This window comes from Schistocerca americana, unplaced genomic scaffold (genome assembly GCF_021461395.2).
Source record: "Schistocerca americana isolate TAMUIC-IGC-003095 unplaced genomic scaffold, iqSchAmer2.1 HiC_scaffold_431, whole genome shotgun sequence".
NCBI classification, from domain to species: domain Eukaryota; kingdom Metazoa; phylum Arthropoda; class Insecta; order Orthoptera; family Acrididae; genus Schistocerca; species Schistocerca americana.
The window spans coordinates 1-126,329 of NW_025726161.1; the positions used below are offsets into that span (position 1 = coordinate 1).

Below are 126,329 nucleotides of genomic sequence, written 5' to 3' on the forward strand. Positions count from 1 at the left end.
GCTGGCAGGGATAGCGGCGTAAAAAGGAGAAAATGAAGGGGAGCCAACAGCACCCGGTGTTCCCAGGCGGTCACCCATCCAAGTACTAACCGGGCCCGATGTTGCTTAACTTCGGTGATCGGACGAGAACCGGTGTATTCAACATGGTATGGCCGTTGGCGCCCTTATACTGTAGCCGCACGACAGAAGACGCCTCTGCCTCTTCTCCCAACACACACAATCGCAGTTTTCGGTGACACATTTGACGCAGAGCACGTCCTTCCGCAACAGCTGGAGCCTCGAAGGCGGCGCGTTGTGCGCGTCCGGCGTCTCAGAGGCGTCCTGCCGAACTGGCGGGCGCGCCGCGCCGCGCCGCCACTTGCGTGAGACACGCGGCTGCTCGGTGCGCCGCCTGTCATTCGTTTCGCTTGGTGCGTGCGGCGTCCGACACTCGCGGGCGACGCATCTTGTTCCCGTTATCCGGCGGGGGGCTGTGCGGGGTGTAGCAGTGTCCTGCTGGAGGGCGCCCCCGGCATCTTCCTCACTCACCTGACACACGCCGCGCGGCTCGCGTCCAGGTATTTGCGTGATCTGTGCAGTGCATTCGCACCTCTCCCCTTCCGTCCCGACTTGTCCCGACTGCCGCTCGCTGCCGCTCGGGTCGTGGCCCATATGACAGCACAAGCAAGAGAAACATCTGCGAGACGGCCGTGGGCCTAACGGGCGTGTCCGAGACGCCGTTTGCGGCCAGTAGACCTGTGCAAAGGTGCGAAAACAGGGACACAAGACACAGGAGGGTCGCCAAAGCATCCATCTCTTCTAGCGACGAAAGATACACTTTTGTTTACAAGTTTGCAGTCGTACACTGCTGCAAAACAATAAGCCCTGACGTATTTCAGAACATAATCTGTCGGTTCATACTGTTTTGTTATCTTCAGGCACTTTTAAGAAATCTTCCTTGGCACATTCTTCTTCGAACTGAGGCAATTAATATCGAATCTTATGTTTATTACAGTCGTTTAATTTTTTTTTTTTTTTTTTTTTTTTTTTTTTTTTTTTTTTTTTTTTTGTGGAGAGTTGCACTGCTACGGAACAGTAGGTGACCCTGACTTACTTCAGATCACATCTGTCGATTCGTAGTGTTTCGTTATTTTCAGGGCATTCCTAGCGCGTTTAAAATGCTTAAGGAAGCACGTTTGTCACAAAAGAAAGGTAGTATGAAAAGAGGGCTGGCAGGGATAGCGGCGTAAAAAGGAGAAAATGAAGGGGAGCCAACAGCACCCGGTGTTCCCAGGCGGTCACCCATCCAAGTACTACCGGGCCCGATGTTGCTTAACTTCGGTGATCGGACGAGAACCGGTGTATTCAACATGGTATGGCCGTTGGCGCCCTTATACTGTAGCCGCACGACAGAAGACGCCTCTGCCTCTTCTCCCAACACACACAATCGCAGTTTTCGGTGACACATTTGACGCAGAGCACGTCCTTCCGCAACAGCTGGAGCCTCGAAGGCGGCGCGTTGTGCGCGTCCGGCGTCTCAGAGGCGTCTGCCGAACTGGCGGGCGCGCCGCGCCGCGCCGCCACTTGCGTGAGACACGCGGCTGCTCGGTGCGCCGCCTGTCATTCGTTTCGCTTGGTGCGTGCGGCGTCCGACACTCGCGGGCGACGCATCTTGTTCCCGTTATCCGGCGGGGGGCTGTGCGGGGTGTAGCAGTGTCCTGCTGGAGGGCGCCCCCGGCATCTTCCTCACTCACCTGACACACGCCGCGCGGCTCGCGTCCAGGTATTTGCGTGATCTGTGCAGTGCATTCGCACCTCTCCCCTTCCGTCCCGACTTGTCCCGACTGCCGCTCGCTGCCGCTCGGGTCGTGGCCCATATGACAGCACAAGCAAGAGAAACATCTGCGAGACGGCCGTGGGCCTAACGGGCGTGTCCGAGACGCCGTTTGCGGCCAGTAGACCTGTGCAAAGGTGCGAAAACAGGGACACAAGACACAGGAGGGTCGCCAAAGCATCCATCTCTTCTAGCGACGAAAGATACACTTTTGTTTACAAGTTTGCAGTCGTACACTGCTGCAAAACAATAAGCCCTGACGTATTTCAGAACATATCTGTCGGTTCATACTGTTTTGTTATCTTCAGGCACTTTTAAGAAATCTTCCTTGGCACATTCTTCTTCGAACTGAGGCAATTAATATCGAATCTTATGTTTATTACAGTCGTTTAATTTTTTTTTTTTTTTTTTTTTTTTTTTTTTGTGGAGAGTTGCACTGCTACGGAACAGTAGGTGACCCTGACTTACTTCAGATCACATCTGTCGATTCGTAGTGTTTCGTTATTTTCAGGCATTCCTAGCGCGTTTAAAATGCTTAAGGAAGCACGTTTGTCACAAAAGAAAGGTAGTATGAAAAGAGGGCTGGCAGGGATAGCGGCGTAAAAAGGAGAAAATGAAGGGGAGCCAACAGCACCCGGTGTTCCCAGGCAGGTCACCCATCCAAGTACTAACCGGGCCCGATGTTGCTTAACTTCGGTGATCGGACGAGAACCGGTGTATTCAACATGGTATGGCCGTTGGCGCCCTTATACTGTAGCCGCACGACAGAAGACGCCTCTGCCTCTTCTCCCAACACACACAATCGCAGTTTTCGGTGACACATTTGACGCAGAGCACGTCCTTCCGCAACAGCTGGAGCCTCGAAGGCGGCGCGTTGTGCGCGTCCGGCGTCTCAGAGGCGTCTGCCGAACTGGCGGGCGCGCCGCGCCGCGCCGCCACTTGCGTGAGACACGCGGCTGCTCGGTGCGCCGCCTGTCATTCGTTTCGCTTGGTGCGTGCGGCGTCCGACACTCGCGGGCGACGCATCTTGTTCCCGTTATCCGGCGGGGGGCTGTGCGGGGTGTAGCAGTGTCCTGCTGGAGGGCGCCCCCGGCATCTTCCTCACTCACCTGACACACGCCGCGCGGCTCGCGTCCAGGTATTTGCGTGATCTGTGCAGTGCATTCGCACCTCTCCCCTTCCGTCCCGACTTGTCCCGACTGCCGCTCGCTGCCGCTCGGGTCGTGGCCCATATGACAGCACAAGCAAGAGAAACATCTGCGAGACGGCCGTGGGCCTAACGGGCGTGTCCGAGACGCCGTTTGCGGCCAGTAGACCTGTGCAAAGGTGCGAAAACAGGGACACAAGACACAGGAGGGTCGCCAAAGCATCCATCTCTTCTAGCGACGAAAGATACACTTTTGTTTACAAGTTTGCAGTCGTACACTGCTGCAAAACAATAAGCCCTGACGTATTTCAGAACATATCTGTCGGTTCATACTGTTTTGTTATCTTCAGGCACTTTTAAGAAATCTTCCTTGGCACATTCTTCTTCGAACTGAGGCAATTAATATCGAATCTTATGTTTATTACAGTCGTTTAATTTTTTTTTTTTTTTTTTTTTTTTTTTTTTTTTTTTTTTTTTTTTGTGGAGAGTTGCACTGCTACGGAACAGTAGTGACCCTGACTTACTTCAGATCACATCTGTCGATTCGTAGTGTTTCGTTATTTTCAGGGCATTCCTAGCGCGTTTAAAATGCTTAAGGAAGCACGTTTGTCACAAAAGAAAGGTAGTATGAAAAGAGGGCTGGCAGGGATAGCGGCGTAAAAAGGAGAAAATGAAGGGGAGCCAACAGCACCCGGTGTTCCCAGGCGGTCACCCATCCAAGTACTAACCGGGCCCGATGTTGCTTAACTTCGGTGATCGGACGAGAACCGGTGTATTCAACATGGTATGGCCGTTGGCGCCCTTATACTGTAGCCGCACGACAGAAGACGCCTCTGCCTCTTCTCCCAACACACACAATCGCAGTTTTCGGTGACACATTTGACGCAGAGCACGTCCTTCCCGCAACAGCTGGAGCCTCGAAGGCGGCGCGTTGTGCGCGTCCGGCGTCTCAGAGGCGTCTGCCGAACTGGCGGGCGCGCCGCGCCGCGCCGCCACTTGCGTGAGACACGCGGCTGCTCGGTGCGCCGCCTGTCATTCGTTTCGCTTGGTGCGTGCGGCGTCCGACACTCGCGGGCGACGCATCTTGTTCCCGTTATCCGGCGGGGGGCTGTGCGGGGTGTAGCAGTGTCCTGCTGGAGGGCGCCCCCGGCATCTTCCTCACTCACCTGACACACGCCGCGCGGCTCGCGTCCAGGTATTTGCGTGATCTGTGCAGTGCATTCGCACCTCTCCCCTTCCGTCCCGACTTGTCCCGACTGCCGCTCGCTGCCGCTCGGGTCGTGGCCCATATGACAGCACAAGCAAGAGAAACATCTGCGAGACGGCCGTGGGCCTAACGGGCGTGTCCGAGACGCCGTTTGCGGCCAGTAGACCTGTGCAAAGGTGCGAAAACAGGGACACAAGACACAGGAGGGTCGCCAAAGCATCCATCTCTTCTAGCGACGAAAGATACACTTTTGTTTACAAGTTTGCAGTCGTACACTGCTGCAAAACAATAAGCCCTGACGTATTTCAGAACATATCTGTCGGTTCATACTGTTTTGTTATCTTCAGGCACTTTTAAGAAAATCTTCCTTGGCACATTCTTCTTCGAACTGAGGCAATTAATATCGAATCTTATGTTTATTACAGTCGTTTAATTTTTTTTTTTTTTTTTTTTTTTTTTTTTTTTTTTTTTTTTTTTTTTTGTGGAGAGTTGCACTGCTACGGAACAGTAGGTGACCCTGACTTACTTCAGATCACATCTGTCGATTCGTAGTGTTTCGTTATTTTCAGGGCATTCCTAGCGCGTTTAAAATGCTTAAGGAAGCACGTTTGTCACAAAAGAAAGGTAGTATGAAAAGAGGGCTGGCAGGGATAGCGGCGTAAAAAGGAGAAAATGAAGGGGAGCCAACAGCACCCGGTGTTCCCAGGCGGTCACCCATCCAAGTACTAACCGGGCCCGATGTTGCTTAACTTCGGTGATCGGACGAGAACCGGTGTATTCAACATGGTATGGCCGTTGGCGCCCTTATACTGTAGCCGCACGACAGAAGACGCCTCTGCCTCTTCTCCCAACACACACAATCGCAGTTTTCGGTGACACATTTGACGCAGAGCACGTCCTTCCGCAACAGCTGGAGCCCTCGAAGGCGGCGCGTTGTGCGCGTCCGGCGTCTCAGAGGCGTCTGCCGAACTGGCGGGCGCGCCGCGCCGCGCCGCCACTTGCGTGAGACACGCGGCTGCTCGGTGCGCCGCCTGTCATTCGTTTCGCTTGGTGCGTGCGGCGTCCGACACTCGCGGGCGACGCATCTTGTTCCCGTTATCCGGCGGGGGGCTGTGCGGGGTGTAGCAGTGTCCTGCTGGAGGGCGCCCCCGGCATCTTCCTCACTCACCTGACACACGCCGCGCGGCTCGCGTCCAGGTATTTGCGTGATCTGTGCAGTGCATTCGCACCTCTCCCCTTCCGTCCCGACTTGTCCCGACTGCCGCTCGCTGCCGCTCGGGTCGTGGCCCATATGACAGCACAAGCAAGAGAAACATCTGCGAGACGGCCGTGGGCCTAACGGGCGTGTCCGAGACGCCGTTTGCGGCCAGTAGACCTGTGCAAAGGTGCGAAAACAGGGACACAAGACACAGGAGGGTCGCCAAAGCATCCATCTCTTCTAGCGACGAAAGATACACTTTTGTTTACAAGTTTGCAGTCGTACACTGCTGCAAAAACAATAAGCCCTGACGTATTTCAGAACATATCTGTCGGTTCATACTGTTTTGTTATCTTCAGGCACTTTTAAGAAATCTTCCTTGGCACATTCTTCTTCGAACTGAGGCAATTAATATCGAATCTTATGTTTATTACAGTCGTTTAATTTTTTTTTTTTTTTTTTTTTTTTTTTTTTTTGTGGAGAGTTGCACTGCTACGGAACAGTAGGTGACCCTGACTTACTTCAGATCACATCTGTCGATTCGTAGTGTTTCGTTATTTTCAGGGCATTCCTAGCGCGTTTAAAATGCTTAAGGAAGCACGTTTGTCACAAAAGAAAGGTAGTATGAAAAGAGGGCTGGCAGGGATAGCGGCGTAAAAAGGAGAAAATGAAGGGGAGCCAACAGCACCCGGTGTTCCCAGGCGGTCACCCATCCAAGTACTAACCGGGCCCGATGTTGCTTAACTTCGGTGATCGGACGAGAACCGGTGTATTCAACATGTATGGCCGTTGGCGCCCTTATACTGTAGCCGCACGACAGAAGACGCCTCTGCCTCTTCTCCCAACACACACAATCGCAGTTTTCGGTGACACATTTGACGCAGAGCACGTCCTTCCGCAACAGCTGGAGCCTCGAAGGCGGCGCGTTGTGCGCGTCCGGCGTCTCAGAGGCGTCTGCCGAACTGGCGGGCGCGCCGCGCCGCGCCGCCACTTGCGTGAGACACGCGGCTGCTCGGTGCGCCGCCTGTCATTCGTTTCGCTTGGTGCGTGCGGCGTCCGACACTCGCGGGCGACGCATCTTGTTCCCGTTATCCGGCGGGGGGCTGTGCGGGGTGTAGCAGTGTCCTGCTGGAGGGCGCCCCCGGCATCTTCCTCACTCACCTGACACACGCCGCGCGGCTCGCGTCCAGGTATTTGCGTGATCTGTGCAGTGCATTCGCACCTCTCCCCTTCCGTCCCCGACTTGTCCCGACTGCCGCTCGCTGCCGCTCGGGTCGTGGCCCATATGACAGCACAAGCAAGAGAAACATCTGCGAGACGGCCGTGGGCCTAACGGGCGTGTCCGAGACGCCGTTTGCGGCCAGTAGACCTGTGCAAAGGTGCGAAAACAGGGACACAAGACACAGGAGGGTCGCCAAAGCATCCATCTCTTCTAGCGACGAAAGATACACTTTTGTTTACAAGTTTGCAGTCGTACACTGCTGCAAAACAATAAGCCCTGACGTATTTCAGAACATATCTGTCGGTTCATACTGTTTTGTTATCTTCAGGCACTTTTAAGAAATCTTCCTTGGCACATTCTTCTTCGAACTGAGGCAATTAATATCGAATCTTATGTTTATTACAGTCGTTTAATTTTTTTTTTTTTTTTTTTTTTTTTTTTTTGTGGAGAGTTGCACTGCTACGGAACAGTAGGTGACCCTGACTTACTTCAGATCACATCTGTCGATTCGTAGTGTTTCGTTATTTTCAGGGCATTCCTAGCGCGTTTAAAATGCTTAAGGAAGCACGTTTGTCACAAAAGAAAGGTAGTATGAAAAGAGGGCTGGCAGGGATAGCGGCGTAAAAAGGAGAAAATGAAGGGGAGCCAACAGCACCCGGTGTTCCCAGGCGGTCACCCATCCAAGTACTAACCGGGCCCGATGTTGCTTAACTTCGGTGATCGGACGAGAACCGGTGTATTCAACATGGTATGGCCGTTGGCGCCCTTATACTGTAGCCGCACGACAGAAGACGCCTCTGCCTCTTCTCCCAACACACACAATCGCAGTTTTCGGTGACACATTTGACGCAGAGCACGTCCTTCCGCAACAGCTGGAGCCTCGAAGGCGGCGCGTTGTGCGCGTCCGGCGTCTCAGAGGCGTCTGCCGAACTGGCGGGCGCGCCGCGCCGCGCCGCCACTTGCGTGAGACACGCGGCTGCTCGGTGCGCCGCCTGTCATTCGTTTCGCTTGGTGCGTGCGGCGTCCGACACTCGCGGGCGACGCATCTTGTTCCCGTTATCCGGCGGGGGGCTGTGCGGGGTGTAGCAGTGTCCTGCTGGAGGGCGCCCCCGGCATCTTCCTCACTCACCTGACACACGCCGCGCGGCTCGCGTCCAGGTATTTGCGTGATCTGTGCAGTGCATTCGCACCTCTCCCCCTTCCGTCCCGACTTGTCCCGACTGCCGCTCGCTGCCGCTCGGGTCGTGGCCCATATGACAGCACAAGCAAGAGAAAACATCTGCGAGACGGCCGTGGGCCTAACGGGCGTGTCCGAGACGCCGTTTGCGGCCAGTAGACCTGTGCAAAGGTGCGAAAACAGGGACACAAGACACAGGAGGGTCGCCAAAGCATCCATCTCTTCTAGCGACGAAAGATACACTTTTGTTTACAAGTTTGCAGTCGTACACTGCTGCAAAACAATAAGCCCTGACGTATTTCAGAACATATCTGTCGGTTCATACTGTTTTGTTATCTTCAGGCACTTTTAAGAAATCTTCCTTGGCACATTCTTCTTCGAACTGAGGCAATTAATATCGAATCTTATGTTTATTACAGTCGTTTAATTTTTTTTTTTTTTTTTTTTTTTTTTTTTTGTGGAGAGTTGCACTGCTACGGAACAGTAGGTGACCCTGACTTACTTCAGATCACATCTGTCGATTCGTAGTGTTTCGTTATTTTCAGGGCATTCCTAGCGCGTTTAAAATGCTTAAGGAAGCACGTTTGTCACAAAAGAAAGGTAGTATGAAAAGAGGGCTGGCAGGGATAGCGGCGTAAAAAGGAGAAAATGAAGGGGAGCCAACAGCACCCGGTGTTCCCAAGGCGGTCACCCATCCAAGTACTAACCGGGCCCGATGTTGCTTAACTTCGGTGATCGGACGAGAACCGGTGTATTCAACATGGTATGGCCGTTGGCGCCCTTATACTGTAGCCGCACGACAGAAGACGCCTCTGCCTCTTCTCCCAACACACACAATCGCAGTTTTCGGTGACACATTTGACGCAGAGCACGTCCTTCCGCAACAGCTGGAGCCTCGAAGGCGGCGCGTTGTGCGCGTCCGGCGTCTCAGAGGCGTCTGCCGAACTGGCGGGCGCGCCGCGCCGCGCCGCCACTTGCGTGAGACACGCGGCTGCTCGGTGCGCCGCCTGTCATTCGTTTCGCTTGGTGCGTGCGGCGTCCGACACTCGCGGGCGACGCATCTTGTTCCCGTTATCCGGCGGGGGGCTGTGCGGGGTGTAGCAGTGTCCTGCTGGAGGGCGCCCCCGGCATCTTCCTCACTCACCTGACACACGCCGCGCGGCTCGCGTCCAGGTATTTGCGTGATCTGTGCAGTGCATTCGCACCTCTCCCCTTCCGTCCCGACTTGTCCCGACTTTGCTCGACTGCCGCTCGCTGCCGCTCGGGTCGTGGCCCATATGACAGCACAAGCAAGAGAAACATCTGCGAGACGGCCGTGGGCCTAACGGGCGTGTCCGAGACGCCGTTTGCGGCCAGTAGACCTGTGCAAAGGTGCGAAAACAGGGACACAAGACACAGGAGGGTCGCCAAAGCATCCATCTCTTCTAGCGACGAAAGATACACTTTTGTTTACAAGTTTGCAGTCGTACACTGCTGCAAAACAATAAGCCCTGACGTATTTCAGAACATATCTGTCGGTTCATACTGTTTTGTTATCTTCAGGCACTTTTAAGAAATCTTCCTTGGCACATTCTTCTTCGAACTGAGGCAATTAATATCGAATCTTATGTTTATTACAGTCGTTTAATTTTTTTTTTTTTTTTTTTTTTTTTTTTTTTTTTTTTTTTTTTTTTTTGTGGAGAGTTGCACTGCTACGGAACAGTAGGTGACCCTGACTTACTTCAGATCACATCTGTCGATTCGTAGTGTTTCGTTATTTTCAGGGCATTCCTAGCGCGTTTAAAATGCTTAAGGAAGCACGTTTGTCACAAAAGAAAGGTAGTATGAAAAGAGGGCTGGCAGGGATAGCGGCGTAAAAAGGAGAAAATGAAGGGGAGCCAACAGCACCCGGTGTTCCCAGGCGGTCACCCATCCAAGTACTAACCGGGCCCGATGTTGCTTAACTTCGGTGATCGGACGAGAACCGGTGTATTCAACATGGTATGGCCGTTGGCGCCCTTATACTGTAGCCGCACGACAGAAGACGCCTCTGCCTCTTCTCCCAACACACACAATCGCAGTTTTCGGTGACACATTTGACGCAGAGCACGTCCTTCCGCAACAGCTGGAGCCTCGAAGGCGGCGCGTTGTGCGCGTCCGGCGTCTCAGAGGCGTCCTGCCGAACTGGCGGGCGCGCCGCGCCGCGCCGCCACTTGCGTGAGACACGCGGCTGCTCGGTGCGCCGCCTGTCATTCGTTTCGCTTGGTGCGTGCGGCGTCCGACACTCGCGGCGACGCATCTTGTTCCCGTTATCCGGCGGGGGGCTGTGCGGGGTGTAGCAGTGTCCTGCTGGAGGGCGCCCCCGGCATCTTCCTCACTCACCTGACACACGCCGCGCGGCTCGCGTCCAGGTATTTGCGTGATCTGTGCAGTGCATTCGCACCTCTCCCCTTCCGTCCCGACTTGTCCCGACTTTGCTCGACTGCCGCTCGCTGGCCGCTCGGGTCGTGGCCCATATGACAGCACAAGCAAGAGAAACATCTGCGAGACGGCCGTGGGCCTAACGGGCGTGTCCGAGACGCCGTTTGCGGCCAGTAGACCTGTGCAAAGGTGCGAAAACAGGGACACAAGACACAGGAGGGTCGCCAAAGCATCCATCTCTTCTAGCGACGAAAGATACACTTTTGTTTACAAGTTTGCAGTCGTACACTGCTGCAAAACAATAAGCCCTGACGTATTTCAGAACATATCTGTCGGTTCATACTGTTTTGTTATCTTCAGGCACTTTTAAGAAATCTTCCTTGGCACATTCTTCTTCGAACTGAGGCAATTAATATCGAATCTTATGTTTATTACAGTCGTTTAATTTTTTTTTTTTTTTTTTTTTTTTTTTTTTTTTTTTTTTTTTTTTTTTTTTTTGTGGAGAGTTGCACTGCTACGGAACAGTAGGTGACCCTGACTTACTTCAGATCACATCTGTCGATTCGTAGTGTTTCGTTATTTTCAGGGCATTCCTAGCGCGTTTAAAATGCTTAAGGAAGCACGTTTGTCACAAAAGAAAGGTAGTATGAAAAGAGGGCTGGCAGGGATAGCGGCGTAAAAAGGAGAAAATGAAGGGGAGCCAACAGCACCCGGTGTTCCCAGGCGGTCACCCATCCAAGTACTAACCGGGCCCGATGTTGCTTAACTTCGGTGATCGGACGAGAACCGGTGTATTCAACATGGTATGGCCGTTGGCGCCCTTATACTGTAGCCGCACGACAGAAGACGCCTCTGCCTCTTCTCCCAACACACACAATCGCAGTTTTCGGTGACACATTTGACGCAGAGCACGTCCTTCCGCAACAGCTGGAGCCTCGAAGGCGGCGCGTTGTGCGCGTCCGGCGTCTCAGAGGCGTCTGCCGAACTGGCGGGCGCGCCGCGCCGCGCCGCCACTTGCGTGAGACACGCGGCTGCTCGGTGCGCCGCCTGTCATTCGTTTCGCTTGGTGCGTGCGGCGTCCGACACTCGCGGGCGACGCATCTTGTTCCCGTTATCCGGCGGGGGGCTGTGCGGGGTGTAGCAGTGTCCTGCTGGAGGGCGCCCCCGGCATCTTCCTCACTCACCTGACACACGCCGCGCGGCTCGCGTCCAGGTATTTGCGTGATCTGTGCAGTGCATTCGCACCTCTCCCCTTCCGTCCCGACTTGTCCCGACTGCCGCTCGCTGCCGCTCGGGTCGTGGCCCATATGACAGCACAAGCAAGAGAAACATCTGCGAGACGGCCGTGGGCCTAACGGGCGTGTCCGAGACGCCGTTTGCGGCCAGTAGACCTGTGCAAAGGTGCGAAAACAGGGACACAAGACACAGGAGGGTCGCCAAAGCATCCATCTCTTCTAGCGACGAAAGATACACTTTTGTTTACAAGTTTGCAGTCGTACACTGCTGCAAAACAATAAGCCCTGACGTATTTCAGAACATATCTGTCGGTTCATACTGTTTTGTTATCTTCAGGCACTTTTAAGAAATCTTCCTTGGCACATTCTTCTTCGAACTGAGGCAATTAATATCGAATCTTATGTTTATTACAGTCGTTTAATTTTTTTTTTTTTTTTTTTTTTTTTTTTTTGTGGAGAGTTGCACTGCTACGGAACAGTAGGTGACCCTGACTTACTTCAGATCACATCTGTCGATTCGTAGTGTTTCGTTATTTTCAGGGCATTCCTAGCGCGTTTAAAATGCTTAAGGAAGCACGTTTGTCACAAAAGAAAGGTAGTATGAAAAGAGGGCTGGCAGGGATAGCGGCGTAAAAAGGAGAAAATGAAGGGGAGCCAACAGCACCCGGTGTTCCCAGGCGGTCACCCATCCAAGTACTAACCGGGCCCGATGTTGCTTAACTTCGGTGATCGGACGAGAACCGGTGTATTCAACATGGTATGGCCGTTGGCGCCCTTATACTGTAGCCGCACGACAGAAGACGCCTCTGCCTCTTCTCCCAACACACACAATCGCAGTTTTCGGTGACACATTTGACGCAGAGCACGTCCTTCCGCAACAGCTGGAGCCTCGAAGGCGGCGCGTTGTGCGCGTCCGGCGTCTCAGAGGCGTCTGCCGAACTGGCGGGCGCGCCGCGCCGCGCCGCCACTTGCGTGAGACACGCGGCTGCTCGGTGCGCCGCCTGTCATTCGTTTCGCTTGGTGCGTGCGGCGTCCGACACTCGCGGGCGACGCATCTTGTTCCCGTTATCCGGCGGGGGGCTGTGCGGGGTGTAGCAGTGTCCTGCTGGAGGGCGCCCCCGGCATCTTCCTCACTCACCTGACACACGCCGCGCGGCTCGCGTCCAGGTATTTGCGTGATCTGTGCAGTGCATTCGCACCTCTCCCCTTCCGTCCCGACTTGTCCCGACTGCCGCTCGCTGCCGCTCGGGTCGTGGCCCATATGACAGCACAAGCAAGAGAAACATCTGCGAGACGGCCGTGGGCCTAACGGGCGTGTCCGAGACGCCGTTTGCGGCCAGTAGACCTGTGCAAAGGTGCGAAAACAGGGACACAAGACACAGGAGGGTCGCCAAAGCATCCATCTCTTCTAGCGACGAAAGATACACTTTTGTTTACAAGTTTGCAGTCGTACACTGCTGCAAAACAATAAGCCCTGACGTATTTCAGAACATATCTGTCGGTTCATACTGTTTTGTTATCTTCAGGCACTTTTAAGAAATCTTCCTTGGCACATTCTTCTTCGAACTGAGGCAATTAATATCGAATCTTATGTTTATTACAGTCGTTTAATTTTTTTTTTTTTTTTTTTTTTTTTTTTTTGTGGAGAGTTGCACTGCTACGGAACAGTAGGTGACCCTGACTTACTTCAGATCACATCTGTCGATTCGTAGTGTTTCGTTATTTTCAGGGCATTCCTAGCGCGTTTAAAATGCTTAAGGAAGCACGTTTGTCACAAAAGAAAGGTAGTATGAAAAGAGGGCTGGCAGGGATAGCGGCGTAAAAAGGAGAAAATGAAGGGGAGCCAACAGCACCCGGTGTTCCCAGGCGGTCACCCATCCAAGTACTAACCGGGCCCGATGTTGCTTAACTTCGGTGATCGGACGAGAACCGGTGTATTCAACATGGTATGGCCGTTGGCGCCCTTATACTGTAGCCGCACGACAGAAGACGCCTCTGCCTCTTCTCCCAACACACACAATCGCAGTTTTCGGTGACACATTTGACGCAGAGCACGTCCTTCCGCAACAGCTGGAGCCTCGAAGGCGGCGCGTTGTGCGCGTCCGGCGTCTCAGAGGCGTCTGCCGAACTGGCGGGCGCGCCGCGCCGCGCCGCCACTTGCGTGAGACACGCGGCTGCTCGGTGCGCCGCCTGTCATTCGTTTCGCTTGGTGCGTGCGGCGTCCGACACTCGCGGGCGACGCATCTTGTTCCCGTTATCCGGCGGGGGGCTGTGCGGGGTGTAGCAGTGTCCTGCTGGAGGGCGCCCCCGGCATCTTCCTCACTCACCTGACACACGCCGCGCGGCTCGCGTCCAGGTATTTGCGTGATCTGTGCAGTGCATTCGCACCTCTCCCCTTCCGTCCCGACTTGTCCCGACTTTGCTCGACTGCCGCTCGCTGCCGCTCGGGTCGTGGCCCATATGACAGCACAAGCAAGAGAAACATCTGCGAGACGGCCGTGGGCCTAACGGGCGTGTCCGAGACGCCGTTTGCGGCCAGTAGACCTGTGCAAAGGTGCGAAAACAGGGACACAAGACACAGGAGGGTCGCCAAAGCATCCATCTCTTCTAGCGACGAAAGATACACTTTTGTTTACAAGTTTGCAGTCGTACACTGCTGCAAAACAATAAGCCCTGACGTATTTCAGAACATATCTGTCGGTTCATACTGTTTTGTTATCTTCAGGCACTTTTAAGAAATCTTCCTTGGCACATTCTTCTTCGAACTGAGGCAATTAATATCGAATCTTATGTTTATTACAGTCGTTTAATTTTTTTTTTTTTTTTTTTTTTTTTTTTTTTTGTGGAGAGTTGCACTGCTACGGAACAGTAGGTGACCCTGACTTACTTCAGATCACATCTGTCGATTCGTAGTGTTTCGTTATTTTCAGGGCATTCCTAGCGCGTTTAAAATGCTTAAGGAAGCACGTTTGTCACAAAAGAAAGGTAGTATGAAAAGAGGGCTGGCAGGGATAGCGGCGTAAAAAGGAGAAAATGAAGGGGAGCCAACAGCACCCGGTGTTCCCAGGCGGTCACCCATCCAAGTACTAACCGGGCCCGATGTTGCTTAACTTCGGTGATCGGACGAGAACCGGTGTATTCAACATGGTATGGCCGTTGGCGCCCTTATACTGTAGCCGCACGACAGAAGACGCCTCTGCCTCTTCTCCCAACACACACAATCGCAGTTTTCGGTGACACATTTGACGCAGAGCACGTCCTTCCGCAACAGCTGGAGCCTCGAAGGCGGCGCGTTGTGCGCGTCCGGCGTCTCAGAGGCGTCTGCCGAACTGGCGGGCGCGCCGCGCCGCGCCGCCACTTGCGTGAGACACGCGGCTGCTCGGTGCGCCGCCTGTCATTCGTTTCGCTTGGTGCGTGCGGCGTCCGACACTCGCGGGCGACGCATCTTGTTCCCGTTATCCGGCGGGGGGCTGTGCGGGGTGTAGCAGTGTCCTGCTGGAGGGCGCCCCCGGCATCTTCCTCACTCACCTGACACACGCCGCGCGGCTCGCGTCCAGGTATTTGCGTGATCTGTGCAGTGCATTCGCACCTCTCCCCTTCCGTCCCGACTTGTCCCGACTGCCGCTCGCTGCCGCTCGGGTCGTGGCCCATATGACAGCACAAGCAAGAGAAACATCTGCGAGACGGCCGTGGGCCTAACGGGCGTGTCCGAGACGCCGTTTGCGGCCAGTAGACCTGTGCAAAGGTGCGAAAACAGGGACACAAGACACAGGAGGGTCGCCAAAGCATCCATCTCTTCTAGCGACGAAAGATACACTTTTGTTTACAAGTTTGCAGTCGTACACTGCTGCAAAACAATAAGCCCTGACGTATTTCAGAACATATCTGTCGGTTCATACTGTTTTGTTATCTTCAGGCACTTTTAAGAAATCTTCCTTGGCACATTCTTCTTCGAACTGAGGCAATTAATATCGAATCTTATGTTTATTACAGTCGTTTAATTTTTTTTTTTTTTTTTTTTTTTTTTTTTTTTTTTTTTTTTTTTTTTTTTTTTTTTGTGGAGAGTTGCACTGCTACGGAACAGTAGGTGACCCTGACTTACTTCAGATCACATCTGTCGATTCGTAGTGTTTCGTTATTTTCAGGGCATTCCTAGCGCGTTTAAAATGCTTAAGGAAGCACGTTTGTCACAAAAGAAAGGTAGTATGAAAAGAGGGCTGGCAGGGATAGCGGCGTAAAAAGGAGAAAATGAAGGGGAGCCAACAGCACCCGGTGTTCCCAGGCGGTCACCCATCCAAGTACTAACCGGGCCCGATGTTGCTTAACTTCGGTGATCGGACGAGAACCGGTGTATTCAACATGGTATGGCCGTTGGCGCCCTTATACTGTAGCCGCACGACAGAAGACGCCTCTGCCTCTTCTCCCAACACACACAATCGCAGTTTTCGGTGACACATTTGACGCAGAGCACGTCCTTCCGCAACAGCTGGAGCCTCGAAGGCGGCGCGTTGTGCGCGTCCGGCGTCTCAGAGGCGTCTGCCGAACTGGCGGGCGCGCCGCGCCGCGCCGCCACTTGCGTGAGACACGCGGCTGCTCGGTGCGCCGCCTGTCATTCGTTTCGCTTGGTGCGTGCGGCGTCCGACACTCGCGGGCGACGCATCTTGTTCCCGTTATCCGGCGGGGGGCTGTGCGGGGTGTAGCAGTGTCCTGCTGGAGGGCGCCCCCGGCATCTTCCTCACTCACCTGACACACGCCGCGCGGCTCGCGTCCAGGTATTTGCGTGATCTGTGCAGTGCATTCGCACCTCTCCCCTTCCGTCCCGACTTGTCCCGACTGCCGCTCGCTGCCGCTCGGGTCGTGGCCCATATGACAGCACAAGCAAGAGAAACATCTGCGAGACGGCCGTGGGCCTAACGGGCGTGTCCGAGACGCCGTTTGCGGCCAGTAGACCTGTGCAAAGGTGCGAAAACAGGGACACAAGACACAGGAGGGTCGCCAAAGCATCCATCTCTTCTAGCGACGAAAGATACACTTTTGTTTACAAGTTTGCAGTCGTACACTGCTGCAAAACAATAAGCCCTGACGTATTTCAGAACATATCTGTCGGTTCATACTGTTTTGTTATCTTCAGGCACTTTTAAGAAATCTTCCTTGGCACATTCTTCTTCGAACTGAGGCAATTAATATCGAATCTTATGTTTATTACAGTCGTTTAATTTTTTTTTTTTTTTTTTTTTTTTTTTTTTGTGGAGAGTTGCACTGCTACGGAACAGTAGGTGACCCTGACTTACTTCAGATCACATCTGTCGATTCGTAGTGTTTCGTTATTTTCAGGGCATTCCTAGCGCGTTTAAAATGCTTAAGGAAGCACGTTTGTCACAAAAGAAAGGTAGTATGAAAAGAGGGCTGGCAGGGATAGCGGCGTAAAAAGGAGAAAATGAAGGGGAGCCAACAGCACCCGGTGTTCCCAGGCGGTCACCCATCCAAGTACTAACCGGGCCCGATGTTGCTTAACTTCGGTGATCGGACGAGAACCGGTGTATTCAACATGGTATGGCCGTTGGCGCCCTTATACTGTAGCCGCACGACAGAAGACGCCTCTGCCTCTTCTCCCAACACACACAATCGCAGTTTTCGGTGACACATTTGACGCAGAGCACGTCCTTCCGCAACAGCTGGAGCCTCGAAGGCGGCGCGTTGTGCGCGTCCGGCGTCTCAGAGGCGTCTGCCGAACTGGCGGGCGCGCCGCGCCGCGCCGCCACTTGCGTGAGACACGCGGCTGCTCGGTGCGCCGCCTGTCATTCGTTTCGCTTGGTGCGTGCGGCGTCCGACACTCGCGGGCGACGCATCTTGTTCCCGTTATCCGGCGGGGGGCTGTGCGGGGTGTAGCAGTGTCCTGCTGGAGGGCGCCCCCGGCATCTTCCTCACTCACCTGACACACGCCGCGCGGCTCGCGTCCAGGTATTTGCGTGATCTGTGCAGTGCATTCGCACCTCTCCCCTTCCGTCCCGACTTGTCCCGACTTTGCTCGACTGCCGCTCGCTGCCGCTCGGGTCGTGGCCCATATGACAGCACAAGCAAGAGAAACATCTGCGAGACGGCCGTGGGCCTAACGGGCGTGTCCGAGACGCCGTTTGCGGCCAGTAGACCTGTGCAAAGGTGCGAAAACAGGGACACAAGACACAGGAGGGTCGCCAAAGCATCCATCTCTTCTAGCGACGAAAGATACACTTTTGTTTACAAGTTTGCAGTCGTACACTGCTGCAAAACAATAAGCCCTGACGTATTTCAGAACATATCTGTCGGTTCATACTGTTTTGTTATCTTCAGGCACTTTTAAGAAATCTTCCTTGGCACATTCTTCTTCGAACTGAGGCAATTAATATCGAATCTTATGTTTATTACAGTCGTTTAATTTTTTTTTTTTTTTTTTTTTTTTTTTTTTTTTTTTTTTTTTTTTGTGGAGAGTTGCACTGCTACGGAACAGTAGGTGACCCTGACTTACTTCAGATCACATCTGTCGATTCGTAGTGTTTCGTTATTTTCAGGGCATTCCTAGCGCGTTTAAAATGCTTAAGGAAGCACGTTTGTCACAAAAGAAAGGTAGTATGAAAAGAGGGCTGGCAGGGATAGCGGCGTAAAAAGGAGAAAATGAAGGGGAGCCAACAGCACCCGGTGTTCCCAGGCGGTCACCCATCCAAGTACTAACCGGGCCCGATGTTGCTTAACTTCGGTGATCGGACGAGAACCGGTGTATTCAACATGGTATGGCCGTTGGCGCCCTTATACTGTAGCCGCACGACAGAAGACGCCTCTGCCTCTTCTCCCAACACACACAATCGCAGTTTTCGGTGACACATTTGACGCAGAGCACGTCCTTCCGCAACAGCTGGAGCCTCGAAGGCGGCGCGTTGTGCGCGTCCGGCGTCTCAGAGGCGTCTGCCGAACTGGCGGGCGCGCCGCGCCGCGCCGCCACTTGCGTGAGACACGCGGCTGCTCGGTGCGCCGCCTGTCATTCGTTTCGCTTGGTGCGTGCGGCGTCCGACACTCGCGGGCGACGCATCTTGTTCCCGTTATCCGGCGGGGGGCTGTGCGGGGTGTAGCAGTGTCCTGCTGGAGGGCGCCCCCGGCATCTTCCTCACTCACCTGACACACGCCGCGCGGCTCGCGTCCAGGTATTTGCGTGATCTGTGCAGTGCATTCGCACCTCTCCCCTTCCGTCCCGACTTGTCCCGACTGCCGCTCGCTGCCGCTCGGGTCGTGGCCCATATGACAGCACAAGCAAGAGAAACATCTGCGAGACGGCCGTGGGCCTAACGGGCGTGTCCGAGACGCCGTTTGCGGCCAGTAGACCTGTGCAAAGGTGCGAAAACAGGGACACAAGACACAGGAGGGTCGCCAAAGCATCCATCTCTTCTAGCGACGAAAGATACACTTTTGTTTACAAGTTTGCAGTCGTACACTGCTGCAAAACAATAAGCCCTGACGTATTTCAGAACATATCTGTCGGTTCATACTGTTTTGTTATCTTCAGGCACTTTTAAGAAATCTTCCTTGGCACATTCTTCTTCGAACTGAGGCAATTAATATCGAATCTTATGTTTATTACAGTCGTTTAATTTTTTTTTTTTTTTTTTTTTTTTTTTTTGTGGAGAGTTGCACTGCTACGGAACAGTAGGTGACCCTGACTTACTTCAGATCACATCTGTCGATTCGTAGTGTTTCGTTATTTTCAGGGCATTCCTAGCGCGTTTAAAATGCTTAAGGAAGCACGTTTGTCACAAAAGAAAGGTAGTATGAAAAGAGGGCTGGCAGGGATAGCGGCGTAAAAAGGAGAAAATGAAGGGGAGCCAACAGCACCCGGTGTTCCCAGGCGGTCACCCATCCAAGTACTAACCGGGCCCGATGTTGCTTAACTTCGGTGATCGGACGAGAACCGGTGTATTCAACATGGTATGGCCGTTGGCGCCCTTATACTGTAGCCGCACGACAGAAGACGCCTCTGCCTCTTCTCCCAACACACACAATCGCAGTTTTCGGTGACACATTTGACGCAGAGCACGTCCTTCCGCAACAGCTGGAGCCTCGAAGGCGGCGCGTTGTGCGCGTCCGGCGTCTCAGAGGCGTCTGCCGAACTGGCGGGCGCGCCGCGCCGCGCCGCCACTTGCGTGAGACACGCGGCTGCTCGGTGCGCCGCCTGTCATTCGTTTCGCTTGGTGCGTGCGGCGTCCGACACTCGCGGGCGACGCATCTTGTTCCCGTTATCCGGCGGGGGGCTGTGCGGGGTGTAGCAGTGTCCTGCTGGAGGGCGCCCCCGGCATCTTCCTCACTCACCTGACACACGCCGCGCGGCTCGCGTCCAGGTATTTGCGTGATCTGTGCAGTGCATTCGCACCTCTCCCCTTCCGTCCCGACTTGTCCCGACTGCCGCTCGCTGCCGCTCGGGTCGTGGCCCATATGACAGCACAAGCAAGAGAAACATCTGCGAGACGGCCGTGGGCCTAACGGGCGTGTCCGAGACGCCGTTTGCGGCCAGTAGACCTGTGCAAAGGTGCGAAAACAGGGACACAAGACACAGGAGGGTCGCCAAAGCATCCATCTCTTCTAGCGACGAAAGATACACTTTTGTTTACAAGTTTGCAGTCGTACACTGCTGCAAAACAATAAGCCCTGACGTATTTCAGAACATATCTGTCGGTTCATACTGTTTTGTTATCTTCAGGCACTTTTAAGAAATCTTCCTTGGCACATTCTTCTTCGAACTGAGGCAATTAATATCGAATCTTATGTTTATTACAGTCGTTTAATTTTTTTTTTTTTTTTTTTTTTTTTTTTTTTTGTGGAGAGTTGCACTGCTACGGAACAGTAGGTGACCCTGACTTACTTCAGATCACATCTGTCGATTCGTAGTGTTTCGTTATTTTCAGGGCATTCCTAGCGCGTTTAAAATGCTTAAGGAAGCACGTTTGTCACAAAAGAAAGGTAGTATGAAAAGAGGGCTGGCAGGGATAGCGGCGTAAAAAGGAGAAAATGAAGGGGAGCCAACAGCACCCGGTGTTCCCAGGCGGTCACCCATCCAAGTACTAACCGGGCCCGATGTTGCTTAACTTCGGTGATCGGACGAGAACCGGTGTATTCAACATGGTATGGCCGTTGGCGCCCTTATACTGTAGCCGCACGACAGAAGACGCCTCTGCCTCTTCTCCCAACACACACAATCGCAGTTTTCGGTGACACATTTGACGCAGAGCACGTCCTTCCGCAACAGCTGGAGCCTCGAAGGCGGCGCGTTGTGCGCGTCCGGCGTCTCAGAGGCGTCTGCCGAACTGGCGGGCGCGCCGCGCCGCGCCGCCACTTGCGTGAGACACGCGGCTGCTCGGTGCGCCGCCTGTCATTCGTTTCGCTTGGTGCGTGCGGCGTCCGACACTCGCGGGCGACGCATCTTGTTCCCGTTATCCGGCGGGGGGCTGTGCGGGGTGTAGCAGTGTCCTGCTGGAGGGCGCCCCCGGCATCTTCCTCACTCACCTGACACACGCCGCGCGGCTCGCGTCCAGGTATTTGCGTGATCTGTGCAGTGCATTCGCACCTCTCCCCTTCCGTCCCGACTTGTCCCGACTGCCGCTCGCTGCCGCTCGGGTCGTGGCCCATATGACAGCACAAGCAAGAGAAACATCTGCGAGACGGCCGTGGGCCTAACGGGCGTGTCCGAGACGCCGTTTGCGGCCAGTAGACCTGTGCAAAGGTGCGAAAACAGGGACACAAGACACAGGAGGGTCGCCAAAGCATCCATCTCTTCTAGCGACGAAAGATACACTTTTGTTTACAAGTTTGCAGTCGTACACTGCTGCAAAACAATAAGCCCTGACGTATTTCAGAACATATCTGTCGGTTCATACTGTTTTGTTATCTTCAGGCACTTTTAAGAAATCTTCCTTGGCACATTCTTCTTCGAACTGAGGCAATTAATATCGAATCTTATGTTTATTACAGTCGTTTAATTTTTTTTTTTTTTTTTTTTTTTTTTTTTTTTTGTGGAGAGTTGCACTGCTACGGAACAGTAGGTGACCCTGACTTACTTCAGATCACATCTGTCGATTCGTAGTGTTTCGTTATTTTCAGGGCATTCCTAGCGCGTTTAAAATGCTTAAGGAAGCACGTTTGTCACAAAAGAAAGGTAGTATGAAAAGAGGGCTGGCAGGGATAGCGGCGTAAAAAGGAGAAAATGAAGGGGAGCCAACAGCACCCGGTGTTCCCAGGCGGTCACCCATCCAAGTACTAACCGGACCCGATGTTGCTTAACTTCGGTGATCGGACGAGAACCGGTGTATTCAACATGGTATGGCCGTTGGCGCCCTTATACTGTAGCCGCACGACAGAAGACGCCTCTGCCTCTTCTCCCAACACACACAATCGCAGTTTTCGGTGACACATTTGACGCAGAGCACGTCCTTCCGCAACAGCTGGAGCCTCGAAGGCGGCGCGTTGTGCGCGTCCGGCGTCTCAGAGGCGTCTGCCGAACTGGCGGGCGCGCCGCGCCGCGCCGCCACTTGCGTGAGACACGCGGCTGCTCGGTGCGCCGCCTGTCATTCGTTTCGCTTGGTGCGTGCGGCGTCCGACACTCGCGGGCGACGCATCTTGTTCCCGTTATCCGGCGGGGGGCTGTGCGGGGTGTAGCAGTGTCCTGCTGGAGGGCGCCCCCGGCATCTTCCTCACTCACCTGACACACGCCGCGCGGCTCGCGTCCAGGTATTTGCGTGATCTGTGCAGTGCATTCGCACCTCTCCCCTTCCGTCCCGACTTGTCCCGACTGCCGCTCGCTGCCGCTCGGGTCGTGGCCCATATGACAGCACAAGCAAGAGAAACATCTGCGAGACGGCCGTGGGCCTAACGGGCGTGTCCGAGACGCCGTTTGCGGCCAGTAGACCTGTGCAAAGGTGCGAAAACAGGGACACAAGACACAGGAGGGTCGCCAAAGCATCCATCTCTTCTAGCGACGAAAGATACACTTTTGTTTACAAGTTTGCAGTCGTACACTGCTGCAAAACAATAAGCCCTGACGTATTTCAGAACATATCTGTCGGTTCATACTGTTTTGTTATCTTCAGGCACTTTTAAGAAATCTTCCTTGGCACATTCTTCTTCGAACTGAGGCAATTAATATCGAATCTTATGTTTATTACAGTCGTTTAATTTTTTTTTTTTTTTTTTTTTTTTTTTTTTTGTGGAGAGTTGCACTGCTACGGAACAGTAGGTGACCCTGACTTACTTCAGATCACATCTGTCGATTCGTAGTGTTTCGTTATTTTCAGGGCATTCCTAGCGCGTTTAAAATGCTTAAGGAAGCACGTTTGTCACAAAAGAAAGGTAGTATGAAAAGAGGGCTGGCAGGGATAGCGGCGTAAAAAGGAGAAAATGAAGGGGAGCCAACAGCACCCGGTGTTCCCAGGCGGTCACCCATCCAAGTACTAACCGGGCCCGATGTTGCTTAACTTCGGTGATCGGACGAGAACCGGTGTATTCAACATGGTATGGCCGTTGGCGCCCTTATACTGTAGCCGCACGACAGAAGACGCCTCTGCCTCTTCTCCCAACACACACAATCGCAGTTTTCGGTGACACATTTGACGCAGAGCACGTCCTTCCGCAACAGCTGGAGCCTCGAAGGCGGCGCGTTGTGCGCGTCCGGCGTCTCAGAGGCGTCTGCCGAACTGGCGGGCGCGCCGCGCCGCGCCGCCACTTGCGTGAGACACGCGGCTGCTCGGTGCGCCGCCTGTCATTCGTTTCGCTTGGTGCGTGCGGCGTCCGACACTCGCGGGCGACGCATCTTGTTCCCGTTATCCGGCGGGGGGCTGTGCGGGGTGTAGCAGTGTCCTGCTGGAGGGCGCCCCCGGCATCTTCCTCACTCACCTGACACACGCCGCGCGGCTCGCGTCCAGGTATTTGCGTGATCTGTGCAGTGCATTCGCACCTCTCCCCTTCCGTCCCGACTTGTCCCGACTGCCGCTCGCTGCCGCTCGGGTCGTGGCCCATATGACAGCACAAGCAAGAGAAACATCTGCGAGACGGCCGTGGGCCTAACGGGCGTGTCCGAGACGCCGTTTGCGGCCAGTAGACCTGTGCAAAGGTGCGAAAACAGGGACACAAGACACAGGAGGGTCGCCAAAGCATCCATCTCTTCTAGCGACGAAAGATACACTTTTGTTTACAAGTTTGCAGTCGTACACTGCTGCAAAACAATAAGCCCTGACGTATTTCAGAACATATCTGTCGGTTCATACTGTTTTGTTATCTTCAGGCACTTTTAAGAAATCTTCCTTGGCACATTCTTCTTCGAACTGAGGCAATTAATATCGAATCTTATGTTTATTACAGTCGTTTAATTTTTTTTTTTTTTTTTTTTTTTTTTTTTTTTTGTGGAGAGTTGCACTGCTACGGAACAGTAGGTGACCCTGACTTACTTCAGATCACATCTGTCGATTCGTAGTGTTTCGTTATTTTCAGGGCATTCCTAGCGCGTTTAAAATGCTTAAGGAAGCACGTTTGTCACAAAAGAAAGGTAGTATGAAAAGAGGGCTGGCAGGGATAGCGGCGTAAAAAGGAGAAAATGAAGGGGAGCCAACAGCACCCGGTGTTCCCAGGCGGTCACCCATCCAAGTACTAACCGGGCCCGATGTTGCTTAACTTCGGTGATCGGACGAGAACCGGTGTATTCAACATGGTATGGCCGTTGGCGCCCTTATACTGTAGCCGCACGACAGAAGACGCCTCTGCCTCTTCTCCCAACACACACAATCGCAGTTTTCGGTGACACATTTGACGCAGAGCACGTCCTTCCGCAACAGCTGGAGCCTCGAAGGCGGCGCGTTGTGCGCGTCCGGCGTCTCAGAGGCGTCTGCCGAACTGGCGGGCGCGCCGCGCCGCGCCGCCACTTGCGTGAGACACGCGGCTGCTCGGTGCGCCGCCTGTCATTCGTTTCGCTTGGTGCGTGCGGCGTCCGACACTCGCGGGCGACGCATCTTGTTCCCGTTATCCGGCGGGGGGCTGTGCGGGGTGTAGCAGTGTCCTGCTGGAGGGCGCCCCCGGCATCTTCCTCACTCACCTGACACACGCCGCGCGGCTCGCGTCCAGGTATTTGCGTGATCTGTGCAGTGCATTCGCACCTCTCCCCTTCCGTCCCGACTTGTCCCGACTGCCGCTCGCTGCCGCTCGGGTCGTGGCCCATATGACAGCACAAGCAAGAGAAACATCTGCGAGACGGCCGTGGGCCTAACGGGCGTGTCCGAGACGCCGTTTGCGGCCAGTAGACCTGTGCAAAGGTGCGAAAACAGGGACACAAGACACAGGAGGGTCGCCAAAGCATCCATCTCTTCTAGCGACGAAAGATACACTTTTGTTTACAAGTTTGCAGTCGTACACTGCTGCAAAACAATAAGCCCTGACGTATTTCAGAACATATCTGTCGGTTCATACTGTTTTGTTATCTTCAGGCACTTTTAAGAAATCTTCCTTGGCACATTCTTCTTCGAACTGAGGCAATTAATATCGAATCTTATGTTTATTACAGTCGTTTAATTTTTTTTTTTTTTTTTTTTTTTTTTTTTTTTTGTGGAGAGTTGCACTGCTACGGAACAGTAGGTGACCCTGACTTACTTCAGATCACATCTGTCGATTCGTAGTGTTTCGTTATTTTCAGGGCATTCCTAGCGCGTTTAAAATGCTTAAGGAAGCACGTTTGTCACAAAAGAAAGGTAGTATGAAAAGAGGGCTGGCAGGGATAGCGGCGTAAAAAGGAGAAAATGAAGGGGAGCCAACAGCACCCGGTGTTCCCAGGCGGTCACCCATCCAAGTACTAACCGGGCCCGATGTTGCTTAACTTCGGTGATCGGACGAGAACCGGTGTATTCAACATGGTATGGCCGTTGGCGCCCTTATACTGTAGCCGCACGACAGAAGACGCCTCTGCCTCTTCTCCCAACACACACAATCGCAGTTTTCGGTGACACATTTGACGCAGAGCACGTCCTTCCGCAACAGCTGGAGCCTCGAAGGCGGCGCGTTGTGCGCGTCCGGCGTCTCAGAGGCGTCTGCCGAACTGGCGGGCGCGCCGCGCCGCGCCGCCACTTGCGTGAGACACGCGGCTGCTCGGTGCGCCGCCTGTCATTCGTTTCGCTTGGTGCGTGCGGCGTCCGACACTCGCGGGCGACGCATCTTGTTCCCGTTATCCGGCGGGGGGCTGTGCGGGGTGTAGCAGTGTCCTGCTGGAGGGCGCCCCCGGCATCTTCCTCACTCACCTGACACACGCCGCGCGGCTCGCGTCCAGGTATTTGCGTGATCTGTGCAGTGCATTCGCACCTCTCCCCTTCCGTCCCGACTTGTCCCGACTGCCGCTCGCTGCCGCTCGGGTCGTGGCCCATATGACAGCACAAGCAAGAGAAACATCTGCGAGACGGCCGTGGGCCTAACGGGCGTGTCCGAGACGCCGTTTGCGGCCAGTAGACCTGTGCAAAGGTGCGAAAACAGGGACACAAGACACAGGAGGGTCGCCAAAGCATCCATCTCTTCTAGCGACGAAAGATACACTTTTGTTTACAAGTTTGCAGTCGTACACTGCTGCAAAACAATAAGCCCTGACGTATTTCAGAACATATCTGTCGGTTCATACTGTTTTGTTATCTTCAGGCACTTTTAAGAAATCTTCCTTGGCACATTCTTCTTCGAACTGAGGCAATTAATATCGAATCTTATGTTTATTACAGTCGTTTAATTTTTTTTTTTTTTTTTTTTTTTTTTTTTTTTGTGGAGAGTTGCACTGCTACGGAACAGTAGGTGACCCTGACTTACTTCAGATCACATCTGTCGATTCGTAGTGTTTCGTTATTTTCAGGGCATTCCTAGCGCGTTTAAAATGCTTAAGGAAGCACGTTTGTCACAAAAGAAAGGTAGTATGAAAAGAGGGCTGGCAGGGATAGCGGCGTAAAAAGGAGAAAATGAAGGGGAGCCAACAGCACCCGGTGTTCCCAGGCGGTCACCCATCCAAGTACTAACCGGGCCCGATGTTGCTTAACTTCGGTGATCGGACGAGAACCGGTGTATTCAACATGGTATGGCCGTTGGCGCCCTTATACTGTAGCCGCACGACAGAAGACGCCTCTGCCTCTTCTCCCAACACACACAATCGCAGTTTTCGGTGACACATTTGACGCAGAGCACGTCCTTCCGCAACAGCTGGAGCCTCGAAGGCGGCGCGTTGTGCGCGTCCGGCGTCTCAGAGGCGTCTGCCGAACTGGCGGGCGCGCCGCGCCGCGCCGCCACTTGCGTGAGACACGCGGCTGCTCGGTGCGCCGCCTGTCATTCGTTTCGCTTGGTGCGTGCGGCGTCCGACACTCGCGGGCGACGCATCTTGTTCCCGTTATCCGGCGGGGGGCTGTGCGGGGTGTAGCAGTGTCCTGCTGGAGGGCGCCCCCGGCATCTTCCTCACTCACCTGACACACGCCGCGCGGCTCGCGTCCAGGTATTTGCGTGATCTGTGCAGTGCATTCGCACCTCTCCCCTTCCGTCCCGACTTGTCCCGACTGCCGCTCGCTGCCGCTCGGGTCGTGGCCCATATGACAGCACAAGCAAGAGAAACATCTGCGAGACGGCCGTGGGCCTAACGGGCGTGTCCGAGACGCCGTTTGCGGCCAGTAGACCTGTGCAAAGGTGCGAAAACAGGGACACAAGACACAGGAGGGTCGCCAAAGCATCCATCTCTTCTAGCGACGAAAGATACACTTTTGTTTACAAGTTTGCAGTCGTACACTGCTGCAAAACAATAAGCCCTGACGTATTTCAGAACATATCTGTCGGTTCATACTGTTTTGTTATCTTCAGGCACTTTTAAGAAATCTTCCTTGGCACATTCTTCTTCGAACTGAGGCAATTAATATCGAATCTTATGTTTATTACAGTCGTTTAATTTTTTTTTTTTTTTTTTTTTTTTTTTTTTTTGTGGAGAGTTGCACTGCTACGGAACAGTAGGTGACCCTGACTTACTTCAGATCACATCTGTCGATTCGTAGTGTTTCGTTATTTTCAGGGCATTCCTAGCGCGTTTAAAATGCTTAAGGAAGCACGTTTGTCACAAAAGAAAGGTAGTATGAAAAGAGGGCTGGCAGGGATAGCGGCGTAAAAAGGAGAAAATGAAGGGGAGCCAACAGCACCCGGTGTTCCCAGGCGGTCACCCATCCAAGTACTAACCGGGCCCGATGTTGCTTAACTTCGGTGATCGGACGAGAACCGGTGTATTCAACATGGTATGGCCGTTGGCGCCCTTATACTGTAGCCGCACGACAGAAGACGCCTCTGCCTCTTCTCCCAACACACACAATCGCAGTTTTCGGTGACACATTTGACGCAGAGCACGTCCTTCCGCAACAGCTGGAGCCTCGAAGGCGGCGCGTTGTGCGCGTCCGGCGTCTCAGAGGCGTCTGCCGAACTGGCGGGCGCGCCGCGCCGCGCCGCCACTTGCGTGAGACACGCGGCTGCTCGGTGCGCCGCCTGTCATTCGTTTCGCTTGGTGCGTGCGGCGTCCGACACTCGCGGGCGACGCATCTTGTTCCCGTTATCCGGCGGGGGGCTGTGCGGGGTGTAGCAGTGTCCTGCTGGAGGGCGCCCCCGGCATCTTCCTCACTCACCTGACACACGCCGCGCGGCTCGCGTCCAGGTATTTGCGTGATCTGTGCAGTGCATTCGCACCTCTCCCCTTCCGTCCCGACTTGTCCCGACTGCCGCTCGCTGCCGCTCGGGTCGTGGCCCATATGACAGCACAAGCAAGAGAAACATCTGCGAGACGGCCGTGGGCCTAACGGGCGTGTCCGAGACGCCGTTTGCGGCCAGTAGACCTGTGCAAAGGTGCGAAAACAGGGACACAAGACACAGGAGGGTCGCCAAAGCATCCATCTCTTCTAGCGACGAAAGATACACTTTTGTTTACAAGTTTGCAGTCGTACACTGCTGCAAAACAATAAGCCCTGACGTATTTCAGAACATATCTGTCGGTTCATACTGTTTTGTTATCTTCAGGCACTTTTAAGAAATCTTCCTTGGCACATTCTTCTTCGAACTGAGGCAATTAATATCGAATCTTATGTTTATTACAGTCGTTTAATTTTTTTTTTTTTTTTTTTTTTTTTTTTTTTTGTGGAGAGTTGCACTGCTACGGAACAGTAGGTGACCCTGACTTACTTCAGATCACATCTGTCGATTCGTAGTGTTTCGTTATTTTCAGGGCATTCCTAGCGCGTTTAAAATGCTTAAGGAAGCACGTTTGTCACAAAAGAAAGGTAGTATGAAAAGAGGGCTGGCAGGGATAGCGGCGTAAAAAGGAGAAAATGAAGGGGAGCCAACAGCACCCGGTGTTCCCAGGCGGTCACCCATCCAAGTACTAACCGGGCCCGATGTTGCTTAACTTCGGTGATCGGACGAGAACCGGTGTATTCAACATGGTATGGCCGTTGGCGCCCTTATACTGTAGCCGCACGACAGAAGACGCCTCTGCCTCTTCTCCCAACACACACAATCGCAGTTTTCGGTGACACATTTGACGCAGAGCACGTCCTTCCGCAACAGCTGGAGCCTCGAAGGCGGCGCGTTGTGCGCGTCCGGCGTCTCAGAGGCGTCTGCCGAACTGGCGGGCGCGCCGCGCCGCGCCGCCACTTGCGTGAGACACGCGGCTGCTCGGTGCGCCGCCTGTCATTCGTTTCGCTTGGTGCGTGCGGCGTCCGACACTCGCGGGCGACGCATCTTGTTCCCGTTATCCGGCGGGGGGCTGTGCGGGGTGTAGCAGTGTCCTGCTGGAGGGCGCCCCCGGCATCTTCCTCACTCACCTGACACACGCCGCGCGGCTCGCGTCCAGGTATTTGCGTGATCTGTGCAGTGCATTCGCACCTCTCCCCTTCCGTCCCGACTTGTCCCGACTGCCGCTCGCTGCCGCTCGGGTCGTGGCCCATATGACAGCACAAGCAAGAGAAACATCTGCGAGACGGCCGTGGGCCTAACGGGCGTGTCCGAGACGCCGTTTGCGGCCAGTAGACCTGTGCAAAGGTGCGAAAACAGGGACACAAGACACAGGAGGGTCGCCAAAGCATCCATCTCTTCTAGCGACGAAAGATACACTTTTGTTTACAAGTTTGCAGTCGTACACTGCTGCAAAACAATAAGCCCTGACGTATTTCAGAACATATCTGTCGGTTCATACTGTTTTGTTATCTTCAGGCACTTTTAAGAAATCTTCCTTGGCACATTCTTCTTCGAACTGAGGCAATTAATATCGAATCTTATGTTTATTACAGTCGTTTAATTTTTTTTTTTTTTTTTTTTTTTTTTTTTTTTGTGGAGAGTTGCACTGCTACGGAACAGTAGGTGACCCTGACTTACTTCAGATCACATCTGTCGATTCGTAGTGTTTCGTTATTTTCAGGGCATTCCTAGCGCGTTTAAAATGCTTAAGGAAGCACGTTTGTCACAAAAGAAAGGTAGTATGAAAAGAGGGCTGGCAGGGATAGCGGCGTAAAAAGGAGAAAATGAAGGGGAGCCAACAGCACCCGGTGTTCCCAGGCGGTCACCCATCCAAGTACTAACCGGGCCCGATGTTGCTTAACTTCGGTGATCGGACGAGAACCGGTGTATTCAACATGGTATGGCCGTTGGCGCCCTTATACTGTAGCCGCACGACAGAAGACGCCTCTGCCTCTTCTCCCAACACACACAATCGCAGTTTTCGGTGACACATTTGACGCAGAGCACGTCCTTCCGCAACAGCTGGAGCCTCGAAGGCGGCGCGTTGTGCGCGTCCGGCGTCTCAGAGGCGTCTGCCGAACTGGCGGGCGCGCCGCGCCGCGCCGCCACTTGCGTGAGACACGCGGCTGCTCGGTGCGCCGCCTGTCATTCGTTTCGCTTGGTGCGTGCGGCGTCCGACACTCGCGGGCGACGCATCTTGTTCCCGTTATCCGGCGGGGGGCTGTGCGGGGTGTAGCAGTGTCCTGCTGGAGGGCGCCCCCGGCATCTTCCTCACTCACCTGACACACGCCGCGCGGCTCGCGTCCAGGTATTTGCGTGATCTGTGCAGTGCATTCGCACCTCTCCCCTTCCGTCCCGACTTGTCCCGACTGCCGCTCGCTGCCGCTCGGGTCGTGGCCCATATGACAGCACAAGCAAGAGAAACATCTGCGAGACGGCCGTGGGCCTAACGGGCGTGTCCGAGACGCCGTTTGCGGCCAGTAGACCTGTGCAAAGGTGCGAAAACAGGGACACAAGACACAGGAGGGTCGCCAAAGCATCCATCTCTTCTAGCGACGAAAGATACACTTTTGTTTACAAGTTTGCAGTCGTACACTGCTGCAAAACAATAAGCCCTGACGTATTTCAGAACATATCTGTCGGTTCATACTGTTTTGTTATCTTCAGGCACTTTTAAGAAATCTTCCTTGGCACATTCTTCTTCGAACTGAGGCAATTAATATCGAATCTTATGTTTATTACAGTCGTTTAATTTTTTTTTTTTTTTTTTTTTTTTTTTTTTTTGTGGAGAGTTGCACTGCTACGGAACAGTAGGTGACCCTGACTTACTTCAGATCACATCTGTCGATTCGTAGTGTTTCGTTATTTTCAGGGCATTCCTAGCGCGTTTAAAATGCTTAAGGAAGCACGTTTGTCACAAAAGAAAGGTAGTATGAAAAGAGGGCTGGCAGGGATAGCGGCGTAAAAAGGAGAAAATGAAGGGGAGCCAACAGCACCCGGTGTTCCCAGGCGGTCACCCATCCAAGTACTAACCGGGCCCGATGTTGCTTAACTTCGGTGATCGGACGAGAACCGGTGTATTCAACATGGTATGGCCGTTGGCGCCCTTATACTGTAGCCGCACGACAGAAGACGCCTCTGCCTCTTCTCCCAACACACACAATCGCAGTTTTCGGTGACACATTTGACGCAGAGCACGTCCTTCCGCAACAGCTGGAGCCTCGAAGGCGGCGCGTTGTGCGCGTCCGGCGTCTCAGAGGCGTCTGCCGAACTGGCGGGCGCGCCGCGCCGCGCCGCCACTTGCGTGAGACACGCGGCTGCTCGGTGCGCCGCCTGTCATTCGTTTCGCTTGGTGCGTGCGGCGTCCGACACTCGCGGGCGACGCATCTTGTTCCCGTTATCCGGCGGGGGGCTGTGCGGGGTGTAGCAGTGTCCTGCTGGAGGGCGCCCCCGGCATCTTCCTCACTCACCTGACACACGCCGCGCGGCTCGCGTCCAGGTATTTGCGTGATCTGTGCAGTGCATTCGCACCTCTCCCCTTCCGTCCCGACTTGTCCCGACTGCCGCTCGCTGCCGCTCGGGTCGTGGCCCATATGACAGCACAAGCAAGAGAAACATCTGCGAGACGGCCGTGGGCCTAACGGGCGTGTCCGAGACGCCGTTTGCGGCCAGTAGACCTGTGCAAAGGTGCGAAAACAGGGACACAAGACACAGGAGGGTCGCCAAAGCATCCATCTCTTCTAGCGACGAAAGATACACTTTTGTTTACAAGTTTGCAGTCGTACACTGCTGCAAAACAATAAGCCCTGACGTATTTCAGAACATATCTGTCGGTTCATACTGTTTTGTTATCTTCAGGCACTTTTAAGAAATCTTCCTTGGCACATTCTTCTTCGAACTGAGGCAATTAATATCGAATCTTATGTTTATTACAGTCGTTTAATTTTTTTTTTTTTTTTTTTTTTTTTTTTTTTTTGTGGAGAGTTGCACTGCTACGGAACAGTAGGTGACCCTGACTTACTTCAGATCACATCTGTCGATTCGTAGTGTTTCGTTATTTTCAGGGCATTCCTAGCGCGTTTAAAATGCTTAAGGAAGCACGTTTGTCACAAAAGAAAGGTAGTATGAAAAGAGGGCTGGCAGGGATAGCGGCGTAAAAAGGAGAAAATGAAGGGGAGCCAACAGCACCCGGTGTTCCCAGGCGGTCACCCATCCAAGTACTAACCGGGCCCGATGTTGCTTAACTTCGGTGATCGGACGAGAACCGGTGTATTCAACATGGTATGGCCGTTGGCGCCCTTATACTGTAGCCGCACGACAGAAGACGCCTCTGCCTCTTCTCCCAACACACACAATCGCAGTTTTCGGTGACACATTTGACGCAGAGCACGTCCTTCCGCAACAGCTGGAGCCTCGAAGGCGGCGCGTTGTGCGCGTCCGGCGTCTCAGAGGCGTCTGCCGAACTGGCGGGCGCGCCGCGCCGCGCCGCCACTTGCGTGAGACACGCGGCTGCTCGGTGCGCCGCCTGTCATTCGTTTCGCTTGGTGCGTGCGGCGTCCGACACTCGCGGGCGACGCATCTTGTTCCCGTTATCCGGCGGGGGGCTGTGCGGGGTGTAGCAGTGTCCTGCTGGAGGGCGCCCCCCGGCATCTTCCTCACTCACCTGACACACGCCGCGCGGCTCGCGTCCAGGTATTTGCGTGATCTGTGCAGTGCATTCGCACCTCTCCCCTTCCGTCCCGACTTGTCCCGACTGCCGCTCGCTGCCGCTCGGGTCGTGGCCCATATGACAGCACAAGCAAGAGAAACATCTGCGAGACGGCCGTGGGCCTAACGGGCGTGTCCGAGACGCCGTTTGCGGCCAGTAGACCTGTGCAAAGGTGCGAAAACAGGGACACAAGACACAGGAGGGTCGCCAAAGCATCCATCTCTTCTAGCGACGAAAGATACACTTTTGTTTACAAGTTTGCAGTCGTACACTGCTGCAAAACAATAAGCCCTGACGTATTTCAGAACATATCTGTCGGTTCATACTGTTTTGTTATCTTCAGGCACTTTTAAGAAATCTTCCTTGGCACATTCTTCTTCGAACTGAGGCAATTAATATCGAATCTTATGTTTATTACAGTCGTTTAATTTTTTTTTTTTTTTTTTTTTTTTTTTTTTTGGGAGAGTTGCACTGCTACGGAACAGTAGGTGACCCTGACTTACTTCAGATCACATCTGTCGATTCGTAGTGTTTCGTTATTTTCAGGGCATTCCTAGCGCGTTTAAAATGCTTAAGGAAGCACGTTTGTCACAAAAGAAAGGTAGTATGAAAAGAGGGCTGGCAGGGATAGCGGCGTAAAAAGGAGAAAATGAAGGGGAGCCAACAGCACCCGGTGTTCCCAGGCGGTCACCCATCCAAGTACTAACCGGGCCCGATGTTGCTTAACTTCGGTGATCGGACGAGAACCGGTGTATTCAACATGGTATGGCCGTTGGCGCCCTTATACTGTAGCCGCACGACAGAAGACGCCTCTGCCTCTTCTCCCAACACACACAATCGCAGTTTTCGGTGACACATTTGACGCAGAGCACGTCCTTCCGCAACAGCTGGAGCCTCGAAGGCGGCGCGTTGTGCGCGTCCGGCGTCTCAGAGGCGTCTGCCGAACTGGCGGGCGCGCCGCGCCGCGCCGCCACTTGCGTGAGACACGCGGCTGCTCGGTGCGCCGCCTGTCATTCGTTTCGCTTGGTGCGTGCGGCGTCCGACACTCGCGGGCGACGCATCTTGTTCCCGTTATCCGGCGGGGGGCTGTGCGGGGTGTAGCAGTGTCCTGCTGGAGGGCGCCCCCGGCATCTTCCTCACTCACCTGACACACGCCGCGCGGCTCGCGTCCAGGTATTTGCGTGATCTGTGCAGTGCATTCGCACCTCTCCCCTTCCGTCCCGACTTGTCCCGACTGCCGCTCGCTGCCGCTCGGGTCGTGGCCCATATGACAGCACAAGCAAGAGAAACATCTGCGAGACGGCCGTGGGCCTAACGGGCGTGTCCGAGACGCCGTTTGCGGCCAGTAGACCTGTGCAAAGGTGCGAAAACAGGGACACAAGACACAGGAGGGTCGCCAAAGCATCCATCTCTTCTAGCGACGAAAGATACACTTTTGTTTACAAGTTTGCAGTCGTACACTGCTGCAAAACAATAAGCCCTGACGTATTTCAGAACATATCTGTCGGTTCATACTGTTTTGTTATCTTCAGGCACTTTTAAGAAATCTTCCTTGGCACATTCTTCTTCGAACTGAGGCAATTAATATCGAATCTTATGTTTATTACAGTCGTTTAATTTTTTTTTTTTTTTTTTTTTTTTTTTTTTTTGTGGAGAGTTGCACTGCTACGGAACAGTAGGTGACCCTGACTTACTTCAGATCACATCTGTCGATTCGTAGTGTTTCGTTATTTTCAGGGCATTCCTAGCGCGTTTAAAATGCTTAAGGAAGCACGTTTGTCACAAAAGAAAGGTAGTATGAAAAGAGGGCTGGCAGGGATAGCGGCGTAAAAAGGAGAAAATGAAGGGGAGCCAACAGCACCCGGTGTTCCCAGGCGGTCACCCATCCAAGTACTAACCGGGCCCGATGTTGCTTAACTTCGGTGATCGGACGAGAACCGGTGTATTCAACATGGTATGGCCGTTGGCGCCCTTATACTGTAGCCGCACGACAGAAGACGCCTCTGCCTCTTCTCCCAACACACACAATCGCAGTTTTCGGTGACACATTTGACGCAGAGCACGTCCTTCCGCAACAGCTGGAGCCTCGAAGGCGGCGCGTTGTGCGCGTCCGGCGTCTCAGAGGCGTCTGCCGAACTGGCGGGCGCGCCGCGCCGCGCCGCCACTTGCGTGAGACACGCGGCTGCTCGGTGCGCCGCCTGTCATTCGTTTCGCTTGGTGCGTGCGGCGTCCGACACTCGCGGGCGACGCATCTTGTTCCCGTTATCCGGCGGGGGGCTGTGCGGGGTGTAGCAGTGTCCTGCTGGAGGGCGCCCCCGGCATCTTCCTCACTCACCTGACACACGCCGCGCGGCTCGCGTCCAGGTATTTGCGTGATCTGTGCAGTGCATTCGCACCTCTCCCCTTCCGTCCCGACTTGTCCCGACTGCCGCTCGCTGCCGCTCGGGTCGTGGCCCATATGACAGCACAAGCAAGAGAAACATCTGCGAGACGGCCGTGGGCCTAACGGGCGTGTCCGAGACGCCGTTTGCGGCCAGTAGACCTGTGCAAAGGTGCGAAAACAGGGACACAAGACACAGGAGGGTCGCCAAAGCATCCATCTCTTCTAGCGACGAAAGATACACTTTTGTTTACAAGTTTGCAGTCGTACACTGCTGCAAAACAATAAGCCCTGACGTATTTCAGAACATATCTGTCGGTTCATACTGTTTTGTTATCTTCAGGCACTTTTAAGAAATCTTCCTTGGCACATTCTTCTTCGAACTGAGGCAATTAATATCGAATCTTATGTTTATTACAGTCGTTTAATTTTTTTTTTTTTTTTTTTTTTTTTTTTTTTGTGGAGAGTTGCACTGCTACGGAACAGTAGGTGACCCTGACTTACTTCAGATCACATCTGTCGATTCGTAGTGTTTCGTTATTTTCAGGGCATTCCTAGCGCGTTTAAAATGCTTAAGGAAGCACGTTTGTCACAAAAGAAAGGTAGTATGAAAAGAGGGCTGGCAGGGATAGCGGCGTAAAAAGGAGAAAATGAAGGGGAGCCAACAGCACCCGGTGTTCCCAGGCGGTCACCCATCCAAGTACTAACCGGGCCCGATGTTGCTTAACTTCGGTGATCGGACGAGAACCGGTGTATTCAACATGGTATGGCCGTTGGCGCCCTTATACTGTAGCCGCACGACAGAAGACGCCTCTGCCTCTTCTCCCAACACACACAATCGCAGTTTTCGGTGACACATTTGACGCAGAGCACGTCCTTCCGCAACAGCTGGAGCCTCGAAGGCGGCGCGTTGTGCGCGTCCGGCGTCTCAGAGGCGTCTGCCGAACTGGCGGGCGCGCCGCGCCGCGCCGCCACTTGCGTGAGACACGCGGCTGCTCGGTGCGCCGCCTGTCATTCGTTTCGCTTGGTGCGTGCGGCGTCCGACACTCGCGGGCGACGCATCTTGTTCCCGTTATCCGGCGGGGGGCTGTGCGGGGTGTAGCAGTGTCCTGCTGGAGGGCGCCCCCGGCATCTTCCTCACTCACCTGACACACGCCGCGCGGCTCGCGTCCAGGTATTTGCGTGATCTGTGCAGTGCATTCGCACCTCTCCCCTTCCGTCCCGACTTGTCCCGACTTTGCTCGACTGCCGCTCGCTGCCGCTCGGGTCGTGGCCCATATGACAGCACAAGCAAGAGAAACATCTGCGAGACGGCCGTGGGCCTAACGGGCGTGTCCGAGACGCCGTTTGCGGCCAGTAGACCTGTGCAAAGGTGCGAAAACAGGGACACAAGACACAGGAGGGTCGCCAAAGCATCCATCTCTTCTAGCGACGAAAGATACACTTTTGTTTACAAGTTTGCAGTCGTACACTGCTGCAAAACAATAAGCCCTGACGTATTTCAGAACATATCTGTCGGTTCATACTGTTTTGTTATCTTCAGGCACTTTTAAGAAATCTTCCTTGGCACATTCTTCTTCGAACTGAGGCAATTAATATCGAATCTTATGTTTATTACAGTCGTTTAATTTTTTTTTTTTTTTTTTTTTTTTTTTTTTTGTGGAGAGTTGCACTGCTACGGAACAGTAGGTGACCCTGACTTACTTCAGATCACATCTGTCGATTCGTAGTGTTTCGTTATTTTCAGGGCATTCCTAGCGCGTTTAAAATGCTTAAGGAAGCACGTTTGTCACAAAAGAAAGGTAGTATGAAAAGAGGGCTGGCAGGGATAGCGGCGTAAAAAGGAGAAAATGAAGGGGAGCCAACAGCACCCGGTGTTCCCAGGCGGTCACCCATCCAAGTACTAACCGGGCCCGATGTTGCTTAACTTCGGTGATCGGACGAGAACCGGTGTATTCAACATGGTATGGCCGTTGGCGCCCTTATACTGTAGCCGCACGACAGAAGACGCCTCTGCCTCTTCTCCCAACACACACAATCGCAGTTTTCGGTGACACATTTGACGCAGAGCACGTCCTTCCGCAACAGCTGGAGCCTCGAAGGCGGCGCGTTGTGCGCGTCCGGCGTCTCAGAGGCGTCTGCCGAACTGGCGGGCGCGCCGCGCCGCGCCGCCACTTGCGTGAGACACGCGGCTGCTCGGTGCGCCGCCTGTCATTCGTTTCGCTTGGTGCGTGCGGCGTCCGACACTCGCGGGCGACGCATCTTGTTCCCGTTATCCGGCGGGGGGCTGTGCGGGGTGTAGCAGTGTCCTGCTGGAGGGCGCCCCCGGCATCTTCCTCACTCACCTGACACACGCCGCGCGGCTCGCGTCCAGGTATTTGCGTGATCTGTGCAGTGCATTCGCACCTCTCCCCTTCCGTCCCGACTTGTCCCGACTGCCGCTCGCTGCCGCTCGGGTCGTGGCCCATATGACAGCACAAGCAAGAGAAACATCTGCGAGACGGCCGTGGGCCTAACGGGCGTGTCCGAGACGCCGTTTGCGGCCAGTAGACCTGTGCAAAGGTGCGAAAACAGGGACACAAGACACAGGAGGGTCGCCAAAGCATCCATCTCTTCTAGCGACGAAAGATACACTTTTGTTTACAAGTTTGCAGTCGTACACTGCTGCAAAACAATAAGCCCTGACGTATTTCAGAACATATCTGTCGGTTCATACTGTTTTGTTATCTTCAGGCACTTTTAAGAAATCTTCCTTGGCACATTCTTCTTCGAACTGAGGCAATTAATATCGAATCTTATGTTTATTACAGTCGTTTAATTTTTTTTTTTTTTTTTTTTTTTTTTGTGGAGAGTTGCACTGCTACGGAACAGTAGGTGACCCTGACTTACTTCAGATCACATCTGTCGATTCGTAGTGTTTCGTTATTTTCAGGGCATTCCTAGCGCGTTTAAAATGCTTAAGGAAGCACGTTTGTCACAAAAGAAAGGTAGTATGAAAAGAGGGCTGGCAGGGATAGCGGCGTAAAAAGGAGAAAATGAAGGGGAGCCAACAGCACCTTTTTTTTTTTTTTTAAACGTAATAAACTTTTATTTACAAAATAACAAATACAGTCATGAGATTCCAAGGTATTTTCAATTTCAATTTCAGTTAGTTATCGAGTCTTTTTCTTTTCTTTACTGATATGTAACTTTGTTGCAATTGTCTGTTTCATTATATTTTGTGCATTTGCAGGTTGATTTACACTGTTGCACTGATTTGTAAGTCAGTGGAGCAAGAATATTTCATTTTTCAGTTTTGTTTGCGTTTTTGTTAAATTTTATGGGTTATTGATTCAAACACTTCTAAGTTCTTTACTTTAGGTCGAGTTTTGGTCTGGTGCCATTATGTGGCTTGTAACTATTATTAGAGATGTCTTATTGGCTAAGGCTTACATTTAAGAGACAAAGGACAATGACAAATATGTATGAATGAATATTATATATATATAGCGAGGTGTCCACGAGATGGTGGTTGAGGGGAAGAGAGCGAGAGAGGGCGAGAGAGAGAAATAGAGAGACAGAGAGAGAGAGAGAGAGAGAGAGAGAGAGAGAGAGAGAGTGAGAGGGCGATATGGAACACATTTGAAACATAATTAAAAGTGGACAACTATATTCTAGATAAGCTTAACATGATTAAAAGGGATTGAATATAGATGTTTCTTTTGTTATTCTACTCACATAGTCATCTTCGGCGTAGTGATGTTTCGCACATTTTTAAGAACGCTACCTGGATATGCCCTATATGTGTAGCCGTAGCACTGCGGACACTGTTGTTGCACTGCACAAATTTTACACCGAACTCACATTTAACACACAACACTTTGGGGGTGTTGGAGGGTCTCTGCATCGGTGACGACGGAGGCGCGGAGGACTAGGGGGGGGCGTGGCGGCAGCGGTGTCGGCGGCGTCGGCGGCGCCGGCGGCGTCGGCGGCGTCGGCGGTGGCGGCGGCGTCGGTCATGGCGTGTGGGGACGGAGGGCGTCCTTGAAGGCGGCGTCCAGCCCTATCTGTAGGTAGTTCTGGAACGTCTGCCTGTAGTTGTTTTTCCGCTTGGCTCGCTTGTGTTCCTCCCAGAGATCGGTGAGGAACTGCACTCCGTCCGTTTGTTTTTTCGCGATTATGGCGTGCGCTGTCATCGCGAACGTCCACATGGTCGCGACGCGTTTGGGACGTGGAAAACAATTTGCAGCCGGGATGGTGAGGGCTGTGGCTTCTATAGTTCGGTGGTCCGCCCTGTTCATGAGTGCCACCATTTTCCTGCACGTCTCCCATATTGCCTGACTTGTCGGACATGTGAAGCGGTGTTCCACGGTGTCGATCTCGTTGCACGCTTCGCAGTGCGGCGACTCGCGCATGCCGATGCGCGCTAGCCGCTCGTTCGTGGGTATCTTGTTGTGTACGACTTTGTACCACGTGTCTCTAGCTTCCGGAGGTATGGCTTTCTCAGAGAGATTCTTCCAGACTTGTGGCCAGTCGTGGTCTGGAAGATTCGTCTCTGTTCTGCTTCTTCCTTGTTTGCCTCTCAGTGCACGATAGATTTTCGCTGCAGTTCTCATCTCTTTCACTGCTAGCGTGGATGAGATGTAGCTACTGTCCATTACTATCTGCTTCAAGTAGCGCATCTTGTAGGGTATTCTACTGACATCTACCGGCGCTTCCCCGGAATCGGGTCTGTGTTCTTTCAGTAGAGACGACGTGGTACAGTCTACACTTCTGTCCTCCATTTGTAGAGCTCGGTGGAGCAACAGTGCCGCGCATTTTCTCGTGACATCTATCAGGCCCAGCCCCCCTTCTTCTCTAGGGAGAGTGCTGGTGGCTTGCGACACTTTGAGAATTTCCCGCCTCCACAGCAGGTAGTATACAGCGCTTCCTATAGACTTCCCTATTTCTGTTGGTACGTTCATGACTTGTGCCATGTACCAAGCCTTCGCCAGGATCGTTTCGTTGATCAGCTGTGCTTTCTGATCCAACGTCAGGTTTCTGTTGGCGTGTGTCCTGACGAGTCCTCTCGTGGTGTTCAGGATGTTCCGCCAGTTCTCTGCGGCCATTTTGAGTGGGCAGGCCTGCAGCTGAACACCTAGAACTTTATATTTGTCGGTCACCTGGTACCATGGTCTGGCCTCTCTCAGTTTCCCGTTCCCTATCGGGACGAGCACGGTTTTTTTGGGGTTGGTTTTGGCCCCAGATGCCTTCCCAAAAGACTCTATTATTGGGAGGACTTTGTCGATGTCCTCTTTACCGTCCACGAAAATGCTCAAGTCATCGGCATATGCCATACATGTCACGTTTATATCGTTCAGCTTGTAGCCGTTGACGGAGGCAGCGAGTTTCCTGAGGACTGGGTCGAGGGCTACTGTGAATAGTGCCATCGACAGTGGGCACCCTTGCCTCACAGATTTCCCCAGTTTTATTGGCGTAGATGTCCAGCCATTTACAGTAACTCTTGACGTGGCATTTGTTAACATGTTTTTGATGACTTGAGCGAATTCGGAGCCAAAACCCAGTCTTGCCAAGGTCTTCAGCAGGTACCGGTGACCGATCCTGTCGAAGGCCTTTTGGAAGTCTATAGAGATGATCGCTGCAGTCGCTCTGTTGGATGCGGCGTGGGCTATAACGTCTCTGTACGTGCAGACGGCGTCGAAAATGTTTCTGCCTAACACTGCACATGTCTGCCATGGGCTGATTGCTTTTTTGAGGGCGAGCTTCATATTTTCCGCGACGCATTTCGCTACGAGCTTGTAGTCCGCATTTAGGAGGGTAATTGGGCGGAAGTCTGTTAACGTTTTTGGCGCCTTATTTTTCGGTACCAGAGTGATGGTCCCTTCCAGGAACGGAGGTGGTATCTCCTTCCCGTCCAGAATTTCGTTCACAATTTCTGTTATTATTCCACCTACTTTGTCCCAGCAGGTGGCGTAGAATTCTGACGGTAATCCGTCCGCTCCTGGAGCTTTGCCGTTGGCGCAGGTTTTGAGGACGGCTCTCACTTCATCCTCTGACACAGCTTCCGTCAGCAAAGCGCGATCGGTGTCGTTCAGCCGTCTGCGCGTTCCTTGTAGTAGTTTTGCTGTTTCTGCGTCATCTGGTTCCTCTGCCTTGAAGAGATCAGAGAAGTGGTCTTCTACGTGACGCATCATGTCCCTCCTAGTTGTTATTTTGCGGCCAGCTGCGTCGCTAAGCTCTCTTACAGTTCTGTTTTGTGCCCTCTCCCTCTCCCTGTGCAGGTGGTGCAGTGTGGCAGGTTCATCTTCAGTGGCGCCGTGTGTCTGGCTGCGGACGACGACGCCTTTCATTTGTTGACGCCTGATATTCAGTAGTCGCGCCTTTATTCCTCTCACTCGCGTGAGAAGCAGGTCGTCGTCTGGAGGACAGTTGAGCGCGTCCTTCAGACACTGCGTGTAAAAGTCTGCCGTGCTCTTCCTCCAGAAAGCCTTTTCCGCACTGTGCCTTATCAGCGTCTTCCTTATGTGTGGTTTTCCAGATGCGACCCACCATTGTGTGGTGGACGGATATTGTCGTCGCGTCTGTAAACTTTCTTCTAGTGTGAGCGCTATCTCCTGCTGTAGTTTGGCGTCACTTAGATGTTCCGTGTTAAGTTTCCACGCTGATCTTCCTCCTGATATTTTATTCGTTGGCAGCTGGAGCTTGCAAATGTAGGCACAGTGGTCGGAGAAGATCACAGGGCAGACTTCCACACGTGACACACAGGTGGCCAACTCTCTGGTCACATAAATCCTGTCAAGCCTGCTTCTTCCGCGGTTGTGGAAGTACGTGAATTCCGTTGTGTTGGGATATAATAGACGCCAAGAATCACGTAGATTCAGTTTTCTTAGCAGTTCCTGCAGCTCCATGCACAGATTAGGTACCGGGACTTGATCTTCCGGAGCAGACACGCAGTTGAAATCGCCTCCCAGCACAACATTGCTGTTGTTGCGTGGAAGGAGTGCACAAATATCTTCATTGAAGAACTGGCTTCTGGCCCTCTTGTTTTCTGTGCCTGACGGCGCATAGATGTTGACAAAGTACGTCCCAGCTATTTTGATTGCTATTCCTCGGCCGTCAGTCAGGGTCTTGATGTCCTCTGTGTCGATACCATTCCTCACCATTACAGCAGTGCCAGTTCTCGTTTCTGCGTCAATGTTCGTGAAGACGTCGCATCCCGGTACTTGTTCCAAGTCCGTGGTGACGACTTCTTGTAATATCGCTACATCGGCAGCTCGGTGCTGCAGGAACTCCGTGAGGGCGTCTATCTTCACAACCGAATTCATTTTATTGACATTGCACGTGATGACGTTATAGCCAGAGCGTTCCTGCATTTAAGCGCTATGTGGAGGCGGGGGTTGAACTTGCTGTGGGCGGTCCGGCCGTAGGACTAGGTCCTCCGGTTCGGTGGTTTGTTTTCGCGCGTTTTCGGGCGAGATGTCCGACGCTTCCCCGTCGGAGGTCTCCATCCTCTCGTCGTTTGAGCTGCTGCTGCTGCTGCGGCTTCGCCGCCTGTTACGCCGCCTTTTGGCTTTGGACGCCGGTTGCGGCTGCTCGATAGACTCCTTCGGTTCGTCGTCGGATTCCTTCAAGATGCGGGCGAGTTTGGTCACCTGCTTCTTGATGGCGATCTCGCACGCCTCGGTGTACGAGGTGGGCGTGGACTCTGCGCTGGGCCCGGCCAGCTGGCTGCCGTGAATGACAGCCTCAGCTGACGGCTGGGCGGGCGCGGCGGCGCGCGTGACCTTCACCCGCCGGGCGGCGGGGGAGGGGGCGGCCGCCGGCTCGGCCTCCATTGTGGTCTCGTTGTCCGAGTCGGAGCTCAGGTGCCGCTTCTCCCCTGCGCTGACCGCGGCGGCCGCCGCTGGGGCCGGTGTTGCCGGCTGGGCGGCCTCGGCTGGCGCGGCAGCCACCGCTGCTTCCGCTACGGCAGGCTCGTCGTTGGCGCGCGGGCTCTGGCCCGACAAAATTCCGGCGTAACTTGCCGCCTGCTCCGCTGCGTTGTCCGCGTTTTCGCGCGGCAGCTGAGCCACCCTCTTATTTTTGGGGCAGCTGCTCCTCATGTGTTCAGTCGAACTGCAGATGGAGCACGTCGGTGGTTGTCCGCTATATTGGACAACACCTCTGTGTCCTCCTATTACAATAAACGACGGCACGTGTTTTCGTAGGACCATCCTGACGGACCTAACACCAGAGTCCACTTTATACCGGTGCCCGGTACCCCAGAAGTCTCTCGTTACAGAGAGAACCTCACCGTACAGCTTGAAGTAACGTGCAACTTCCTCATTTGGCACCTCGAAGGGAAGGTTATACACTTTTATGTTCCTCACGCCGTGTCCGGCGTACGTTATTTTTACATCGCTGACGCGGCCATCTCTGTGTTTAAATTTTCTCACACCACCGCTTACGTTTACAAGCGTCTCGCATCTCACGTCCGTTTTCAATTTCAGAAAGAGGCTAAGCAGCGTGAAATCTAGCTGCAACCCCTCTAATTCGTCCTCCTGAATTTTAAGTTCGTGAAACATCCACTCCTCTATATCGAAGGAGGACGGCCGTTCGTGTTCACGATCAAACGCGCACTGAATCGTCGTACTTGAGCGATTAAACGTTGTCATTTTTTCCGTGGAGCACTCACCAAATCGTTGAAACACGAAACACGATCGCCTACGGCGAGACGGCTACGGCTGGCGCGGCGCGGGAGCCGGCAGGCGGCGGGCGCGGGCGCGGCGCGGTGGGATGCCGGGCAGGGACGGCTCGGCGGCCGGTAATCCTCGACTACCTGGGACGCACAATAGCGAGCGGCACACGTGTTGCCAGGCGGGCAGCCAGCCAAGTACTAACCGGGCCCGATGTTGCTTAACTTCGGTGATCGGACGAGAACCGGTGTATTCAACATGGTATGGCCGTTGGCGCGCTTATACTGTAGCCGCACGACAGAAGACGCCTCTGCCTCTTCTCCCAACACACACAATCGCCGTTTTCGGTGACACATTTGACGCAGAGCACGTCCTTCCGCAACAGCTGGAGCCTCGAAGGCGGCGCGGAGTGCGCGGCGCCCGGCGTCTCAGAGGCGTCTGCCGAACTGGCGGGCGCGCCGCACCGCCACTTGCGTGAGACACGCGGCTGCTCGGTGCGCCGCCTGTCATTCGTTTCGCTTGGTGCGTGCGGCGTCCGACACTCGCGGGCGACGCATCTTGTTCCCGTTATCCGGCGGGGGGCTGTGCGGGGTGTAGCAGTGTCCTGCTGGAGGGCGCCCCCGGCATCTTCCTCACTCACCTGACACACGCCGCGCGGCTCGCGTCCAGGTATTTGCGTGATCTGTGCAGTGCATTCGCACCTCTCCCCTTCCGTCCCGACTTGTCCCGACTGCCGCTCGCTGCCGCTCGGGTCGTGGCCCATATGACAGCACAAGCAAGAGAAACATCTGCGAGACGGCCGTGGGCCTAACGGGCGTGTCCGAGACGCCGTTTGCGGCCAGTAGACCTGTGCAAAGGTGCGAAAACAGGGACACAAGACACAGGAGGGTCGCCAAAGCATCCATCTCTTCTAGCGACGAAAGATACACTTTTGTTTACAAGTTTGCAGTCGTACACTGCTGCAAAACAATAAGCCCTGACGTATTTCAGAACATATCTGTCGGTTCATACTGTTTTGTTATCTTCAGGCACTTTTAAGAAATCTTCCTTGGCACATTCTTCTTCGAACTGAGGCAATTAATATCGAATCTTATGTTTATTACAGTCGTTTACTTTTTTTTTTTTTTTTTTTTTTTTGTGGAGAGTTGCACTGCTACGGAACAGTAGGTGACCCTGACTTACTTCAGATCACATCTGTCGATTCGTAGTGTTTCGTTATTTTCAGGGCATTCCTAGCGCGTTTAAAATGCTTAAGGAAGCACGTTTGTCACAAAAGAAAGGTAGTATGAAAAGAGGGCTGGCAGGGATAGCGGCGTAAAAAGGAGAAAATGAAGGGGAGCCAACAGCACCTTTTTTTTTTTTTTTAAACGTAATAAACTTTTATTTACAAAATAACAAATACAGTCATGAGATTCCAAGGTATTTTCAATTTCAATTTCAGTTAGTTATCGAGTCTTTTTCTTTTCTTTACTGATATGTAACTTTGTTGCAATTGTCTGTTTCATTATATTTTGTGCATTTGCAGGTTGATTTACACTGTTGCACTGATTTGTAAGTCAGTGGAGCAAGAATATTTCATTTTTCAGTTTTGTTTGCGTTTTTGTTAAATTTTATGGGTTATTGATTCAAACACTTCTAAGTTCTTTACTTTAGGTCGAGTTTTGGTCTGGTGCCATTATGTGGCTTGTAACTATTATTAGAGATGTCTTATTGGCTAAGGCTTACATTTAAGAGACAAAGGACAATGACAAATATGTATGAATGAATATTATATATATATAGCGAGGTGTCCACGAGATGGTGGTTGAGGGGAAGAGAGCGAGAGAGGGCGAGAGAGAGAAATAGAGAGACAGAGAGAGAGAGAGAGAGAGAGAGAGAGAGAGAGAGAGAGAGTGAGAGGGCGATATGGAACACATTTGAAACATAATTAAAAGTGGACAACTATATTCTAGATAAGCTTAACATGATTAAAAGGGATTGAATATAGATGTTTCTTTTGTTATTCTACTCACATAGTCATCTTCGGCGTAGTGATGTTTCGCACATTTTTAAGAACGCTACCTGGATATGCCCTATATGTGTAGCCGTAGCACTGCGGACACTGTTGTTGCACTGCACAAATTTTACACCGAACTCACATTTAACACACAACACTTTGGGGGTGTTGGAGGGTCTCTGCATCGGTGACGACGGAGGCGCGGAGGACTAGGGGGGGGCGTGGCGGCAGCGGTGTCGGCGGCGTCGGCGGCGCCGGCGGCGTCGGCGGCGTCGGCGGTGGCGGCGGCGTCGGTCATGGCGTGTGGGGACGGAGGGCGTCCTTGAAGGCGGCGTCCAGCCCTATCTGTAGGTAGTTCTGGAACGTCTGCCTGTAGTTGTTTTTCCGCTTGGCTCGCTTGTGTTCCTCCCAGAGATCGGTGAGGAACTGCACTCCGTCCGTTTGTTTTTTCGCGATTATGGCGTGCGCTGTCATCGCGAACGTCCACATGGTCGCGACGCGTTTGGGACGTGGAAAACAATTTGCAGCCGGGATGGTGAGGGCTGTGGCTTCTATAGTTCGGTGGTCCGCCCTGTTCATGAGTGCCACCATTTTCCTGCACGTCTCCCATATTGCCTGACTTGTCGGACATGTGAAGCGGTGTTCCACGGTGTCGATCTCGTTGCACGCTTCGCAGTGCGGCGACTCGCGCATGCCGATGCGCGCTAGCCGCTCGTTCGTGGGTATCTTGTTGTGTACGACTTTGTACCACGTGTCTCTAGCTTCCGGAGGTATGGCTTTCTCAGAGAGATTCTTCCAGACTTGTGGCCAGTCGTGGTCTGGAAGATTCGTCTCTGTTCTGCTTCTTCCTTGTTTGCCTCTCAGTGCACGATAGATTTTCGCTGCAGTTCTCATCTCTTTCACTGCTAGCGTGGATGAGATGTAGCTACTGTCCATTACTATCTGCTTCAAGTAGCGCATCTTGTAGGGTATTCTACTGACATCTACCGGCGCTTCCCCGGAATCGGGTCTGTGTTCTTTCAGTAGAGACGACGTGGTACAGTCTACACTTCTGTCCTCCATTTGTAGAGCTCGGTGGAGCAACAGTGCCGCGCATTTTCTCGTGACATCTATCAGGCCCAGCCCCCCTTCTTCTCTAGGGAGAGTGCTGGTGGCTTGCGACACTTTGAGAATTTCCCGCCTCCACAGCAGGTAGTATACAGCGCTTCCTATAGACTTCCCTATTTCTGTTGGTACGTTCATGACTTGTGCCATGTACCAAGCCTTCGCCAGGATCGTTTCGTTGATCAGCTGTGCTTTCTGATCCAACGTCAGGTTTCTGTTGGCGTGTGTCCTGACGAGTCCTCTCGTGGTGTTCAGGATGTTCCGCCAGTTCTCTGCGGCCATTTTGAGTGGGCAGGCCTGCAGCTGAACACCTAGAACTTTATATTTGTCGGTCACCTGGTACCATGGTCTGGCCTCTCTCAGTTTCCCGTTCCCTATCGGGACGAGCACGGTTTTTTTGGGGTTGGTTTTGGCCCCAGATGCCTTCCCAAAAGACTCTATTATTGGGAGGACTTTGTCGATGTCCTCTTTACCGTCCACGAAAATGCTCAAGTCATCGGCATATGCCATACATGTCACGTTTATATCGTTCAGCTTGTAGCCGTTGACGGAGGCAGCGAGTTTCCTGAGGACTGGGTCGAGGGCTACTGTGAATAGTGCCATCGACAGTGGGCACCCTTGCCTCACAGATTTCCCCAGTTTTATTGGCGTAGATGTCCAGCCATTTACAGTAACTCTTGACGTGGCATTTGTTAACATGTTTTTGATGACTTGAGCGAATTCGGAGCCAAAACCCAGTCTTGCCAAGGTCTTCAGCAGGTACCGGTGACCGATCCTGTCGAAGGCCTTTTGGAAGTCTATAGAGATGATCGCTGCAGTCGCTCTGTTGGATGCGGCGTGGGCTATAACGTCTCTGTACGTGCAGACGGCGTCGAAAATGTTTCTGCCTAACACTGCACATGTCTGCCATGGGCTGATTGCTTTTTTGAGGGCGAGCTTCATATTTTCCGCGACGCATTTCGCTACGAGCTTGTAGTCCGCATTTAGGAGGGTAATTGGGCGGAAGTCTGTTAACGTTTTTGGCGCCTTATTTTTCGGTACCAGAGTGATGGTCCCTTCCAGGAACGGAGGTGGTATCTCCTTCCCGTCCAGAATTTCGTTCACAATTTCTGTTATTATTCCACCTACTTTGTCCCAGCAGGTGGCGTAGAATTCTGACGGTAATCCGTCCGCTCCTGGAGCTTTGCCGTTGGCGCAGGTTTTGAGGACGGCTCTCACTTCATCCTCTGACACAGCTTCCGTCAGCAAAGCGCGATCGGTGTCGTTCAGCCGTCTGCGCGTTCCTTGTAGTAGTTTTGCTGTTTCTGCGTCATCTGGTTCCTCTGCCTTGAAGAGATCAGAGAAGTGGTCTTCTACGTGACGCATCATGTCCCTCCTAGTTGTTATTTTGCGGCCAGCTGCGTCGCTAAGCTCTCTTACAGTTCTGTTTTGTGCCCTCTCCCTCTCCCTGTGCAGGTGGTGCAGTGTGGCAGGTTCATCTTCAGTGGCGCCGTGTGTCTGGCTGCGGACGACGACGCCTTTCATTTGTTGACGCCTGATATTCAGTAGTCGCGCCTTTATTCCTCTCACTCGCGTGAGAAGCAGGTCGTCGTCTGGAGGACAGTTGAGCGCGTCCTTCAGACACTGCGTGTAAAAGTCTGCCGTGCTCTTCCTCCAGAAAGCCTTTTCCGCACTGTGCCTTATCAGCGTCTTCCTTATGTGTGGTTTTCCAGATGCGACCCACCATTGTGTGGTGGACGGATATTGTCGTCGCGTCTGTAAACTTTCTTCTAGTGTGAGCGCTATCTCCTGCTGTAGTTTGGCGTCACTTAGATGTTCCGTGTTAAGTTTCCACGCTGATCTTCCTCCTGATATTTTATTCGTTGGCAGCTGGAGCTTGCAAATGTAGGCACAGTGGTCGGAGAAGATCACAGGGCAGACTTCCACACGTGACACACAGGTGGCCAACTCTCTGGTCACATAAATCCTGTCAAGCCTGCTTCTTCCGCGGTTGTGGAAGTACGTGAATTCCGTTGTGTTGGGATATAATAGACGCCAAGAATCACGTAGATTCAGTTTTCTTAGCAGTTCCTGCAGCTCCATGCACAGATTAGGTACCGGGACTTGATCTTCCGGAGCAGACACGCAGTTGAAATCGCCTCCCAGCACAACATTGCTGTTGTTGCGTGGAAGGAGTGCACAAATATCTTCATTGAAGAACTGGCTTCTGGCCCTCTTGTTTTCTGTGCCTGACGGCGCATAGATGTTGACAAAGTACGTCCCAGCTATTTTGATTGCTATTCCTCGGCCGTCAGTCAGGGTCTTGATGTCCTCTGTGTCGATACCATTCCTCACCATTACAGCAGTGCCAGTTCTCGTTTCTGCGTCAATGTTCGTGAAGACGTCGCATCCCGGTACTTGTTCCAAGTCCGTGGTGACGACTTCTTGTAATATCGCTACATCGGCAGCTCGGTGCTGCAGGAACTCCGTGAGGGCGTCTATCTTCACAACCGAATTCATTTTATTGACATTGCACGTGATGACGTTATAGCCAGAGCGTTCCTGCATTTAAGCGCTATGTGGAGGCGGGGGTTGAACTTGCTGTGGGCGGTCCGGCCGTAGGACTAGGTCCTCCGGTTCGGTGGTTTGTTTTCGCGCGTTTTCGGGCGAGATGTCCGACGCTTCCCCGTCGGAGGTCTCCATCCTCTCGTCGTTTGAGCTGCTGCTGCTGCTGCGGCTTCGCCGCCTGTTACGCCGCCTTTTGGCTTTGGACGCCGGTTGCGGCTGCTCGATAGACTCCTTCGGTTCGTCGTCGGATTCCTTCAAGATGCGGGCGAGTTTGGTCACCTGCTTCTTGATGGCGATCTCGCACGCCTCGGTGTACGAGGTGGGCGTGGACTCTGCGCTGGGCCCGGCCAGCTGGCTGCCGTGAATGACAGCCTCAGCTGACGGCTGGGCGGGCGCGGCGGCGCGCGTGACCTTCACCCGCCGGGCGGCGGGGGAGGGGGCGGCCGCCGGCTCGGCCTCCATTGTGGTCTCGTTGTCCGAGTCGGAGCTCAGGTGCCGCTTCTCCCCTGCGCTGACCGCGGCGGCCGCCGCTGGGGCCGGTGTTGCCGGCTGGGCGGCCTCGGCTGGCGCGGCAGCCACCGCTGCTTCCGCTACGGCAGGCTCGTCGTTGGCGCGCGGGCTCTGGCCCGACAAAATTCCGGCGTAACTTGCCGCCTGCTCCGCTGCGTTGTCCGCGTTTTCGCGCGGCAGCTGAGCCACCCTCTTATTTTTGGGGCAGCTGCTCCTCATGTGTTCAGTCGAACTGCAGATGGAGCACGTCGGTGGTTGTCCGCTATATTGGACAACACCTCTGTGTCCTCCTATTACAATAAACGACGGCACGTGTTTTCGTAGGACCATCCTGACGGACCTAACACCAGAGTCCACTTTATACCGGTGCCCGGTACCCCAGAAGTCTCTCGTTACAGAGAGAACCTCACCGTACAGCTTGAAGTAACGTGCAACTTCCTCATTTGGCACCTCGAAGGGAAGGTTATACACTTTTATGTTCCTCACGCCGTGTCCGGCGTACGTTATTTTTACATCGCTGACGCGGCCATCTCTGTGTTTAAATTTTCTCACACCACCGCTTACGTTTACAAGCGTCTCGCATCTCACGTCCGTTTTCAATTTCAGAAAGAGGCTAAGCAGCGTGAAATCTAGCTGCAACCCCTCTAATTCGTCCTCCTGAATTTTAAGTTCGTGAAACATCCACTCCTCTATATCGAAGGAGGACGGCCGTTCGTGTTCACGATCAAACGCGCACTGAATCGTCGTACTTGAGCGATTAAACGTTGTCATTTTTTCCGTGGAGCACTCACCAAATCGTTGAAACACGAAACACGATCGCCTACGGCGAGACGGCTACGGCTGGCGCGGCGCGGGAGCCGGCAGGCGGCGGGCGCGGGCGCGGCGCGGTGGGATGCCGGGCAGGGACGGCTCGGCGGCCGGTAATCCTCGACTACCTGGGACGCACAATAGCGAGCGGCACACGTGTTGCCAGGCGGGCAGCCAGCCAAGTACTAACCGGGCCCGATGTTGCTTAACTTCGGTGATCGGACGAGAACCGGTGTATTCAACATGGTATGGCCGTTGGCGCGCTTATACTGTAGCCGCACGACAGAAGACGCCTCTGCCTCTTCTCCCAACACACACAATCGCCGTTTTCGGTGACACATTTGACGCAGAGCACGTCCTTCCGCAACAGCTGGAGCCTCGAAGGCGGCGCGGAGTGCGCGGCGCCCGGCGTCTCAGAGGCGTCTGCCGAACTGGCGGGCGCGCCGCACCGCCACTTGCGTGAGACACGCGGCTGCTCGGTGCGCCGCCTGTCATTCGTTTCGCTTGGTGCGTGCGGCGTCCGACACTCGCGGGCGACGCATCTTGTTCCCGTTATCCGGCGGGGGGCTGTGCGGGGTGTAGCAGTGTCCTGCTGGAGGGCGCCCCCGGCATCTTCCTCACTCACCTGACACACGCCGCGCGGCTCGCGTCCAGGTATTTGCGTGATCTGTGCAGTGCATTCGCACCTCTCCCCTTCCGTCCCGACTTGTCCCGACTGCCGCTCGCTGCCGCTCGGGTCGTGGCCCATATGACAGCACAAGCAAGAGAAACATCTGCGAGACGGCCGTGGGCCTAACGGGCGTGTCCGAGACGCCGTTTGCGGCCAGTAGACCTGTGCAAAGGTGCGAAAACAGGGACACAAGACACAGGAGGGTCGCCAAAGCATCCATCTCTTCTAGCGACGAAAGATACACTTTTGTTTACAAGTTTGCAGTCGTACACTGCTGCAAAACAATAAGCCCTGACGTATTTCAGAACATATCTGTCGGTTCATACTGTTTTGTTATCTTCAGGCACTTTTAAGAAATCTTCCTTGGCACATTCTTCTTCGAACTGAGGCAATTAATATCGAATCTTATGTTTATTACAGTCGTTTAATTTTTTTTTTTTTTTTTTTTTTTTTGTGGAGAGTTGCACTGCTACGGAACAGTAGGTGACCCTGACTTACTTCAGATCACATCTGTCGATTCGTAGTGTTTCGTTATTTTCAGGGCATTCCTAGCGCGTTTAAAATGCTTAAGGAAGCACGTTTGTCACAAAAGAAAGGTAGTATGAAAAGAGGGCTGGCAGGGATAGCGGCGTAAAAAGGAGAAAATGAAGGGGAGCCAACAGCACCTTTTTTTTTTTTTTTAAACGTAATAAACTTTTATTTACAAAATAACAAATACAGTCATGAGATTCCAAGGTATTTTCAATTTCAATTTCAGTTAGTTATCGAGTCTTTTTCTTTTCTTTACTGATATGTAACTTTGTTGCAATTGTCTGTTTCATTATATTTTGTGCATTTGCAGGTTGATTTACACTGTTGCACTGATTTGTAAGTCAGTGGAGCAAGAATATTTCATTTTTCAGTTTTGTTTGCGTTTTTGTTAAATTTTATGGGTTATTGATTCAAACACTTCTAAGTTCTTTACTTTAGGTCGAGTTTTGGTCTGGTGCCATTATGTGGCTTGTAACTATTATTAGAGATGTCTTATTGGCTAAGGCTTACATTTAAGAGACAAAGGACAATGACAAATATGTATGAATGAATATTATATATATATAGCGAGGTGTCCACGAGATGGTGGTTGAGGGGAAGAGAGCGAGAGAGGGCGAGAGAGAGAAATAGAGAGACAGAGAGAGAGAGAGAGAGAGAGAGAGAGAGAGAGAGAGAGAGTGAGAGGGCGATATGGAACACATTTGAAACATAATTAAAAGTGGACAACTATATTCTAGATAAGCTTAACATGATTAAAAGGGATTGAATATAGATGTTTCTTTTGTTATTCTACTCACATAGTCATCTTCGGCGTAGTGATGTTTCGCACATTTTTAAGAACGCTACCTGGATATGCCCTATATGTGTAGCCGTAGCACTGCGGACACTGTTGTTGCACTGCACAAATTTTACACCGAACTCACATTTAACACACAACACTTTGGGGGTGTTGGAGGGTCTCTGCATCGGTGACGACGGAGGCGCGGAGGACTAGGGGGGGGCGTGGCGGCAGCGGTGTCGGCGGCGTCGGCGGCGCCGGCGGCGTCGGCGGCGTCGGCGGTGGCGGCGGCGTCGGTCATGGCGTGTGGGGACGGAGGGCGTCCTTGAAGGCGGCGTCCAGCCCTATCTGTAGGTAGTTCTGGAACGTCTGCCTGTAGTTGTTTTTCCGCTTGGCTCGCTTGTGTTCCTCCCAGAGATCGGTGAGGAACTGCACTCCGTCCGTTTGTTTTTTCGCGATTATGGCGTGCGCTGTCATCGCGAACGTCCACATGGTCGCGACGCGTTTGGGACGTGGAAAACAATTTGCAGCCGGGATGGTGAGGGCTGTGGCTTCTATAGTTCGGTGGTCCGCCCTGTTCATGAGTGCCACCATTTTCCTGCACGTCTCCCATATTGCCTGACTTGTCGGACATGTGAAGCGGTGTTCCACGGTGTCGATCTCGTTGCACGCTTCGCAGTGCGGCGACTCGCGCATGCCGATGCGCGCTAGCCGCTCGTTCGTGGGTATCTTGTTGTGTACGACTTTGTACCACGTGTCTCTAGCTTCCGGAGGTATGGCTTTCTCAGAGAGATTCTTCCAGACTTGTGGCCAGTCGTGGTCTGGAAGATTCGTCTCTGTTCTGCTTCTTCCTTGTTTGCCTCTCAGTGCACGATAGATTTTCGCTGCAGTTCTCATCTCTTTCACTGCTAGCGTGGATGAGATGTAGCTACTGTCCATTACTATCTGCTTCAAGTAGCGCATCTTGTAGGGTATTCTACTGACATCTACCGGCGCTTCCCCGGAATCGGGTCTGTGTTCTTTCAGTAGAGACGACGTGGTACAGTCTACACTTCTGTCCTCCATTTGTAGAGCTCGGTGGAGCAACAGTGCCGCGCATTTTCTCGTGACATCTATCAGGCCCAGCCCCCCTTCTTCTCTAGGGAGAGTGCTGGTGGCTTGCGACACTTTGAGAATTTCCCGCCTCCACAGCAGGTAGTATACAGCGCTTCCTATAGACTTCCCTATTTCTGTTGGTACGTTCATGACTTGTGCCATGTACCAAGCCTTCGCCAGGATCGTTTCGTTGATCAGCTGTGCTTTCTGATCCAACGTCAGGTTTCTGTTGGCGTGTGTCCTGACGAGTCCTCTCGTGGTGTTCAGGATGTTCCGCCAGTTCTCTGCGGCCATTTTGAGTGGGCAGGCCTGCAGCTGAACACCTAGAACTTTATATTTGTCGGTCACCTGGTACCATGGTCTGGCCTCTCTCAGTTTCCCGTTCCCTATCGGGACGAGCACGGTTTTTTTGGGGTTGGTTTTGGCCCCAGATGCCTTCCCAAAAGACTCTATTATTGGGAGGACTTTGTCGATGTCCTCTTTACCGTCCACGAAAATGCTCAAGTCATCGGCATATGCCATACATGTCACGTTTATATCGTTCAGCTTGTAGCCGTTGACGGAGGCAGCGAGTTTCCTGAGGACTGGGTCGAGGGCTACTGTGAATAGTGCCATCGACAGTGGGCACCCTTGCCTCACAGATTTCCCCAGTTTTATTGGCGTAGATGTCCAGCCATTTACAGTAACTCTTGACGTGGCATTTGTTAACATGTTTTTGATGACTTGAGCGAATTCGGAGCCAAAACCCAGTCTTGCCAAGGTCTTCAGCAGGTACCGGTGACCGATCCTGTCGAAGGCCTTTTGGAAGTCTAGAGAGATGATCGCTGCAGTCGCTCTGTTGGATGCGGCGTGGGCTATAACGTCTCTGTACGTGCAGACGGCGTCGAAAATGTTTCTGCCTAACACTGCACATGCCTGCCATGGGCTGATTGCTTTTTTGAGGGCGAGCTTCATATTTTCCGCGACGCATTTCGCTACGAGCTTGTAGTCCGCATTTAGGAGGGTAATTGGGCGGAAGTCTGTTAACGTTTTTGGCGCCTTATTTTTCGGTACCAGAGTGATGGTCCCTTCCAGGAACGGAGGTGGTATCTCCTTCCCGTCCAGAATTTCGTTCACAATTTCTGTTATTATTCCACCTACTTTGTCCCAGCAGGTGGCGTAGAATTCTGACGGTAATCCGTCCGCTCCTGGAGCTTTGCCGTTGGCGCAGGTTTTGAGGACGGCTCTCACTTCATCCTCTGACACAGCTTCCGTCAGCAAAGCGCGATCGGTGTCGTTCAGCCGTCTGCGCGTTCCTTGTAGTAGTTTTGCTGTTTCTGCGTCATCTGGTTCCTCTGCCTTGAAGAGATCAGAGAAGTGGTCTTCTACGTGACGCATCATGTCCCTCCTAGTTGTTATTTTGCGGCCAGCTGCGTCGCTAAGCTCTCTTACAGTTCTGTTTTGTGCCCTCTCCCTCTCCCTGTGCAGGTGGTGCAGTGTGGCAGGTTCATCTTCAGTGGCGCCGTGTGTCTGGCTGCGGACGACGACGCCTTTCATTTGTTGACGCCTGATATTCAGTAGTCGCGCCTTTATTCCTCTCACTCGCGTGAGAAGCAGGTCGTCGTCTGGAGGACAGTTGAGCGCGTCCTTCAGACACTGCGTGTAAAAGTCTGCCGTGCTCTTCCTCCAGAAAGCCTTTTCCGCACTGTGCCTTATCAGCGTCTTCCTTATGTGTGGTTTTCCAGATGCGACCCACCATTGTGTGGTGGACGGATATTGTCGTCGCGTCTGTAAACTTTCTTCTAGTGTGAGCGCTATCTCCTGCTGTAGTTTGGCGTCACTTAGATGTTCCGTGTTAAGTTTCCACGCTGATCTTCCTCCTGATATTTTATTCGTTGGCAGCTGGAGCTTGCAAATGTAGGCACAGTGGTCGGAGAAGATCACAGGGCAGACTTCCACACGTGACACACAGGTGGCCAACTCTCTGGTCACATAAATCCTGTCAAGCCTGCTTCTTCCGCGGTTGTGGAAGTACGTGAATTCCGTTGTGTTGGGATATAATAGACGCCAAGAATCACGTAGATTCAGTTTTCTTAGCAGTTCCTGCAGCTCCATGCACAGATTAGGTACCGGGACTTGATCTTCCGGAGCAGACACGCAGTTGAAATCGCCTCCCAGCACAACATTGCTGTTGTTGCGTGGAAGGAGTGCACAAATATCTTCATTGAAGAACTGGCTTCTGGCCCTCTTGTTTTCTGTGCCTGACGGCGCATAGATGTTGACAAAGTACGTCCCAGCTATTTTGATTGCTATTCCTCGGCCGTCAGTCAGGGTCTTGATGTCCTCTGTGTCGATACCATTCCTCACCATTACAGCAGTGCCAGTTCTCGTTTCTGCGTCAATGTTCGTGAAGACGTCGCATCCCGGTACTTGTTCCAAGTCCGTGGTGACGACTTCTTGTAATATCGCTACATCGGCAGCTCGGTGCTGCAGGAACTCCGTGAGGGCGTCTATCTTCACAACCGAATTCATTTTATTGACATTGCACGTGATGACGTTATAGCCAGAGCGTTCCTGCATTTAAGCGCTATGTGGAGGCGGGGGTTGAACTTGCTGTGGGCGGTCCGGCCGTAGGACTAGGTCCTCCGGTTCGGTGGTTTGTTTTCGCGCGTTTTCGGGCGAGATGTCCGACGCTTCCCCGTCGGAGGTCTCCATCCTCTCGTCGTTTGAGCTGCTGCTGCTGCTGCGGCTTCGCCGCCTGTTACGCCGCCTTTTGGCTTTGGACGCCGGTTGCGGCTGCTCGATAGACTCCTTCGGTTCGTCGTCGGATTCCTTCAAGATGCGGGCGAGTTTGGTCACCTGCTTCTTGATGGCGATCTCGCACGCCTCGGTGTACGAGGTGGGCGTGGACTCTGCGCTGGGCCCGGCCAGCTGGCTGCCGTGAATGACAGCCTCAGCTGACGGCTGGGCGGGCGCGGCGGCGCGCGTGACCTTCACCCGCCGGGCGGCGGGGGAGGGGGCGGCCGCCGGCTCGGCCTCCATTGTGGTCTCGTTGTCCGAGTCGGAGCTCAGGTGCCGCTTCTCCCCTGCGCTGACCGCGGCGGCCGCCGCTGGGGCCGGTGTTGCCGGCTGGGCGGCCTCGGCTGGCGCGGCAGCCACCGCTGCTTCCGCTACGGCAGGCTCGTCGTTGGCGCGCGGGCTCTGGCCCGACAAAATTCCGGCGTAACTTGCCGCCTGCTCCGCTGCGTTGTCCGCGTTTTCGCGCGGCAGCTGAGCCACCCTCTTATTTTTGGGGCAGCTGCTCCTCATGTGTTCAGTCGAACTGCAGATGGAGCACGTCGGTGGTTGTCCGCTATATTGGACAACACCTCTGTGTCCTCCTATTACAATAAACGACGGCACGTGTTTTCGTAGGACCATCCTGACGGACCTAACACCAGAGTCCACTTTATACCGGTGCCCGGTACCCCAGAAGTCTCTCGTTACAGAGAGAACCTCACCGTACAGCTTGAAGTAACGTGCAACTTCCTCATTTGGCACCTCGAAGGGAAGGTTATACACTTTTATGTTCCTCACGCCGTGTCCGGCGTACGTTATTTTTACATCGCTGACGCGGCCATCTCTGTGTTTAAATTTTCTCACACCACCGCTTACGTTTACAAGCGTCTCGCATCTCACGTCCGTTTTCAATTTCAGAAAGAGGCTAAGCAGCGTGAAATCTAGCTGCAACCCCTCTAATTCGTCCTCCTGAATTTTAAGTTCGTGAAACATCCACTCCTCTATATCGAAGGAGGACGGCCGTTCGTGTTCACGATCAAACGCGCACTGAATCGTCGTACTTGAGCGATTAAACGTTGTCATTTTTTCCGTGGAGCACTCACCAAATCGTTGAAACACGAAACACGATCGCCTACGGCGAGACGGCTACGGCTGGCGCGGCGCGGGAGCCGGCAGGCGGCGGGCGCGGGCGCGGCGCGGTGGGATGCCGGGCAGGGACGGCTCGGCGGCCGGTAATCCTCGACTACCTGGGACGCACAATAGCGAGCGGCACACGTGTTGCCAGGCGGGCAGCCAGCCAAGTACTAACCGGGCCCGATGTTGCTTAACTTCGGTGATCGGACGAGAACCGGTGTATTCAACATGGTATGGCCGTTGGCGCGCTTATACTGTAGCCGCACGACAGAAGACGCCTCTGCCTCTTCTCCCAACACACACAATCGCCGTTTTCGGTGACACATTTGACGCAGAGCACGTCCTTCCGCAACAGCTGGAGCCTCGAAGGCGGCGCGGAGTGCGCGGCGCCCGGCGTCTCAGAGGCGTCTGCCGAACTGGCGGGCGCGCCGCACCGCCACTTGCGTGAGACACGCGGCTGCTCGGTGCGCCGCCTGTCATTCGTTTCGCTTGGTGCGTGCGGCGTCCGACACTCGCGGGCGACGCATCTTGTTCCCGTTATCCGGCGGGGGGCTGTGCGGGGTGTAGCAGTGTCCTGCTGGAGGGCGCCCCCGGCATCTTCCTCACTCACCTGACACACGCCGCGCGGCTCGCGTCCAGGTATTTGCGTGATCTGTGCAGTGCATTCGCACCTCTCCCCTTCCGTCCCGACTTGTCCCGACTGCCGCTCGCTGCCGCTCGGGTCGTGGCCCATATGACAGCACAAGCAAGAGAAACATCTGCGAGACGGCCGTGGGCCTAACGGGCGTGTCCGAGACGCCGTTTGCGGCCAGTAGACCTGTGCAAAGGTGCGAAAACAGGGACACAAGACACAGGAGGGTCGCCAAAGCATCCATCTCTTCTAGCGACGAAAGATACACTTTTGTTTACAAGTTTGCAGTCGTACACTGCTGCAAAACAATAAGCCCTGACGTATTTCAGAACATATCTGTCGGTTCATACTGTTTTGTTATCTTCAGGCACTTTTAAGAAATCTTCCTTGGCACATTCTTCTTCGAACTGAGGCAATTAATATCGAATCTTATGTTTATTACAGTCGTTTAATTTTTTTTTTTTTTTTTTTTTTTTTGTGGAGAGTTGCACTGCTACGGAACAGTAGGTGACCCTGACTTACTTCAGATCACATCTGTCGATTCGTAGTGTTTCGTTATTTTCAGGGCATTCCTAGCGCGTTTAAAATGCTTAAGGAAGCACGTTTGTCACAAAAGAAAGGTAGTATGAAAAGAGGGCTGGCAGGGATAGCGGCGTAAAAAGGAGAAAATGAAGGGGAGCCAACAGCACCTTTTTTTTTTTTTTTAAACGTAATAAACTTTTATTTACAAAATAACAAATACAGTCATGAGATTCCAAGGTATTTTCAATTTCAATTTCAGTTAGTTATCGAGTCTTTTTCTTTTCTTTACTGATATGTAACTTTGTTGCAATTGTCTGTTTCATTATATTTTGTGCATTTGCAGGTTGATTTACACTGTTGCACTGATTTGTAAGTCAGTGGAGCAAGAATATTTCATTTTTCAGTTTTGTTTGCGTTTTTGTTAAATTTTATGGGTTATTGATTCAAACACTTCTAAGTTCTTTACTTTAGGTCGAGTTTTGGTCTGGTGCCATTATGTGGCTTGTAACTATTATTAGAGATGTCTTATTGGCTAAGGCTTACATTTAAGAGACAAAGGACAATGACAAATATGTATGAATGAATATTATATATATATAGCGAGGTGTCCACGAGATGGTGGTTGAGGGGAAGAGAGCGAGAGAGGGCGAGAGAGAGAAATAGAGAGACAGAGAGAGAGAGAGAGAGAGAGAGAGAGAGAGAGAGAGAGAGTGAGAGGGCGATATGGAACACATTTGAAACATAATTAAAAGTGGACAACTATATTCTAGATAAGCTTAACATGATTAAAAGGGATTGAATATAGATGTTTCTTTTGTTATTCTACTCACATAGTCATCTTCGGCGTAGTGATGTTTCGCACATTTTTAAGAACGCTACCTGGATATGCCCTATATGTGTAGCCGTAGCACTGCGGACACTGTTGTTGCACTGCACAAATTTTACACCGAACTCACATTTAACACACAACACTTTGGGGGTGTTGGAGGGTCTCTGCATCGGTGACGACGGAGGCGCGGAGGACTAGGGGGGGGCGTGGCGGCAGCGGTGTCGGCGGCGTCGGCGGCGCCGGCGGCGTCGGCGGCGTCGGCGGTGGCGGCGGCGTCGGTCATGGCGTGTGGGGACGGAGGGCGTCCTTGAAGGCGGCGTCCAGCCCTATCTGTAGGTAGTTCTGGAACGTCTGCCTGTAGTTGTTTTTCCGCTTGGCTCGCTTGTGTTCCTCCCAGAGATCGGTGAGGAACTGCACTCCGTCCGTTTGTTTTTTCGCGATTATGGCGTGCGCTGTCATCGCGAACGTCCACATGGTCGCGACGCGTTTGGGACGTGGAAAACAATTTGCAGCCGGGATGGTGAGGGCTGTGGCTTCTATAGTTCGGTGGTCCGCCCTGTTCATGAGTGCCACCATTTTCCTGCACGTCTCCCATATTGCCTGACTTGTCGGACATGTGAAGCGGTGTTCCACGGTGTCGATCTCGTTGCACGCTTCGCAGTGCGGCGACTCGCGCATGCCGATGCGCGCTAGCCGCTCGTTCGTGGGTATCTTGTTGTGTACGACTTTGTACCACGTGTCTCTAGCTTCCGGAGGTATGGCTTTCTCAGAGAGATTCTTCCAGACTTGTGGCCAGTCGTGGTCTGGAAGATTCGTCTCTGTTCTGCTTCTTCCTTGTTTGCCTCTCAGTGCACGATAGATTTTCGCTGCAGTTCTCATCTCTTTCACTGCTAGCGTGGATGAGATGTAGCTACTGTCCATTACTATCTGCTTCAAGTAGCGCATCTTGTAGGGTATTCTACTGACATCTACCGGCGCTTCCCCGGAATCGGGTCTGTGTTCTTTCAGTAGAGACGACGTGGTACAGTCTACACTTCTGTCCTCCATTTGTAGAGCTCGGTGGAGCAACAGTGCCGCGCATTTTCTCGTGACATCTATCAGGCCCAGCCCCCCTTCTTCTCTAGGGAGAGTGCTGGTGGCTTGCGACACTTTGAGAATTTCCCGCCTCCACAGCAGGTAGTATACAGCGCTTCCTATAGACTTCCCTATTTCTGTTGGTACGTTCATGACTTGTGCCATGTACCAAGCCTTCGCCAGGATCGTTTCGTTGATCAGCTGTGCTTTCTGATCCAACGTCAGGTTTCTGTTGGCGTGTGTCCTGACGAGTCCTCTCGTGGTGTTCAGGATGTTCCGCCAGTTCTCTGCGGCCATTTTGAGTGGGCAGGCCTGCAGCTGAACACCTAGAACTTTATATTTGTCGGTCACCTGGTACCATGGTCTGGCCTCTCTCAGTTTCCCGTTCCCTATCGGGACGAGCACGGTTTTTTTGGGGTTGGTTTTGGCCCCAGATGCCTTCCCAAAAGACTCTATTATTGGGAGGACTTTGTCGATGTCCTCTTTACCGTCCACGAAAATGCTCAAGTCATCGGCATATGCCATACATGTCACGTTTATATCGTTCAGCTTGTAGCCGTTGACGGAGGCAGCGAGTTTCCTGAGGACTGGGTCGAGGGCTACTGTGAATAGTGCCATCGACAGTGGGCACCCTTGCCTCACAGATTTCCCCAGTTTTATTGGCGTAGATGTCCAGCCATTTACAGTAACTCTTGACGTGGCATTTGTTAACATGTTTTTGATGACTTGAGCGAATTCGGAGCCAAAACCCAGTCTTGCCAAGGTCTTCAGCAGGTACCGGTGACCGATCCTGTCGAAGGCCTTTTGGAAGTCTAGAGAGATGATCGCTGCAGTCGCTCTGTTGGATGCGGCGTGGGCTATAACGTCTCTGTACGTGCAGACGGCGTCGAAAATGTTTCTGCCTAACACTGCACATGCCTGCCATGGGCTGATTGCTTTTTTGAGGGCGAGCTTCATATTTTCCGCGACGCATTTCGCTACGAGCTTGTAGTCCGCATTTAGGAGGGTAATTGGGCGGAAGTCTGTTAACGTTTTTGGCGCCTTATTTTTCGGTACCAGAGTGATGGTCCCTTCCAGGAACGGAGGTGGTATCTCCTTCCCGTCCAGAATTTCGTTCACAATTTCTGTTATTATTCCACCTACTTTGTCCCAGCAGGTGGCGTAGAATTCTGACGGTAATCCGTCCGCTCCTGGAGCTTTGCCGTTGGCGCAGGTTTTGAGGACGGCTCTCACTTCATCCTCTGACACAGCTTCCGTCAGCAAAGCGCGATCGGTGTCGTTCAGCCGTCTGCGCGTTCCTTGTAGTAGTTTTGCTGTTTCTGCGTCATCTGGTTCCTCTGCCTTGAAGAGATCAGAGAAGTGGTCTTCTACGTGACGCATCATGTCCCTCCTAGTTGTTATTTTGCGGCCAGCTGCGTCGCTAAGCTCTCTTACAGTTCTGTTTTGTGCCCTCTCCCTCTCCCTGTGCAGGTGGTGCAGTGTGGCAGGTTCATCTTCAGTGGCGCCGTGTGTCTGGCTGCGGACGACGACGCCTTTCATTTGTTGACGCCTGATATTCAGTAGTCGCGCCTTTATTCCTCTCACTCGCGTGAGAAGCAGGTCGTCGTCTGGAGGACAGTTGAGCGCGTCCTTCAGACACTGCGTGTAAAAGTCTGCCGTGCTCTTCCTCCAGAAAGCCTTTTCCGCACTGTGCCTTATCAGCGTCTTCCTTATGTGTGGTTTTCCAGATGCGACCCACCATTGTGTGGTGGACGGATATTGTCGTCGCGTCTGTAAACTTTCTTCTAGTGTGAGCGCTATCTCCTGCTGTAGTTTGGCGTCACTTAGATGTTCCGTGTTAAGTTTCCACGCTGATCTTCCTCCTGATATTTTATTCGTTGGCAGCTGGAGCTTGCAAATGTAGGCACAGTGGTCGGAGAAGATCACAGGGCAGACTTCCACACGTGACACACAGGTGGCCAACTCTCTGGTCACATAAATCCTGTCAAGCCTGCTTCTTCCGCGGTTGTGGAAGTACGTGAATTCCGTTGTGTTGGGATATAATAGACGCCAAGAATCACGTAGATTCAGTTTTCTTAGCAGTTCCTGCAGCTCCATGCACAGATTAGGTACCGGGACTTGATCTTCCGGAGCAGACACGCAGTTGAAATCGCCTCCCAGCACAACATTGCTGTTGTTGCGTGGAAGGAGTGCACAAATATCTTCATTGAAGAACTGGCTTCTGGCCCTCTTGTTTTCTGTGCCTGACGGCGCATAGATGTTGACAAAGTACGTCCCAGCTATTTTGATTGCTATTCCTCGGCCGTCAGTCAGGGTCTTGATGTCCTCTGTGTCGATACCATTCCTCACCATTACAGCAGTGCCAGTTCTCGTTTCTGCGTCAATGTTCGTGAAGACGTCGCATCCCGGTACTTGTTCCAAGTCCGTGGTGACGACTTCTTGTAATATCGCTACATCGGCAGCTCGGTGCTGCAGGAACTCCGTGAGGGCGTCTATCTTCACAACCGAATTCATTTTATTGACATTGCACGTGATGACGTTATAGCCAGAGCGTTCCTGCATTTAAGCGCTATGTGGAGGCGGGGGTTGAACTTGCTGTGGGCGGTCCGGCCGTAGGACTAGGTCCTCCGGTTCGGTGGTTTGTTTTCGCGCGTTTTCGGGCGAGATGTCCGACGCTTCCCCGTCGGAGGTCTCCATCCTCTCGTCGTTTGAGCTGCTGCTGCTGCTGCGGCTTCGCCGCCTGTTACGCCGCCTTTTGGCTTTGGACGCCGGTTGCGGCTGCTCGATAGACTCCTTCGGTTCGTCGTCGGATTCCTTCAAGATGCGGGCGAGTTTGGTCACCTGCTTCTTGATGGCGATCTCGCACGCCTCGGTGTACGAGGTGGGCGTGGACTCTGCGCTGGGCCCGGCCAGCTGGCTGCCGTGAATGACAGCCTCAGCTGACGGCTGGGCGGGCGCGGCGGCGCGCGTGACCTTCACCCGCCGGGCGGCGGGGGAGGGGGCGGCCGCCGGCTCGGCCTCCATTGTGGTCTCGTTGTCCGAGTCGGAGCTCAGGTGCCGCTTCTCCCCTGCGCTGACCGCGGCGGCCGCCGCTGGGGCCGGTGTTGCCGGCTGGGCGGCCTCGGCTGGCGCGGCAGCCACCGCTGCTTCCGCTACGGCAGGCTCGTCGTTGGCGCGCGGGCTCTGGCCCGACAAAATTCCGGCGTAACTTGCCGCCTGCTCCGCTGCGTTGTCCGCGTTTTCGCGCGGCAGCTGAGCCACCCTCTTATTTTTGGGGCAGCTGCTCCTCATGTGTTCAGTCGAACTGCAGATGGAGCACGTCGGTGGTTGTCCGCTATATTGGACAACACCTCTGTGTCCTCCTATTACAATAAACGACGGCACGTGTTTTCGTAGGACCATCCTGACGGACCTAACACCAGAGTCCACTTTATACCGGTGCCCGGTACCCCAGAAGTCTCTCGTTACAGAGAGAACCTCACCGTACAGCTTGAAGTAACGTGCAACTTCCTCATTTGGCACCTCGAAGGGAAGGTTATACACTTTTATGTTCCTCACGCCGTGTCCGGCGTACGTTATTTTTACATCGCTGACGCGGCCATCTCTGTGTTTAAATTTTCTCACACCACCGCTTACGTTTACAAGCGTCTCGCATCTCACGTCCGTTTTCAATTTCAGAAAGAGGCTAAGCAGCGTGAAATCTAGCTGCAACCCCTCTAATTCGTCCTCCTGAATTTTAAGTTCGTGAAACATCCACTCCTCTATATCGAAGGAGGACGGCCGTTCGTGTTCACGATCAAACGCGCACTGAATCGTCGTACTTGAGCGATTAAACGTTGTCATTTTTTCCGTGGAGCACTCACCAAATCGTTGAAACACGAAACACGATCGCCTACGGCGAGACGGCTACGGCTGGCGCGGCGCGGGAGCCGGCAGGCGGCGGGCGCGGGCGCGGCGCGGTGGGATGCCGGGCAGGGACGGCTCGGCGGCCGGTAATCCTCGACTACCTGGGACGCACAATAGCGAGCGGCACACGTGTTGCCAGGCGGGCAGCCAGCCAAGTACTAACCGGGCCCGATGTTGCTTAACTTCGGTGATCGGACGAGAACCGGTGTATTCAACATGGTATGGCCGTTGGCGCGCTTATACTGTAGCCGCACGACAGAAGACGCCTCTGCCTCTTCTCCCAACACACACAATCGCCGTTTTCGGTGACACATTTGACGCAGAGCACGTCCTTCCGCAACAGCTGGAGCCTCGAAGGCGGCGCGGAGTGCGCGGCGCCCGGCGTCTCAGAGGCGTCTGCCGAACTGGCGGGCGCGCCGCACCGCCACTTGCGTGAGACACGCGGCTGCTCGGTGCGCCGCCTGTCATTCGTTTCGCTTGGTGCGTGCGGCGTCCGACACTCGCGGGCGACGCATCTTGTTCCCGTTATCCGGCGGGGGGCTGTGCGGGGTGTAGCAGTGTCCTGCTGGAGGGCGCCCCCGGCATCTTCCTCACTCACCTGACACACGCCGCGCGGCTCGCGTCCAGGTATTTGCGTGATCTGTGCAGTGCATTCGCACCTCTCCCCTTCCGTCCCGACTTGTCCCGACTTTGCTCGACTGCCGCTCGCTGCCGCTCGGGTCGTGGCCCATATGACAGCACAAGCAAGAGAAACATCTGCGAGACGGCCGTGGGCCTAACGGGCGTGTCCGAGACGCCGTTTGCGGCCAGTAGACCTGTGCAAAGGTGCGAAAACAGGGACACAAGACACAGGAGGGTCGCCAAAGCATCCATCTCTTCTAGCGACGAAAGATACACTTTTGTTTACAAGTTTGCAGTCGTACACTGCTGCAAAACAATAAGCCCTGACGTATTTCAGAACATATCTGTCGGTTCATACTGTTTTGTTATCTTCAGGCACTTTTAAGAAATCTTCCTTGGCACATTCTTCTTCGAACTGAGGCAATTAATATCGAATCTTATGTTTATTACAGTCGTTTAATTTTTTTTTTTTTTTTTTTTTTTTGTGGAGAGTTGCACTGCTACGGAACAGTAGGTGACCCTGACTTACTTCAGATCACATCTGTCGATTCGTAGTGTTTCGTTATTTTCAGGGCATTCCTAGCGCGTTTAAAATGCTTAAGGAAGCACGTTTGTCACAAAAGAAAGGTAGTATGAAAAGAGGGCTGGCAGGGATAGCGGCGTAAAAAGGAGAAAATGAAGGGGAGCCAACAGCACCTTTTTTTTTTTTTTTAAACGTAATAAACTTTTATTTACAAAATAACAAATACAGTCATGAGATTCCAAGGTATTTTCAATTTCAATTTCAGTTAGTTATCGAGTCTTTTTCTTTTCTTTACTGATATGTAACTTTGTTGCAATTGTCTGTTTCATTATATTTTGTGCATTTGCAGGTTGATTTACACTGTTGCACTGATTTGTAAGTCAGTGGAGCAAGAATATTTCATTTTTCAGTTTTGTTTGCGTTTTTGTTAAATTTTATGGGTTATTGATTCAAACACTTCTAAGTTCTTTACTTTAGGTCGAGTTTTGGTCTGGTGCCATTATGTGGCTTGTAACTATTATTAGAGATGTCTTATTGGCTAAGGCTTACATTTAAGAGACAAAGGACAATGACAAATATGTATGAATGAATATTATATATATATAGCGAGGTGTCCACGAGATGGTGGTTGAGGGGAAGAGAGCGAGAGAGGGCGAGAGAGAGAAATAGAGAGACAGAGAGAGAGAGAGAGAGAGAGAGAGAGAGAGAGAGAGAGAGTGAGAGGGCGATATGGAACACATTTGAAACATAATTAAAAGTGGACAACTATATTCTAGATAAGCTTAACATGATTAAAAGGGATTGAATATAGATGTTTCTTTTGTTATTCTACTCACATAGTCATCTTCGGCGTAGTGATGTTTCGCACATTTTTAAGAACGCTACCTGGATATGCCCTATATGTGTAGCCGTAGCACTGCGGACACTGTTGTTGCACTGCACAAATTTTACACCGAACTCACATTTAACACACAACACTTTGGGGGTGTTGGAGGGTCTCTGCATCGGTGACGACGGAGGCGCGGAGGACTAGGGGGGGGCGTGGCGGCAGCGGTGTCGGCGGCGTCGGCGGCGCCGGCGGCGTCGGCGGCGTCGGCGGTGGCGGCGGCGTCGGTCATGGCGTGTGGGGACGGAGGGCGTCCTTGAAGGCGGCGTCCAGCCCTATCTGTAGGTAGTTCTGGAACGTCTGCCTGTAGTTGTTTTTCCGCTTGGCTCGCTTGTGTTCCTCCCAGAGATCGGTGAGGAACTGCACTCCGTCCGTTTGTTTTTTCGCGATTATGGCGTGCGCTGTCATCGCGAACGTCCACATGGTCGCGACGCGTTTGGGACGTGGAAAACAATTTGCAGCCGGGATGGTGAGGGCTGTGGCTTCTATAGTTCGGTGGTCCGCCCTGTTCATGAGTGCCACCATTTTCCTGCACGTCTCCCATATTGCCTGACTTGTCGGACATGTGAAGCGGTGTTCCACGGTGTCGATCTCGTTGCACGCTTCGCAGTGCGGCGACTCGCGCATGCCGATGCGCGCTAGCCGCTCGTTCGTGGGTATCTTGTTGTGTACGACTTTGTACCACGTGTCTCTAGCTTCCGGAGGTATGGCTTTCTCAGAGAGATTCTTCCAGACTTGTGGCCAGTCGTGGTCTGGAAGATTCGTCTCTGTTCTGCTTCTTCCTTGTTTGCCTCTCAGTGCACGATAGATTTTCGCTGCAGTTCTCATCTCTTTCACTGCTAGCGTGGATGAGATGTAGCTACTGTCCATTACTATCTGCTTCAAGTAGCGCATCTTGTAGGGTATTCTACTGACATCTACCGGCGCTTCCCCGGAATCGGGTCTGTGTTCTTTCAGTAGAGACGACGTGGTACAGTCTACACTTCTGTCCTCCATTTGTAGAGCTCGGTGGAGCAACAGTGCCGCGCATTTTCTCGTGACATCTATCAGGCCCAGCCCCCCTTCTTCTCTAGGGAGAGTGCTGGTGGCTTGCGACACTTTGAGAATTTCCCGCCTCCACAGCAGGTAGTATACAGCGCTTCCTATAGACTTCCCTATTTCTGTTGGTACGTTCATGACTTGTGCCATGTACCAAGCCTTCGCCAGGATCGTTTCGTTGATCAGCTGTGCTTTCTGATCCAACGTCAGGTTTCTGTTGGCGTGTGTCCTGACGAGTCCTCTCGTGGTGTTCAGGATGTTCCGCCAGTTCTCTGCGGCCATTTTGAGTGGGCAGGCCTGCAGCTGAACACCTAGAACTTTATATTTGTCGGTCACCTGGTACCATGGTCTGGCCTCTCTCAGTTTCCCGTTCCCTATCGGGACGAGCACGGTTTTTTTGGGGTTGGTTTTGGCCCCAGATGCCTTCCCAAAAGACTCTATTATTGGGAGGACTTTGTCGATGTCCTCTTTACCGTCCACGAAAATGCTCAAGTCATCGGCATATGCCATACATGTCACGTTTATATCGTTCAGCTTGTAGCCGTTGACGGAGGCAGCGAGTTTCCTGAGGACTGGGTCGAGGGCTACTGTGAATAGTGCCATCGACAGTGGGCACCCTTGCCTCACAGATTTCCCCAGTTTTATTGGCGTAGATGTCCAGCCATTTACAGTAACTCTTGACGTGGCATTTGTTAACATGTTTTTGATGACTTGAGCGAATTCGGAGCCAAAACCCAGTCTTGCCAAGGTCTTCAGCAGGTACCGGTGACCGATCCTGTCGAAGGCCTTTTGGAAGTCTATAGAGATGATCGCTGCAGTCGCTCTGTTGGATGCGGCGTGGGCTATAACGTCTCTGTACGTGCAGACGGCGTCGAAAATGTTTCTGCCTAACACTGCACATGTCTGCCATGGGCTGATTGCTTTTTTGAGGGCGAGCTTCATATTTTCCGCGACGCATTTCGCTACGAGCTTGTAGTCCGCATTTAGGAGGGTAATTGGGCGGAAGTCTGTTAACGTTTTTGGCGCCTTATTTTTCGGTACCAGAGTGATGGTCCCTTCCAGGAACGGAGGTGGTATCTCCTTCCCGTCCAGAATTTCGTTCACAATTTCTGTTATTATTCCACCTACTTTGTCCCAGCAGGTGGCGTAGAATTCTGACGGTAATCCGTCCGCTCCTGGAGCTTTGCCGTTGGCGCAGGTTTTGAGGACGGCTCTCACTTCATCCTCTGACACAGCTTCCGTCAGCAAAGCGCGATCGGTGTCGTTCAGCCGTCTGCGCGTTCCTTGTAGTAGTTTTGCTGTTTCTGCGTCATCTGGTTCCTCTGCCTTGAAGAGATCAGAGAAGTGGTCTTCTACGTGACGCATCATGTCCCTCCTAGTTGTTATTTTGCGGCCAGCTGCGTCGCTAAGCTCTCTTACAGTTCTGTTTTGTGCCCTCTCCCTCTCCCTGTGCAGGTGGTGCAGTGTGGCAGGTTCATCTTCAGTGGCGCCGTGTGTCTGGCTGCGGACGACGACGCCTTTCATTTGTTGACGCCTGATATTCAGTAGTCGCGCCTTTATTCCTCTCACTCGCGTGAGAAGCAGGTCGTCGTCTGGAGGACAGTTGAGCGCGTCCTTCAGACACTGCGTGTAAAAGTCTGCCGTGCTCTTCCTCCAGAAAGCCTTTTCCGCACTGTGCCTTATCAGCGTCTTCCTTATGTGTGGTTTTCCAGATGCGACCCACCATTGTGTGGTGGACGGATATTGTCGTCGCGTCTGTAAACTTTCTTCTAGTGTGAGCGCTATCTCCTGCTGTAGTTTGGCGTCACTTAGATGTTCCGTGTTAAGTTTCCACGCTGATCTTCCTCCTGATATTTTATTCGTTGGCAGCTGGAGCTTGCAAATGTAGGCACAGTGGTCGGAGAAGATCACAGGGCAGACTTCCACACGTGACACACAGGTGGCCAACTCTCTGGTCACATAAATCCTGTCAAGCCTGCTTCTTCCGCGGTTGTGGAAGTACGTGAATTCCGTTGTGTTGGGATATAATAGACGCCAAGAATCACGTAGATTCAGTTTTCTTAGCAGTTCCTGCAGCTCCATGCACAGATTAGGTACCGGGACTTGATCTTCCGGAGCAGACACGCAGTTGAAATCGCCTCCCAGCACAACATTGCTGTTGTTGCGTGGAAGGAGTGCACAAATATCTTCATTGAAGAACTGGCTTCTGGCCCTCTTGTTTTCTGTGCCTGACGGCGCATAGATGTTGACAAAGTACGTCCCAGCTATTTTGATTGCTATTCCTCGGCCGTCAGTCAGGGTCTTGATGTCCTCTGTGTCGATACCATTCCTCACCATTACAGCAGTGCCAGTTCTCGTTTCTGCGTCAATGTTCGTGAAGACGTCGCATCCCGGTACTTGTTCCAAGTCCGTGGTGACGACTTCTTGTAATATCGCTACATCGGCAGCTCGGTGCTGCAGGAACTCCGTGAGGGCGTCTATCTTCACAACCGAATTCATTTTATTGACATTGCACGTGATGACGTTATAGCCAGAGCGTTCCTGCATTTAAGCGCTATGTGGAGGCGGGGGTTGAACTTGCTGTGGGCGGTCCGGCCGTAGGACTAGGTCCTCCGGTTCGGTGGTTTGTTTTCGCGCGTTTTCGGGCGAGATGTCCGACGCTTCCCCGTCGGAGGTCTCCATCCTCTCGTCGTTTGAGCTGCTGCTGCTGCTGCGGCTTCGCCGCCTGTTACGCCGCCTTTTGGCTTTGGACGCCGGTTGCGGCTGCTCGATAGACTCCTTCGGTTCGTCGTCGGATTCCTTCAAGATGCGGGCGAGTTTGGTCACCTGCTTCTTGATGGCGATCTCGCGCGCCTCGGTGTACGAGGTGGGCGTGGACTCTGCGCTGGGCCCGGCCAGCTGGCTGCCGTGAATGACAGCCTCAGCTGACGGCTGGGCGGGCGCGGCGGCGCGCGTGACCTTCACCCGCCGGGCGGCGGGGGAGGGGGCGGCCGCCGGCTCGGCCTCCATTGTGGTCTCGTTGTCCGAGTCGGAGCTCAGGTGCCGCTTCTCCCCTGCGCTGACCGCGGCGGCCGCCGCTGGGGCCGGTGTTGCCGGCTGGGCGGCCTCGGCTGGCGCGGCAGCCACCGCTGCTTCCGCTACGGCAGGCTCGTCGTTGGCGCGCGGGCTCTGGCCCGACAAAATTCCGGCGTAACTTGCCGCCTGCTCCGCTGCGTTGTCCGCGTTTTCGCGCGGCAGCTGAGCCACCCTCTTATTTTTGGGGCAGCTGCTCCTCATGTGTTCAGTCGAACTGCAGATGGAGCACGTCGGTGGTTGTCCGCTATATTGGACAACACCTCTGTGTCCTCCTATTACAATAAACGACGGCACGTGTTTTCGTAGGACCATCCTGACGGACCTAACACCAGAGTCCACTTTATACCGGTGCCCGGTACCCCAGAAGTCTCTCGTTACAGAGAGAACCTCACCGTACAGCTTGAAGTAACGTGCAACTTCCTCATTTGGCACCTCGAAGGGAAGGTTATACACTTTTATGTTCCTCACGCCGTGTCCGGCGTACGTTATTTTTACATCGCTGACGCGGCCATCTCTGTGTTTAAATTTTCTCACACCACCGCTTACGTTTACAAGCGTCTCGCATCTCACGTCCGTTTTCAATTTCAGAAAGAGGCTAAGCAGCGTGAAATCTAGCTGCAACCCCTCTAATTCGTCCTCCTGAATTTTAAGTTCGTGAAACATCCACTCCTCTATATCGAAGGAGGACGGCCGTTCGTGTTCACGATCAAACGCGCACTGAATCGTCGTACTTGAGCGATTAAACGTTGTCATTTTTTCCGTGGAGCACTCACCAAATCGTTGAAACACGAAACACGATCGCCTACGGCGAGACGGCTACGGCTGGCGCGGCGCGGGAGCCGGCAGGCGGCGGGCGCGGGCGCGGCGCGGTGGGATGCCGGGCAGGGACGGCTCGGCGGCCGGTAATCCTCGACTACCTGGGACGCACAATAGCGAGCGGCACACGTGTTGCCAGGCGGGCAGCCAGCCAAGTACTAACCGGGCCCGATGTTGCTTAACTTCGGTGATCGGACGAGAACCGGTGTATTCAACATGGTATGGCCGTTGGCGCGCTTATACTGTAGCCGCACGACAGAAGACGCCTCTGCCTCTTCTCCCAACACACACAATCGCCGTTTTCGGTGACACATTTGACGCAGAGCACGTCCTTCCGCAACAGCTGGAGCCTCGAAGGCGGCGCGGAGTGCGCGGCGCCCGGCGTCTCAGAGGCGTCTGCCGAACTGGCGGGCGCGCCGCACCGCCACTTGCGTGAGACACGCGGCTGCTCGGTGCGCCGCCTGTCATTCGTTTCGCTTGGTGCGTGCGGCGTCCGACACTCGCGGGCGACGCATCTTGTTCCCGTTATCCGGCGGGGGGCTGTGCGGGGTGTAGCAGTGTCCTGCTGGAGGGCGCCCCCGGCATCTTCCTCACTCACCTGACACACGCCGCGCGGCTCGCGTCCAGGTATTTGCGTGATCTGTGCAGTGCATTCGCACCTCTCCCCTTCCGTCCCGACTTGTCCCGACTTTGCTCGACTGCCGCTCGCTGCCGCTCGGGTCGTGGCCCATATGACAGCACAAGCAAGAGAAACATCTGCGAGACGGCCGTGGGCCTAACGGGCGTGTCCGAGACGCCGTTTGCGGCCAGTAGACCTGTGCAAAGGTGCGAAAACAGGGACACAAGACACAGGAGGGTCGCCAAAGCATCCATCTCTTCTAGCGACGAAAGATACACTTTTGTTTACAAGTTTGCAGTCGTACACTGCTGCAAAACAATAAGCCCTGACGTATTTCAGAACATATCTGTCGGTTCATACTGTTTTGTTATCTTCAGGCACTTTTAAGAAATCTTCCTTGGCACATTCTTCTTCGAACTGAGGCAATTAATATCGAATCTTATGTTTATTACAGTCGTTTAATTTTTTTTTTTTTTTTTTTTTTGTGGAGAGTTGCACTGCTACGGAACAGTAGGTGACCCTGACTTACTTCAGATCACATCTGTCGATTCGTAGTGTTTCGTTATTTTCAGGGCATTCCTAGCGCGTTTAAAATGCTTAAGGAAGCACGTTTGTCACAAAAGAAAGGTAGTATGAAAAGAGGGCTGGCAGGGATAGCGGCGTAAAAAGGAGAAAATGAAGGGGAGCCAACAGCACCTTTTTTTTTTTTTTTAAACGTAATAAACTTTTATTTACAAAATAACAAATACAGTCATGAGATTCCAAGGTATTTTCAATTTCAATTTCAGTTAGTTATCGAGTCTTTTTCTTTTCTTTACTGATATGTAACTTTGTTGCAATTGTCTGTTTCATTATATTTTGTGCATTTGCAGGTTGATTTACACTGTTGCACTGATTTGTAAGTCAGTGGAGCAAGAATATTTCATTTTTCAGTTTTGTTTGCGTTTTTGTTAAATTTTATGGGTTATTGATTCAAACACTTCTAAGTTCTTTACTTTAGGTCGAGTTTTGGTCTGGTGCCATTATGTGGCTTGTAACTATTATTAGAGATGTCTTATTGGCTAAGGCTTACATTTAAGAGACAAAGGACAATGACAAATATGTATGAATGAATATTATATATATATAGCGAGGTGTCCACGAGATGGTGGTTGAGGGGAAGAGAGCGAGAGAGGGCGAGAGAGAGAAATAGAGAGACAGAGAGAGAGAGAGAGAGAGAGAGAGAGAGAGAGAGAGAGAGTGAGAGGGCGATATGGAACACATTTGAAACATAATTAAAAGTGGACAACTATATTCTAGATAAGCTTAACATGATTAAAAGGGATTGAATATAGATGTTTCTTTTGTTATTCTACTCACATAGTCATCTTCGGCGTAGTGATGTTTCGCACATTTTTAAGAACGCTACCTGGATATGCCCTATATGTGTAGCCGTAGCACTGCGGACACTGTTGTTGCACTGCACAAATTTTACACCGAACTCACATTTAACACACAACACTTTGGGGGTGTTGGAGGGTCTCTGCATCGGTGACGACGGAGGCGCGGAGGACTAGGGGGGGGCGTGGCGGCAGCGGTGTCGGCGGCGTCGGCGGCGCCGGCGGCGTCGGCGGCGTCGGCGGTGGCGGCGGCGTCGGTCATGGCGTGTGGGGATGGAGGGCGTCCTTGAAGGCGGCGTCCAGCCCTATCTGTAGGTAGTTCTGGAACGTCTGCCTGTAGTTGTTTTTCCGCTTGGCTCGCTTGTGTTCCTCCCAGAGATCGGTGAGGAACTGCACTCCGTCCGTTTGTTTTTTCGCGATTATGGCGTGCGCTGTCATCGCGAACGTCCACATGGTCGCGACGCGTTTGGGACGTGGAAAACAATTTGCAGCCGGGATGGTGAGGGCTGTGGCTTCTATAGTTCGGTGGTCCGCCCTGTTCATGAGTGCCACCATTTTCCTGCACGTCTCCCATATTGCCTGACTTGTCGGACATGTGAAGCGGTGTTCCACGGTGTCGATCTCGTTGCACGCTTCGCAGTGCGGCGACTCGCGCATGCCGATGCGCGCTAGCCGCTCGTTCGTGGGTATCTTGTTGTGTACGACTTTGTACCACGTGTCTCTAGCTTCCGGAGGTATGGCTTTCTCAGAGAGATTCTTCCAGACTTGTGGCCAGTCGTGGTCTGGAAGATTCGTCTCTGTTCTGCTTCTTCCTTGTTTGCCTCTCAGTGCACGATAGATTTTCGCTGCAGTTCTCATCTCTTTCACTGCTAGCGTGGATGAGATGTAGCTACTGTCCATTACTATCTGCTTCAAGTAGCGCATCTTGTAGGGTATTCTACTGACATCTACCGGCGCTTCCCCGGAATCGGGTCTGTGTTCTTTCAGTAGAGACGACGTGGTACAGTCTACACTTCTGTCCTCCATTTGTAGAGCTCGGTGGAGCAACAGTGCCGCGCATTTTCTCGTGACATCTATCAGGCCCAGCCCCCCTTCTTCTCTAGGGAGAGTGCTGGTGGCTTGCGACACTTTGAGAATTTCCCGCCTCCACAGCAGGTAGTATACAGCGCTTCCTATAGACTTCCCTATTTCTGTTGGTACGTTCATGACTTGTGCCATGTACCAAGCCTTCGCCAGGATCGTTTCGTTGATCAGCTGTGCTTTCTGATCCAACGTCAGGTTTCTGTTGGCGTGTGTCCTGACGAGTCCTCTCGTGGTGTTCAGGATGTTCCGCCAGTTCTCTGCGGCCATTTTGAGTGGGCAGGCCTGCAGCTGAACACCTAGAACTTTATATTTGTCGGTCACCTGGTACCATGGTCTGGCCTCTCTCAGTTTCCCGTTCCCTATCGGGACGAGCACGGTTTTTTTGGGGTTGGTTTTGGCCCCAGATGCCTTCCCAAAAGACTCTATTATTGGGAGGACTTTGTCGATGTCCTCTTTACCGTCCACGAAAATGCTCAAGTCATCGGCATATGCCATACATGTCACGTTTATATCGTTCAGCTTGTAGCCGTTGACGGAGGCAGCGAGTTTCCTGAGGACTGGGTCGAGGGCTACTGTGAATAGTGCCATCGACAGTGGGCACCCTTGCCTCACAGATTTCCCCAGTTTTATTGGCGTAGATGTCCAGCCATTTACAGTAACTCTTGACGTGGCATTTGTTAACATGTTTTTGATGACTTGAGCGAATTCGGAGCCAAAACCCAGTCTTGCCAAGGTCTTCAGCAGGTACCGGTGACCGATCCTGTCGAAGGCCTTTTGGAAGTCTATAGAGATGATCGCTGCAGTCGCTCTGTTGGATGCGGCGTGGGCTATAACGTCTCTGTACGTGCAGACGGCGTCGAAAATGTTTCTGCCTAACACTGCACATGTCTGCCATGGGCTGATTGCTTTTTTGAGGGCGAGCTTCATATTTTCCGCGACGCATTTCGCTACGAGCTTGTAGTCCGCATTTAGGAGGGTAATTGGGCGGAAGTCTGTTAACGTTTTTGGCGCCTTATTTTTCGGTACCAGAGTGATGGTCCCTTCCAGGAACGGAGGTGGTATCTCCTTCCCGTCCAGAATTTCGTTCACAATTTCTGTTATTATTCCACCTACTTTGTCCCAGCAGGTGGCGTAGAATTCTGACGGTAATCCGTCCGCTCCTGGAGCTTTGCCGTTGGCGCAGGTTTTGAGGACGGCTCTCACTTCATCCTCTGACACAGCTTCCGTCAGCAAAGCGCGATCGGTGTCGTTCAGCCGTCTGCGCGTTCCTTGTAGTAGTTTTGCTGTTTCTGCGTCATCTGGTTCCTCTGCCTTGAAGAGATCAGAGAAGTGGTCTTCTACGTGACGCATCATGTCCCTCCTAGTTGTTATTTTGCGGCCAGCTGCGTCGCTAAGCTCTCTTACAGTTCTGTTTTGTGCCCTCTCCCTCTCCCTGTGCAGGTGGTGCAGTGTGGCAGGTTCATCTTCAGTGGCGCCGTGTGTCTGGCTGCGGACGACGACGCCTTTCATTTGTTGACGCCTGATATTCAGTAGTCGCGCCTTTATTCCTCTCACTCGCGTGAGAAGCAGGTCGTCGTCTGGAGGACAGTTGAGCGCGTCCTTCAGACACTGCGTGTAAAAGTCTGCCGTGCTCTTCCTCCAGAAAGCCTTTTCCGCACTGTGCCTTATCAGCGTCTTCCTTATGTGTGGTTTTCCAGATGCGACCCACCATTGTGTGGTGGACGGATATTGTCGTCGCGTCTGTAAACTTTCTTCTAGTGTGAGCGCTATCTCCTGCTGTAGTTTGGCGTCACTTAGATGTTCCGTGTTAAGTTTCCACGCTGATCTTCCTCCTGATATTTTATTCGTTGGCAGCTGGAGCTTGCAAATGTAGGCACAGTGGTCGGAGAAGATCACAGGGCAGACTTCCACACGTGACACACAGGTGGCCAACTCTCTGGTCACATAAATCCTGTCAAGCCTGCTTCTTCCGCGGTTGTGGAAGTACGTGAATTCCGTTGTGTTGGGATATAATAGACGCCAAGAATCACGTAGATTCAGTTTTCTTAGCAGTTCCTGCAGCTCCATGCACAGATTAGGTACCGGGACTTGATCTTCCGGAGCAGACACGCAGTTGAAATCGCCTCCCAGCACAACATTGCTGTTGTTGCGTGGAAGGAGTGCACAAATATCTTCATTGAAGAACTGGCTTCTGGCCCTCTTGTTTTCTGTGCCTGACGGCGCATAGATGTTGACAAAGTACGTCCCAGCTATTTTGATTGCTATTCCTCGGCCGTCAGTCAGGGTCTTGATGTCCTCTGTGTCGATACCATTCCTCACCATTACAGCAGTGCCAGTTCTCGTTTCTGCGTCAATGTTCGTGAAGACGTCGCATCCCGGTACTTGTTCCAAGTCCGTGGTGACGACTTCTTGTAATATCGCTACATCGGCAGCTCGGTGCTGCAGGAACTCCGTGAGGGCGTCTATCTTCACAACCGAATTCATTTTATTGACATTGCACGTGATGACGTTATAGCCAGAGCGTTCCTGCATTTAAGCGCTATGTGGAGGCGGGGGTTGAACTTGCTGTGGGCGGTCCGGCCGTAGGACTAGGTCCTCCGGTTCGGTGGTTTGTTTTCGCGCGTTTTCGGGCGAGATGTCCGACGCTTCCCCGTCGGAGGTCTCCATCCTCTCGTCGTTTGAGCTGCTGCTGCTGCTGCGGCTTCGCCGCCTGTTACGCCGCCTTTTGGCTTTGGACGCCGGTTGCGGCTGCTCGATAGACTCCTTCGGTTCGTCGTCGGATTCCTTCAAGATGCGGGCGAGTTTGGTCACCTGCTTCTTGATGGCGATCTCGCATGCCTCGGTGTACGAGGTGGGCGTGGACTCTGCGCTGGGCCCGGCCAGCTGGCTGCCGTGAATGACAGCCTCAGCTGACGGCTGGGCGGGCGCGGCGGCGCGCGTGACCTTCACCCGCCGGGCGGCGGGGGAGGGGGCGGCCGCCGGCTCGGCCTCCATTGTGGTCTCGTTGTCCGAGTCGGAGCTCAGGTGCCGCTTCTCCCCTGCGCTGACCGCGGCGGCCGCCGCTGGGGCCGGTGTTGCCGGCTGGGCGGCCTCGGCTGGCGCGGCAGCCACCGCTGCTTCCGCTACGGCAGGCTCGTCGTTGGCGCGCGGGCTCTGGCCCGACAAAATTCCGGCGTAACTTGCCGCCTGCTCCGCTGCGTTGTCCGCGTTTTCGCGCGGCAGCTGAGCCACCCTCTTATTTTTGGGGCAGCTGCTCCTCATGTGTTCAGTCGAACTGCAGATGGAGCACGTCGGTGGTTGTCCGCTATATTGGACAACACCTCTGTGTCCTCCTATTACAATAAACGACGGCACGTGTTTTCGTAGGACCATCCTGACGGACCTAACACCAGAGTCCACTTTATACCGGTGCCCGGTACCCCAGAAGTCTCTCGTTACAGAGAGAACCTCACCGTACAGCTTGAAGTAACGTGCAACTTCCTCATTTGGCACCTCGAAGGGAAGGTTATACACTTTTATGTTCCTCACGCCGTGTCCGGCGTACGTTATTTTTACATCGCTGACGCGGCCATCTCTGTGTTTAAATTTTCTCACACCACCGCTTACGTTTACAAGCGTCTCGCATCTCACGTCCGTTTTCAATTTCAGAAAGAGGCTAAGCAGCGTGAAATCTAGCTGCAACCCCTCTAATTCGTCCTCCTGAATTTTAAGTTCGTGAAACATCCACTCCTCTATATCGAAGGAGGACGGCCGTTCGTGTTCACGATCAAACGCGCACTGAATCGTCGTACTTGAGCGATTAAACGTTGTCATTTTTTCCGTGGAGCACTCACCAAATCGTTGAAACACGAAACACGATCGCCTACGGCGAGACGGCTACGGCTGGCGCGGCGCGGGAGCCGGCAGGCGGCGGGCGCGGGCGCGGCGCGGTGGGATGCCGGGCAGGGACGGCTCGGCGGCCGGTAATCCTCGACTACCTGGGACGCACAATAGCGAGCGGCACACGTGTTGCCAGGCGGGCAGCCAGCCAAGTACTAACCGGGCCCGATGTTGCTTAACTTCGGTGATCGGACGAGAACCGGTGTATTCAACATGGTATGGCCGTTGGCGCGCTTATACTGTAGCCGCACGACAGAAGACGCCTCTGCCTCTTCTCCCAACACACACAATCGCCGTTTTCGGTGACACATTTGATGCAGAGCACGTCCTTCCGCAACAGCTGGAGCCTCGAAGGCGGCGCGGAGTGCGCGGCGCCCGGCGTCTCAGAGGCGTCTGCCGAACTGGCGGGCGCGCCGCACCGCCACTTGCGTGAGACACGCGGCTGCTCGGTGCGCCGCCTGTCATTCGTTTCGCTTGGTGCGTGCGGCGTCCGACACTCGCGGGCGACGCATCTTGTTCCCGTTATCCGGCGGGGGGCTGTGCGGGGTGTAGCAGTGTCCTGCTGGAGGGCGCCCCCGGCATCTTCCTCACTCACCTGACACACGCCGCGCGGCTCGCGTCCAGGTATTTGCGTGATCTGTGCAGTGCATTCGCACCTCTCCCCTTCCGTCCCGACTTGTCCCGACTTTGCTCGACTGCCGCTCGCTGCCGCTCGGGTCGTGGCCCATATGACAGCACAAGCAAGAGAAACATCTGCGAGACGGCCGTGGGCCTAACGGGCGTGTCCGAGACGCCGTTTGCGGCCAGTAGACCTGTGCAAAGGTGCGAAAACAGGGACACAAGACACAGGAGGGTCGCCAAAGCATCCATCTCTTCTAGCGACGAAAGATACACTTTTGTTTACAAGTTTGCAGTCGTACACTGCTGCAAAACAATAAGCCCTGACGTATTTCAGAACATATCTGTCGGTTCATACTGTTTTGTTATCTTCAGGCACTTTTAAGAAATCTTCCTTGGCACATTCTTCTTCGAACTGAGGCAATTAATATCGAATCTTATGTTTATTACAGTCGTTTAATTTTTTTTTTTTTTTTTTTTTTTTTGTGGAGAGTTGCACTGCTACGGAACAGTAGGTGACCCTGACTTACTTCAGATCACATCTGTCGATTCGTAGTGTTTCGTTATTTTCAGGGCATTCCTAGCGCGTTTAAAATGCTTAAGGAAGCACGTTTGTCACAAAAGAAAGGTAGTATGAAAAGAGGGCTGGCAGGGATAGCGGCGTAAAAAGGAGAAAATGAAGGGGAGCCAACAGCACCTTTTTTTTTTTTTTTAAACGTAATAAACTTTTATTTACAAAATAACAAATACAGTCATGAGATTCCAAGGTATTTTCAATTTCAATTTCAGTTAGTTATCGAGTCTTTTTCTTTTCTTTACTGATATGTAACTTTGTTGCAATTGTCTGTTTCATTATATTTTGTGCATTTGCAGGTTGATTTACACTGTTGCACTGATTTGTAAGTCAGTGGAGCAAGAATATTTCATTTTTCAGTTTTGTTTGCGTTTTTGTTAAATTTTATGGGTTATTGATTCAAACACTTCTAAGTTCTTTACTTTAGGTCGAGTTTTGGTCTGGTGCCATTATGTGGCTTGTAACTATTATTAGAGATGTCTTATTGGCTAAGGCTTACATTTAAGAGACAAAGGACAATGACAAATATGTATGAATGAATATTATATATATATAGCGAGGTGTCCACGAGATGGTGGTTGAGGGGAAGAGAGCGAGAGAGGGCGAGAGAGAGAAATAGAGAGACAGAGAGAGAGAGAGAGAGAGAGAGAGAGAGAGTGAGAGGGCGATATGGAACACATTTGAAACATAATTAAAAGTGGACAACTATATTCTAGATAAGCTTAACATGATTAAAAGGGATTGAATATAGATGTTTCTTTTGTTATTCTACTCACATAGTCATCTTCGGCGTAGTGATGTTTCGCACATTTTTAAGAACGCTACCTGGATATGCCCTATATGTGTAGCCGTAGCACTGCGGACACTGTTGTTGCACTGCACAAATTTTACACCGAACTCACATTTAACACACAACACTTTGGGGGTGTTGGAGGGTCTCTGCATCGGTGACGACGGAGGCGCGGAGGACTAGGGGGGGGCGTGGCGGCAGCGGTGTCGGCGGCGTCGGCGGCGCCGGCGGCGTCGGCGGCGTCGGCGGTGGCGGCGGCGTCGGTCATGGCGTGTGGGGACGGAGGGCGTCCTTGAAGGCGGCGTCCAGCCCTATCTGTAGGTAGTTCTGGAACGTCTGCCTGTAGTTGTTTTTCCGCTTGGCTCGCTTGTGTTCCTCCCAGAGATCGGTGAGGAACTGCACTCCGTCCGTTTGTTTTTTCGCGATTATGGCGTGCGCTGTCATCGCGAACGTCCACATGGTCGCGACGCGTTTGGGACGTGGAAAACAATTTGCAGCCGGGATGGTGAGGGCTGTGGCTTCTATAGTTCGGTGGTCCGCCCTGTTCATGAGTGCCACCATTTTCCTGCACGTCTCCCATATTGCCTGACTTGTCGGACATGTGAAGCGGTGTTCCACGGTGTCGATCTCGTTGCACGCTTCGCAGTGCGGCGACTCGCGCATGCCGATGCGCGCTAGCCGCTCGTTCGTGGGTATCTTGTTGTGTACGACTTTGTACCACGTGTCTCTAGCTTCCGGAGGTATGGCTTTCTCAGAGAGATTCTTCCAGACTTGTGGCCAGTCGTGGTCTGGAAGATTCGTCTCTGTTCTGCTTCTTCCTTGTTTGCCTCTCAGTGCACGATAGATTTTCGCTGCAGTTCTCATCTCTTTCACTGCTAGCGTGGATGAGATGTAGCTACTGTCCATTACTATCTGCTTCAAGTAGCGCATCTTGTAGGGTATTCTACTGACATCTACCGGCGCTTCCCCGGAATCGGGTCTGTGTTCTTTCAGTAGAGACGACGTGGTACAGTCTACACTTCTGTCCTCCATTTGTAGAGCTCGGTGGAGCAACAGTGCCGCGCATTTTCTCGTGACATCTATCAGGCCCAGCCCCCCTTCTTCTCTAGGGAGAGTGCTGGTGGCTTGCGACACTTTGAGAATTTCCCGCCTCCACAGCAGGTAGTATACAGCGCTTCCTATAGACTTCCCTATTTCTGTTGGTACGTTCATGACTTGTGCCATGTACCAAGCCTTCGCCAGGATCGTTTCGTTGATCAGCTGTGCTTTCTGATCCAACGTCAGGTTTCTGTTGGCGTGTGTCCTGACGAGTCCTCTCGTGGTGTTCAGGATGTTCCGCCAGTTCTCTGCGGCCATTTTGAGTGGGCAGGCCTGCAGCTGAACACCTAGAACTTTATATTTGTCGGTCACCTGGTACCATGGTCTGGCCTCTCTCAGTTTCCCGTTCCCTATCGGGACGAGCACGGTTTTTTTGGGGTTGGTTTTGGCCCCAGATGCCTTCCCAAAAGACTCTATTATTGGGAGGACTTTGTCGATGTCCTCTTTACCGTCCACGAAAATGCTCAAGTCATCGGCATATGCCATACATGTCACGTTTATATCGTTCAGCTTGTAGCCGTTGACGGAGGCAGCGAGTTTCCTGAGGACTGGGTCGAGGGCTACTGTGAATAGTGCCATCGACAGTGGGCACCCTTGCCTCACAGATTTCCCCAGTTTTATTGGCGTAGATGTCCAGCCATTTACAGTAACTCTTGACGTGGCATTTGTTAACATGTTTTTGATGACTTGAGCGAATTCGGAGCCAAAACCCAGTCTTGCCAAGGTCTTCAGCAGGTACCGGTGACCGATCCTGTCGAAGGCCTTTTGGAAGTCAATAGAGATGATCGCTGCAGTCGCTCTGTTGGATGCGGCGTGGGCTATAACGTCTCTGTACGTGCAGACGGCGTCGAAAATGTTTCTGCCTAACACTGCACATGTCTGCCATGGGCTGATTGCTTTTTTGAGGGCGAGCTTCATATTTTCCGCGACGCATTTCGCTACGAGCTTGTAGTCCGCATTTAGGAGGGTAATTGGGCGGAAGTCTGTTAACGTTTTTGGCGCCTTATTTTTCGGTACCAGAGTGATGGTCCCTTCCAGGAACGGAGGTGGTATCTCCTTCCCGTCCAGAATTTCGTTCACAATTTCTGTTATTATTCCACCTACTTTGTCCCAGCAGGTGGCGTAGAATTCTGACGGTAATCCGTCCGCTCCTGGAGCTTTGCCGTTGGCGCAGGTTTTGAGGACGGCTCTCACTTCATCCTCTGACACAGCTTCCGTCAGCAAAGCGCGATCGGTGTCGTTCAGCCGTCTGCGAGTTCCTTGTAGTAGTTTTGCTGTTTCTGCGTCATCTGGTTCCTCTGCCTTGAAGAGATCAGAGAAGTGGTCTTCTACGTGACGCATCATGTCCCTCCTAGTTGTTATTTTGCGGCCAGCTGCGTCGCTAAGCTCTCTTACAGTTCTGTTTTGTGCCCTCTCCCTCTCCCTGTGCAGGTGGTGCAGTGTGGCAGGTTCATCTTCAGTGGCGCCGTGTGTCTGGCTGCGGACGACGACGCCTTTCATTTGTTGACGCCTGATATTCAGTAGTCGCGCCTTTATTCCTCTCACTCGCGTGAGAAGCAGGTCGTCGTCTGGAGGACAGTTGAGCGCGTCCTTCAGACACTGCGTGTAAAAGTCTGCCGTGCTCTTCCTCCAGAAAGCCTTTTCCGCACTGTGCCTTATCAGCGTCTTCCTTATGTGTGGTTTTCCAGATGCGACCCACCATTGTGTGGTGGACGGATATTGTCGTCGCGTCTGTAAACTTTCTTCTAGTGTGAGCGCTATCTCCTGCTGTAGTTTGGCGTCACTTAGATGTTCCGTGTTAAGTTTCCACGCTGATCTTCCTCCTGATATTTTATTCGTTGGCAGCTGGAGCTTGCAAATGTAGGCACAGTGGTCGGAGAAGATCACAGGGCAGACTTCCACACGTGACACACAGGTGGCCAACTCTCTGGTCACATAAATCCTGTCAAGCCTGCTTCTTCCGCGGTTGTGGAAGTACGTGAATTCCGTTGTGTTGGGATATAATAGACGCCAAGAATCACGTAGATTCAGTTTTCTTAGCAGTTCCTGCAGCTCCATGCACAGATTAGGTACCGGGACTTGATCTTCCGGAGCAGACACGCAGTTGAAATCGCCTCCCAGCACAACATTGCTGTTGTTGCGTGGAAGGAGTGCACAAATATCTTCATTGAAGAACTGGCTTCTGGCCCTCTTGTTTTCTGTGCCTGACGGCGCATAGATGTTGACAAAGTACGTCCCAGCTATTTTGATTGCTATTCCTCGGCCGTCAGTCAGGGTCTTGATGTCCTCTGTGTCGATACCATTCCTCACCATTACAGCAGTGCCAGTTCTCGTTTCTGCGTCAATGTTCGTGAAGACGTCGCATCCCGGTACTTGTTCCAAGTCCGTGGTGACGACTTCTTGTAATATCGCTACATCGGCAGCTCGGTGCTGCAGGAACTCCGTGAGGGCGTCTATCTTCACAACCGAATTCATTTTATTGACATTGCACGTGATGACGTTATAGCCAGAGCGTTCCTGCATTTAAGCGCTATGTGGAGGCGGGGGTTGAACTTGCTGTGGGCGGTCCGGCCGTAGGACTAGGTCCTCCGGTTCGGTGGTTTGTTTTCGCGCGTTTTCGGGCGAGATGTCCGACGCTTCCCCGTCGGAGGTCTCCATCCTCTCGTCGTTTGAGCTGCTGCTGCTGCTGCGGCTTCGCCGCCTGTTACGCCGCCTTTTGGCTTTGGACGCCGGTTGCGGCTGCTCGATAGACTCCTTCGGTTCGTCGTCGGATTCCTTCAAGATGCGGGCGAGTTTGGTCACCTGCTTCTTGATGGCGATCTCGCGCGCCTCGGTGTACGAGGTGGGCGTGGACTCTGCGCTGGGCCCGGCCAGCTGGCTGCCGTGAATGACAGCCTCAGCTGACGGCTGGGCGGGCGCGGCGGCGCGCGTGACCTTCACCCGCCGGGCGGCGGGGGAGGGGGCGGCCGCCGGCTCGGCCTCCATTGTGGTCTCGTTGTCCGAGTCGGAGCTCAGGTGCCGCTTCTCCCCTGCGCTGACCGCGGCGGCCGCCGCTGGGGCCGGTGTTGCCGGCTGGGCGGCCTCGGCTGGCGCGGCAGCCACCGCTGCTTCCGCTACGGCAGGCTCGTCGTTGGCGCGCGGGCTCTGGCCCGACAAAATTCCGGCGTAACTTGCCGCCTGCTCCGCTGCGTTGTCCGCGTTTTCGCGCGGCAGCTGAGCCACCCTCTTATTTTTGGGGCAGCTGCTCCTCATGTGTTCAGTCGAACTGCAGATGGAGCACGTCGGTGGTTGTCCGCTATATTGGACAACACCTCTGTGTCCTCCTATTACAATAAACGACGGCACGTGTTTTCGTAGGACCATCCTGACGGACCTAACACCAGAGTCCACTTTATACCGGTGCCCGGTACCCCAGAAGTCTCTCGTTACAGAGAGAACCTCACCGTACAGCTTGAAGTAACGTGCAACTTCCTCATTTGGCACCTCGAAGGGAAGGTTATACACTTTTATGTTCCTCACGCCGTGTCCGGCGTACGTTATTTTTACATCGCTGACGCGGCCATCTCTGTGTTTAAATTTTCTCACACCACCGCTTACGTTTACAAGCGTCTCGCATCTCACGTCCGTTTTCAATTTCAGAAAGAGGCTAAGCAGCGTGAAATCTAGCTGCAACCCCTCTAATTCGTCCTCCTGAATTTTAAGTTCGTGAAACATCCACTCCTCTATATCGAAGGAGGACGGCCGTTCGTGTTCACGATCAAACGCGCACTGAATCGTCGTACTTGAGCGATTAAACGTTGTCATTTTTTCCGTGGAGCACTCACCAAATCGTTGAAACACGAAACACGATCGCCTACGGCGAGACGGCTACGGCTGGCGCGGCGCGGGAGCCGGCAGGCGGCGGGCGCGGGCGCGGCGCGGTGGGATGCCGGGCAGGGACGGCTCGGCGGCCGGTAATCCTCGACTACCTGGGACGCACAATAGCGAGCGGCACACGTGTTGCCAGGCGGGCAGCCAGCCAAGTACTAACCGGGCCCGATGTTGCTTAACTTCGGTGATCGGACGAGAACCGGTGTATTCAACATGGTATGGCCGTTGGCGCGCTTATACTGTAGCCGCACGACAGAAGACGCCTCTGCCTCTTCTCCCAACACACACAATCGCCGTTTTCGGTGACACATTTGACGCAGAGCACGTCCTTCCGCAACAGCTGGAGCCTCGAAGGCGGCGCGGAGTGCGCGGCGCCCGGCGTCTCAGAGGCGTCTGCCGAACTGGCGGGCGCGCCGCACCGCCACTTGCGTGAGACACGCGGCTGCTCGGTGCGCCGCCTGTCATTCGTTTCGCTTGGTGCGTGCGGCGTCCGACACTCGCGGGCGACGCATCTTGTTCCCGTTATCCGGCGGGGGGCTGTGCGGGGTGTAGCAGTGTCCTGCTGGAGGGCGCCCCCGGCATCTTCCTCACTCACCTGACACACGCCGCGCGGCTCGCGTCCAGGTATTTGCGTGATCTGTGCAGTGCATTCGCACCTCTCCCCTTCCGTCCCGACTTGTCCCGACTTTGCTCGACTGCCGCTCGCTGCCGCTCGGGTCGTGGCCCATATGACAGCACAAGCAAGAGAAACATCTGCGAGACGGCCGTGGGCCTAACGGGCGTGTCCGAGACGCCGTTTGCGGCCAGTAGACCTGTGCAAAGGTGCGAAAACAGGGACACAAGACACAGGAGGGTCGCCAAAGCATCCATCTCTTCTAGCGACGAAAGATACACTTTTGTTTACAAGTTTGCAGTCGTACACTGCTGCAAAACAATAAGCCCTGACGTATTTCAGAACATATCTGTCGGTTCATACTGTTTTGTTATCTTCAGGCACTTTTAAGAAATCTTCCTTGGCACATTCTTCTTCGAACTGAGGCAATTGTAAGTATGCTGTTTAGGTTTTTTATTGGTAACACCACCTCTGTATGAAAATCACTGGCTGTGCTGTGTGCAGTCTGTGGGTAGTTTGCATTGTTGTCTGCCATTGTAGTGTTGGGCAGAGGCAGCTGGCTGTGAACAGCGCGTAGCGTTGCGCAGTTGGAGGTGAGCCGCCAGCAGTGGTGGATGTGGGGAGAGAGATGGCGGAGGTTTGCAGTTTGTCATGAACTGATATATATATATTATGATTTGTGATGATATTAAGGTAAATACATTGTTTGCTCTCTATTAATATCTTTCATTTGCTAACTACCCCTATCAGTAGTTAGTGCCTTCAGTAGTTTGAATCTTTTATTTAGCTGGCAGTAGTGGCGCTCGCTGTATTGCAGTAGCTTGAGCAGCGAAGATTTTTGTGAGGTAAGTGATTTGTGAAAGGTATAGTTTAATGTTTGTCAGGGCCATTCTTTAGTAGGGAGTTTTGAAAGTCAGATTGCGTTGCGCTAAAAATATTGTGTGTCAGGTTAAGCACAGTCATGTAAAATTGTTCAAAGGGGACGTTTCATATGTCGACCCTTAGCCTAGGATACCTCACTGGAATCTTCTGATTTTTTCTTGAAGTTTGTGTATTTAGTGTAGATTTTGTTTATTGCTAGCGCGTAATTGTAGAGAGAATTTCCTTTGTAGTTGCAGTCTTTCATTGTTGTATAGTAAAACAGTTATGGCATGCATGTAGATTTGCACCAAGTATTTCGCAGCTGCGCTTGCAATTAACTAGATATTATTTTCAGTGCTATGTTAATGTGTTCTCTTATTTTTGATCTTCAAATTGTGTTTTTCTGTGTTGTCGTATGAAATACTGTGACAATAATGGCGTGTGAAAAACGTAATACTAGGCTCCAAAGTAAACTGAGAAATGACAGTGAAGACGAAGGCAGTGTGTTAGCGCCGCAGAGTAATGAATTAACTGATGTTCAAAGTAGTAATTTGGTAATTGTGAATAGGGAAATGGAGCGGGCTGCAAACAATGGTGTAGACAGTGAAACAGGTAGTGAACAGGGAAGCATTATCGATCGATCGGTCGGCAACAGCTCGCCTCAGGAATCCGAAATGACAGGACACAATTTCGCAAATACTGTAGATTCAGGTTTTGGGTCATCACCGTTTTCTCAAATAAGTCAAGACACATTTTCTGCTTGTCAAAATGTGAATGTTGTCGGTGCAAATGCGCTGCCGAAAAGCGTAGAGAAACAGATTCCAGACACTAATACATTATTATTGCAATTAATGCAACAAATGGAACAAAATCAGAGACAAACACAGCAACAGTTAGACACAGTGGAACAAAATCTCAAAAAGTTAGACACAGTGGAACAAAATCTTAAAAAGTTAGACTCATTGGAACAAACACTTGAACAAACACGTGAAGATTTAACTACTGAGTTACATAACATTGAATCGAAATGTCAAAAAGTCTGTAATGACGTAAAAACACAAATTTGTGAGCATTTTCAACCTATTTTTTCGCGGCATGAAAATGCATTACAGAATCACGAAGCAGCCATAAAAGAACTGCAAATTATTGTTCATGAAAATCATGAGACCTTGCAAGCTAAATTTGACTCAGTTGCATCTACCGATTCGGTTACGCAACTTGCAAAAACTCAGGAAAACTTTAAGGACACAGTAGATACTCTGAAACTTGGTTCAGAAAAACACACTGAAGAAATAAGTACACTATCGGAGAAAGTAGCCGAACTTTCGGATCAGGTCACTAACTTATCTACAAAGGTAGATGATGACCTGAATGACACAAGACCCGTAGCCTTCACTGACACAGAAGAGTATGAACAAATAAGAAAATTCAAACAAAATCAGAATCAAATTAATACACAACACCAAAGAGAAATCCGGGAAGTACAAGATCAGCTGACACAGGTAATACAAGAATTACGTATTTCAGAGGACACTCGCGCTCCAACACGGGAAGAGGGACTTAGAAATACGGAAAAGACGCAAAATAATAACACAGGGCATTTCGTAAGTTATGAAAGAAACTGGCAATGTGCACCGAATTTCGATATGGAACCGCCGACACGACGTAACAATGACCGATATGCTACTCGCCGACATGATGATTTTGACTATAAGCTGTTCATTACTACACGTAAATTCAAAACATTTAAGAATTCTGGCAACGACATTCATCCACAAGCATGGCTCCATCAATTCTCTCATTGTTTTCCTCCCAACTGGTCGTTAGAACACAGATTAGAATTTATGTGTGGCTACTTGGAGAATGAACCAGCTGTAAGAATGCGATCGGTAATTCACGATTGCCACAGTGAAGGAGAGTTTTACCATGCCTTCCTCTCAGCATATTGGTCTCAAGCCACACAAGACCGTGTAAAACATAGCATCATAATGATGAAACGTTTCGAACAATCTGAATTTTCCAGTCTTATGAAATATTTTGAAGACATGTCGCATAAGAATCAGTATCTTTCAAACCCATACAGCCCCTCAGAACTCATCCGCATTTGCTTAATCAAACTGCCTGAACATTTACGACATATTATTTTGGCAGGACGTTGCAAAGACGACATTGAAGCTTTTCAGGGACTGTTACAAGAACTGGAAAGTGACACTGACAATCGCGGAACGCAGGAGCACAACAATTACAGATCACATCAGTCGCAATTCCGCGATGAAAGAAGTAATAACTTGACACGACAAGGCTATTCTCACAACACAAATCGTGACCAAAACAGACACCACCCGTATGACAACCGTTGGCAGAGTAGTAATAATCACAGAGAAAGATCGCATTTCCGTAGTAATGACTATCACAGAGACAATCAGAGAAACAGACAATATGGGAACCAAAACAAGTATTATCAAGGGAGGCAGAATAACTTCAGACGCAACAGTTCGGCGCAGAGTTACGATTCAGGGAGAAATTCTCCACCACACGACCGACAAACAAGAAACTATGTAAACTACCGACAAAACGACAGACGTAAATTTCATCAGAACTGGCGGGATTCTAACAGAGCTGGGCCCTCTCGTCACGGTGAATTTGTAGAAGTTAGGTCTCCAAATCCCAATAACGACGCTCGCCAACAAAGGAACAGACAATGACTCGCACCGCAGGTAGCCGCGTGCGCCGGCTGGCTCAGAGAAAAATAACATTGACGCTAACCTTGAGAAAAATTTTAGCACTCCTTACCGATGTATACAACATGATAATTGCTTTGAAGTTGAAACTCTGCGTACTAGGAAGAGTAAAGGTTTACACCACATTTCACATGTAAAACCGTTTATTGAAAGATAATCTGCTTTTTAACTTTGTCTTTGCCATAAAACTTTTCACTTCACATTACTAGTATGCTTTGTCAGACTTAAGAAACTGTTAACATGCAACAATGTTTGAAGTTAAATATCCAGTCTAGAACCTAGGGAACATTTTTAAACAGAAATTACGAATGCATTGTTATAGTGAACAGACGACACAGTGTTGTGTGTGTACATTCTTGCTTGTTTGTTGCACGATTACGTAATGACTATCAGGCTTACATACTAAGAACCTATACCAGTACTGCTAATGAGATTTTAATGCAACATTTTGGTTTACTTGAAAATACATTCTGGGTTTAATGTACTTTCTGTGAGATACCAGACGGCACAGTGGTTAGTTTAAGTGACAACTACACGGTTTTATCACGACGCTACTAATGAGTGACAATTTACAATGTTGCTTTTGCGGTGTATCTGTTTTATATCTGCACAGTTTTTCTGAATTCTTCTGGAAAGTAAAACAGGTTTTAGTAGTAACTTTTGTGGTATAGCAACAATGAGACAGCCTTTTTTGTGGCACAACAATACGTTACTGTACAGTACTTTCTTCATCACGCCAATAACCATAATAACTATGATATCTATACGCAAAGCATTTCACTTTTGTTTATCATGAGGTAAGTACATTGACTTCTGCAGAACTTAGCTTTCGGAGGACGATAACTACGACACTTCCACACAGATTATGTTGCAACAAGACGCACATTTAGCGCTACAGTACACGTATTTGAGTGATTAATTTTGTACTTAAAACATTTATTTTTAAAGATTTTTGAATTACAAAGAAAGTTTTCCGTGATACATTTCATTCCATTGCTGTAATCTGTAACACCTGAGGGTATAATTACATTAATCCTCAGGGGGGTACATGCTTACTTTGTGTACCATGTGTGTGGCAACCACAAGGAACCCTAGCTAATATGGTATTTGCTTATACAACTTTACACATCGGTACCATATTTCTCTAACACACAAATTACACAGCTATCTGATCATTTACCTGAGAGATAAACATGTTTTTTACTACGTCAGTGACACATGTTTACGTAATTACACCATTGGATAACTTCACACTTATGAAATTGTATTTTGTCTGTACTGTGTGAACTCTTCATATTTTTTTGGAACCATTGTGATACTATGAGAGCTTTGAATGATGTATTTGGTATGGATTCATGATTTTTAAAGTACGTTTGAGGCAGATGACACTTTTGACATGAGCAGAGAATTTTTTTAATTATTGGAGGAAGCTACGACGATTTTGAGATTTGACTGAGGTGTTATGATGTTATTTTTACGACGACGATGTGTATTATGCTGCTGAGGTATGTTTATGATTAATAGGCTGAGGCTATATGAGTTATTTGATTATGCTTCATATTTATAATGACGAAATATTGACGAGTGTCGATGGATACGTATATGTGTAATAAGGTAAGGAGTAATGAATAGTGGGTAGGGACTCTTGACTTGTGAAACAGGATGTTGGAAACGAAGAATCGTACTTTTAAGAGTTATGAAAGGTGTGTAAATGCGTGAATGTATCACAATGCCGGCGAAAATTTTTTTGGACACTTATATTTATAGGATTTTGTTTCTACAGATTTGCAACGCTAATTCTTGACCTGTGAAATATTTTTATGTGAGTCGTAGCGGAAACTGCTGTGGTAAATATTTCCGTAAGAAAGTTAAGTGACCACCTGCAGGTAATGCGTGGCGCGTGGCGTCTGTCACCCGCACCCAACTGGGCGACAGCCGCCGGAAAAAAAAAAAGCCATTAGCCTTTCAGCGGCACAGGTAGAAAAAAAAAAGGGGAGGCCATTGTCTGCGCTACTGACATTTCCTTGTTGAAAGCATACTGTGGAGCTCGTAATTTATGATATGATATTTACTGAAATGCCTAATAAAATGACAAGAAATATTTTTACATCTGCACACCTGATTATGACAAGCGTCTTTCTATGAGAGTTGAGAGAATTTCTACTAACTTATGAAATGTCACATGACTACTGAATGATATTGTTATGCTTTGCTTTTCATAGTTGCTTATTTCATTTGATATCTGGTTTCCAGCTGTGTTGCAGCATTGCTTTTATAAAATAAAATGCATTTGCTAATGTGAACACTTTCTGTCAACAGATCTATTAAATAATTATTTTATGATCCACATTCTTTAAAAAAGGAGCACTTGGAAAGGAAAGAACAATAAGAAGGATCTAGTAACAGTAACACATAATTTTCTTTTCAAGTACATGGTAATATTTCTTTTTACAATCAGTTGTTGTGGTGCACCACTTTAATTACATAGATATTAAGATGTGAATACACATTTCCCTTATCTGCATTGTTGTTTTTACTGTAATATTTTTTCTGCTTGCGCTATGTCATGTTTAGGTATAAGTTGCTGCTGTTTGCCAGGCATAGTGTTATTGAATTTGACTTTTGCTAATTTATACTGTAGCTTGCTTTGCAATTTTCCATTTTTTTCATTGCTGTTTATATTAATTGTTTTGTGCTGCTGCATTGCCTCGTTCCTTAGTTTAGCATCTGAGCTCAGTAGATTTAAGTTAGCTTAAGAGGGGGTAGCCTCTAAGAGAATGAGTTGCGATGAATTGGAAGAAATGCATTGAGAAAACAGGTTTAGGTAGGATTTTCTTGGAAATAAATGTTGAGGTAAGAAATGTGTGAACATATAAATACAGAAAGCATGCTTAGATAGAATTTTTTTTGGTGGAAACAGAGGATGAAATAAGAGGAAAGATATATGAAGTTTTGGGTTGGACTGCAGTACCAAATGTTACACTGAAAACGAACCCTGTCCTTTCCTATTGGTGTTATCCCACTATGTGTTTGTGTACCCTTGAGTATTTGTTTTCTTCCTGTCTCTGTGTACTGTTTCATAGAATTTTTTTTCTCTTCTAATACTAAGCTATATTCACTATGAGGAGGAATACTGTTATCCTCAAATATAAGTTGCATTAATAATATGTTATTTTCTTTGTAAAGTTGTTTACAATTCTGTTCTGTTTCAATGTTCATGTGTGAAATTAATGTTTCGAAAACTATTCTCATTATTTTATGTATGTACTTATGTCACTATTTTTGTAACACTGACGTATATGTCTATTTCTATTCTTTTGTAAAGCCTGTGTTACTGCAATTGTTATCTATATTGCTATGTTTTTAATGATGTATTTTGTACCTTTGTTATTGTATTCTTCTGTTATAAAATTGTAATTGTCACCAATTCATGATATTATTAACTTGTAAGTTCCATTTCACTGCACACGTTTCTGTTGGTCATAGTATATGGACAATATGTGAGAAGTTGGGACTGTTAGTGTTTGCACGTGTGTTACTAATTCAGCAAGGGACTGGATAACAGCATTGCTTGTTCTAAGGACAATTCCAAAAACTTTGTGAGTGCACAAGTGGTGGTTTATGGACTTGCTATATTATCCGCAAGACTCTTCAATGGTGATTGTGCACCTGCACAGTCACAACAGATGGCTGCTGGCTATTTCTACAAGGACTGCAGTGGGTCTGCACCTCTGGTGCCCCACCAATACCATTATCTCTACAAGGACTGCAGTGGGTCTGCACCTCTGGTGGCCCACCAATATCGTAATCTCTACCAGGACTACGGTGGGTCTGCTCTGTGATGACCTACCTACCAATATTCATCAAAACTTCGACTGACTCTGCAGTGGGTTTGCTCTGTTGTGGCCCACTACCTGTCAGCATGTCGAGAGTCAGCACTGTCTTTCCGTTGGAAGGACAACACTACTTCTTCAAGACAGCATGGTAATCCACTACTTCTGTGTGCATTTTCTTTTACTGCTCAGACTTTGAGAAAAACACTGCTATTTTACTGTGATGAATCAGGACTATCTTTATGGACTGTGAGAAAATTTTAGCTTTTGACCAACATTGTATCAATAAGTGTGTGCATTTGATTTCTTTGTTATTGTAATTATGAAAAAATTTTTTTTCAAATCTGTATTGGCCACTGCCCAATCCAATATGTAAAAATTTTTGTGGGGAGCATGGGGGCTATGTAAGTATGCTGTTTAGGTTTTTTATTGGTAACACCACCTCTGTATGAAAATCACTGGCTGTGCTGTGTGCAGTCTGTGGGTAGTTTGCATTGTTGTCTGCCATTGTAGTGTTGGGCAGAGGCAGCTGGCTGTGAACAGCGCGTAGCGTTGCGCAGTTGGAGGTGAGCCGCCAGCAGTGGTGGATGTGGGGAGAGAGATGGCGGAGGTTTGCAGTTTGTCATGAACTGATATATATATATTATGATTTGTGATGATATTAAGGTAAATACATTGTTTGCTCTCTATTAATATCTTTCATTTGCTAACTACCCCTATCAGTAGTTAGTGCCTTCAGTAGTTTGAATCTTTTATTTAGCTGGCAGTAGTGGCGCTCGCTGTATTGCAGTAGCTTGAGCAGCGAAGATTTTTGTGAGGTAAGTGATTTGTGAAAGGTATAGTTTAATGTTTGTCAGGGCCATTCTTTAGTAGGGAGTTTTGAAAGTCAGATTGCGTTGCGCTAAAAATATTGTGTGTCAGGTTAAGCACAGTCATGTAAAATTGTTCAAAGGGGACGTTTCACAATTAATATCGAATCTTATGTTTATTACAGTCGTTTAATTTTTTTTTTTTTTTTTTTTTTTTGTGGAGAGTTGCACTGCTACGGAACAGTAGGTGACCCTGACTTACTTCAGATCACATCTGTCGATTCGTAGTGTTTCGTTATTTTCAGGGCATTCCTAGCGCGTTTAAAATGCTTAAGGAAGCACGTTTGTCACAAAAGAAAGGTAGTATGAAAAGAGGGCTGGCAGGGATAGCGGCGTAAAAAGGAGAAAATGAAGGGGAGCCAACAGCACCTTTTTTTTTTTTTTTAAACGTAATAAACTTTTATTTACAAAATAACAAATACAGTCATGAGATTCCAAGGTATTTTCAATTTCAATTTCAGTTAGTTATCGAGTCTTTTTCTTTTCTTTACTGATATGTAACTTTGTTGCAATTGTCTGTTTCATTATATTTTGTGCATTTGCAGGTTGATTTACACTGTTGCACTGATTTGTAAGTCAGTGGAGCAAGAATATTTCATTTTTCAGTTTTGTTTGCGTTTTTGTTAAATTTTATGGGTTATTGATTCAAACACTTCTAAGTTCTTTACTTTAGGTCGAGTTTTGGTCTGGTGCCATTATGTGGCTTGTAACTATTATTAGAGATGTCTTATTGGCTAAGGCTTACATTTAAGAGACAAAGGACAATGACAAATATGTATGAATGAATATTATATATATATAGCGAGGTGTCCACGAGATGGTGGTTGAGGGGAAGAGAGCGAGAGAGGGCGAGAGAGAGAAATAGAGAGACAGAGAGAGAGAGAGAGAGAGAGAGAGAGAGTGAGAGGGCGATATGGAACACATTTGAAACATAATTAAAAGTGGACAACTATATTCTAGATAAGCTTAACATGATTAAAAGGGATTGAATATAGATGTTTCTTTTGTTATTCTACTCACATAGTCATCTTCGGCGTAGTGATGTTTCGCACATTTTTAAGAACGCTACCTGGATATGCCCTATATGTGTAGCCGTAGCACTGCGGACACTGTTGTTGCACTGCACAAATTTTACACCGAACTCACATTTAACACACAACACTTTGGGGGTGTTGGAGGGTCTCTGCATCGGTGACGACGGAGGCGCGGAGGACTAGGGGGGGGCGTGGCGGCAGCGGTGTCGGCGGCGTCGGCGGCGCCGGCGGCGTCGGCGGCGTCGGCGGTGGCGGCGGCGTCGGTCATGGCGTGTGGGGACGGAGGGCGTCCTTGAAGGCGGCGTCCAGCCCTATCTGTAGGTAGTTCTGGAACGTCTGCCTGTAGTTGTTTTTCCGCTTGGCTCGCTTGTGTTCCTCCCAGAGATCGGTGAGGAACTGCACTCCGTCCGTTTGTTTTTTCGCGATTATGGCGTGCGCTGTCATCGCGAACGTCCACATGGTCGCGACGCGTTTGGGACGTGGAAAACAATTTGCAGCCGGGATGGTGAGGGCTGTGGCTTCTATAGTTCGGTGGTCCGCCCTGTTCATGAGTGCCACCATTTTCCTGCACGTCTCCCATATTGCCTGACTTGTCGGACATGTGAAGCGGTGTTCCACGGTGTCGATCTCGTTGCACGCTTCGCAGTGCGGCGACTCGCGCATGCCGATGCGCGCTAGCCGCTCGTTCGTGGGTATCTTGTTGTGTACGACTTTGTACCACGTGTCTCTAGCTTCCGGAGGTATGGCTTTCTCAGAGAGATTCTTCCAGACTTGTGGCCAGTCGTGGTCTGGAAGATTCGTCTCTGTTCTGCTTCTTCCTTGTTTGCCTCTCAGTGCACGATAGATTTTCGCTGCAGTTCTCATCTCTTTCACTGCTAGCGTGGATGAGATGTAGCTACTGTCCATTACTATCTGCTTCAAGTAGCGCATCTTGTAGGGTATTCTACTGACATCTACCGGCGCTTCCCCGGAATCGGGTCTGTGTTCTTTCAGTAGAGACGACGTGGTACAGTCTACACTTCTGTCCTCCATTTGTAGAGCTCGGTGGAGCAACAGTGCCGCGCATTTTCTCGTGACATCTATCAGGCCCAGCCCCCCTTCTTCTCTAGGGAGAGTGCTGGTGGCTTGCGACACTTTGAGAATTTCCCGCCTCCACAGCAGGTAGTATACAGCGCTTCCTATAGACTTCCCTATTTCTGTTGGTACGTTCATGACTTGTGCCATGTACCAAGCCTTCGCCAGGATCGTTTCGTTGATCAGCTGTGCTTTCTGATCCAACGTCAGGTTTCTGTTGGCGTGTGTCCTGACGAGTCCTCTCGTGGTGTTCAGGATGTTCCGCCAGTTCTCTGCGGCCATTTTGAGTGGGCAGGCCTGCAGCTGAACACCTAGAACTTTATATTTGTCGGTCACCTGGTACCATGGTCTGGCCTCTCTCAGTTTCCCGTTCCCTATCGGGACGAGCACGGTTTTTTTGGGGTTGGTTTTGGCCCCAGATGCCTTCCCAAAAGACTCTATTATTGGGAGGACTTTGTCGATGTCCTCTTTACCGTCCACGAAAATGCTCAAGTCATCGGCATATGCCATACATGTCACGTTTATATCGTTCAGCTTGTAGCCGTTGACGGAGGCAGCGAGTTTCCTGAGGACTGGGTCGAGGGCTACTGTGAATAGTGCCATCGACAGTGGGCACCCTTGCCTCACAGATTTCCCCAGTTTTATTGGCGTAGATGTCCAGCCATTTACAGTAACTCTTGACGTGGCATTTGTTAACATGTTTTTGATGACTTGAGCGAATTCGGAGCCAAAACCCAGTCTTGCCAAGGTCTTCAGCAGGTACCGGTGACCGATCCTGTCGAAGGCCTTTTGGAAGTCAATAGAGATGATCGCTGCAGTCGCTCTGTTGGATGCGGCGTGGGCTATAACGTCTCTGTACGTGCAGACGGCGTCGAAAATGTTTCTGCCTAACACTGCACATGTCTGCCATGGGCTGATTGCTTTTTTGAGGGCGAGCTTCATATTTTCCGCGACGCATTTCGCTACGAGCTTGTAGTCCGCATTTAGGAGGGTAATTGGGCGGAAGTCTGTTAACGTTTTTGGCGCCTTATTTTTCGGTACCAGAGTGATGGTCCCTTCCAGGAACGGAGGTGGTATCTCCTTCCCGTCCAGAATTTCGTTCACAATTTCTGTTATTATTCCACCTACTTTGTCCCAGCAGGTGGCGTAGAATTCTGACGGTAATCCGTCCGCTCCTGGAGCTTTGCCGTTGGCGCAGGTTTTGAGGACGGCTCTCACTTCATCCTCTGACACAGCTTCCGTCAGCAAAGCGCGATCGGTGTCGTTCAGCCGTCTGCGCGTTCCTTGTAGTAGTTTTGCTGTTTCTGCGTCATCTGGTTCCTCTGCCTTGAAGAGATCAGAGAAGTGGTCTTCTACGTGACGCATCATGTCCCTCCTAGTTGTTATTTTGCGGCCAGCTGCGTCGCTAAGCTCTCTTACAGTTCTGTTTTGTGCCCTCTCCCTCTCCCTGTGCAGGTGGTGCAGTGTGGCAGGTTCATCTTCAGTGGCGCCGTGTGTCTGGCTGCGGACGACGACGCCTTTCATTTGTTGACGCCTGATATTCAGTAGTCGCGCCTTTATTCCTCTCACTCGCGTGAGAAGCAGGTCGTCGTCTGGAGGACAGTTGAGCGCGTCCTTCAGACACTGCGTGTAAAAGTCTGCCGTGCTCTTCCTCCAGAAAGCCTTTTCCGCACTGTGCCTTATCAGCGTCTTCCTTATGTGTGGTTTTCCAGATGCGACCCACCATTGTGTGGTGGACGGATATTGTCGTCGCGTCTGTAAACTTTCTTCTAGTGTGAGCGCTATCTCCTGCTGTAGTTTGGCGTCACTTAGATGTTCCGTGTTAAGTTTCCACGCTGATCTTCCTCCTGATATTTTATTCGTTGGCAGCTGGAGCTTGCAAATGTAGGCACAGTGGTCGGAGAAGATCACAGGGCAGACTTCCACACGTGACACACAGGTGGCCAACTCTCTGGTCACATAAATCCTGTCAAGCCTGCTTCTTCCGCGGTTGTGGAAGTACGTGAATTCCGTTGTGTTGGGATATAATAGACGCCAAGAATCACGTAGATTCAGTTTTCTTAGCAGTTCCTGCAGCTCCATGCACAGATTAGGTACCGGGACTTGATCTTCCGGAGCAGACACGCAGTTGAAATCGCCTCCCAGCACAACATTGCTGTTGTTGCGTGGAAGGAGTGCACAAATATCTTCATTGAAGAACTGGCTTCTGGCCCTCTTGTTTTCTGTGCCTGACGGCGCATAGATGTTGACAAAGTACGTCCCAGCTATTTTGATTGCTATTCCTCGGCCGTCAGTCAGGGTCTTGATGTCCTCTGTGTCGATACCATTCCTCACCATTACAGCAGTGCCAGTTCTCGTTTCTGCGTCAATGTTCGTGAAGACGTCGCATCCCGGTACTTGTTCCAAGTCCGTGGTGACGACTTCTTGTAATATCGCTACATCGGCAGCTCGGTGCTGCAGGAACTCCGTGAGGGCGTCTATCTTCACAACCGAATTCATTTTATTGACATTGCACGTGATGACGTTATAGCCAGAGCGTTCCTGCATTTAAGCGCTATGTGGAGGCGGGGGTTGAACTTGCTGTGGGCGGTCCGGCCGTAGGACTAGGTCCTCCGGTTCGGTGGTTTGTTTTCGCGCGTTTTCGGGCGAGATGTCCGACGCTTCCCCGTCGGAGGTCTCCATCCTCTCGTCGTTTGAGCTGCTGCTGCTGCTGCGGCTTCGCCGCCTGTTACGCCGCCTTTTGGCTTTGGACGCCGGTTGCGGCTGCTCGATAGACTCCTTCGGTTCGTCGTCGGATTCCTTCAAGATGCGGGCGAGTTTGGTCACCTGCTTCTTGATGGCGATCTCGCGCGCCTCGGTGTACGAGGTGGGCGTGGACTCTGCGCTGGGCCCGGCCAGCTGGCTGCCGTGAATGACAGCCTCAGCTGACGGCTGGGCGGGCGCGGCGGCGCGCGTGACCTTCACCCGCCGGGCGGCGGGGGAGGGGGCGGCCGCCGGCTCGGCCTCCATTGTGGTCTCGTTGTCCGAGTCGGAGCTCAGGTGCCGCTTCTCCCCTGCGCTGACCGCGGCGGCCGCCGCTGGGGCCGGTGTTGCCGGCTGGGCGGCCTCGGCTGGCGCGGCAGCCACCGCTGCTTCCGCTACGGCAGGCTCGTCGTTGGCGCGCGGGCTCTGGCCCGACAAAATTCCGGCGTAACTTGCCGCCTGCTCCGCTGCGTTGTCCGCGTTTTCGCGCGGCAGCTGAGCCACCCTCTTATTTTTGGGGCAGCTGCTCCTCATGTGTTCAGTCGAACTGCAGATGGAGCACGTCGGTGGTTGTCCGCTATATTGGACAACACCTCTGTGTCCTCCTATTACAATAAACGACGGCACGTGTTTTCGTAGGACCATCCTGACGGACCTAACACCAGAGTCCACTTTATACCGGTGCCCGGTACCCCAGAAGTCTCTCGTTACAGAGAGAACCTCACCGTACAGCTTGAAGTAACGTGCAACTTCCTCATTTGGCACCTCGAAGGGAAGGTTATACACTTTTATGTTCCTCACGCCGTGTCCGGCGTACGTTATTTTTACATCGCTGACGCGGCCATCTCTGTGTTTAAATTTTCTCACACCACCGCTTACGTTTACAAGCGTCTCGCATCTCACGTCCGTTTTCAATTTCAGAAAGAGGCTAAGCAGCGTGAAATCTAGCTGCAACCCCTCTAATTCGTCCTCCTGAATTTTAAGTTCGTGAAACATCCACTCCTCTATATCGAAGGAGGACGGCCGTTCGTGTTCACGATCAAACGCGCACTGAATCGTCGTACTTGAGCGATTAAACGTTGTCATTTTTTCCGTGGAGCACTCACCAAATCGTTGAAACACGAAACACGATCGCCTACGGCGAGACGGCTACGGCTGGCGCGGCGCGGGAGCCGGCAGGCGGCGGGCGCGGGCGCGGCGCGGTGGGATGCCGGGCAGGGACGGCTCGGCGGCCGGTAATCCTCGACTACCTGGGACGCACAATAGCGAGCGGCACACGTGTTGCCAGGCGGGCAGCCAGCCAAGTACTAACCGGGCCCGATGTTGCTTAACTTCGGTGATCGGACGAGAACCGGTGTATTCAACATGGTATGGCCGTTGGCGCGCTTATACTGTAGCCGCACGACAGAAGACGCCTCTGCCTCTTCTCCCAACACACACAATCGCCGTTTTCGGTGACACATTTGACGCAGAGCACGTCCTTCCGCAACAGCTGGAGCCTCGAAGGCGGCGCGGAGTGCGCGGCGCCCGGCGTCTCAGAGGCGTCTGCCGAACTGGCGGGCGCGCCGCACCGCCACTTGCGTGAGACACGCGGCTGCTCGGTGCGCCGCCTGTCATTCGTTTCGCTTGGTGCGTGCGGCGTCCGACACTCGCGGGCGACGCATCTTGTTCCCGTTATCCGGCGGGGGGCTGTGCGGGGTGTAGCAGTGTCCTGCTGGAGGGCGCCCCCGGCATCTTCCTCACTCACCTGACACACGCCGCGCGGCTCGCGTCCAGGTATTTGCGTGATCTGTGCAGTGCATTCGCACCTCTCCCCTTCCGTCCCGACTTGTCCCGACTTTGCTCGACTGCCGCTCGCTGCCGCTCGGGTCGTGGCCCATATGACAGCACAAGCAAGAGAAACATCTGCGAGACGGCCGTGGGCCTAACGGGCGTGTCCGAGACGCCGTTTGCGGCCAGTAGACCTGTGCAAAGGTGCGAAAACAGGGACACAAGACACAGGAGGGTCGCCAAAGCATCCATCTCTTCTAGCGACGAAAGATACACTTTTGTTTACAAGTTTGCAGTCGTACACTGCTGCAAAACAATAAGCCCTGACGTATTTCAGAACATATCTGTCGGTTCATACTGTTTTGTTATCTTCAGGCACTTTTAAGAAATCTTCCTTGGCACATTCTTCTTCGAACTGAGGCAATTAATATCGAATCTTATGTTTATTACAGTCGTTTAATTTTTTTTTTTTTTTTTTTTTTTTTTTTTTTTTTTTTTTTTTTTGTGGAGAGTTGCACTGCTACGGAACAGTAGGTGACCCTGACTTACTTCAGATCACATCTGTCGATTCGTAGTGTTTCGTTATTTTCAGGGCATTCCTAGCGCGTTTAAAATGCTTAAGGAAGCACGTTTGTCACAAAAGAAAGGTAGTATGAAAAGAGGGCTGGCAGGGATAGCGGCGTAAAAAGGAGAAAATGAAGGGGAGCCAACAGCACCTTTTTTTTTTTTTTTAAACGTAATAAACTTTTATTTACAAAATAACAAATACAGTCATGAGATTCCAAGGTATTTTCAATTTCAATTTCAGTTAGTTATCGAGTCTTTTTCTTTTCTTTACTGATATGTAACTTTGTTGCAATTGTCTGTTTCATTATATTTTGTGCATTTGCAGGTTGATTTACACTGTTGCACTGATTTGTAAGTCAGTGGAGCAAGAATATTTCATTTTTCAGTTTTGTTTGCGTTTTTGTTAAATTTTATGGGTTATTGATTCAAACACTTCTAAGTTCTTTACTTTAGGTCGAGTTTTGGTCTGGTGCCATTATGTGGCTTGTAACTATTATTAGAGATGTCTTATTGGCTAAGGCTTACATTTAAGAGACAAAGGACAATGACAAATATGTATGAATGAATATTATATATATATAGCGAGGTGTCCACGAGATGGTGGTTGAGGGGAAGAGAGCGAGAGAGGGCGAGAGAGAGAAATAGAGAGACAGAGAGAGAGAGAGAGAGAGAGAGAGAGAGAGAGAGAGAGTGAGAGGGCGATATGGAACACATTTGAAACATAATTAAAAGTGGACAACTATATTCTAGATAAGCTTAACATGATTAAAAGGGATTGAATATAGATGTTTCTTTTGTTATTCTACTCCCATAGTCATCTTCGGCGTAGTGATGTTTCGCACATTTTTAAGAACGCTACCTGGATATGCCCTATATGTGTAGCCGTAGCACTGCGGACACTGTTGTTGCACTGCACAAATTTTACACCGAACTCACATTTAACACACAACACTTTGGGGGTGTTGGAGGGTCTCTGCATCGGTGACGACGGAGGCGCGGAGGACTAGGGGGGGGCGTGGCGGCAGCGGTGTCGGCGGCGTCGGCGGCGCCGGCGGCGTCGGCGGCGTCGGCGGTGGCGGCGGCGTCGGTCATGGCGTGTGGGGACGGAGGGCGTCCTTGAAGGCGGCGTCCAGCCCTATCTGTAGGTAGTTCTGGAACGTCTGCCTGTAGTTGTTTTTCCGCTTGGCTCGCTTGTGTTCCTCCCAGAGATCGGTGAGGAACTGCACTCCGTCCGTTTGTTTTTTCGCGATTATGGCGTGCGCTGTCATCGCGAACGTCCACATGGTCGCGACGCGTTTGGGACGTGGAAAACAATTTGCAGCCGGGATGGTGAGGGCTGTGGCTTCTATAGTTCGGTGGTCCGCCCTGTTCATGAGTGCCACCATTTTCCTGCACGTCTCCCATATTGCCTGACTTGTCGGACATGTGAAGCGGTGTTCCACGGTGTCGATCTCGTTGCACGCTTCGCAGTGCGGCGACTCGCGCATGCCGATGCGCGCTAGCCGCTCGTTCGTGGGTATCTTGTTGTGTACGACTTTGTACCACGTGTCTCTAGCTTCCGGAGGTATGGCTTTCTCAGAGAGATTCTTCCAGACTTGTGGCCAGTCGTGGTCTGGAAGATTCGTCTCTGTTCTGCTTCTTCCTTGTTTGCCTCTCAGTGCACGATAGATTTTCGCTGCAGTTCTCATCTCTTTCACTGCTAGCGTGGATGAGATGTAGCTACTGTCCATTACTATCTGCTTCAAGTAGCGCATCTTGTAGGGTATTCTACTGACATCTACCGGCGCTTCCCCGGAATCGGGTCTGTGTTCTTTCAGTAGAGACGACGTGGTACAGTCTACACTTCTGTCCTCCATTTGTAGAGCTCGGTGGAGCAACAGTGCCGCGCATTTTCTCGTGACATCTATCAGGCCCAGCCCCCCTTCTTCTCTAGGGAGAGTGCTGGTGGCTTGCGACACTTTGAGAATTTCCCGCCTCCACAGCAGGTAGTATACAGCGCTTCCTATAGACTTCCCTATTTCTGTTGGTACGTTCATGACTTGTGCCATGTACCAAGCCTTCGCCAGGATCGTTTCGTTGATCAGCTGTGCTTTCTGATCCAACGTCAGGTTTCTGTTGGCGTGTGTCCTGACGAGTCCTCTCGTGGTGTTCAGGATGTTCCGCCAGTTCTCTGCGGCCATTTTGAGTGGGCAGGCCTGCAGCTGAACACCTAGAACTTTATATTTGTCGGTCACCTGGTACCATGGTCTGGCCTCTCTCAGTTTCCCGTTCCCTATCGGGACGAGCACGGTTTTTTTGGGGTTGGTTTTGGCCCCAGATGCCTTCCCAAAAGACTCTATTATTGGGAGGACTTTGTCGATGTCCTCTTTACCGTCCACGAAAATGCTCAAGTCATCGGCATATGCCATACATGTCACGTTTATATCGTTCAGCTTGTAGCCGTTGACGGAGGCAGCGAGTTTCCTGAGGACTGGGTCGAGGGCTACTGTGAATAGTGCCATCGACAGTGGGCACCCTTGCCTCACAGATTTCCCCAGTTTTATTGGCGTAGATGTCCAGCCATTTACAGTAACTCTTGACGTGGCATTTGTTAACATGTTTTTGATGACTTGAGCGAATTCGGAGCCAAAACCCAGTCTTGCCAAGGTCTTCAGCAGGTACCGGTGACCGATCCTGTCGAAGGCCTTTTGGAAGTCTATAGAGATGATCGCTGCAGTCGCTCTGTTGGATGCGGCGTGGGCTATAACGTCTCTGTACGTGCAGACGGCGTCGAAAATGTTTCTGCCTAACACTGCACATGTCTGCCATGGGCTGATTGCTTTTTTGAGGGCGAGCTTCATATTTTCCGCGACGCATTTCGCTACGAGCTTGTAGTCCGCATTTAGGAGGGTAATTGGGCGGAAGTCTGTTAACGTTTTTGGCGCCTTATTTTTCGGTACCAGAGTGATGGTCCCTTCCAGGAACGGAGGTGGTATCTCCTTCCCGTCCAGAATTTCGTTCACAATTTCTGTTATTATTCCACCTACTTTGTCCCAGCAGGTGGCGTAGAATTCTGACGGTAATCCGTCCGCTCCTGGAGCTTTGCCGTTGGCGCAGGTTTTGAGGACGGCTCTCACTTCATCCTCTGACACAGCTTCCGTCAGCAAAGCGCGATCGGTGTCGTTCAGCCGTCTGCGCGTTCCTTGTAGTAGTTTTGCTGTTTCTGCGTCATCTGGTTCCTCTGCCTTGAAGAGATCAGAGAAGTGGTCTTCTACGTGACGCATCATGTCCCTCCTAGTTGTTATTTTGCGGCCAGCTGCGTCGCTAAGCTCTCTTACAGTTCTGTTTTGTGCCCTCTCCCTCTCCCTGTGCAGGTGGTGCAGTGTGGCAGGTTCATCTTCAGTGGCGCCGTGTGTCTGGCTGCGGACGACGACGCCTTTCATTTGTTGACGCCTGATATTCAGTAGTCGCGCCTTTATTCCTCTCACTCGCGTGAGAAGCAGGTCGTCGTCTGGAGGACAGTTGAGCGCGTCCTTCAGACACTGCGTGTAAAAGTCTGCCGTGCTCTTCCTCCAGAAAGCCTTTTCCGCACTGTGCCTTATCAGCGTCTTCCTTATGTGTGGTTTTCCAGATGCGACCCACCATTGTGTGGTGGACGGATATTGTCGTCGCGTCTGTAAACTTTCTTCTAGTGTGAGCGCTATCTCCTGCTGTAGTTTGGCGTCACTTAGATGTTCCGTGTTAAGTTTCCACGCTGATCTTCCTCCTGATATTTTATTCGTTGGCAGCTGGAGCTTGCAAATGTAGGCACAGTGGTCGGAGAAGATCACAGGGCAGACTTCCACACGTGACACACAGGTGGCCAACTCTCTGGTCACATAAATCCTGTCAAGCCTGCTTCTTCCGCGGTTGTGGAAGTACGTGAATTCCGTTGTGTTGGGATATAATAGACGCCAAGAATCACGTAGATTCAGTTTTCTTAGCAGTTCCTGCAGCTCCATGCACAGATTAGGTACCGGGACTTGATCTTCCGGAGCAGACACGCAGTTGAAATCGCCTCCCAGCACAACATTGCTGTTGTTGCGTGGAAGGAGTGCACAAATATCTTCATTGAAGAACTGGCTTCTGGCCCTCTTGTTTTCTGTGCCTGACGGCGCATAGATGTTGACAAAGTACGTCCCAGCTATTTTGATTGCTATTCCTCGGCCGTCAGTCAGGGTCTTGATGTCCTCTGTGTCGATACCATTCCTCACCATTACAGCAGTGCCAGTTCTCGTTTCTGCGTCAATGTTCGTGAAGACGTCGCATCCCGGTACTTGTTCCAAGTCCGTGGTGACGACTTCTTGTAATATCGCTACATCGGCAGCTCGGTGCTGCAGGAACTCCGTGAGGGCGTCTATCTTCACAACCGAATTCATTTTATTGACATTGCACGTGATGACGTTATAGCCAGAGCGTTCCTGCATTTAAGCGCTATGTGGAGGCGGGGGTTGAACTTGCTGTGGGCGGTCCGGCCGTAGGACTAGGTCCTCCGGTTCGGTGGTTTGTTTTCGCGCGTTTTCGGGCGAGATGTCCGACGCTTCCCCGTCGGAGGTCTCCATCCTCTCGTCGTTTGAGCTGCTGCTGCTTCGCCGCCTGTTACGCCGCCTTTTGGCTTTGGACGCCGGTTGCGGCTGCTCGATAGACTCCTTCGGTTCGTCGTCGGATTCCTTCAAGATGCGGGCGAGTTTGGTCACCTGCTTCTTGATGGCGATCTCGCGCGCCTCGGTGTACGAGGTGGGCGTGGACTCTGCGCTGGGCCCGGCCAGCTGGCTGCCGTGAATGACAGCCTCAGCTGACGGCTGGGCGGGCGCGGCGGCGCGCGTGACCTTCACCCGCCGGGCGGCGGGGGAGGGGGCGGCCGCCGGCTCGGCCTCCATTGTGGTCTCGTTGTCCGAGTCGGAGCTCAGGTGCCGCTTCTCCCCTGCGCTGACCGCGGCGGCCGCCGCTGGGGCCGGTGTTGCCGGCTGGGCGGCCTCGGCTGGCGCGGCAGCCACCGCTGCTTCCGCTACGGCAGGCTCGTCGTTGGCGCGCGGGCTCTGGCCCGACAAAATTCCGGCGTAACTTGCCGCCTGCTCCGCTGCGTTGTCCGCGTTTTCGCGCGGCAGCTGAGCCACCCTCTTATTTTTGGGGCAGCTGCTCCTCATGTGTTCAGTCGAACTGCAGATGGAGCACGTCGGTGGTTGTCCGCTATATTGGACAACACCTCTGTGTCCTCCTATTACAATAAACGACGGCACGTGTTTTCGTAGGACCATCCTGACGGACCTAACACCAGAGTCCACTTTATACCGGTGCCCGGTACCCCAGAAGTCTCTCGTTACAGAGAGAACCTCACCGTACAGCTTGAAGTAACGTGCAACTTCCTCATTTGGCACCTCGAAGGGAAGGTTATACACTTTTATGTTCCTCACGCCGTGTCCGGCGTACGTTATTTTTACATCGCTGACGCGGCCATCTCTGTGTTTAAATTTTCTCACACCACCGCTTACGTTTACAAGCGTCTCGCATCTCACGTCCGTTTTCAATTTCAGAAAGAGGCTAAGCAGCGTGAAATCTAGCTGCAACCCCTCTAATTCGTCCTCCTGAATTTTAAGTTCGTGAAACATCCACTCCTCTATATCGAAGGAGGACGGCCGTTCGTGTTCACGATCAAACGCGCACTGAATCGTCGTACTTGAGCGATTAAACGTTGTCATTTTTTCCGTGGAGCACTCACCAAATCGTTGAAACACGAAACACGATCGCCTACGGCGAGACGGCTACGGCTGGCGCGGCGCGGGAGCCGGCAGGCGGCGGGCGCGGGCGCGGCGCGGTGGGATGCCGGGCAGGGACGGCTCGGCGGCCGGTAATCCTCGACTACCTGGGACGCACAATAGCGAGCGGCACACGTGTTGCCAGGCGGGCAGCCAGCCAAGTACTAACCGGGCCCGATGTTGCTTAACTTCGGTGATCGGACGAGAACCGGTGTATTCAACATGGTATGGCCGTTGGCGCGCTTATACTGTAGCCGCACGACAGAAGACGCCTCTGCCTCTTCTCCCAACACACACAATCGCCGTTTTCGGTGACACATTTGACGCAGAGCACGTCCTTCCGCAACAGCTGGAGCCTCGAAGGCGGCGCGGAGTGCGCGGCGCCCGGCGTCTCAGAGGCGTCTGCCGAACTGGCGGGCGCGCCGCACCGCCACTTGCGTGAGACACGCGGCTGCTCGGTGCGCCGCCTGTCATTCGTTTCGCTTGGTGCGTGCGGCGTCCGACACTCGCGGGCGACGCATCTTGTTCCCGTTATCCGGCGGGGGGCTGTGCGGGGTGTAGCAGTGTCCTGCTGGAGGGCGCCCCCGGCATCTTCCTCACTCACCTGACACACGCCGCGCGGCTCGCGTCCAGGTATTTGCGTGATCTGTGCAGTGCATTCGCACCTCTCCCCTTCCGTCCCGACTTGTCCCGACTTTGCTCGACTGCCGCTCGCTGCCGCTCGGGTCGTGGCCCATATGACAGCACAAGCAAGAGAAACATCTGCGAGACGGCCGTGGGCCTAACGGGCGTGTCCGAGACGCCGTTTGCGGCCAGTAGACCTGTGCAAAGGTGCGAAAACAGGGACACAAGACACAGGAGGGTCGCCAAAGCATCCATCTCTTCTAGCGACGAAAGATACACTTTTGTTTACAAGTTTGCAGTCGTACACTGCTGCAAAACAATAAGCCCTGACGTATTTCAGAACATATCTGTCGGTTCATACTGTTTTGTTATCTTCAGGCACTTTTAAGAAATCTTCCTTGGCACATTCTTCTTCGAACTGAGGCAATTAATATCGAATCTTATGTTTATTACAGTCGTTTAATTTTTTTTTTTTTTTTTTTTTTTTTGTGGAGAGTTGCACTGCTACGGAACAGTAGGTGACCCTGACTTACTTCAGATCACATCTGTCGATTCGTAGTGTTTCGTTATTTTCAGGGCATTCCTAGCGCGTTTAAAATGCTTAAGGAAGCACGTTTGTCACAAAAGAAAGGTAGTATGAAAAGAGGGCTGGCAGGGATAGCGGCGTAAAAAGGAGAAAATGAAGGGGAGCCAACAGCACCTTTTTTTTTTTTTTTAAACGTAATAAACTTTTATTTACAAAATAACAAATACAGTCATGAGATTCCAAGGTATTTTCAATTTCAATTTCAGTTAGTTATCGAGTCTTTTTCTTTTCTTTACTGATATGTAACTTTGTTGCAATTGTCTGTTTCATTATATTTTGTGCATTTGCAGGTTGATTTACACTGTTGCACTGATTTGTAAGTCAGTGGAGCAAGAATATTTCATTTTTCAGTTTTGTTTGCGTTTTTGTTAAATTTTATGGGTTATTGATTCAAACACTTCTAAGTTCTTTACTTTAGGTCGAGTTTTGGTCTGGTGCCATTATGTGGCTTGTAACTATTATTAGAGATGTCTTATTGGCTAAGGCTTACATTTAAGAGACAAAGGACAATGACAAATATGTATGAATGAATATTATATATATATAGCGAGGTGTCCACGAGATGGTGGTTGAGGGGAAGAGAGCGAGAGAGGGCGAGAGAGAGAAATAGAGAGACAGAGAGAGAGAGAGAGAGAGAGAGAGAGAGAGAGAGAGAGTGAGAGGGCGATATGGAACACATTTGAAACATAATTAAAAGTGGACAACTATATTCTAGATAAGCTTAACATGATTAAAAGGGATTGAATATAGATGTTTCTTTTGTTATTCTACTCACATAGTCATCTTCGGCGTAGTGATGTTTCGCACATTTTTAAGAACGCTACCTGGATATGCCCTATATGTGTAGCCGTAGCACTGCGGACACTGTTGTTGCACTGCACAAATTTTACACCGAACTCACATTTAACACACAACACTTTGGGGGTGTTGGAGGGTCTCTGCATCGGTGACGACGGAGGCGCGGAGGACTAGGGGGGGGCGTGGCGGCAGCGGTGTCGGCGGCGTCGGCGGCGCCGGCGGCGTCGGCGGCGTCGGCGGTGGCGGCGGCGTCGGTCATGGCGTGTGGGGACGGAGGGCGTCCTTGAAGGCGGCGTCCAGCCCTATCTGTAGGTAGTTCTGGAACGTCTGCCTGTAGTTGTTTTTCCGCTTGGCTCGCTTGTGTTCCTCCCAGAGATCGGTGAGGAACTGCACTCCGTCCGTTTGTTTTTTCGCGATTATGGCGTGCGCTGTCATCGCGAACGTCCACATGGTCGCGACGCGTTTGGGACGTGGAAAACAATTTGCAGCCGGGATGGTGAGGGCTGTGGCTTCTATAGTTCGGTGGTCCGCCCTGTTCATGAGTGCCACCATTTTCCTGCACGTCTCCCATATTGCCTGACTTGTCGGACATGTGAAGCGGTGTTCCACGGTGTCGATCTCGTTGCACGCTTCGCAGTGCGGCGACTCGCGCATGCCGATGCGCGCTAGCTGCTCGTTCGTGGGTATCTTGTTGTGTACGACTTTGTACCACGTGTCTCTAGCTTCCGGAGGTATGGCTTTCTCAGAGAGATTCTTCCAGACTTGTGGCCAGTCGTGGTCTGGAAGATTCGTCTCTGTTCTGCTTCTTCCTTGTTTGCCTCTCAGTGCACGATAGATTTTCGCTGCAGTTCTCATCTCTTTCACTGCTAGCGTGGATGAGATGTAGCTACTGTCCATTACTATCTGCTTCAAGTAGCGCATCTTGTAGGGTATTCTACTGACATCTACCGGCGCTTCCCCGGAATCGGGTCTGTGTTCTTTCAGTAGAGACGACGTGGTACAGTCTACACTTCTGTCCTCCATTTGTAGAGCTCGGTGGAGCAACAGTGCCGCGCATTTTCTCGTGACATCTATCAGGCCCAGCCCCCCTTCTTCTCTAGGGAGAGTGCTGGTGGCTTGCGACACTTTGAGAATTTCCCGCCTCCACAGCAGGTAGTATACAGCGCTTCCTATAGACTTCCCTATTTCTGTTGGTACGTTCATGACTTGTGCCATGTACCAAGCCTTCGCCAGGATCGTTTCGTTGATCAGCTGTGCTTTCTGATCCAACGTCAGGTTTCTGTTGGCGTGTGTCCTGACGAGTCCTCTCGTGGTGTTCAGGATGTTCCGCCAGTTCTCTGCGGCCATTTTGAGTGGGCAGGCCTGCAGCTGAACACCTAGAACTTTATATTTGTCGGTCACCTGGTACCATGGTCTGGCCTCTCTCAGTTTCCCGTTCCCTATCGGGACGAGCACGGTTTTTTTGGGGTTGGTTTTGGCCCCAGATGCCTTCCCAAAAGACTCTATTATTGGGAGGACTTTGTCGATGTCCTCTTTACCGTCCACGAAAATGCTCAAGTCATCGGCATATGCCATACATGTCACGTTTATATCGTTCAGCTTGTAGCCGTTGACGGAGGCAGCGAGTTTCCTGAGGACTGGGTCGAGGGCTACTGTGAATAGTGCCATCGACAGTGGGCACCCTTGCCTCACAGATTTCCCCAGTTTTATTGGCGTAGATGTCCAGCCATTTACAGTAACTCTTGACGTGGCATTTGTTAACATGTTTTTGATGACTTGAGCGAATTCGGAGCCAAAACCCAGTCTTGCCAAGGTCTTCAGCAGGTACCGGTGACCGATCCTGTCGAAGGCCTTTTGGAAGTCTATAGAGATGATCGCTGCAGTCGCTCTGTTGGATGCGGCGTGGGCTATAACGTCTCTGTACGTGCAGACGGCGTCGAAAATGTTTCTGCCTAACACTGCACATGTCTGCCATGGGCTGATTGCTTTTTTGAGGGCGAGCTTCATATTTTCCGCGACGCATTTCGCTACGAGCTTGTAGTCCGCATTTAGGAGGGTAATTGGGCGGAAGTCTGTTAACGTTTTTGGCGCCTTATTTTTCGGTACCAGAGTGATGGTCCCTTCCAGGAACGGAGGTGGTATCTCCTTCCCGTCCAGAATTTCGTTCACAATTTCTGTTATTATTCCACCTACTTTGTCCCAGCAGGTGGCGTAGAATTCTGACGGTAATCCGTCCGCTCCTGGAGCTTTGCCGTTGGCGCAGGTTTTGAGGACGGCTCTCACTTCATCCTCTGACACAGCTTCCGTCAGCAAAGCGCGATCGGTGTCGTTCAGCCGTCTGCGCGTTCCTTGTAGTAGTTTTGCTGTTTCTGCGTCATCTGGTTCCTCTGCCTTGAAGAGATCAGAGAAGTGGTCTTCTACGTGACGCATCATGTCCCTCCTAGTTGTTATTTTGCGGCCAGCTGCGTCGCTAAGCTCTCTTACAGTTCTGTTTTGTGCCCTCTCCCTCTCCCTGTGCAGGTGGTGCAGTGTGGCAGGTTCATCTTCAGTGGCGCCGTGTGTCTGGCTGCGGACGACGACGCCTTTCATTTGTTGACGCCTGATATTCAGTAGTCGCGCCTTTATTCCTCTCACTCGCGTGAGAAGCAGGTCGTCGTCTGGAGGACAGTTGAGCGCGTCCTTCAGACACTGCGTGTAAAAGTCTGCCGTGCTCTTCCTCCAGAAAGCCTTTTCCGCACTGTGCCTTATCAGCGTCTTCCTTATGTGTGGTTTTCCAGATGCGACCCACCATTGTGTGGTGGACGGATATTGTCGTCGCGTCTGTAAACTTTCTTCTAGTGTGAGCGCTATCTCCTGCTGTAGTTTGGCGTCACTTAGATGTTCCGTGTTAAGTTTCCACGCTGATCTTCCTCCTGATATTTTATTCGTTGGCAGCTGGAGCTTGCAAATGTAGGCACAGTGGTCGGAGAAGATCACAGGGCAGACTTCCACACGTGACACACAGGTGGCCAACTCTCTGGTCACATAAATCCTGTCAAGCCTGCTTCTTCCGCGGTTGTGGAAGTACGTGAATTCCGTTGTGTTGGGATATAATAGACGCCAAGAATCACGTAGATTCAGTTTTCTTAGCAGTTCCTGCAGCTCCATGCACAGATTAGGTACCGGGACTTGATCTTCCGGAGCAGACACGCAGTTGAAATCGCCTCCCAGCACAACATTGCTGTTGTTGCGTGGAAGGAGTGCACAAATATCTTCATTGAAGAACTGGCTTCTGGCCCTCTTGTTTTCTGTGCCTGACGGCGCATAGATGTTGACAAAGTACGTCCCAGCTATTTTGATTGCTATTCCTCGGCCGTCAGTCAGGGTCTTGATGTCCTCTGTGTCGATACCATTCCTCACCATTACAGCAGTGCCAGTTCTCGTTTCTGCGTCAATGTTCGTGAAGACGTCGCATCCCGGTACTTGTTCCAAGTCCGTGGTGACGACTTCTTGTAATATCGCTACATCGGCAGCTCGGTGCTGCAGGAACTCCGTGAGGGCGTCTATCTTCACAACCGAATTCATTTTATTGACATTGCACGTGATGACGTTATAGCCAGAGCGTTCCTGCATTTAAGCGCTATGTGGAGGCGGGGGTTGAACTTGCTGTGGGCGGTCCGGCCGTAGGACTAGGTCCTCCGGTTCGGTGGTTTGTTTTCGCGCGTTTTCGGGCGAGATGTCCGACGCTTCCCCGTCGGAGGTCTCCATCCTCTCGTCGTTTGAGCTGCTGCTGCTGCTGCGGCTTCGCCGCCTGTTACGCCGCCTTTTGGCTTTGGACGCCGGTTGCGGCTGCTCGATAGACTCCTTCGGTTCGTCGTCGGATTCCTTCAAGATGCGGGCGAGTTTGGTCACCTGCTTCTTGATGGCGATCTCGCGCGCCTCGGTGTACGAGGTGGGCGTGGACTCTGCGCTGGGCCCGGCCAGCTGGCTGCCGTGAATGACAGCCTCAGCTGACGGCTGGGCGGGCGCGGCGGCGCGCGTGACCTTCACCCGCCGGGCGGCGGGGGAGGGGGCGGCCGCCGGCTCGGCCTCCATTGTGGTCTCGTTGTCCGAGTCGGAGCTCAGGTGCCGCTTCTCCCCTGCGCTGACCGCGGCGGCCGCCGCTGGGGCCGGTGTTGCCGGCTGGGCGGCCTCGGCTGGCGCGGCAGCCACCGCTGCTTCCGCTACGGCAGGCTCGTCGTTGGCGCGCGGGCTCTGGCCCGACAAAATTCCGGCGTAACTTGCCGCCTGCTCCGCTGCGTTGTCCGCGTTTTCGCGCGGCAGCTGAGCCACCCTCTTATTTTTGGGGCAGCTGCTCCTCATGTGTTCAGTCGAACTGCAGATGGAGCACGTCGGTGGTTGTCCGCTATATTGGACAACACCTCTGTGTCCTCCTATTACAATAAACGACGGCACGTGTTTTCGTAGGACCATCCTGACGGACCTAACACCAGAGTCCACTTTATACCGGTGCCCGGTACCCCAGAAGTCTCTCGTTACAGAGAGAACCTCACCGTACAGCTTGAAGTAACGTGCAACTTCCTCATTTGGCACCTCGAAGGGAAGGTTATACACTTTTATGTTCCTCACGCCGTGTCCGGCGTACGTTATTTTTACATCGCTGACGCGGCCATCTCTGTGTTTAAATTTTCTCACACCACCGCTTACGTTTACAAGCGTCTCGCATCTCACGTCCGTTTTCAATTTCAGAAAGAGGCTAAGCAGCGTGAAATCTAGCTGCAACCCCTCTAATTCGTCCTCCTGAATTTTAAGTTCGTGAAACATCCACTCCTCTATATCGAAGGAGGACGGCCGTTCGTGTTCACGATCAAACGCGCACTGAATCGTCGTACTTGAGCGATTAAACGTTGTCATTTTTTCCGTGGAGCACTCACCAAATCGTTGAAACACGAAACACGATCGCCTACGGCGAGACGGCTACGGCTGGCGCGGCGCGGGAGCCGGCAGGCGGCGGGCGCGGGCGCGGCGCGGTGGGATGCCGGGCAGGGACGGCTCGGCGGCCGGTAATCCTCGACTACCTGGGACGCACAATAGCGAGCGGCACACGTGTTGCCAGGCGGGCAGCCAGCCAAGTACTAACCGGGCCCGATGTTGCTTAACTTCGGTGATCGGACGAGAACCGGTGTATTCAACATGGTATGGCCGTTGGCGCGCTTATACTGTAGCCGCACGACAGAAGACGCCTCTGCCTCTTCTCCCAACACACACAATCGCCGTTTTCGGTGACACATTTGACGCAGAGCACGTCCTTCCGCAACAGCTGGAGCCTCGAAGGCGGCGCGGAGTGCGCGGCGCCCGGCGTCTCAGAGGCGTCTGCCGAACTGGCGGGCGCGCCGCACCGCCACTTGCGTGAGACACGCGGCTGCTCGGTGCGCCGCCTGTCATTCGTTTCGCTTGGTGCGTGCGGCGTCCGACACTCGCGGGCGACGCATCTTGTTCCCGTTATCCGGCGGGGGGCTGTGCGGGGTGTAGCAGTGTCCTGCTGGAGGGCGCCCCCGGCATCTTCCTCACTCACCTGACACACGCCGCGCGGCTCGCGTCCAGGTATTTGCGTGATCTGTGCAGTGCATTCGCACCTCTCCCCTTCCGTCCCGACTTGTCCCGACTTTGCTCGACTGCCGCTCGCTGCCGCTCGGGTCGTGGCCCATATGACAGCACAAGCAAGAGAAACATCTGCGAGACGGCCGTGGGCCTAACGGGCGTGTCCGAGACGCCGTTTGCGGCCAGTAGACCTGTGCAAAGGTGCGAAAACAGGGACACAAGACACAGGAGGGTCGCCAAAGCATCCATCTCTTCTAGCGACGAAAGATACACTTTTGTTTACAAGTTTGCAGTCGTACACTGCTGCAAAACAATAAGCCCTGACGTATTTCAGAACATATCTGTCGGTTCATACTGTTTTGTTATCTTCAGGCACTTTTAAGAAATCTTCCTTGGCACATTCTTCTTCGAACTGAGGCAATTAATATCGAATCTTATGTTTATTACAGTCGTTTAATTTTTTTTTTTTTTTTTTTTTTTTTGTGGAGAGTTGCACTGCTACGGAACAGTAGGTGACCCTGACTTACTTCAGATCACATCTGTCGATTCGTAGTGTTTCGTTATTTTCAGGGCATTCCTAGCGCGTTTAAAATGCTTAAGGAAGCACGTTTGTCACAAAAGAAAGGTAGTATGAAAAGAGGGCTGGCAGGGATAGCGGCGTAAAAAGGAGAAAATGAAGGGGAGCCAACAGCACCTTTTTTTTTTTTTTTAAACGTAATAAACTTTTATTTACAAAATAACAAATACAGTCATGAGATTCCAAGGTATTTTCAATTTCAATTTCAGTTAGTTATCGAGTCTTTTTCTTTTCTTTACTGATATGTAACTTTGTTGCAATTGTCTGTTTCATTATATTTTGTGCATTTGCAGGTTGATTTACACTGTTGCACTGATTTGTAAGTCAGTGGAGCAAGAATATTTCATTTTTCAGTTTTGTTTGCGTTTTTGTTAAATTTTATGGGTTATTGATTCAAACACTTCTAAGTTCTTTACTTTAGGTCGAGTTTTGGTCTGGTGCCATTATGTGGCTTGTAACTATTATTAGAGATGTCTTATTGGCTAAGGCTTACATTTAAGAGACAAAGGACAATGACAAATATGTATGAATGAATATTATATATATATAGCGAGGTGTCCACGAGATGGTGGTTGAGGGGAAGAGAGCGAGAGAGGGCGAGAGAGAGAAATAGAGAGACAGAGAGAGAGAGAGAGAGAGAGAGAGAGAGAGAGAGAGAGAGAGTGAGAGGGCGATATGGAACACATTTGAAACATAATTAAAAGTGGACAACTATATTCTAGATAAGCTTAACATGATTAAAAGGGATTGAATATAGATGTTTCTTTTGTTATTCTACTCACATAGTCATCTTCGGCGTAGTGATGTTTCGCACATTTTTAAGAACGCTACCTGGATATGCCCTATATGTGTAGCCGTAGCACTGCGGACACTGTTGTTGCACTGCACAAATTTTACACCGAACTCACATTTAACACACAACACTTTGGGGGTGTTGGAGGGTCTCTGCATCGGTGACGACGGAGGCGCGGAGGACTAGGGGGGGGCGTGGCGGCAGCGGTGTCGGCGGCGTCGGCGGCGCCGGCGGCGTCGGCGGCGTCGGCGGTGGCGGCGGCGTCGGTCATGGCGTGTGGGGACGGAGGGCGTCCTTGAAGGCGGCGTCCAGCCCTATCTGTAGGTAGTTCTGGAACGTCTGCCTGTAGTTGTTTTTCCGCTTGGCTCGCTTGTGTTCCTCCCAGAGATCGGTGAGGAACTGCACTCCGTCCGTTTGTTTTTTCGCGATTATGGCGTGCGCTGTCATCGCGAACGTCCACATGGTCGCGACGCGTTTGGGACGTGGAAAACAATTTGCAGCCGGGATGGTGAGGGCTGTGGCTTCTATAGTTCGGTGGTCCGCCCTGTTCATGAGTGCCACCATTTTCCTGCACGTCTCCCATATTGCCTGACTTGTCGGACATGTGAAGCGGTGTTCCACGGTGTCGATCTCGTTGCACGCTTCGCAGTGCGGCGACTCGCGCATGCCGATGCGCGCTAGCCGCTCGTTCGTGGGTATCTTGTTGTGTACGACTTTGTACCACGTGTCTCTAGCTTCCGGAGGTATGGCTTTCTCAGAGAGATTCTTCCAGACTTGTGGCCAGTCGTGGTCTGGAAGATTCGTCTCTGTTCTGCTTCTTCCTTGTTTGCCTCTCAGTGCACGATAGATTTTCGCTGCAGTTCTCATCTCTTTCACTGCTAGCGTGGATGAGATGTAGCTACTGTCCATTACTATCTCTGCTTCAAGTAGCGCATCTTGTAGGGTATTCTACTGACATCTACCGGCGCTTCCCCGGAATCGGGTCTGTGTTCTTTCAGTAGAGACGACGTGGTACAGTCTACACTTCTGTCCTCCATTTGTAGAGCTCGGTGGAGCAACAGTGCCGCGCATTTTCTCGTGACATCTATCAGGCCCAGCCCCCCTTCTTCTCTAGGGAGAGTGCTGGTGGCTTGCGACACTTTGAGAATTTCCCGCCTCCACAGCAGGTAGTATACAGCGCTTCCTATAGACTTCCCTATTTCTGTTGGTACGTTCATGACTTGTGCCATGTACCAAGCCTTCGCCAGGATCGTTTCGTTGATCAGCTGTGCTTTCTGATCCAACGTCAGGTTTCTGTTGGCGTGTGTCCTGACGAGTCCTCTCGTGGTGTTCAGGATGTTCCGCCAGTTCTCTGCGGCCATTTTGAGTGGGCAGGCCTGCAGCTGAACACCTAGAACTTTATATTTGTCGGTCACCTGGTACCATGGTCTGGCCTCTCTCAGTTTCCCGTTCCCTATCGGGACGAGCACGGTTTTTTTGGGGTTGGTTTTGGCCCCAGATGCCTTCCCAAAAGACTCTATTATTGGGAGGACTTTGTCGATGTCCTCTTTACCGTCCACGAAAATGCTCAAGTCATCGGCATATGCCATACATGTCACGTTTATATCGTTCAGCTTGTAGCCGTTGACGGAGGCAGCGAGTTTCCTGAGGACTGGGTCGAGGGCTACTGTGAATAGTGCCATCGACAGTGGGCACCCTTGCCTCACAGATTTCCCCAGTTTTATTGGCGTAGATGTCCAGCCATTTACAGTAACTCTTGACGTGGCATTTGTTAACATGTTTTTGATGACTTGAGCGAATTCGGAGCCAAAACCCAGTCTTGCCAAGGTCTTCAGCAGGTACCGGTGACCGATCCTGTCGAAGGCCTTTTGGAAGTCTATAGAGATGATCGCTGCAGTCGCTCTGTTGGATGCGGCGTGGGCTATAACGTCTCTGTACGTGCAGACGGCGTCGAAAATGTTTCTGCCTAACACTGCACATGTCTGCCATGGGCTGATTGCTTTTTTGAGGGCGAGCTTCATATTTTCCGCGACGCATTTCGCTACGAGCTTGTAGTCCGCATTTAGGAGGGTAATTGGGCGGAAGTCTGTTAACGTTTTTGGCGCCTTATTTTTCGGTACCAGAGTGATGGTCCCTTCCAGGAACGGAGGTGGTATCTCCTTCCGTCCAGAATTTCGTTCACAATTTCTGTTATTATTCCACCTACTTTGTCCCAGCAGGTGGCGTAGAATTCTGACGGTAATCCGTCCGCTCCTGGAGCTTTGCCGTTGGCGCAGGTTTTGAGGACGGCTCTCACTTCATCCTCTGACACAGCTTCCGTCAGCAAAGCGCGATCGGTGTCGTTCAGCCGTCTGCGCGTTCCTTGTAGTAGTTTTGCTGTTTCTGCGTCATCTGGTTCCTCTGCCTTGAAGAGATCAGAGAAGTGGTCTTCTACGTGACGCATCATGTCCCTCCTAGTTTGTTATTTTGCGGCCAGCTGCGTCGCTAAGCTCTCTTACAGTTCTGTTTTGTGCCCTCTCCCTCTCCCTGTGCAGGTGGTGCAGTGTGGCAGGTTCATCTTCAGTGGCGCCGTGTGTCTGGCTGCGGACGACGACGCCTTTCATTTGTTGACGCCTGATATTCAGTAGTCGCGCCTTTATTCCTCTCACTCGCGTGAGAAGCAGGTCGTCCGTCTGGAGGACAGTTGAGCGCGTCCTTCAGACACTGCGTGTAAAAGTCCTGCCGTGCTCTTCCTCCAGAAAGCCTTTTCCGCACTGTGCCTTATCAGCGTCTTCCTTATGTGTGGGTTTTCCAGATGCGACCCACCATTGTGTGGTGGACGGATATTGTCGTCGCGTCTGTAACTTTCTTCTAGTGTGAGCGCTATCTCCTGCTGTAGTTTGGCGTCACTTAGATGTTCCGTGTTAAGTTTCCACGCTGATCTTCCTCCTGATATTTTATTCGTTGGCAGCTGGAGCTTGCAAATGTAGGCACAGTGGTCGGAGAAGATCACAGGGCAGGACTTCCACACGTGACACACAGGTGGCCAACTCTCTGGTCACATAAATCCTGTCAAGCCTGCTTCTTCCGCGGTTGTGGAAGTCGTGGAATTCCGTTGTGTTGGGATATAATAGACGCCAAGAATCACGTAGATTCAGTTTTCTTAGCAGTTCCTGCAGCTCCATGCACAGATTAGGTACCGGGACTTGATCTTCCGGAGCAGACACGCAGTTGAAATCGCCTCCAGCACAACATTGCTGTTGTTGCGTGGAAGGAGTGCACAAATATCTTCATTGAAGAACTGGCTTCTGGCCCTCTTGTTTTCTGTGCTGACGGCGCATAGATGTTGACAAGTACGTCCCAGCTATTTGATTGACTATTCTCGGCCGTCAGTCAGGGTCTTGATGTCCTCTGTGTCGATACCATTCCTCACCATTACAGCAGTGCCAGTTCTCGTTTCTGCGTCAATTGTTCGTGAAGACGTCGCATCCCGGTACTTGTTCCAAGTCCGTGGTGACGACTTCTTGTAATATCGCTACATCGGCAGCTCGGTGCTGCAGGAACTCCGTGAGGGCGTCTATCTTCACAACCGAATTCATTTTATTGACATTGCACGTGATGACGTTATAGCCAGAGCGTTCCTGCATTTAAGCGCTATGTGGAGGCGGGGGTTGAACTTGCTGTGGGCGGTCCGGCCGTAGGACTAGGTCCTCCGGTTCGGTGGTTTGTTTTCGCGCGTTTTCGGGCGAGATGTCCGACGCTTCCCCGTCGGAGGTCTCCATCCTCTCGTCGTTTGAGCTGCTGCTGCTGCTGCGGCTTCGCCGCCTGTTACGCCGCCTTTTGGCTTTGGACGCCGGTTGCGGCTGCTCGATAGACTCCTTCGGTTCGTCGTCGGATTCCTTCAAGATGCGGGCGAGTTTGGTCACCTGCTTCTTGATGGCGATCTCGCGCGCCTCGGTGTACGAGGTGGGCGTGGACTCTGCGCTGGGCCCGGCCAGCTGGCTGCCGTGAATGACAGCCTCAGCTGACGGCTGGGCGGGCGCGGCGGCGCGCGTGACCTTCACCCGCCGGGCGGCGGGGGAGGGGGCGGCCGCCGGCTCGGCCTCCATTGTGGTCTCGTTGTCCGAGTCGGAGCTCAGGTGCCGCTTCTCCCCTGCGCTGACCGCGGCGGCCGCCGCTGGGGCCGGTGTTGCCGGCTGGGCGGCCTCGGCTGGCGCGGCAGCCACCGCTGCTTCCGCTACGGCAGGCTCGTCGTTGGCGCGCGGGCTCTGGCCCGACAAAATTCCGGCGTAACTTGCCGCCTGCTCCGCTGCGTTGTCCGCGTTTTCGCGCGGCAGCTGAGCCACCCTCTTATTTTTGGGGCAGCTGCTCCTCATGTGTTCAGTCGAACTGCAGATGGAGCACGTCGGTGGTTGTCCGCTATATTGGACAACACCTCTGTGTCCTCCTATTACAATAAACGACGGCACGTGTTTTCGTAGGACCATCCTGACGGACCTAACACCAGAGTCCACTTTATACCGGTGCCCGGTACCCCAGAAGTCTCTCGTTACAGAGAGAACCTCACCGTACAGCTTGAAGTAACGTGCAACTTCCTCATTTGGCACCTCGAAGGGAAGGTTATACACTTTTATGTTCCTCACGCCGTGTCCGGCGTACGTTATTTTTACATCGCTGACGCGGCCATCTCTGTGTTTAAATTTTCTCACACCACCGCTTACGTTTACAAGCGTCTCGCATCTCACGTCCGTTTTCAATTTCAGAAAGAGGCTAAGCAGCGTGAAATCTAGCTGCAACCCCTCTAATTCGTCCTCCTGAATTTTAAGTTCGTGAAACATCCACTCCTCTATATCGAAGGAGGACGGCCGTTCGTGTTCACGATCAAACGCGCACTGAATCGTCGTACTTGAGCGATTAAACGTTGTCATTTTTTCCGTGGAGCACTCACCAAATCGTTGAAACACGAAACACGATCGCCTACGGCGAGACGGCTACGGCTGGCGCGGCGCGGGAGCCGGCAGGCGGCGGGCGCGGGCGCGGCGCGGTGGGATGCCGGGCAGGGACGGCTCGGCGGCCGGTAATCCTCGACTACCTGGGACGCACAATAGCGAGCGGCACACGTGTTGCCAGGCGGGCAGCCAGCCAAGTACTAACCGGGCCCGATGTTGCTTAACTTCGGTGATCGGACGAGAACCGGTGTATTCAACATGGTATGGCCGTTGGCGCGCTTATACTGTAGCCGCACGACAGAAGACGCCTCTGCCTCTTCTCCCAACACACACAATCGCCGTTTTCGGTGACACATTTGACGCAGAGCACGTCCTTCCGCAACAGCTGGAGCCTCGAAGGCGGCGCGGAGTGCGCGGCGCCCGGCGTCTCAGAGGCGTCTGCCGAACTGGCGGGCGCGCCGCACCGCCACTTGCGTGAGACACGCGGCTGCTCGGTGCGCCGCCTGTCATTCGTTTCGCTTGGTGCGTGCGGCGTCCGACACTCGCGGGCGACGCATCTTGTTCCCGTTATCCGGCGGGGGGCTGTGCGGGGTGTAGCAGTGTCCTGCTGGAGGGCGCCCCCGGCATCTTCCTCACTCACCTGACACACGCCGCGCGGCTCGCGTCCAGGTATTTGCGTGATCTGTGCAGTGCATTCGCACCTCTCCCCTTCCGTCCCGACTTGTCCCGACTTTGCTCGACTGCCGCTCGCTGCCGCTCGGGTCGTGGCCCATATGACAGCACAAGCAAGAGAAACATCTGCGAGACGGCCGTGGGCCTAACGGGCGTGTCCGAGACGCCGTTTGCGGCCAGTAGACCTGTGCAAAGGTGCGAAAACAGGGACACAAGACACAGGAGGGTCGCCAAAGCATCCATCTCTTCTAGCGACGAAAGATACACTTTTGTTTACAAGTTTGCAGTCGTACACTGCTGCAAAACAATAAGCCCTGACGTATTTCAGAACATATCTGTCGGTTCATACTGTTTTGTTATCTTCAGGCACTTTTAAGAAATCTTCCTTGGCACATTCTTCTTCGAACTGAGGCAATTAATATCGAATCTTATGTTTATTACAGTCGTTTAATTTTTTTTTTTTTTTTTTTTTTTTTTGTGGAGAGTTGCACTGCTACGGAACAGTAGGTGACCCTGACTTACTTCAGATCACATCTGTCGATTCGTAGTGTTTCGTTATTTTCAGGGCATTCCTAGCGCGTTTAAAATGCTTAAGGAAGCACGTTTGTCACAAAAGAAAGGTAGTATGAAAAGAGGGCTGGCAGGGATAGCGGCGTAAAAAGGAGAAAATGAAGGGGAGCCAACAGCACCTTTTTTTTTTTTTTTAAACGTAATAAACTTTTATTTACAAAATAACAAATACAGTCATGAGATTCCAAGGTATTTTCAATTTCAATTTCAGTTAGTTATCGAGTCTTTTTCTTTTCTTTACTGATATGTAACTTTGTTGCAATTGTCTGTTTCATTATATTTTGTGCATTTGCAGGTTGATTTACACTGTTGCACTGATTTGTAAGTCAGTGGAGCAAGAATATTTCATTTTTCAGTTTTGTTTGCGTTTTTGTTAAATTTTATGGGTTATTGATTCAAACACTTCTAAGTTCTTTACTTTAGGTCGAGTTTTGGTCTGGTGCCATTATGTGGCTTGTAACTATTATTAGAGATGTCTTATTGGCTAAGGCTTACATTTAAGAGACAAAGGACAATGACAAATATGTATGAATGAATATTATATATATATAGCGAGGTGTCCACGAGATGGTGGTTGAGGGGAAGAGAGCGAGAGAGGGCGAGAGAGAGAAATAGAGAGACAGAGAGAGAGAGAGAGAGAGAGAGAGAGAGAGAGAGAGAGTGAGAGGGCGATATGGAACACATTTGAAACATAATTAAAAGTGGACAACTATATTCTAGATAAGCTTAACATGATTAAAAGGGATTGAATATAGATGTTTCTTTTGTTATTCTACTCACATAGTCATCTTCGGCGTAGTGATGTTTCGCACATTTTTAAGAACGCTACCTGGATATGCCCTATATGTGTAGCCGTAGCACTGCGGACACTGTTGTTGCACTGCACAAATTTTACACCGAACTCACATTTAACACACAACACTTTGGGGGTGTTGGAGGGTCTCTGCATCGGTGACGACGGAGGCGCGGAGGACTAGGGGGGGGCGTGGCGGCAGCGGTGTCGGCGGCGTCGGCGGCGCCGGCGGCGTCGGCGGCGTCGGCGGTGGCGGCGGCGTCGGTCATGGCGTGTGGGGACGGAGGGCGTCCTTGAAGGCGGCGTCCAGCCCTATCTGTAGGTAGTTCTGGAACGTCTGCCTGTAGTTGTTTTTCCGCTTGGCTCGCTTGTGTTCCTCCCAGAGATCGGTGAGGAACTGCACTCCGTCCGTTTGTTTTTTCGCGATTATGGCGTGCGCTGTCATCGCGAACGTCCACATGGTCGCGACGCGTTTGGGACGTGGAAAACAATTTGCAGCCGGGATGGTGAGGGCTGTGGCTTCTATAGTTCGGTGGTCCGCCCTGTTCATGAGTGCCACCATTTTCCTGCACGTCTCCCATATTGCCTGACTTGTCGGACATGTGAAGCGGTGTTCCACGGTGTCGATCTCGTTGCACGCTTCGCAGTGCGGCGACTCGCGCATGCCGATGCGCGCTAGCCGCTCGTTCGTGGGTATCTTGTTGTGTACGACTTTGTACCACGTGTCTCTAGCTTCCGGAGGTATGGCTTTCTCAGAGAGATTCTTCCAGACTTGTGGCCAGTCGTGGTCTGGAAGATTCGTCTCTGTTCTGCTTCTTCCTTGTTTGCCTCTCAGTGCACGATAGATTTTCGCTGCAGTTCTCATCTCTTTCACTGCTAGCGTGGATGAGATGTAGCTACTGTCCATTACTATCTGCTTCAAGTAGCGCATCTTGTAGGGTATTCTACTGACATCTACCGGCGCTTCCCCGGAATCGGGTCTGTGTTCTTTCAGTAGAGACGACGTGGTACAGTCTACACTTCTGTCCTCCATTTGTAGAGCTCGGTGGAGCAACAGTGCCGCGCATTTTCTCGTGACATCTATCAGGCCCAGCCCCCCTTCTTCTCTAGGGAGAGTGCTGGTGGCTTGCGACACTTTGAGAATTTCCCGCCTCCACAGCAGGTAGTATACAGCGCTTCCTATAGACTTCCCTATTTCTGTTGGTACGTTCATGACTTGTGCCATGTACCAAGCCTTCGCCAGGATCGTTTCGTTGATCAGCTGTGCTTTCTGATCCAACGTCAGGTTTCTGTTGGCGTGTGTCCTGACGAGTCCTCTCGTGGTGTTCAGGATGTTCCGCCAGTTCTCTGCGGCCATTTTGAGTGGGCAGGCCTGCAGCTGAACACCTAGAACTTTATATTTGTCGGTCACCTGGTACCATGGTCTGGCCTCTCTCAGTTTCCCGTTCCCTATCGGGACGAGCACGGTTTTTTTGGGGTTGGTTTTGGCCCCAGATGCCTTCCCAAAAGACTCTATTATTGGGAGGACTTTGTCGATGTCCTCTTTACCGTCCACGAAAATGCTCAAGTCATCGGCATATGCCATACATGTCACGTTTATATCGTTCAGCTTGTAGCCGTTGACGGAGGCAGCGAGTTTCCTGAGGACTGGGTCGAGGGCTACTGTGAATAGTGCCATCGACAGTGGGCACCCTTGCCTCACAGATTTCCCCAGTTTTATTGGCGTAGATGTCCAGCCATTTACAGTAACTCTTGACGTGGCATTTGTTAACATGTTTTTGATGACTTGAGCGAATTCGGAGCCAAAACCCAGTCTTGCCAAGGTCTTCAGCAGGTACCGGTGACCGATCCTGTCGAAGGCCTTTTGGAAGTCTATAGAGATGATCGCTGCAGTCGCTCTGTTGGATGCGGCGTGGGCTATAACGTCTCTGTACGTGCAGACGGCGTCGAAAATGTTTCTGCCTAACACTGCACATGTCTGCCATGGGCTGATTGCTTTTTTGAGGGCGAGCTTCATATTTTCCGCGACGCATTTCGCTACGAGCTTGTAGTCCGCATTTAGGAGGGTAATTGGGCGGAAGTCTGTTAACGTTTTTGGCGCCTTATTTTTCGGTACCAGAGTGATGGTCCCTTCCAGGAACGGAGGTGGTATCTCCTTCCCGTCCAGAATTTCGTTCACAATTTCTGTTATTATTCCACCTACTTTGTCCCAGCAGGTGGCGTAGAATTCTGACGGTAATCCGTCCGCTCCTGGAGCTTTGCCGTTGGCGCAGGTTTTGAGGACGGCTCTCACTTCATCCTCTGACACAGCTTCCGTCAGCAAAGCGCGATCGGTGTCGTTCAGCCGTCTGCGCGTTCCTTGTAGTAGTTTTGCTGTTTCTGCGTCATCTGGTTCCTCTGCCTTGAAGAGATCAGAGAAGTGGTCTTCTACGTGACGCATCATGTCCCTCCTAGTTGTTATTTTGCGGCCAGCTGCGTCGCTAAGCTCTCTTACAGTTCTGTTTTGTGCCCTCTCCCTCTCCCTGTGCAGGTGGTGCAGTGTGGCAGGTTCATCTTCAGTGGCGCCGTGTGTCTGGCTGCGGACGACGACGCCTTTCATTTGTTGACGCCTGATATTCAGTAGTCGCGCCTTTATTCCTCTCACTCGCGTGAGAAGCAGGTCGTCGTCTGGAGGACAGTTGAGCGCGTCCTTCAGACACTGCGTGTAAAAGTCTGCCGTGCTCTTCCTCCAGAAAGCCTTTTCCGCACTGTGCCTTATCAGCGTCTTCCTTATGTGTGGTTTTCCAGATGCGACCCACCATTGTGTGGTGGACGGATATTGTCGTCGCGTCTGTAAACTTTCTTCTAGTGTGA

General features: G+C 51.9%; 32 non-coding genes and 11 pseudogenes across 32 annotated transcripts; all 43 read right to left on the bottom strand.

The window, feature by feature from the left end:
- Window positions 1-41: 41 nt before the first annotated feature.
- Window positions 42-160, bottom strand: LOC124582932. The gene has a single exon (XR_006973980.1). It is a non-coding gene; the product is annotated as a 5S ribosomal RNA (ribosomal RNA).
- A 1,088-nt stretch (window positions 161-1,248) lies between these two features.
- On the bottom strand, window positions 1,249-1,366 carry LOC124582960. The gene has a single exon (XR_006974006.1). It is a non-coding gene; the product is annotated as a 5S ribosomal RNA (ribosomal RNA).
- Window positions 1,367-2,435: 1,069 nt separating this feature from the next.
- Window positions 2,436-2,555, bottom strand: LOC124582961. The gene has a single exon (XR_006974007.1). It is a non-coding gene; the product is annotated as a 5S ribosomal RNA (ribosomal RNA).
- Window positions 2,556-3,639: 1,084 nt separating this feature from the next.
- On the bottom strand, window positions 3,640-3,758 carry LOC124582944. The gene has a single exon (XR_006973991.1). It is a non-coding gene; the product is annotated as a 5S ribosomal RNA (ribosomal RNA).
- Window positions 3,759-4,848: 1,090 nt separating this feature from the next.
- Window positions 4,849-4,967, bottom strand: LOC124582956. The gene has a single exon (XR_006974002.1). It is a non-coding gene; the product is annotated as a 5S ribosomal RNA (ribosomal RNA).
- Window positions 4,968-6,041: 1,074 nt separating this feature from the next.
- On the bottom strand, window positions 6,042-6,159 carry LOC124582964. Its single transcript, XR_006974009.1, has one exon. It is a non-coding gene; the product is annotated as a 5S ribosomal RNA (ribosomal RNA).
- Window positions 6,160-7,230: 1,071 nt separating this feature from the next.
- On the bottom strand, window positions 7,231-7,349 carry LOC124582968. Its single transcript, XR_006974010.1, has one exon. It is a non-coding gene; the product is annotated as a 5S ribosomal RNA (ribosomal RNA).
- A 1,072-nt stretch (window positions 7,350-8,421) lies between these two features.
- LOC124582962 lies at window positions 8,422-8,541 on the bottom strand. The gene has a single exon (XR_006974008.1). It is a non-coding gene; the product is annotated as a 5S ribosomal RNA (ribosomal RNA).
- A 1,098-nt stretch (window positions 8,542-9,639) lies between these two features.
- LOC124582978 lies at window positions 9,640-9,758 on the bottom strand. The gene has a single exon (XR_006974011.1). It is a non-coding gene; the product is annotated as a 5S ribosomal RNA (ribosomal RNA).
- A 1,104-nt stretch (window positions 9,759-10,862) lies between these two features.
- On the bottom strand, window positions 10,863-10,981 carry LOC124582933. The gene has a single exon (XR_006973981.1). It is a non-coding gene; the product is annotated as a 5S ribosomal RNA (ribosomal RNA).
- Window positions 10,982-12,051: 1,070 nt separating this feature from the next.
- On the bottom strand, window positions 12,052-12,170 carry LOC124582934. The gene has a single exon (XR_006973982.1). It is a non-coding gene; the product is annotated as a 5S ribosomal RNA (ribosomal RNA).
- Window positions 12,171-13,240: 1,070 nt separating this feature from the next.
- On the bottom strand, window positions 13,241-13,359 carry LOC124582935. Its single transcript, XR_006973983.1, has one exon. It is a non-coding gene; the product is annotated as a 5S ribosomal RNA (ribosomal RNA).
- A 1,082-nt stretch (window positions 13,360-14,441) lies between these two features.
- LOC124582936 lies at window positions 14,442-14,560 on the bottom strand. The gene has a single exon (XR_006973984.1). It is a non-coding gene; the product is annotated as a 5S ribosomal RNA (ribosomal RNA).
- Window positions 14,561-15,656: 1,096 nt separating this feature from the next.
- Window positions 15,657-15,775, bottom strand: LOC124582937. Its single transcript, XR_006973985.1, has one exon. It is a non-coding gene; the product is annotated as a 5S ribosomal RNA (ribosomal RNA).
- A 1,070-nt stretch (window positions 15,776-16,845) lies between these two features.
- LOC124582938 lies at window positions 16,846-16,964 on the bottom strand. The gene has a single exon (XR_006973986.1). It is a non-coding gene; the product is annotated as a 5S ribosomal RNA (ribosomal RNA).
- A 1,095-nt stretch (window positions 16,965-18,059) lies between these two features.
- Window positions 18,060-18,178, bottom strand: LOC124582939. Its single transcript, XR_006973987.1, has one exon. It is a non-coding gene; the product is annotated as a 5S ribosomal RNA (ribosomal RNA).
- A 1,069-nt stretch (window positions 18,179-19,247) lies between these two features.
- On the bottom strand, window positions 19,248-19,366 carry LOC124582940. The gene has a single exon (XR_006973988.1). It is a non-coding gene; the product is annotated as a 5S ribosomal RNA (ribosomal RNA).
- Window positions 19,367-20,438: 1,072 nt separating this feature from the next.
- On the bottom strand, window positions 20,439-20,557 carry LOC124582942. The gene has a single exon (XR_006973989.1). It is a non-coding gene; the product is annotated as a 5S ribosomal RNA (ribosomal RNA).
- A 1,073-nt stretch (window positions 20,558-21,630) lies between these two features.
- LOC124582959 lies at window positions 21,631-21,749 on the bottom strand. Its single transcript, XR_006974005.1, has one exon. It is a non-coding gene; the product is annotated as a 5S ribosomal RNA (ribosomal RNA).
- Window positions 21,750-22,820: 1,071 nt separating this feature from the next.
- On the bottom strand, window positions 22,821-22,939 carry LOC124582943. Its single transcript, XR_006973990.1, has one exon. It is a non-coding gene; the product is annotated as a 5S ribosomal RNA (ribosomal RNA).
- A 1,073-nt stretch (window positions 22,940-24,012) lies between these two features.
- On the bottom strand, window positions 24,013-24,131 carry LOC124582945. Its single transcript, XR_006973992.1, has one exon. It is a non-coding gene; the product is annotated as a 5S ribosomal RNA (ribosomal RNA).
- A 1,073-nt stretch (window positions 24,132-25,204) lies between these two features.
- Window positions 25,205-25,323, bottom strand: LOC124582946. The gene has a single exon (XR_006973993.1). It is a non-coding gene; the product is annotated as a 5S ribosomal RNA (ribosomal RNA).
- A 1,072-nt stretch (window positions 25,324-26,395) lies between these two features.
- LOC124582947 lies at window positions 26,396-26,514 on the bottom strand. The gene has a single exon (XR_006973994.1). It is a non-coding gene; the product is annotated as a 5S ribosomal RNA (ribosomal RNA).
- A 1,072-nt stretch (window positions 26,515-27,586) lies between these two features.
- LOC124582948 lies at window positions 27,587-27,705 on the bottom strand. The gene has a single exon (XR_006973995.1). It is a non-coding gene; the product is annotated as a 5S ribosomal RNA (ribosomal RNA).
- Window positions 27,706-28,777: 1,072 nt separating this feature from the next.
- On the bottom strand, window positions 28,778-28,896 carry LOC124582949. Its single transcript, XR_006973996.1, has one exon. It is a non-coding gene; the product is annotated as a 5S ribosomal RNA (ribosomal RNA).
- A 1,072-nt stretch (window positions 28,897-29,968) lies between these two features.
- Window positions 29,969-30,087, bottom strand: LOC124582950. The gene has a single exon (XR_006973997.1). It is a non-coding gene; the product is annotated as a 5S ribosomal RNA (ribosomal RNA).
- A 1,072-nt stretch (window positions 30,088-31,159) lies between these two features.
- Window positions 31,160-31,278, bottom strand: LOC124582951. Its single transcript, XR_006973998.1, has one exon. It is a non-coding gene; the product is annotated as a 5S ribosomal RNA (ribosomal RNA).
- Window positions 31,279-32,351: 1,073 nt separating this feature from the next.
- Window positions 32,352-32,470, bottom strand: LOC124582953. Its single transcript, XR_006973999.1, has one exon. It is a non-coding gene; the product is annotated as a 5S ribosomal RNA (ribosomal RNA).
- A 1,071-nt stretch (window positions 32,471-33,541) lies between these two features.
- Window positions 33,542-33,660, bottom strand: LOC124582954. Its single transcript, XR_006974000.1, has one exon. It is a non-coding gene; the product is annotated as a 5S ribosomal RNA (ribosomal RNA).
- Window positions 33,661-34,732: 1,072 nt separating this feature from the next.
- Window positions 34,733-34,851, bottom strand: LOC124582955. Its single transcript, XR_006974001.1, has one exon. It is a non-coding gene; the product is annotated as a 5S ribosomal RNA (ribosomal RNA).
- A 1,071-nt stretch (window positions 34,852-35,922) lies between these two features.
- LOC124582957 lies at window positions 35,923-36,041 on the bottom strand. Its single transcript, XR_006974003.1, has one exon. It is a non-coding gene; the product is annotated as a 5S ribosomal RNA (ribosomal RNA).
- Window positions 36,042-37,122: 1,081 nt separating this feature from the next.
- On the bottom strand, window positions 37,123-37,241 carry LOC124582958. Its single transcript, XR_006974004.1, has one exon. It is a non-coding gene; the product is annotated as a 5S ribosomal RNA (ribosomal RNA).
- Window positions 37,242-44,074: 6,833 nt separating this feature from the next.
- LOC124582965 lies at window positions 44,075-44,192 on the bottom strand (annotated as a pseudogene).
- A 6,831-nt stretch (window positions 44,193-51,023) lies between these two features.
- LOC124582966 lies at window positions 51,024-51,141 on the bottom strand (annotated as a pseudogene).
- Window positions 51,142-57,973: 6,832 nt separating this feature from the next.
- Window positions 57,974-58,091, bottom strand: LOC124582967 (annotated as a pseudogene).
- Window positions 58,092-64,923: 6,832 nt separating this feature from the next.
- On the bottom strand, window positions 64,924-65,041 carry LOC124582969 (annotated as a pseudogene).
- A 6,841-nt stretch (window positions 65,042-71,882) lies between these two features.
- Window positions 71,883-72,000, bottom strand: LOC124582970 (annotated as a pseudogene).
- Window positions 72,001-78,839: 6,839 nt separating this feature from the next.
- LOC124582971 lies at window positions 78,840-78,957 on the bottom strand (annotated as a pseudogene).
- Window positions 78,958-85,789: 6,832 nt separating this feature from the next.
- LOC124582972 lies at window positions 85,790-85,907 on the bottom strand (annotated as a pseudogene).
- A 14,801-nt stretch (window positions 85,908-100,708) lies between these two features.
- Window positions 100,709-100,826, bottom strand: LOC124582973 (annotated as a pseudogene).
- Window positions 100,827-107,676: 6,850 nt separating this feature from the next.
- Window positions 107,677-107,794, bottom strand: LOC124582975 (annotated as a pseudogene).
- Window positions 107,795-114,634: 6,840 nt separating this feature from the next.
- Window positions 114,635-114,752, bottom strand: LOC124582976 (annotated as a pseudogene).
- A 6,846-nt stretch (window positions 114,753-121,598) lies between these two features.
- Window positions 121,599-121,716, bottom strand: LOC124582977 (annotated as a pseudogene).
- Between the last annotated feature and the right edge of the window lie 4,613 nt (window positions 121,717-126,329).